Here is a 120,625-nt window from a genome sequence, read left to right as displayed (position 1 = left end):
GCCGGGCTGTGTGAGAGGGGAAGGAATGTCCTATCAATCACAGGAGCCTTCTTAAAAATTAGATGGCTAACAGTGACTATAATTATAACAAAAATTACAGTCTTGTCGCACGCAGTATGGGAAAAAAGCCCAGAGCTGGAATACAACAGAGAACTTTTGTGGAGGATTTTGTGAACAGCTAGCTAGTTGACAAAGGTCACACTGATATAATACCGTTAGTTAAGCAAGTAGATGAGGATAGGAGTCAGCAGTCAATGTCCAAACCTGGCAAGGGCACTGTGCCCTTGGTGCAACATCAGGATGGGGGAGAGGATCGTTAGTTAGAAATATGAAGAAAAGATGTGGACAGCTACAACATAGTAGCCACAAGAATGCTAAGGTAGGCGTAGTTAGCTGATAAGTAACTAACCAATAATGAGCTCGCCTTTTGCAATATGTATTGGCCTCATTAACACCAATATAAATGTATGTGCCTACCAATAACGTTTTGAGATTTGCTGATCACTCATATTGAGTGCCGCATTTCTTCCGCCGATTACCACAGGCGTCAACCCACTACTTTTATCCCAGCAAGTACAGTGAGACAAGAGCACTCCTTTAGATCCAATGCACTGAATTCAGCAAAGCCTCCCCAGCCACTCCCAGCTGAGATGTTCAGGAATCAAAGGAGGAAGCTCCACCATGATTTCATTGGCAGTAATGGGGACACGCCTCTGGAAGTGCTGCCAGCTGAGCCAGGGGCTGGGCCTGGGGGGGACTCCTCTGCCCCCATTGCTCTCTCAGGGCAAATGCCGTTTGCGCAACACCAAGGAAATGTAACGAACACTGCCTCAGGGATTTCATACAGACAAAAAGGCAAAATGGAACAAACTTTGGTACAGACAGATCATGTCTCAACAAAGAAAAAATGTGAAAAGTTGAAGCATAGAAACACCCAACCTCTTACATTTATTGCTAAATCTAACACTACTAATACATCTTGAATAATACTTATATATCTTAGCTAATAAAGAGAGAGATTCCTAACAGGTAAACTAAAAGAAGAATAAACAATCCTAAAAACTTGATAAACAATCTTATTTCTATCTAGTCCTCTTGACGCCTAACTCCTGCTAGCCTGGGGCAAATGCAGGGCTAATTTGGCCTTTTCTTCTTGGGGAGAGGCTGTGCATCCTTGCGTGGGCGATGTCTTCTCCTGTGCTTGTTCCTCTCCTTGATGGTTTCAAACTCCCTGGAAGACAGGAAACAAACCATGCATTGTTAACTTCATACACACCATTAAGCCAAGTGCCGAGATCTCCCTTTTTGGATGAATTTCTGCCTTTTCAGGCTGTGACACATTTGTAAAGTGATCAGCACCATGAGTCTGATCTTGCTGGTTACAATTCTTTGAAATGTCTTCCTCCTTTTGCTTGATCCTAGGTTTAATTGGATCAGCAGCATCAAAGCAAGCTTTGATGCATGTGTTCCTGCTTGTATGAGCTGTGTCTTGTTGGGGCATGGCAAGGTTGCACTGGGAATGCTGGGTTTGAACTAAGTTGTTTGGGTTCCAAGTGGGCTGTAAGCTTGAGCAGGGCTGCCAGGAGCGATCCTGCAAGTGGCCTCAGCTTGCCCTGTGGTGCCTTTGGAAAGGGTCAGCGTGCTCTAGGCCAAAGGGGCAGCTGGGAGCAGAAGGAGGAGGAGCTTGCGCACCGTTGGCACTGCCCGCACGGAAAGGGGCCTCCCGCCGCCTGGGGCGGCTGGCGCGGTTGGCAGCAGGGACACTCCGCGCTGCCAGCCCGCTTACGGCTTCTCTTCCCGGTCTCCCCAGTCTCCTTCCTGGGAGGGCTTTTCCTCCTCTTCCGTTTGCCCGCAGTCTGGAAATCAAAGAATCCTTATCAGTGCTTCCTTCCTCTCAGAAAGCTGGAATTCACAGCATCCACCCCAAAAATCTATTGGCCTAAGCAAATTCTTCCAAACCCCGAAGAGCTGAGAAAAGGGCTGGATATGGCAGTGGGCTGCGGCAGCCTGCCAACCCAGAACTTGCAGGAACATACTCCCCTTTACCACAGCTCTAAGGGGGTGGGATAAATACGTGGCTATCTCTAGTTCTACTTGTCTGATTTCTACCTCTCTGCCTAACATCTATTTATCTCTGGTTTTCCTCCCCACATGTCTTGGGCATGGCTTATACATTCAGTCACACTAGTGAAGACACATGATTACCCATTTTCTCCTACCCAAAATAATCTGTCTCTCTCTTTCTCTCTGTCTCTCTCTGAAGCAAATTGCTCTTTGTTGGTATGGAACGTATTTAAGGTCCCGTAGCACTGGCACATCTCCTTGTTGGGGATACGCTGGGGTGCTACAAAAGATCTCTAAAATTTGGCAGCATCTCCATGAAGGCAGCCCAGATGGCTGATGTTATCAGGCAGTGGGGAATGAAGGGTCTGATTGGAATCTGAGGGTGCCAGCCCTTAAGAAACCGATTTGTAGAGAGTCAAAGCCCATTTTGGTGGTGGTGCTGCTTTGTTGGGTCAAAGTTCTGCTCCACAATTCCGTATTTTAGGGTAGCAGCACAACAAAAGTCAGGGCAGCATCTGCTGAACCTTTCCCAGTGCGTGGGACCAAGGGAGCCAGGCAAAGCGGCGTCTGGCGTGGCTTGCCAGCAGGGTTTGTGCCCTTCTGCCAGTTTCTTGACTCTGCTGGCGTGTCTGGATTTTCTTCCCACTCACCTGAGCAAGAGTGCTGCTGGCAAGTTTCTGCTCTTTTTTCCAGCAGTAGTAGTACTCCACACACTGTGCCACGGTCTTACTCGGGATCTGTTGTGAAGAGAAAAAGAAGGAATCTGAAACAGCTGTCCTGTAGGGTGCATTGGAGAACAACGAGAATACATAGTAAAGTAGGAATTAAAGTCATGGAGAAAATTGAGGAGGGTGTAAAATGAAATCAATATGCAGGAGTCAGAGAGGCATTATGCAATGTAATAAACCGAGTATTGTGCTAGGTGGTAACACATGTAATGCACAGATAAACAACAAGTCCATCTAGCAGAGTTCTTCTTTGCCCCTTCATTGCAGTTATCCCAGCACAAGGTGTTGTGGAAGCAGCAGCACACATGGGAGACAAGTCTAACAAAACAGAGCTTTGTCTTCCAAAACAGCCTGGAGAGAAAGGCTGCAGAGGCCAGATCATCATTTTCACACAGGCCTTCCATGTCCTGTTCTGTGACTACTTTAACAGTTTTGGTACTTGAGAAAAGAGGGACATAGGTGCAGTATTTGGTACCAGCAATAATCAACAAGTCCCTTCTGATGATCTGCCAAGGTGAGGACTGTCCTGTGGCTTTACCTGCTTCTTGATGAGATGGAAATCCTTGCCGTAGGTGTGGAAAGCCTTTTGGAAGGCCTCCTTCTCCTCAGCTGTCCATCTATCTGAGCCTGTCAAGAAAAGGCAGCAGCTGAATTGATCCCTCTAGCCACTTGAAGCAGATCCCACTGGCTGCCGAAAGCAAGCTGGCTCCAACCATCATTCACGTGTGTGCATGTCTGCTCCCTCAGAAGGTGATGAAGACGAGAGCAGGCATTCCCCAGGGAAAAAAGCATGGAAAACGGGTCAAACTGAAGGAGTAGATGCTGGTGCTTTCCCTGCCCCCAGAGAAGGCGAGATCTTGTGGTGGTTTTAAGCACAACTAATTGAAGCAGAAATGCTTGACACGGCCATTAAGGGCACGGCAGCATGTGTCAGAGAAGGAAGAAGCTGGGCTTTGGTTACCTGCATAATGATAATCAGCCAAGGGATGGCCTTGAGCTGTTGGAGGCCCCCCCGAGAGCAACATCTCCAGAGCCTCCTGCAAGATGCAAAGGAAAACGGCTTGAGCCGCCCCACAACACAAAAAAGGAGCCAAACCCCACCAATGCTGCCCTTCAGCCGCTTTGCCTCTTCAGCTGAGGATTCAGGCCACTGCCTCTCATATGGGTCAAAGATTGTGCTTTGCTCCCAGTCCCTCATATTTGCTGCCCAGTCCTTGGCTCCTGCTCCCGAAGGGTAGCATTTTCCTCTCCAACTCCATGATTTTGCTGCTCCTGCACCCAGAATTGCCTCAGCTGACTGTGGCTTCTGGGAATTGTCCCTCAAAATGTCTTTGAGAACACAGATCTCCAGGAGGTTTTCAAGGCAGCAGGCTGCAGGACCCTGCGGCGCTGCCTCCAGGAGAGATCTTGTCCCTGCTGGAGCCATTTGGGCTCAGCCCTGCCGCAGCTGGACGAGACACAGCAGGCAGCGAGTGCTCTGCTGCTTGTGAACTCCCTTCTTCAAGGAGCAGCCAGGAAAGGCTGTCCCGCTGCCCGGGCCTTATCAATTCCCTGCCCACTCTTGCCCGCGCCCAAACAGCCGCTTCCTACCGGAACGCTGCCGCGAGCCTGGTGCAGGCAGTGCAGGGCGAGCTCCAGCTGAGCTGCTGCCCCGGGAAGGCCACGGGAGCTGGCCATGTCCAACAGTTCTCTGAGTGCAAGCACAACAAAAACCCACCCAAAGTCAGCCGTGAGCCAACAAAGGGGAAGGCTTGCCATACAAGGCAGAAGGAAAGCACAAGAGCTAAAGCCTGCAGCTTGGAGAGCACAAAAACGAGAGCAAAGCAAGGGGCAGCTGAAGCAAGGGCCCACCTAGTGCTGCCTCTCCCTTCCATGCAGCGTTTGGCATAAGGAGTGGGGGCCAATCTCCCCTCTTCCAGTGGCACATGCCCCTGACCCATTTGGAGAGCAGCACAGTTGCTCTTTTTCCTGCTCTGCTGCAGAAGCAGAGCATTGTCCTTACCCCTACCACTTCCACAAGGGAAGATGGGCATGACAAAGGAGAGAAGCAGAGCCTGCCAAAAGCTGCCTTTTTATCCAAAAACCAGCACGTTACATGCCCGACTATCTCAGGAGTGGAAGGAAAGCTTGACAGTTACCTCTGTCCGGTTTTTCCAGGTCAGGGTCGTCTTCCTCCAAGGGCTTCCAGACCAGGGTTGCAGGCTCTTCATCCTCACTTGGCGGCCCGGTCTGCACCTCAGGGAGCTCGGCCTGAAAGTCACTGCCAACATTGATGTGTCTAGAGGAAGAAGGAGGAGGACGTAAGAAAGGCAAGTGGTCAAGAGACACCTGGTGTGCAGCCACGGCCTTGGACCAATCCCACCCTGACTCTGAAAGAGCAGTTGTCCTGCTCGCCATTCCTCAAGTTTGCTGTCCTTTAACCCTAGGCCAAAACTCACGGCTCAGTGTGGGCTCTTGCTTTCCTTTTCATTGTGCCTCTCCTTTCCACCTGAAAGAGATCAAAACAACGCTCCAGATGAAACTCATTCTGCCAAGATGTGTCGGTAGCCTGCTTCTCATCCTCATCATCACTGAAAACCCCAAGCTCCTCTGTCCCAGCTCCTCTCCGTTAGGTGTCCTTGTTGTGTTTTTCACTTGGAATTTCTGAGGCAGGTCCCTCTAGCAGTCTGCAGCTTCCTGAAGAAGGAAAGCTGAAGGGCAGGCACTAGAGTGCTGTGAGTCTTGGGGCCAGTGAGAAGAGCCAAGAGGATGGCATGGAAGATGCACTACTGCAGGCTTGGGTTGGATGGAAGGAAAAGGTTCTTCAGCCAGAGGGGGCTTGGGCACTGGAACTGCCTCCCCAGGGAAGGGCTCCCAGCACCAAGGCTGAGCGAGTTCCAAAAGTCTTTGGACACTGCTCTTGGGCACAGGCTGGGATTACTGAGGCTGTCCTGAGCAGGCCCAGGTGCTGGGCTCCATGATCTTTGGGAGTCCCTTCCAGCCCAGAAAATGCTGTGACACTGTGATTGTGTTCCTGAGAAGCACCACTCAAGAGGGCATCTCACAGCTGCCTCTGACCGCGAGGCAGAGCCAGCCCTACACACATTGAACAACACAGACAAATCTAGAGCAAGATCTCTCTGGAAAAGAGATGCAAGGCAGGTGGAAAAAAATCAAAAAAGCTATGAAAATAGAATATTCTTCCAGTGTCTGGAAGTGATGTAAGTATGTGAGTACATAAGAATTGCTGCAACCAGATCATTTTGGAGGATGAAAGCCAGTATTGCAGGACAAGCCCAGCAAACTCCTTGCATGCTCTGATGGGCAGGCATCCCAGAGGAGAAGTCCCATCCTTTTGGTTTTTCAAGCTTTGCAGGAGGTGTGACCAGAGTGAGGGCGTAACAGGATTAGCGGACACTGAACCCCTAACCTCCTCCGGAATGACCAATTGGTTTTGGGGTCACCACAACGTAGTTTTAGGACTTAAATGGGTGCCATGAACTTTTACACAGGTCATGAGAGGACGAGAATCTGCAAGTGCACCGTGACAGCTCCCTACGTCCTCTATGGAAATGTGTGTATTTCCCCTGGAGGCAGCATTATTCCTGGAGAAGTTGCAGCCTGCTTTCATGTGCAACCTCGTCTGGGGAAAGTGACCACACACCGTGTCTGTGGTGGTTGGTGGCAGAGCCAGCTGGAGCCTCCTGCCGTTCTGTGAGTGCTTTGGGGGCCCACGGGGATTTTCTTACCTTGCACAGTGCCAAAGTGCTGTGGGGATGCCTGGCAGCAGACGAGGAGATGAGGATGTCGCTGCAGAAGCCAGCTGTGGCGCTGAGTGCAGAAGGTGGCTGCTGAGGGACAGCCCAGGAGCAGATGCTGCAGCTGCTGCTCCAGCGCTGCTCCACCAGTGTTCCACCAACGGCCGCAGGAGCAGCAGACAAGGGCAGTTGCTACGGGCACAGCCCAACATTCCATGCAGAACCCCAGGGGAACCATGGGACAGAAACAGGGATAGGCCACCTTTGCCCCTTCTACTTCTTCTGCTGCAAGTTTGCTCTGAGGAGCTCCCCATTGGGGCTTTTCTCCTCAGTCCTCTGGACGGGGAAAAGCAGAGCCGGGACAGCTCTGGCTCTCCTCTGTGCTTCTCTGTAAGGTGCCTGCAGCTGAACAGGCAGTGGAGGCTGGCTCTGTCCAAGGGCCCATTCCACATTTCTTGCACTACAGAACCACAAGGACTCCTGCCGCTGCCTCTCCTCTGGCTCTGAGAGGAGCTAGAGCTTGCAAATCATTCTGTGCAGAACCAAGTGCAAAGCTTTCTGTCCAAGTGGCGGCATTCATCCTGCCCCCTTTCTCAATTGTCTGGTGCCCAATAATGTCACTTGATGTTTTCCCTCCTTTGGCCTGCTCAGCTGGTCTCTCACCTCAACACTCCTTCCCTGAAACTTGGAGAAACGGGATGTTTCTCAGGGCAGCTGATGGGGACACACACACTGGGGCAGTGCACCAGCATTGCTGTAGTCAACACGTCATGCAGAATTTCTAGGTCTCTCTTCCAGCTCCCTTGAAGAAGGGGGAATGTTCATCTCTACTACTCTGGCATTCCTCTAAGGAAGGAACACCAAGAGAATTTCTTTTCCACACTAATGACCCTCAGCTTTGTTTGAATACTTAGGTGCCAGATATGGCAAAACCCAGCCACTTGTACTGCTTTCCTGCCTAAGGTCATAGCAAAAGCAAATCTTGCTTCCTTCCCAGCCTGCATGTTACACCCACGCCAGCCACCTGCTGGGAAAACATCTGGAATGAGGCCCACTGCAAGGCAGATACTTTGTAGGCTCCAGATCCCACCTGCACTGGCTCCAGCAGGCAAGGGCAAGCTTTGGTCACTTCCCAGAAGTAGCCTGGCCATTCCCCCCTGCCTCGCCCCCTCGCCATCCTCCACAGCCCCTGCTGCCAAAGCCTTGCTAGGCAGAGCCATTTGCTGGGCTCGGTAAAAGAGTGACTTGGATTCTTCTTTGGTGCAAATACCAAAGCTGTGAGAAGTGAGAGGATCAGGTTCACAGCCGCTCTGCTTTAGCTAAGGACATTTCTGGAGGCTCAGAGCCTGGTCCTTTAAAGAGAAACTGAATCTGAACTCCTGGTGTCTTTGTGGTGCATGTGGATATTTCTTTACTAGAATCAGAGAGGTTAGAAAAGTCCTCCAAGGTGCTCAAGTCCATCTGTCCCCCAAAATGAAACAAAGTTATGTTGCTGGGCAACCAAAAGGCCTCAAGCCCCTACTTTTATCCCAGCAAGTACAGTGAGACAAGAGCACTCCTTTAGATCCTGTGCACTGAATTCAGCAAAGCCTCCCTAGCCACTCCCAGCTGAGATGTTCAGGAATCAAAGGAGGAAGCTCCACCATGATTTCATTGGCAGTAACGGGGACACGCCTCTGGAAGTGCTGCCAGCTGAGCCAGGGGCTGGGCCTGGGGGGGACTCATGTGCCCCCATTGCTCTCTCAGGGCAAATGCCGTGCATGCAACACCAAGGAAATGTAACGAGCACTGCCTCAGGGATTTAATACAGACAAGAAGGCAAAATGGAACAAACTTTGGTTTAATGATATAGACAGATCATGTCTCAACAAAGACAAAAAGGGGAAAGTTGAAGCATAACAAACACCAAACCTTTTACATTTATTGCTAAATCTAACACTACTAATACATCTTTAAAATACTAATGTATCTTAACTAATAAACAGAGAGATTCCTAACAGGTAAACTAAAAGAAGAATAAAGAATCCTAAAAACTTGAAAAACAATCTTATTTCTATCTAGTCCCCTTGACGCCTAACTCTTGCTAGCCTGGGGCAAATGCAGGGCTAATTTGGCCTTTTCTTCTTGGGGAGAGGCTGTGCATCCTTGCGTGGGCGATGTCTTCTCCTGTGCTTGTTCCTTTCCTTGATGGTGTCAAACTCCCTGGAAGACAGGAAACAAACCATGCATTGTTAACTTCATACACACCATTAAGCCAAGCGCCGAGATCTCCCTTTTTGGATGAATTTCCATCTTTTCAGGCTGTTACGTATTTATTAAATTGATCAGCACCATGAGTCTGATCTTTCTGGTTTCAATTCTTTGAAATGTCTTCCTCCTTTTGCTTGATCCTAGGTTTAATTGGATCAGCAGCATCAAAGCAAGCTTTGATGCATGTGTTCCTGCTTGTACGAACTGTGTCTTGTTGGGGCATGGCAAGGTTTCACTGGGAATGCTGGGTTTGAACGAAGCTGTTTGGGTGTCAAGTGGGCTGTAAGCTTGAGCACGGCTGCCAGGGGCGATCCTGCAAGTGGCCTCAGCTTGCCCTGTGGTGCCTTTGGAAAGGGTCAGCGTGCTTTAGGCCAAAGGGGCAGCTGGGAGCAGAAGGAGGAGGAGCTTGCGCACCGTTGGCACTGCCCGCACGGAAAGGGGCCTCCCGCCGGCTGGGGCGGCTGGCGCGGTTGGCAGCAGGGACACTCCGCGCTGCCAGCCCGCTTGCGGCTTCTCTTCCCGGTCTCCCCTGTCTCCTTCCTGGGAGGGCTTTTCCTCCTCTTCCGTTTGCCCGCAGTCTGGAAATCAAAGAATCCTTATCAGTGCTTCCTTCCTCTCAGAAAGCTGAGACGCTCACAGCGTCCACCCCAAAAATCTATCGGCCTAAGCAATTTCTTCCAAACCCCGAAGAGCTGAGAAAAGGGCTGGATATGGCAGTGGGGTGCGGCAGGCTGCCAACCATGGAGGTTGGAGGAAAATACTCCCCTTTCCTACAGCTCTAAGGGGGTGGGATAAATACGTGCCTATCTCTAGTTCTGCATGTCTTATTTCTACCTCTCTGCCTAACATCTATTTATCTCTGGTTTTCCACCCCACATGTCTAGGGCATGGATTTTACATTCAATCACACTAGTGAAGACACATGATTACCCATTTTCTGCTACCCAAAATAATCTCTCTCTCTCCCTCTCTCTGTCTCTCTCTGTGAAGCAAATTGCTGTTTTCTGGTAAGGAAAGTATTAAAGGTGCCATAGCACCAGCAGCTCCTTCTTGAGGATACGCTGGGGTGCTACAAAAGATCTCTAAAATTTGGCAGCATCTCCATGAAGGCGGCCCATATGGCTGATGTTAGCAAGCAGTGGGGAATGAAGGGTCTGATAGGAATCTGAGGGTGCCAGCCCTTGAGAAATCGATTTGTAGAGAGTCAAAGCCCATTTTGGTGGCGGTGCTGCTTCGTTTGGTCAAGGTTATGCTCCACAATTCTGTATTTCAGGGCAGCAGCACAAGAAAGCCCCGGGCAGCACCTGCTGCGCCTCTCCTGCTGCGTGGGACCAAGGGAGCCAGGCAAAGCGGTGTCTGGCATGGCTTGCAGCAGGGTTTGTGCCCTTCTGCCAGTTTCTTGACCCTGCTGGCATGTCTGGATTTTCTTCCCACTCACCTGAGCAAGAGTGCTGCTGGCAAGTTTCTGCTCTTTTTTCCAGCAGTAGTAGTACTCCACACACTGTGCCACGGTCTTACTTGGGATCTGTTGTGAAAAGCAAAAGAAGGAATGTGAAATGGCCATCCTGTAGGGTGCATTGGAGAACAATGAGAATACAGAGTAAAGTAGGAATTAAAGTCATGGAGAAAATTGAGGAGGGTGTAAAATGAAATCAATATGCAGGAGTCAGAGAGGCATTATGCAATGTAATAAACCGAGTCTTATGCTACGTGGTAACACATGTAATGCACAGATCAACACCAAGTCCCCCTAGCAGAGTTCTTCTTTGCCCTGTTCACAGCAGTTATCCCAACACAAGGTGTTGTGGAAGCAACAGCACACCTGGGAGACAAGTCTGACAGAACAGAGCTTTGTCTTCCAAAAGAGCCTGGAGAGAAGGGCTGCAGAGGCAGGATCATCATTTTCACGCAGGCCTTCCATGTCCTGTTCTGTGACTACTTTAACAGTTTTGGTACTTGAGAAGAGAGGGACATAGGTGCAGTATTTGGTACCAGCAATAATTAACATGTCCCTTCTGATGATCTGCCAAGGTGAGGTATGTCCTGTGGCTTTACCTGCTTCTGGATGAGATGGAAATCCTTGCCGTAGGTGTGGAAAGCCTTTTGGAAGGCCTCCTTCTCCTCAGCTGTCCATCTATCTGAGCCTGGCAAGAAAAAGCAGCAGCTGAATTGATCCCTCTAGCCACTTGAAGCAGATCCCACTGGCTGCCGAAAGCAAGCTGGCACCAGCCATCATTCACGTATGTGCATGTCTGCTCCCTCAGAAGGTGATGAAGACGAGAGCAGGCATTCCCCAGGGAAAAAGGCATGGAAAACAAGTCAAGCTGAAGGAGTAGATGCTGGTGCTTTCCCCATCCCCAGAGAAGGCGAGATCTTGTGCTAGTTTAAAGCACAACTAATTGAAGCAGAAATGCTTGACACGGCCATTAAGGGCACGGCAGCATGTGTCAGAGAAGGAAGAAGCTGGGCTTAGGTTACCTGCATAATGATAATCAGCCAAGGGATGGTCTTGAGCTGTTGGAGGCCCCCCCGAGAGCAACATCTCCAGAGCCTCCTGCAAGATGCAAGGGAAAAAGGCTTGAGCTGCCCCACAACACAAAAAAGGAGCCAAACCCCACCCATGCTGCTTTCAGCCGCTTTGCCTCTTCAGCTGAGGATTCAGGCCACTGGCTCTCATATGGGTCAAAGATTGTGCTTTGCTCCCAGTCCCTCATATTTGCTGCCCAGTCCTTGGCTCCTGCTCCCGAAGGGTAGCATTTTCCTCTCCAACTCCATGATTTTGCTCATCCTGCACCCAGAATTGCCTCAGCTGACTGAGGCTTCTGGGAATTGTCCCTCAAAATGTCTTTGAGAACACAGATCTCCAGGAGGTTTTCAAGGCAGCAGGCTGCAGGACCCTGCGCCGCTGCCTCCAGGAGAGATCTTGTCCCTGCTGGAGCCATTTGGGCTCAGCCCTGCCGCAGCTGGACGAGACACAGCAGGCAGCGAGTGCTCTGCTGCTTGTGAACTCCCTTCTTCAAGGAGCAGCCAGGAAAGACTGTCCCGCTGCCCGGGCCTTATCAATTCCCTGCCCACTCTTGCCCGCGCTGACACGATCCGTCCTAAGGACGTGATTCGTGGAGGTTCTTTTTCACTGATCTCAGGGTGCAAAAACTGACACAACAAGGGGATTTGCAGTAAAATCAAAATACATGTACTATTATTAAATAGCCATAGAGAAGACGCATTAGAGAGAGGGGAATGAAGAAAGGGAAAAGAATAAGGAAAAGAAAAAAGAAGAGAGGGAGGGCAAGGAGGTATATAGCTATCAGACGTGCAGATGACAAAGTCCCTCGAAGTCCGGTCGACGAAGAGGCCTGTCCTCTTCACGTCAGGGGAGATCTCAAAGGTATCAGTCAGGTCTAACCTTTTTTATAGTCCTTTTGAAATGGGGGAAGGGGACCCATTTCAAAATAGCCTATTGATAAAGGGTACAAGGAGTCCATCAGTAGTCCACCAGGAACAGGTGTCGTCAGCAGCAGATGTCGTAGGCAGGAACCATTGTGTTCTCGGTCCCGTGGTCGCTTGCAAAACTTGCTTTGGTCCCCACGCACGCCTTCCCTCACCCTACGGTAGGGATTTCAGTCTCAGTCCTTTTGGGAAGAAGAGGGGAGCTTTTCCATGTAGGGGTCGCATGTCCCAGTCCTTGAGGGGAGAGCCCTCTCCCATCTCAATCCATCTGTCACGGTGGTTGATGTACGGTGAGTGGAGGGTCCTTTTGTGGTGACCTCCGGGAAGGTCATTCCAGAGAGAAAGTCCAGCCAAGTCAGAAGGGTGGAGAAATTCCAGCACTAGCGTTGCTAGGTGATGCAGGCGAAGGAGAGCACACTGCCCCTTCTTGGGTGCGGTGTTGTTCCATGAGTTGAGCAAACACACCCATAGGCAATAATCTGGCTTGGTGGACCAGACAGACCTGGATTTTTAGAACAGGATCTTTCCCTTTCCCCGGTGGTCTTGGCTTTCATGACGATCAAGAGGCAAAAAATGAGGGAAGTTTTGGACAGACTCTCACAATAGCAAGAAGCTTCAGAAATTTGCATTTTCCTATGCCCTTTGTACCTTGGCAGAGGTTTCTTAAGTAAAAGGTTAAAATTCAACACATAATTCTACAATTTAAAATTTAAATGCTTAGTCCACATATTGCTAACTTAATTGAACCCCCCAAAACCTCCATTTCAACAGCAGCCCCTGCCTGGCTTCTGCCTGCCCACACCGTGGGCATCCACGGCTCCTCCTGGGCATGGAGCTCAGTCAGTGCTGGTGCTGGGTGGGCTTTGCTGCTGCTGCCACCTGGACACTGGGGTGACCGCTTGTTCTAGGTTACAGTATAAACATGTATTCTATTCCCATCCTCAAGAGCTGCTGAAACCAGGAGGGGCATAGTTTTCTTCCTTATCTCCTGTTAATCAACAAGACCACCGCTCTGTCTCCACCTACCAAGGAGAAGAAAACACAAGCTTTCCTAGGTGCCGTAGGCTTTTGGAGAATGCACATTCCCGAGGACAGGCAGATTGTGAGCCCTCTCTACCTTGTCACCCACAAGAAGAACGATTTCCACTGGTGTCCTGAACAGCAACAAGCCCTTGCCCAGATTAAGCAGGCAATCGCTCATGCGGTAGCCTTTGGCCCAGTCACGATAGGACCAGAGGTGAAGAATGTGCTCTACTCTGCAGCTGGGAACCATGGTTTGTCCTGGAGTCTTTGGTAGAGGTGCCTGGTGAGACTCAAGGCTGACCACTAGGATTCTGGAGATGGAGCTATGAAGGCTCTGAAGCAAACTACATTCCCAGAGAGAAGGAAATCTTGGCTGCCTACGAAGGAGTTCAAGCTGCCTCAGAAGTAACTGGCACCAAAACGCAGCTGCTTCTGGCACCCCAGCTACCAGTGCTGGGCTGGATGTTTAAAGGAAAGGTTCCTTCCACACATCATGCCACCGACACCACATGGAGCAAATGGATTGCCCTCATCACCCAGCGCACCCAGATTGGAAATGCGAATGGCCCTGGCATTCTGGAAATTCTATCAAACTGGCCTGAAGGGGAGACTTTTGGATTGTCTTCTGAAGAAGAAGAGGAGCAAGTAGCACGTGCCAAGGAAGACCCACCATATAGTGAGCTACCGGAGCCTGACAGACAATATGCCCTCTTCACTAATGGTTCCTGCTGAATTATAGGCACTAACCGGAAATGGAAAGCTGCAGCATGGAACCCCACAGGACAAGTTGCACAAGCTACTGAGGGACAAGCTGGATCGAGTCAGGTTGCAGAGCTTAAAGCCGTCCAGCTGGCTTTGGCTATTGCCAAACGAGAGAAGTGGCCGAGGCTCTATCTCTACGCCGATTCATGGATGGCAGCTAATGCTCTGTGGGGATGGCTGCATTGCTGGAAAAAGGCCAACTGGCAGCGCAGAGGGAAACCCATCTGGGCCACCAAGATTTGGCAGGACATTGCCACCCGAGTAGAGAGGCTGACCGTGAGATTCGACATGTGGATGTGTATGTACCCGAGAGTCAGGCTAATGAAGAGCATCACAACAACAAACAGGTGGACCAAGCTGCCAAGGTGAAAGTATCACAGGTGGATCTAGACTGGCAGCACAAGGGAGAATCATTCCTAGCTCTCTCGTTGGGCCCACGGTGCCTCTGGTCGTCAGGGGAGAGATGCAACATAGCGATGGGCCCGTGACCGAGGGGTGGGCCTTGCTATGGACAACATCTCACAGGTCATCCACAACTGCGAGAGCTGCGCTGCAATCAAACAGGCCAAGCGGGTGAAGCCTCTGTGGTACGGTGGGCGATGGTTGAAGTACAGGTATGGGGAAGCCTGGCAAACTGACCTCATCACGCTTCCCCAAACCCGCCAAGGCAAGCGCTACATGCTGACCATGGTAGAACCTACCACAGAGTGGTTGGAAACCTACCCTGTGCCTCATGCTACTGCCTGGAACACCATCTTGGGTCTAGAAAAGCAAATCCTGTGGAGACAAGGCACCCCTGAGAGAATTGAGTCGGACAATGGAATTCATTTCAAGAACGGCCTTATCAACACCTGGGCCAGAGAACATGGCATTGAAAGGACATATCATATCCCCTATCACACACAAGCTGCCGGGAAAGTTGAACGATGCAACAGACTACTTAATACTAACCTGAAGGCACTTGGTGGAGGAGCCTTCAGGAACTGGGAACTGAACTTAGCAAAAGCCATCTGGGTGGTCAACACCCGAGGACCTATCAATCCTGGTGCTGCCCAGTCTGAACCCCTGCACACAGGGGATGGAGACAAAGTTCCTGTGATACACATGAAAGGTATTTTAGGAAAGACTGTTTGGATTAATCCCACCGCAAGCAGGGGCAAACCCATCTGTGGGAATTTTTGCTCAAGGACCTGGTTGCACTGGCTGGGTAATGCAGAAGGACAGGGAAAGCCGTTGTGTACCACAAGGAAATCTAACCTAATTTGAAGCGAGAATTGTGTGTAAAGTTTCATTTTATATTATACATATATATATAGATAGATACATATATATAGTAAGAGGATATTGGTTTGGGTATAGATGGTAATAGAATAAGGGTTAGATTATGTCCTAGGTTATAATATAAAATTATGTTCTATTCCCATCCTCAAGAGCTGCTGAAACCAGGAGGGGCATTGTTTCTTCCTTATTTCCTGTTAATGGGCCCATCAATGTCTTGCCACATGACTCAGAGATAACTCCCTCCCAGAGCCATTTCTGTTTCATGGCTAATCAAGGACCCACAGCATGAGGCAGAATGATATCAGCCCACTGTGAGATGCTCTGCCCATGGGGGAGGAGCTAAGCATCCCCAGCTGGATATAATCTGGGTTTTGGGACACAACAAGCAATCTTTCCACTGGATTCCCAGAGGAACCGCCGCCCTTACCCACTGCTTTTCCAGAGGATGAGAGCTACCAGATTGTTTCGACAGGATCACCACTTCCACAAGTCCATTTCAGCTGGACTGCTACCAACACCCTAACTAGCAGGGTGTCAGGCTGTATTCTGACCCTGTCAGTGGTTTTTCTTTTGTATTATTGCATGTATTTTGGGGGTTTCTTTTCCCTTTTCCTAATAAATTGTATTTCTGACTTGGAGCCTCTCACTGGTTTTGCTTTCAAGCCAGGACACAAATCCATCTCTTTATTTCAACAGAGGAATGGGCCATTGCCTAACCTGCAAGCGGGGGGGTGGGGTGGGGTGGGGTGGGGTGTCACCTTCAGTGTTGACTAGAGGGCAAGGCCAGGGGGCTCATGGGCAGAGAAAGGGATGTGTTGGTCCCAGGAGGGGCTGGAGGGTGCTGGGCTGGTCCTGGGGTCTTTAGAGTAACATGGATTGGCTGGGATGGGAGAGACTGAGATAAAAAAAGGGATGAAGGCAGCTTGGGGAGGCCCATGGGGAGAGCAGGTGGCAGTGGGATCTACGGGGCAATAAGAGGCTTCCTTATCGACGGTTGTTCTGGGGTCCTCTTCACAGAACACTTGAGAGGGCAGTCCAGGCTGTAACTGCTGCTGGAGGAGCTGCTGGAGGAGCTGCTCTCGCTGGAGGAGCTGCTGGAGGAGCTGCTCACGCTGTCTGGGTGTGAGGTGCAGCCACTGTCATCCAACTCCTGTCCCGAGGTGCTCCTGTGCAGAGAGGAGGTGGCTGAGGCCCCAGCTGCCAGTGGCACACAGGGACCCTCGTGCACAGCAGGGCCCAGAGCTGGCAAGGCTCCCCAGCACGGCTGGAGCTGCTGGCACAGCTGGGCCCAGCTGGACAGCTGCCCCTCAAGGCCCCGGCCAGCAGGGCACGGCTCTGGGCAGGCTCCCTGGCCAGGAGCGGGCCCCAGAGCGCCTCTGCCTTTCAAGGGCAATCTCGGCCCTGCTCTTTCTCCTCCCCACCTCCCTCTGCCTCTGCCCCGTGCCCCTGGGGCTGCTCTTGGCCAGGCAGTCTCAGTGGGAGCCAGCTCTGGCTGCAGCCCCAGCGGGGCCCCCAGGACAAGGCCCAGCAATTGAGAGGCCAATGGAAGCACTGGGCAGCAGCAGAACCCTCAGCAGAGTTATTTGGACAATCATGGACTGGCCACAACCCCACTGCAGTCTCAATGGGAATGTTCCCTGACCACGTTAGACTTTCAAAAGAAGCTGTTTGAGGGGGAGAGCAACAAAACACTCACTGTTTTCTCTTCCAGGAATACCCGATTCCAAAGCAGCACAACAGGAAGACAAGCTCCAAACAAAGGACGCCTGCCTGTAACCCTAGCCAGCAACCTGTTCCCTGACAGAAACCCCTTCCGAGGCCATCCTGGGCATCGGTAACAGGTCTTGTGGTGCCAGCTGCATCTGTGGGAGCGATGGGGAGCGTGAGCCCGTGCTGTGCTGCACTGCTGAGCTGGCAGCACGGTGGATACGGGCAGGACGTTCTCTGTTTCCCCCAGAGCTGGGGCCTGCAGGCACCTTGCCGGCGCTGGGCACAGGCTGTGCCAGCCAACAAAGCCCAGCAGGCCGGGAGGAGAGCCCGGGGGCAGCGCAGCTGCTTGGGCAGTGGCTGCTGCCAGGGACACGGGCCAAAGCCATCCCTGAGCAGCCACTGCCACCCCTGGCCCTCCCTGCCCCGTGACAGCACCCCCAGCCCCAGGGGACAGGCTCAGGCCCTGTCAGGACCCAGCGCAGCCCCTGCCCAGTCGGGAGCCAGGGCTGGCTCTGGCCCTGGGCTGGCGGCAGGGCTCCCGCTCGGGGCTGCTCCTGTGCCTTGGGCCTCTGGGCACTCAGGGCCAGCTCCGCAGCAGCTGCAGCGCCAGGGACGTTGCTGCACCAGTACCGTTTCCCCGGGGCTCTGAACAAGCTCCTGCAGGCCTGGAAGCCGAGGCGCCTCCAGCTTTGGCTGCTGCCGGGCCAGGCAAGGGCAGGCCCTGGGGGAAGAGCTGCTGCCACACAGCCCCGGCCAGGGCTGAGCCTGGCACAGCAATTACCTGCTGTGCCTGTGCCCGTGTCTGGCATCGCCTTCCTTCCCGCAGCAGGGGCTGCCAATGAGCCACTGCTTCTCCCTGAGTGTTCCTCCTCCTGAACAGCCTTTTGGTCCATCACTTGAAAAAGGAAAAAAGGGACAACTGGATCAAATGGAAATATTCCCCACTGGAGAGGTGGCACCTTCATGAGGCAATGCTTGTCTAAGTCAAAGGTAAAGATCAGGAAAAAGCCCAGGTAATTGGGGCTGGGCCAGTGCGCTCCCTTGTGCAAACAGCGGCACCGCCTGATCTTCTCAGAGACTGGGAAATGGCAGGTGATCTCAGACCCACAGTACAGTTGGGGCACCCTATCAGCTACTGCCAAATTCCATCCTGCAGAGGCTGGGGAGGAATTGAAGCCAGGCCAGGCTGGGAAACAGCCCTGCACGATGTGAAAGCAGCAGCGGGGCAGCGAGGCTGCCATGGATCCCTTCCCGCTGTGCCGGGCACGGCGTGGCCAGATGTGCAGCCAAAGCCCCCGGCTGCTGAGTCCCAGGGGAAGCATGAGGGAAAGGCACCCACCTTGTCCTCCAGGTGCTTCCTTCTGTGTTTGTCTCAGGAATTCATCTGAGTCATGAGACTTTTTGGCTGCAAAAACTTGGGTCTTTCCTTTTGGAGGACCTTAAGAGAAAGTAGTTCCATTTCCCAGGAATGCATCCCACAAAAGCGGGGCTCAGCCTGTGGGGTCAGCAGGGACACACTACTCACCCCTGCCATGGGAGCTGGGTTGGGGCCAAGCATCCAACCCTGGAGCTTGAGAAGTCCTCCCTGCAGACACACCTGTAACTCAACAGCCACAGAAGCTTCTGCCATCTCTGATCTGCACGGGCACCATTGAGCCGCAGCAGCGGTGAGGGGATCGTGCAGGGCGCGGGCACACACGTGCGTGGTTCTGTGCTGGCACCTGCAGCGCTGCCTCCCTGGCCCAGCTTTGGGCTCTGAGCTGGCAGCTCTCCCAGGGGAAAGGCCTTGACCTACCCTCAGCATCTCCCAGAGCCTCAGTCCTGGATGTGGGACCTTCACCGGCAGGTTCAGCTGCAAAGAAAGGCAGGACAGAAGAGCTCCTGTGGCACTGCAGGAGATCCTCAGGCTGCCCACAAGGCTCAGCCCCGAGGCACAGCCCTGGGCCCGGCCCCTTCCCTCTCTGCTCTTCTCTGTGACTGCACAGAGCACACGGAAGGACACACTGGCACAGCACACGGGAGGAGGACTGAAAGATCAATACTCCTTCCTCCCACTGACAGCGATCCTGTGGGATCCCTCAGGGCTCCAGAAGGGAGCAGGGAAAGATTCTCAGAATCCTTCGGCCCTTACATAATGTTAAGGGAAATGGTTTATAAATGAGCTTTTGTTGCATTGATCCTGATTATTCACTAAGGAAAGGCAGAATGAAAACTTGCCTCCAGCATTCTCCAGGAACTTCAAACCATCCTTCATCAGGACTTCCTGAAAACCCATGTCACGATTCCCGTCTAAAAGGGAGCGGAGATCAGAACCATATCTGTGGCATGCTGGGATCCCCTAATGCTACAGGGAAAAGGGCACTGCCAGGGGGTCGGGTAAGGCTATGGGACCCAGATGTGAATAGACATGGCCAAAGGTTCTTAGGGGCCTGGGGAGCTCTCGGCTGGCTCCTGATCACTCTCCACACTCTTTCCCTGCCCTCAGCAACATCCCAGGGAGGGGTGACTGGAGTAGCCCAGGGCCCTGGGGCTCTCTCCCTCAAACTCACAGAGAATCCTCCCTAAAGCCCTGGGGCAAACTGCAGCGGGCAGTGCCACAGCTATCCCTCCCTCCTACACTCCCTCCTGCCCTCCTTCAGCTGGGACAGCTCCCAGATCCCAAGGGAAAACAGCCAGGCCCTCTCAGGACACACTGGAGCCTTGCTCTCCCCCTCTGTCCTTTCCCCACCGTGGGCACCCCGTGCAGTCACTGCCAGGTTTCAGGACATGTCTCCCATGGAGGGACCCCAGCAGGACTGCTCAGGGCCCGAGTGCCCTGAGCCTGCTCGGGATAATTCCCCTGGGCTGTGCCACTCTAGTCCAGGCTGTGCCCGCACTGCCAAGCAGCAGAGAGGGCAGCTCAAGCCTCAGCAGGGCTCAGGCCCAGAGGCACAGCAATTACCTCCTGTGTCTGTGCCTGGCATGGCCTCCCTTCCTGCAGCAGAGGCTGGCACGGAACCACTGCTTCCTGCGGGAAATGCTTCCTTCTGCACAGGCTCTCCTTTCATTTCTGGAAAATGGAAAAGAGACAGCTGGATCAGATGGAAACATTCCTGACTGGGAATGGGGAAGGTGCGACATCACTTGTGAAAGGAATGGATAAGGATCAGAAAACACGCAGGATTTTGGGACAACCCAAGGCTGCTTCCTTCCTCAAACAGCCCCAACATCTGATCTGCCTGGACATCAGGAAATTGCAGGGGATCTGAGGGTGGCCATGGACTGTGATGCAATTGGGGCTGTCTGTCAGCTGATGCCAAATGCCTTCCTGCAGAGGCTGGGCAGAAGCTGCAGCCAGGCCAGCCTGGGAAACAGCCCTGCAGGGCGTGAAAGCAGCAGCGGGGCAGCGAGGCTGCCATGCATCCCTTCCCGCTGTGCCGGGCACGGCGTGGCCAGATGTGCAGCCAAAGCCCCCGGCTGCTGAGTCTTAGGGGAAGCATGAGGGAAATGCACCCACCTTGTCTTCTCTGCAGACATTCCTTCAGCATTTGCCACATGATTTCTAATGGGTCCTGGAATTTCTTGCCTGCCATGTCTTTGGTCTCTCCTGTCGTAGGACCTTAAGAGAAAGTAGTTCCATTTCCCAGGAATGGATCCCACAAAAGCAAGGCTCAGCCTGAGGGGTCAGCAGGGACACACTACTCACTCCTGTGATGGGAGGTGGGCTTTTGTGCAGCATCCAAGGTAGGAGTTGGTGAAGTCGTCCCTGCAGACACATCTGTAACACAACAGCCAGAGAAGCTTCTGTCACCTGGTCCTGACCAGTCAGTCAAACATTACGCCTTGGTGGGACAGTGAGAACATACCTGCAGAATGCTCGGAGGGCTGCACAACTTCAGAGCGCCAGGCTAATGGAGAATCCTTCCCAGCCTCCCAGTCTGGAAGCAAACCAAGATGAGAACTGTTTCCATTGTGTGCCAGGGCTGGCTCTGGCCCTGGGCTGGCAGCAGGGCTCCCGCTCGGGGCTGCTCCTGTGCCTTGGGCCTCTGGGCACTCAGGGCCAGCTCCGCAGCAGCTGCAGCGCCAGGGACCTTGCTGCACCAGTCCCGTTTCCCCGGGGCTCTGAACCAGCTCCAGAGGCCTGGAAGCCCAGGTGCCTCCAGCTTTGGCTGCTGCCGGGCTGGGCAAGGGCAGGCCCTGGGGGAAGAGCTGCTGCCACACAGCCCCGGCCAGGGCTGAGCCCGGCACAGCAATTACCTGCTGTGCCTGTGCCCGTGTCTGGCATTGCCTTCTTTCCTGCAGCAGGGGCTGGCACCGAAGATAGAGTGCTTCCTTCAAGAAATGCCAACTTCCACTGAAGCACTATGTCCATCTCTTGACAAAAGAAGGGAGACAGCTGCATCAGATGGAGCTGTTCCCCACTTGGGCGGTGGCATCAGAGGTAATATTTGTGAAATTTACGGAGCAGGAAAATGGCCAGATTACAGTGGCATGGTGTGAGCACTTCCACCTCCAAACAGCCACCCTTTTCCTAATCTGCAGGGCTGGATATAGTGGGGGATCTCAGGGTGTGTTACAGTTTGGGCTGCCTGTCAGCTGATGCCAAATGCCTTCCGGCAGAGGCTGGGCAGAAGCTGCAGCCAGGCCAGGCTGGGAAACAGCCCTGCAGGGCGTGAAAGCAGCAGCGGGGCAGTGAGGCTGCCATGGATCCCTTCCCGCTGTGCCAGGCACGGCGTGCCCAGATGTGCAGCCAAAGCCCCCGGCTCCTGAGTCCCAGGGGAAGCATGAGAGAAATGCACCCACCTTCTCTTGTCTGCAGGGGTTCCTTCAGCTCTTGCCTAATCTGTTTGGAAGTTTGCAGGGACATCTTATCTGTTGTATCTTGGACTTTCCCTGTTGGAGTACCTTAGAGAAAAATATTTCCATTTCCCAGGAATGGATCCTACAAAAGCAAGGCTCAGCCTTTGAGGTCAGCAGGGACACACTACTCACCCCTGTGATGGGAGCTGGGCTTGCGTATAGCATCCAAGGTAGGAGCTGGAGAAGCTGGAGAAGTCCTCCCTGTAGACACATCTGTAACACAACAGCCACAGAAGCTTCTGTCACCTGGTTCCTGCCCGCTTGTCTACAATTCTTCCTTGGTGGCACACTGAGAACATACCTGCAGGAGGCTCCAAGGGCTTCAAAACTTTATTCATCCAAGCTGATGGAGAAGCCTTCCCAGCAAACTCATCTAGAACGGAGCACAGATGAAAACACTTTCCAGAGTGTGCTGGGATCCCCTTCTGCCACAGAGAACTGGGCACTGCAAGGGGGTCGGCTAAGGCCGTGGGAGCCAGATGTGAATAGACATGGCCAAAGCTGCACAGGGGCCTGGGGAGCTCTGGGCTGGCTCCTGGTCACTCTCCACACTCTTTCCCTGCCCTCAGCAACATCCCAGGGAGGGGTGGTTGGAGCAGCACAGGGCCCTGGGGCTCTCGCCCTCAGACACAGAGGAAATCCTCCCTAAAGCCCTGGGGCAGACTGCAGCAGGCAGTGCCACCGCTATGCCTCCCACCTCCCTCTGTCCCTCCTGCCCTCCTTCTGTGGGGACACCCCCCAGATCCCAAGGGCAAACAGCCAGGCCCTCTCAGGACACACTGGAGCCTTGCTCTCCCTCTCTGTCCTTTCCCCACCGTGGGCACCCCGTGCAGTCACTGCCAGGTTTCAGGACATGTCTCCCATGGAGGGACCCCAGCAGGACTGCTCAGGACCCGAGTGCCCTGAGCCTGCTGGGGATAATTCCCCTGGGCTGTGCCGCTCTAGTCCAGGCTGTGCCCGCACTGCCAAGCAGCAGAGAGGGCAGCTCAAGCCTCAGCAGGGCTCAGGCCCAGAGGCACAGCAATTACCTCCTGTGTCTGTGCCTGGCATGGCCTCCCTTCCTGCAGCAGAGGCTGGCACGGAACCACTACTTCCTCTGGGAAATGCTTCCATCTGCACAGGCTCTCCTTTCATTTCTGGAAAATGGAAAAGAGACGCTGCATCAGATGGAAACATTCCTCACTGGGAATGGGGAAGGGGACAATTTCAGGAGGCATCACTTGTGAAAGGAATGGATAAGGATCAGAAAACACCCAGGATTTTGGGACAACCCATGGCTGCTTCCTTCCTCAAACAGCCCCAACATCTGATCTGCCTGGACACCAGGAAATTGCAGGGGATCTGAGGGTGGGCATGTCCGTTGGTCCAGTTTGGGCTGTCTGTCAGCTGATGCCAAATGCCCTCCTGCAGAGGCTGGGCAGAAGCTGCAGCCAGGCGAGGCTGGGAAACAGCCCTGCAGGGCGTGAAAGCAGCAGCGGGGCAGTGAGGCTGCCATGGATCCCTTCCAGCTGTGCCCGGCACGGCGTGTCCAGATGTGCAGCCAAAGTCCCCGGCTGCTGAGTCCCAGGGGAAGAATGAGGGAAATGCACCCACCTTGCCTTCTTTGCAGACGTTCCTTCAGCATTTGCCACATGATTTCTAATGGGTCCTGGAATTTCTTGCCTGCCATGTCTTTGGTCTCTCCTGTCGTAGGACCTTAAGAGAAAGTAGTTCCATTTCCCAGGAATGGATCCCACAAAAGCAGGGCTCAGCCTTTGGGGTCAGCAGGGACACACTTCTCACCCCTGTGATGGGAGCTGGGCTTTTGTGCAGCATCCAAGGTAGGAGTTGGTGGAGTTGTCCCTTCAGACATGGCTGTAAAACAACAGCCACAGAAGCTTCTGTCACCTAGTTCTTACCAGTCAGTCAAACATTACGCCTTGGTGGGACAGTGAGAACATACCTGCAGAATGCTCAGAGGGCTTCACAACTTCAGAGGGCCATGCTAATGGAGGAACCGTCCCAGCATCCCAGTCTGGAAGCAAACCAAGATGAGAACTGTTTCCATTGTGTGCCAGGGCTGGCTCTGGCCCTGGGCTGGCGGCAGGGCTCCCGCTCGGGGCTGCTCCTGTGCCTTGGGCCTCTGGGCACTCAGGGCCAGCTCCGCAGCAGCTGCAGCGCCAGGGACCTTGCTGCACCCGTCCCATTTCCCCGGGGCTCTGAACCAGCTCCAGAGGCCTGGAAGCCGAGGCGCCTCCAGCTTTGGCTGCTGCTGGGCCAGGCAAGGGCAGGCCCTGGGGGAAGAGCTGCTGCCACACAGCCCCGGCCAGGGCTGAGCCTGGCACAGCAATTACCTGCTGTGCCTGTGCCCGTGTCTGGCATTGCCTTCTTTCCTGCAGCTGGGGCTGGCACCAAAGATGGAGTGCTTCCTTCAGGAAATGCCACCTTCCACTGAAGCTCTATGTCTATCTCTTGACAAAGGAAGGGAGACAGCTGCATCAGATGGAGCTGTTCCCCACTTGGGCGGTGGCATCAGAGGTAATATTTGTGAAATTTACGGAGCAGGAAAATGGCCAGATTACAGTGGCATGGTGTGAGCACTTCCACCTCCAAACAGCCACCCTTTTCCTAATCTGCAGGGCTGGATATAGTGGGGGATCTCAGGGTGTGTTACAGTTTGGGCTGCCTGTCAGCTGATGCCAAATGCCTTCCGGCAGAGGCTGGGCAGAAGCTGCAGCCAGGCGGGCTGGGAAACACCCCTGCAGGGCGTGAAAGCAGCAGCGGGGCAGTGAGGCTGCCATGGATCCCTTCCCGCTGTGCCGGGCACAGCGTGTCCAGATGTGCAGCCAAAGCCCCCGGCTGCTGAGTTCCACGGGAAGCACGAGGGAAATGCACCCACCTTGTCCTCCCTGCCACATTTTCTTCAGCTCTTGCTTCATCTGTGTGGGTGGTTCCAGGGATATCTTGTCTCTTGTGTCTTGGATCTTCCCTGTCAGAAGAACTTAGAGAAAAATACTTCCATTTCCCAGGAATGGATCCCACAAAAGCGGGGCTCAGCCTGTGGGGTCAGCAGGGACACACTACTCACCCCTGCCATGGGAGCTGGGTTGGGGCCAAGCATCCAGCCCTGGAGCTTGAGAAGTCCTCCCTGCAGACACACCTGTAACTCAACAGCCACAGAAGCTTCTGCCATCTCTGCTGATCTGCACGGGCACCACTGAGCCGCAGCAGCGGTGAGGGGATCGTGCAGGGCGCGGGCACACACGTGCATGGTTCTGTGCTGGCACCTGCAGCGCTGCCTCCCTGGCCCAGCTTTGGGCTCTGAGCTGGCAGCTCTCCCAGGGGAAAGGCCTTGACCTACCCTCAGCATCTCCCAGAGCCTCAGTCCTGGATGTGGGACCTTCACCGGCAGGTTCAGCTGCAAAGAAAGGCAGGACAGAAGAGCTCCTGTGGCACTGCAGGAGATCCTCAGGCTGCCCACAAGGCTCAGCCCCGAGGCACAGCCCTGGGCCCGGCCCCTTCCCTCTCTGCTCTTCTCTGTGACTGCACAGAGCACACGGAAGGACACACTGGCACAGCACACGGGAGGAAGATTGAAAGCTAAATGCTCCTTCCTCCCACTGACAGTGATCCTGTGGGAGCCCGCAGGCCTCCAGAAGGGAGCAGGGCAAGGTTTCCAGATTCTTTTAATCTTAAGATTATATTAAGGGAAATGGTTTATAAGTGAGCTTCTGTTGCACTGACCCTGATTATTCACTAAGGAAAGGCAGAATGAAAACTTGCCTCCAGCATCCTCCAGGAACTTCAAACCATCATTCATCAGGATTTCCTGAAAACCCATGTCACGATTCCAGTCTAAAAGGGAGCGGAGATCAGAACCATATCTGTGGCATGCTGGGATCCCCTTCTGCCACAGAGAACTGGGCAATGCAGGGGTGTTGGGTAAGGCTGTGGGAGCCAGATGTGAATGGACATGGCCAAAGCTGCAGAGGGGCCTGGGGAGCTCTGGGCTGGCTCCTGGTAACTCTACAACCTCTTTGCAGGCCCTTTGCAACATCTCTGGAGGGGTGGCTGGAGTAACCCAGGGCCCGTGGGGTCTCTCTCCCTCCCGCAGAGGAAACCCTCCCTAAAGCCCTGGGCAAAACCATCCCCAGCGCTTCCCAGGGAGAAGGGAGCGCTGTCCCGGGAAACGGCAGCCAGGCTGCCGGCTCACCTGCTCGCCACGCTTGCAGCGGAGCAGCCTGGGCAGCCCTGGCAGGCAGGGCCACGGCCAGGAGCAGCAGGAGTAGGAGGCGCAGAGCAAGGGCCATGGTGCCTTGTCCTCCGCCAGTCCTGCAGCTCTTGCTGCCACCGCTGTCCTGACACCACTGTCCCAACGTCAGCACCGCTGCTGCCACCGCTGCTGCTGCCGCAACAGTTGTGCTCAGGGACTGAGTGCTGGCTCCTTGTGCTGCTGTGCAACCACGGAGCTCTGGCACCTCTGGCACCTCTGTGACCTCAGGGCCTGCTGAGAGCTCAGCCTGCTGTGACCCCAGAGCCCTGCTGTGACCTCATGGCCTCAGCTGTACCCCCAGAGTGTGCGCCCATCCGCATGAATGGACTGCCCTGATTGTAAATGTTTTGCTTCATCAAAGGGCCATTGCTCAGCAAAACCTTTCTTTTGCCTGCTGACATTGCTGGTCAGGCTGCGTCCCTCAAGATGCTCTTGATTGTTGCAGTTCCAATTTATTTTATTGATTTCATTTTAAGTGTTGTTTAAGGGCTCTGTTATCCCCCATTTTTTTCCTGACTTGGTTTACCTGTGGGTTTTACCCTCCCTCCAAACTGTCCCTCGTGCCCTTCCCCACCCCTTGTTCCAGCTCTTTCCCTGCCTGTCAAGGCAACCCAGCCCCTTGGTTCCCAAACCTTTGGGCCAATCCCTGACTGCAACTCCCCTTTGGAATTCCCCTACTCCTGGGAGCCCCATTGGCCCTTGTGACCCATCCTCTCCACCCTCCTACCCCAATTGGCCCCAGACACTTGATGTAATCCCCTCACTCCTCTCCTGAGGATTCCCTATTGGTTCATTGTTTGCATCCACCCCATGACTTGTATGTGTACAAAACCCCTTGGGCAGTACAGCTAGGGGCTTTTCATCCTGTTCTCTTCGCCTGGACTAAACTGTTCCTTGTGGAACCTGAAGACGGGACGCCTCCTCCTTTCTCCTGTGCTTCGTCCCTGTCGTGGCTTGTGTCTGGCACTGGAGAGCAAGTGGCACTAAAGGCTCTGCCTCTGGTAAATCCCCATAGCGAGGCAGTTCCCGACTCCTGCCGTAGTGCCGGAGTTCTAAGAGCTAGCCCAGGTTCCAGCACTCACTTCACTAATGTACTGAATGCCCCTTCTTCAGTGCCTGCTCTGGTGCTCTGCCATCTCACACAGCAGAGTGTGATTCACATACTGCAGCCCAGAGTTAGGTTGTTGCAACATTGAAATGGGTGTGGTTGGCAGGATGGCTGGGCATAAATCACTACAGAACTAAAGCAAATGCGTGCACGGTCCCAGGCTGGACTTGAATAGGCACAGGAATTGTGGAAAGATGAGGACAAGATAGCAGAGAACAATGGATAAATAGATATGATTCATGCTGACAAAATTGAAACAGTAATCAATATTGATAATTAATATTTGGAAATAAAAAACCAGTTAAAGGTGTCATGCCAAGCAAGAAAGGGAGAGGAGGGGTCCACCCCCAACCTTCTCCTGCAGATGTTCAGAACAGGAGGAAGCAAGAGATAAATATGACTAAATTTCGTTGGAAGAGAGGAGAATTTGGTTGGACACCAGGAAAATGTTTATTGTAGCAGGCACAGGGCCTGCACGGCCTCCCTGGCGATCAGAAGCCTGAGCTAGGAAATGCCAAAGAGTAGCATGACTAAGGCTTTAGAAACCCCTCTCTTCCGCCTTTCCGGACCCTGTTATCTCCCTGTATATCCATAGGTCACTTTTCCCCTGACCCTTACTATTGGACAGTTTTCAAAACCTCTGTAAGGTATAAAACCCCTAACTCTGCCCACTTCGGGAAAGAGCTGTCACTGGACCCTTCGCGGAGACCCGAATAAAAGAACCCTGCGGAACCCATACAGCGCTTCTCCCTCTCTCTCTGCGTCTGCTGCGGCGGCGGTACCGACGGCACCAGGCAAGCTAAAAGAGCTGAAATCACTAAAGAGCTGACTGCAAGTCACTATAGCCTGCCTGGGTTGCCTGAGCCCCCCGCTGAGCTATCCTGGACCTCCGCTGAGCTATCCTGGCCGGCCGGCATTCCCCGCTGGGCTTCTGCCCTGAGGGTAATAGCCCAGCCATAGATGGTGCACCGAACATAGCGGACGCCCAAACAGCGAGGGGCCCCTGGGCCGACATCTGAACCGCCGTGATATCCTGGCCGCGGAACTGAATGCCGGACCTGGCATTTCAGAGGAGCAGCATTTCTTCGTGAAATTGTCACTGCCTCCGCGCCAGAAATCCTGGAAGGAGAAGTTCTCCGTTATAGAAGGACTCTTTTGGACAGGAGGTCAGCCGACCCGCACCCCGACACCTGAACACTTGTTCATGGAGGCTGATGAGCAGACGACCCCCAGCAGAACTTTGACCCACAACAGGCTGAAAAGTGTAAGTTTAACACAGCCTTTCTTGCGCACAAAATATTTTTTCTTGGGTCCTTTTTTTTTGGGTTTTTTTCTTTTTTTTTTCTCTTTTTTCTGCTGGCGGGAACTGAAAAATGGGATCAAAGCTTAGTACGTTTAAGCCATCCCAGAACGAGAGAGATTTATATTCCCTAATCCTAGAAATCCTATCTTCTAACAACTTTTCTTTTTCTAAAGGTAACCTTTCAAAAACTAACCTGAAAAAATTTATAAAGTGGATTCTCTGCCACCTCCCAGACACTAATACACAGACTATTACCTTAGACTCCTTTTGGGATACAATTGGGACCACGATGTATAAGTTTCAAACTAACCAAGACTTTTCTGTAACCCGGTTTTTACCTATATTTCACGCTATCACTAAAGCTGTAGAAAAAACTAACAAAAAGATAGTAACTTCAGGGCTAACTTCTGTTGAACGAAAGGGGAAGTTCTTATCTGACTCAACAGAAGCGTCTATTTCAAATGCTAATCGAGGAGATAACACCCCCTCCACCATGGATTCCAGTACTCCTCTGGATCCAAGCGTCCTGCCATCTGCGCCGCAACCCCCCGACCCCAGGGCGCCCATGGCCCCTGCCCACCCCCTCTTCCCCCCTGCCTGCCCCTCGGGAGCCACACCCTGCGCGCCTCCTTGCTCTGTGTTATCTCCGAGAGCATCTGCGCCAGTTCCCGCCAGGACCGACCCAAACCCCACCCCTCCCCCTGCTCCCCCCGACCCTACTGGGGCCCCCCCCCACCCCCTTTGCCGTCCCTCCTGCCCCTGCCACGCCCGCCCCCACTCCCTCCCCCACCCTCGCCCCCCCCGCTACCATCGTGTCTTTCCCTGCCCCCGGCATCATCCAGGCTGCGGCAGGGGATCAGCCTGCCTGCGTATCCGCGCCCCCCCCCACCATCGCGCTTTCGCCTGCCGCCGGAATCGTGCCTGCCCGCGTATCGGCCCCAGACCCAAGCCACCCTGTATCCGCCGCACCCTCTTCCAGTCCCGCCGCCTCCTCCATCCCGCACCTCCCCTGCCCCCATACCCACGCTCCGCAGCCCCCGGTCGGGACCCCCCAGACTTCCTTCAGTTCTGCCCCCCCTCCCCACGCCCCCCAGTCCTGTGCCTGCTGTATCACGCATTGCATGGCCACTCCAGCCCTGCTGCCTCCCTGTAGCCACGTTCTGCCATGTGCTGCCTTACACTCTCCACAGACACATGCACCTCTGCCAAATGTTGCTCCAGCCAGCCATAAGAAACATAAGGCAAGGCCTGATAGCTCTCACTTCTCGTCATCTGATGACAGCAGTGACAGCGATTCTGATTTGGAAATAGAATATGTTGATCCTTGGGCAATAATAAAAATGGAAGCCACACAGGCAGGGGAGTGGCAATTAGCTCAGAGAATTACTGCCTTTCCAGTAGATTATAAGAAGGGAAAAAGAGGAGGTGCCACTACTAGAAAGACATGGGAACCTATTACAAATAAAGAACTTGTGCAGTTAAGAAATACAGCCACAGAACATGGTAGAAGTTCACATATTTTTAGAAATTTCCTAGAGGCTACGTTCTCAGCATATGTTTTGGTACCCCACGATATTAAAAATATTGCCCAGTGCCTCCTTTCTCCCACCGAGTACATGCTTTGGGAAAGGCATTGGAAAAAGCAATTAAAAACATTATCAGATAACTACACTGCAGATGCTGATAAGTCAAATTTTACACTCGAACAGCTGGCTGGTGAAGGGGATTTGCAAAAGCCCTCTGACCAAGCTGATACTTTACCTAAGGCAACATTACAAGACGTGGCTATAGCAGCAAAAACCTCCTTACTCCTTACCCCTGATGACCCTACCCCTACCCAATATTTTTCCACTATCAAACAAGGAATAGATGAAAGCTTTACCAAATATGTGGATAGAATTAAGGATGCTCTGGAAAAACAGATAGAGAGCACAGAGGCAAGAAAAGAACTGTTGTGTAAACTTGCCACGAGTAATTCAAATGAAAAATGTAAAGCAATTCTGAGAGCCTTACACTTAGACACAGAACCTACCATAGAGCAAATGCTGGAAAGCTGCACACGCCACTTGTCCACTGAAGATACAGTGGCCCAAGCAGTAACTAAGGGTGTTGCAGAAGGAGTTTCTAGTGCATATGCAGTAATAGCTTCTAAAGACCAGGTCCGCTGCTACTGAAATAAATGGGCAGGAGATCTTTCTCCTTTTTAATGCCTTTATTAAGAAGAATCAGCTCAGGTGGGGAGAAATCGACGGGTTGCGCCCTCGCCGCCGTTGCTCCCAGGCGTGGCACGAAGAAGGAGGATGATGCAGCTTTGTCCGCTGGTCTGCAGACAGAACTGGGGACTCTGTCCTCACGGGAGAGTCGTGGAGTCCTTGGTTTGTTTGTTTAAAAACCCGGGGGGTCTCTTTAATCAGTTTCTTTTCAGGTTAGAGTGAGAAACAAAAAGGTCCAAGCAGGTACGGGACTATGCTCCCATCTTTAGACGTCACTTAAGTCACTTGCTGGCTGGTGATTTTAGGGGTTTTTCTTGTAAAAACTGTAAAACTGTAAAAACCCAAGGTGCACTGCATTTCTTATTTGCATACTGGCTCCGATGTCACTCCTATTTTCTTTACCTTGGAGGGGTCTGTCCTGGTGTCTTTTTTTGGCAAGTGGCCAGCATCAGGGAAACAATCAGTTAATCACCGGCCATTAACGGGTGATTAAGGGCTTTCCTTTGGCAGCACACCTAAAGAAGTCTGACCGGTTTGACTTGCTTTTTTTTAACTCTGAAACTAAAAAAAATACAATTTTCTATTCATAACAGCTCCCCCCTTTTTTTCTTTGATCAGGCTTAAGCTTAAGCTTGCATCAACTTATAATTTTTGGCTCATTAACATAGAATTTCCTATATTTTTTATATTGATTATACTTTTCCTCAGCACTGAGGTGATCATATTTACTAAACTTCATTACCCTTTTTGGTTTTTTCAGGTTAATTCCTTTAGAGATCCTTAAGTTATTCTGTACAGCAGATGTCACTATTTTTGTTAAACATGGAAATAAGAACAGACTAACAAGTGTGCCCACAGTGACGGTTATAGTTTTCCAACTTTTTTTGAAAATCCATAGATTATCCCACCAACTGGAATCAAGTGTAAGAGTCCTTTGATTTCCTAAATATGCTAGTTTTTTTATTTCGTTTAAAGTGTTTCTAATGACTGCTACAATTAATTTGATTTGATAAACTACTGTTTTGGTTTGGTTGAGTTGGTCATTAATATGATTAAGAGCTAATGCGGTCTGATTAGATATTACTTCTAATTCTGATTGTAGCTTCAAAATTTTGTTTAACATATATTGTTTCTTCAGTTTTGTTTTTCTCAAATCCTCATATATAGGAACTCTTAAACTTGATCCAGATTCTTTGTGTAATATAAAGACAGTTTGTTTTAGAATTCTAATGATGCCACCACTAGACCAGCCTCTTGGCAATTCAGTGGATGTTGTGGTACCATTGACCCAAAACAGGTGTTTAGGGGTTTCCTGAAAGATATTAATTTTTGTCATGCCCTCCCAATATTTAGAAATACTTTTTCTTTTTATCAGATTTACCAGGTTTGCTTCAGTAGCATCACATTCAAAGCACCACCAGGTTTCTCCTACAGGGTGCTCTCTCAGGAGTGGCTGCCTAAAGGTGGCAGTGTTCCGGGTCATCCAATATATTTTTTTATTCTCTTGATAAAAGATCAATTGGGAGAGGTTAACACAATTGTTGTGGACTCTCAGCAAGGAGCTTACTTCTTTCTCATAGAAAGGTTGGTAGTACTCATTGCACAGCTCTCCTGGGCTCTCCAGAGCACCACCAGCAATCAGAGCCAGCACTATTACCCTTCCCAAGAGTCCGGTATGGGTCATCATGCACAGCGTGCCCACCTGGCCTTGCGTCTTGAGGATTTTACTGAGAAGAAGTCTCCAAGCTCTTTAGAGTCTCTTGCTCCTCTGGTTAAACCTCTCTTGATCTGTCCGTGCTAATTTGGTCTCTCCTAGGGGAGCACTCTGGAGAAGATTAACCTGGGGTCTTTAGTACTAAGTTGGGACGACTTAACCAGAATTACTTATTAACAATTTTTAACTTTTACAAATTTCTTAAAACACTTCAAGACATGTTATGATTCTAAACTTTTTTCTTATGCAGTTCATCAGTCTTTTTGAATGTCAATTTTAAGTCATTTGGTCCTTTTATAATAGTATATTCAGCTGAATTAACTCCTGATGCGGTTGAATCCTGTCCTGAGTTAGAGTGTGAGGGTGGTGTGGAATCTGGTCCAATACCAGAGGGAGACACTGAAGAATTTTGTCCCATGCTCGGGGGTGGGACTGGTCCTTTAATTCTCGTGATGTGAGTCCAACCTTTTTCTCTGGTTCGCACAGCCGAATTAGTGATGAGGAGTACCTGAAAGGGGCCTTCAAATTTAGGCATTAATGGTCTATAATTCCAGGATTTTATTAAAACCCAATCTCCTGGGTTGATGTCATGTGCTTTTGTATCAAGAGGGGAGGTTTGGGGGAGGTATCCTCTCTTTCTAAGTCCTTCTAGGGTTCTTCCAATTACTTCTAAATATTTCCTTGTAGCTTCTTCTCCTTCCACGTAGTCTCCTGTGCTATAGGGTGTTAACAAGAATGGCAATCCGAACATTATTTCATAGGGTGAAATCCCTATATCAGACCGGGGTCTTGTTCTGATGCGCAAGAGCGCTAGGGGCAAACACTTTAGCCAATTCATTTTTGAGAGTTTTGTTCATTTGCTCCACCCTCCCAGAACTCTAGGGGTGCTACGGAGCGTAATCTCCATTTTATTCCTGAAGCTTCAATTATAATTTGCAATGTTTGGGCCACAAAATGTGGACCTCGGTCTGAGTCTATGGTATTCACTATTCTATTCTGGTTCACTTTTTGGCAAGTTAAACACTCTTTTATAATTGTTTTTTGCTAGGTCATATACGCTTATGCACAGGTTATTTCTTAGGAAATAATCACATAGTCCTTGGACTCCCCAGTGGGTTAGTTTCTGTAGTTCTGTTAGCACCATCCCAGCAAGTGCTTTGTTTAGCAACACCCGTCCGTCAGATATTAACCACTCCCCCATATCCCTTGATGTAACTTTAAATTTCACAAAATATGAGTTCTTTTTTTCTTTTTCCCTTCTCGGGTGTGGTTTCTGCTTAAAAAAACTTTTACCAGATCTTCTGGTCTTAAAGCTGCTTCCTTTGCTATCTTGATCAGCTAGCAAAGATTTCACAACTTTAGGCTAAACAGTCTGAGGGGGGTCCAGTTGCTCCACAGTAATAGCAGCAGCTTTCACTCAAAGGGACTCGAGGCCTCTCCATGCCTCCTGCCCCTGACAGTACTGCCGTATCCTTGCCTGCTCCTGGTGGTGGACCCCCCCACTCTTTTGTGGCCTCGTACTGTAGGAAAGAGTTGTTTGCTCCCACACTTTCTCTGGCTATAGCAAGCATGATCTTAGCTTTGGCCTTCGCTTTTTCTTCTTCCCCCCTTAAATACACTTTCAATGCTTCCCTCAATAACTCGTTAATATCTTTTTCTTGCCAATCCTCTATCTTTTCCAGTTTTCTCCGTATATCAGGCCAAGATTTAGTAACAAATTGGACTTTTAGTAGCATTTCACCTTCGCTGGTGTCCAGGTCTGTTTTGGAGTACAATTGAAAGTTCCGCCTCAGGCGATTAAGCCAAGTGGCCGGAGTTTCATCTTTCTCCTGTATACCTTCAAATGCCAGTTTTGTATTAGTTCCTTTGGGAATTGATTCTCTTATCCCTCGAATTATCAAGGACCTGTACTCCATCATGGCCTTCCTCCCTTCCTCCTGGTTAGGATTCCAATTGGGATCCACTAGTGGCAATTTTTCTTCTCCTGATGGCACTTGGGGCCCTGGACGGTTATCTTTTTCCCAAACTCTTATGCTTGCGGCCCTAATCATTCGGGACTCTTCTGGGGAAAATAATATATTTAGCATTTGAGGGGTATTAGCATTAGCTTGGACTTGCTGTAGGCTAATGGCTGTACCTGGTGATAAGGGGTTACTAGATAAGGAGGAATTTGTGTCCCAGTTAGGAGGAGGTGGAGGGACTGCAGTAGGAGGGGGAGAAGAGCTTGGGTGCATATTAGGTGGAGCTGGAGAAGGGGTGGAGCGTGCAGCAGGTGTAGTAGGTATTAGTGGTGGTGCCGAAGCAGCTAAAGGAGTCAAAGGGGGTGGTGAGGGAATGGCCCCCATGGCAGCTGGGAGAAGAACTGGATCTGCTATTTGAGGTGCTCGAAGGAGAGGGTTATAAGGTGGAGGGGCATCAGGAGGCAAGTAGTCTAGGGGGTCCCACCTTTTACCAATTTCTTTAATTCCAGCATCTCCTCTTTCATTCCCTTCTTTCTTGCTCTGCACTTTACAAATTTGCACTCCTTCATTCTTTATAGCATTCAACCAACAAGCTACATACAATAATTCCTCAGGATCAGTATCTCGAGCCGTCAGATAATTACTCAGCTGTTGACACATCCACTTGTCTTTCGTCCCACACCATGGCCATCCTCCTTGCACTTCTAATTCTGGCCACACTTCTGAACAGTAATGAATCATCTTAACTTTATCTAATCCTTCTGTGCCTTCTATAAAGTCCCATTTCTCTAATAGTTCACCTAGGGGACTATGGGGAGGTATATTCTTCAATCTTTGGCCACTTTTTTTACTACCGCACCCTCCCATATTTTTCTGCCTCTAAACAAATCACAAAGATGTCTTTTTTTCTCTAAAGGAAATATTTAAGAAGTCTTAATTATTTAAGAAGTCTCGACCTCCTGCCAAAACTCCAATTTCACTGACCCTTTTCGTCAGGACTTTGTTAAGACCTTGGCCTTCTCTTGCCAAGACTCAACAAACAATCAAAATACAAAAAAACATCCTCGAGGTCCTGACCTCTGAGGTTTGCCTGACCTCCTTCGCCAGGACTTAGAGAGACCTTGGCCTCCTTTGCCAAGGCTCAAACAGTCAAACCTCGAAACCCTGGCTTCTGAGGGGTGCCTGACCTCCTTTGTCAGGGCCAAACTGCCTGATATCCTAAATCCTAACTTCCTTCGTTAGGACCTGTATCAGAGCCTTTGGGGTGCATGCCACTCACAAAGTATTTCCTCCGCACGCCCAGAGGGCGGTCCTCTTTACCCCTCTGGAGGCGCCTCAATCACCAATTCCACTCGCTTTCCCCTGTTCCCGTCCGGCCCCCTCACGGGGGTGCGGAACCGCGGTACTGAGGGGTCCTCACTCGCTTCAAGGGGCCGAGCTGCCGGCCCTCGTCTCACTCACACACACTCGCTCGCCTCCCTCTCCCACCGCCGGATATTCTCACCAATCCGGCGCTGCTCCGTGTCACTGTCCCAAGCCGATCTTCTCTGGTCCCGATAGCCAGCTGTCCTGCAGGTCCAGGGTGGGCGGCCATCCCAGTCCTGGTGTCCTCTTCAGGCGTGGCTATCCCGGACGAGTCCCCAAGCTGAAATAAATGGGCAGGAGATCTTTCTCCTTTTTTAATGCCTTTAATAAGAAGAACCAGCTCAGGTGGGGAGCAATCGACGGGTTGCACCCACACCGCCGTTGCTCCCAGGCATGGCACGGAGAAGGAGGATGATGCAGCTTTGTCCGCTGGTCTGCAGACAGAGCTGGGGACTCTGTCCTCACGGGAGAGTCGTGGAGTCCTTGACTTGTTTGTTTAACACTCCGGGATGTCTTCTTAATCAGTATCTTTTCAGGTTAGGATGAGAAACAAAAGGTCCAAGCAGGTACGGGACTATGCTCCCATTCTTAGACGTCACTTAAGTCACTTGCTGGCTCGTGATTTTAGGGGTTTTTCTTGTAAAAACTGTAAAACTGTAAAAACCCGGGGTGCAATGCATTTCTCATTTGCATGTTGTCTCTGGTGTCACTGCCCATTCTCTTTACCCTGGAGGGTTTCCCTTGGTATCTTTTTGGCAAAGGACCAACATCAGAGGAACAATAGTTAATCATCGGCCATTAACGGGTAATTAGAAACTTTTTCTTTGGCAGCGAATCCAAAGGAGTCTGACCCGGTCTGACTTGTTTTTTTTTTGTTTTTTTTTTAAACTCTGAAACTTAAAAAAAATACAATTTTCTATTCATAACAAGAACGTCCTTGTGGACCTGGGCACGGGCAAGGCGAAGCTCATCGACTTCAGGTGCGGCACGATCCTCCAGGACATGTTCTACACCTAGATGTCAGGTGAGCCCAAAGCCGGGGCCCAGCCGGGCAGGGGAGGTTCCCCCTTTGCTGGCAGAGGGGGAACAGGGAGGGAGGGAGGGAGGGATGGAGGGGGAATACTCCTTCAGCCAGCTGCAGCCAAGTTGCTTTTTGGCGGGGCAGGGGCTGGCTGCTGTGGAACGGGAGCTGGCTGGCAGGGAGAGGGAGCAGCATCGCCTGATGAGCTGCACCTGCGTTCCATAGGAACGCCATAGGAGTCCCATAGGAGTGCAGCCCACCGGAGTGGATCCTCTTCAGCTGCTGCCATGGCCAGCCAGCCACCATCTGATCCCTGGGCATTCTGCTCCATGACCTGGTCTGCAGGCTCTTTCATTTCTACAGCAATGAGGACATCGTCAGGGGCTAGCTCTTCTTTCCACCCTGGGTGTCTCAAGACGAGGATGCACCTTCTTACAAACGATGGCCCTTTTCTACAGGAAACAAAATTCAGCCCCCAGTGTTTCGAGGTCGGGTCAGAGGTGGAGTCTGGAGTTCCAAGAGCACGCAGAGTCCGAGTTACTAGACTGTTGATGTTTGCAATATTTAGAGGCTGCCTATATGCATGTACTCACAAAAGCTTTGCCTCCATCTGGATTAGCTCTCCTTCCTCTGAGCCCCACATGCAGCAGAGAGAAGGAGAATGGGGAAAATGGCACCGGCAATGATGATGACAGAAGAAAAAAAGAGGAGTTGAGTTCAGAGGAAAAAGGATGTAAGGTAAGGAGACCAAGCTAAGTCCTGTGTGGTAGATTTTTGGTTCATGTGCTGTAGGTGTAGCTCTGAGAACTTTTCTTGTGGTGTGGGCCCAGGGAAGCAGCTGGCCAAGGACGAGCTCACTGTGCTTCAAGCTGTGTCCAGAGGGAAGGGATGGCTGGTCCATGGGGACAGCAGCCCAGATCCCAGGCACACGATTGCCTTTGCAGCAGGGCCAGGACGTGCAGTTGTTTTGGGTTTGCTCTGGCATACAGGAGGAGGCAGATGAACAACAGCTTTGGTAGACAGAATGTCCAATTAAAGGTTTGGGAACTTGATTTCAGCCTTGCAGAGAAAGGGCCCAATGTATACAGGAACTGACCCTTTCAGTGTACTTTGAACAGGTCCTGATTTGGCTCTCTAGCTGGGCCAGAAATGATGGGATACTAAGCATGGATGTGCATCTGCCCCTGCTGCCTCCTCCCCCATTCCTGGCCATGGCATGGGGGCCCTGGAGCAAGTTGGGCAGGCAGAGACCTTGCAGAGAGCAGCAGGGCAGGGAGCTCTGCTGAACTCCCTAAATGGCAGTAAGGCTGAGATGATGGATGTGTGGGAGCTGGAGAGCAGCGAGCATCCCGAGAGCTCAGCAGCAGCATCTGGGCTCCAAGGCTGCTGGGGAAGTGTAGGAGGGAAGGGCAGCAGCAGCAGAAATGAGAGGCTTGAGACAAACAGGTTTGGACATGCTGCAGAATGGTTTTGTGGGGATTTGGCTGGAGATCAGCACTGGCTGTGAGACACCTTAGGGGCAGGGAGAGAACAGTGATCTAAACCCACTTCCATGGCATCCAAAAGGCCAGGGGACGCAGTGGCACCCCAGAACACCTTGATGTCAAACGTATGGATGCCAGCTGGGAATGCAGCCACACTTGCAGAGCAGTGAGCAGGAGGTGAGCACAGAACTCATCTAGGTAGAGAACTTTTGACTAGACAGGTTCTTTTGGATCCATTGTCCCCCAGACATGTCAATGTGTGGCCCTGTTGTCATGACAAGTCAAAAACAGCAGCACAAGTGACACAAAGAAAACATGGCAAAAGAGGAAGAGGAGAGGCCCAGCAAGGAAGGGATGTGGTGAGACACTGGCACATCAAGTGAGCTGCACTCCCATAATCTCCAGGCTAGGAGATCCTGGTCTCATACTCTCCTTTGGTTTATATAAATTTTATTTATTTTTTTAGTTTTTTAAAATCATCAAAATAAAATATATACAATTAAAATATCTCATCAAAATTTAAATATACAATCAAACACATTTATTCAAAACTATCCGAACACAGATACATCCGTAACTATGAAGCCTAAACCTATTCCAAAATCCTAACTCCTATTGCAGATAATCCTATTCTTGATGAATCCTAACCTGGGTGAATCCTATTCTTGATGAATCCTAATCTGGATGAATCCTATAGTTGATGAATCCTATTCTTGATGAATGCTCTTCTTGGTGAATCCTCTTCTTGATAATCCTAAAGCCTAAATCCTAACTTGAAATATTCTTTGGACAGTCGGCAGCTTCTTCCTGATCTTGGAGAAAGGGCGCTTCTGGACTGCAGGCAAGGACTTTCCTGGTAAGGGAATAGTGGAAATGTCCAGAGAAAACTTCTTGGAAAGACTGTAGCCGGTCGTATCTGTGGAGACACAAAGTTTAACAGAGCCTGGAATGCAAACCTAAAGCATCTGAAGCTCCGTATTTCATGGGACAGATTCCTTGGAAGCTTCTAAACAGCTGCACAGGGAAACATGCTCCTGCTGGCTGCAACTTGAGGCAGGCCAGTTCGAAAACCCTGCCCCACTTCCACAGAGCTGCCACAGGAACAGCCTGGCCTCTGGGCTGCCCTGGGACAGCAGGGAGCCCAGAGCCCTGTGCTCTCCAGCCATGGCTCAGCTGCACATGCACCCTGCTGCTGCTCTCCCTGCCCCACAGCTGAGCAGCCCTACAGCTCCACGGGGCACTGCCAGCAGCACAGCTGATTGCAGGTCCACATGCAGGGCACAATGTGCACAGCCATTGTGTAATTCAAGCCAGTGTTCCCTGCCAATGTGCACAGCTTCTCTGGGCTGCCACAAGACCCTTCCCCCCAACAGAGAGCAGCCCAGCTCCCACCTCACCTCTGTGTGAGGCAGATCCATGCTTGGTCTTCACCTTGTCCTCAGTCTGCAGTTGCTTCAGGCTGATTCATGCTTAGTCTTCACCTTTTCCTCAGTCTGGGTTCACTTGAGGCTGATCCATACTTCATCTTCACCTTGTCATCAGTCTGCAGTTGCTTCAGGCCCCCCATGTCATGACTAGGAAGGGCAATGCTGATAACAGAGTGGGGGCAGATGCACAACAGAATGGGGGCAGATGCACACCCTTCCTTAGTATTTTGTCATTTCTGGCACAGCTGAAAAGTCACGTCTGGTGGTGTCCAGCTCAGAAATTTGTCCGCTTTCTGGAGAACATCAAACCTTCACCAGCCCAGAAGGCTGTTGAGGTTTTCCTGCACGTGTGGAGGTGTGCTGTCAGCAAACTTAATGATCTGGCTGCCCAGTGCCTCGCAGAGGGCACAGGCCAGCTTGGTGACCACAGCGCAGACGTTGGCGCTTCGCACAGGCAGCGCCTTGTTCTCCAGGCAGGACCAGAGCACGGGCAGGGCGTAGCGCTCGACCGCTTCAGGGCTCCTGGCATGAGCCCATTCCACAAGCACTGCCGGGAGAGCGACACAGCTGCTTACCCACCAGCCTCCATGCAAACAGGGATCTACCTCTGCTCTTGCTTCTTGGAAGCCTCTTGGGCCAAGATCAGTGAAACAGCACACACAGCCCCATGAACCAGAAATGGGCAAAGCCGCTGATCATCCTTGAAACACAACCACCAACCCTCGGAACTAATATCTCCCACCAGAGCCTTGTACCTGTGGCAGACTTTGTACCTTTACTCAATTATTGCACAATTTCTTTCTGCATGAACAATGAATGAAACGTCAAATTGCCTTCTATTTCCATTAACAAGTTGTCTAAACCCACATAGAAGATTTGGAATTGCACCCTAGAGAGACAATTGAGAGATTTCTAATAAAAGCAATGATTCCATTTTTGTAACTTTGATGTCAAGGGCCAAAAGTCTAATCTGGCTCTCCCCTTTGCTCTGTGGCCCACAGCAAAGGGCAGTATTAGAACACACTTCAAAACTCCAGCCCACCAGAGATGGCTGCTACTTGACAGCTGGATGAGAACCACCAGAGACTAGCTGGTGTCTTTGGCAGAATGCTTTTGTGGCTTCCAACAAAGAGCTGTTTCAAACCTCAGGGTGTCTAGGAGAATTACCCAGACCCATTGCCCTGGCATTTGCCCTGGCACTTGAGCATCTCCACATTTTAATGGCATTTCCCCTCCCAATGTTAATAGCATTTCTTCTTAAAATGTGCACTGAAATAGGGGCATAGAGAGAGAAAAAGGCTACACAGGGGACTGAAATTTAGCCAAAACACGAGGGTTTTCTCACATTGCCTCTGGAATCTGCTCTCTGCTCATTTTCTGAACTGAACTATATCAAACACAGACAAAAAGTGACTACCAACAGGCTCCTTGCATGGCAGATTTGGCTGAAAGATCAAAACCTGAAATGCTCAGGAGACCAGTCTTGTTTCCTGATCAGGCAAACTGTTATGTAGTAGCCATTTACTATTCTGTGGTGGAAGAAACTTCATTTCCTCTATGCTGTTAATCCACCAGCAGTCATCAACATTGAAAAAGCTCCTGAAAGTACCCAAAACCAATTTGGCTAAGCGGAAAGGGTTATGGTACCCATTCAAAAACTGGACTTCATTTGAGTTGAAATGCAATTAAAGACACTGGCCACTATGGGACTTGAGAAGGGCCCCAGTGAGAGCTCAGCACCTCCTGATGTGGAGGAGCTACTCTACTGTCTGTTCACTAGCATTCCCTGTAAATACTCCCTCGGAGACCTCTTGGCTTAGGAGGGGAGGCCGTACCTGTGATACGCTCCATGACATCCAGCAGAGCTTGGCCACTCAGTTGTCTCCATTGGTGGCAGAGCTCTTTCATCAGTGATACTTCATCTACAAGTGAAACACACGTTTCTGTTCACTCTTCTGAGGGCATAGGAGAGAGGACAGTGGCGAGGGAAAAAGCAGGGGCAACCCCATTTTATACAATAAAGTCAATTTCTGCTGATTTTTGAATCCTTTTCTTCTTTCCTTCCAGCCTACTTGTCGGTGTTTAAAATGCCAAAAGAAAAGCTCTCCTTTCACATTTGTAAATCCAAAGTTGTCTGCTCCACCAGGAGCTATGTTAAAACATTTCACATCAGGGTCCTCAAGAGTTCAGTCACATGGAAGCAGTGAAAAGGTTCTGCATCGCAGAGCCAAAAGGAAGAAGCCCATACTTGGGACACAGAGAGGCACTGAGTCAGGTAATCCCTGACTTCACAGAGCAGCTGAGGTGGAGAAAGTGGAAACTCCCCTTGAAGACCTGCCTCTTCAACACTCCATTGTTCAGCCATATTCCCCCAGTGTGGCATTTTCAGAGCTGACATCAATCTGGGTGGCAGAAAAATTTACAGCTGCCCTTGCCTCTGTAGGTATTTGCCATTTCCTTCTTGTCCCATGCAAAACAACGTGTGGAACAAGGCATCATTGACAGATGGATTTTGACCCATGTGTTATAAAGAAATGAACTTGATGAATCCTATGGTCCCCTTTGAAAAAGAAGACGAAGAAGAAAGGTGGAAAACAGGCAGCTACTGCCTATAATGTAGAGCCTTCCAGGTGGCTGCTGTGCAGAAGCTCTGATGGGCCGGTGTCCCTTCATGCCTACAGCAAAGCTGTTCATTTGGCAAGTCAGACGGGGCCCAAGCAAACTCCAAAACCCCTTTGCCTTTGAATTGCAGCAAAGCTCTAGTCCAGGACTTGCTCTTCAGACCAGCAGCACAGAGCCAAGGGCTCCTGGGACTGTTGGGAAATGCTGCTGCACATTCCAGCCAGTTGGGGATGGTGCATAAGGACTGCACCTGCACAGCTTCTGGTGGGTGTCAGCTGGAGCATTCCACAGACAGCAACAGCTACCAAGGCACTCAGCGTTCTCTTGTGTCGGAGAGACAGAGACACAGGTGAGGAGAGTCCATGCCAGGGCTCAGCCTTACCTAAATGCACAACAGATTGGTCCAGTGCCATCATAGCTGCAGCATGAACCCCGGGATCCTTTGAGTTTAGGTTCTTTGTTATGCCTTCAACCAAACGGATCATCAATGGGTTCATGGCGTCCTGCAGCAGTCCTATGATTTCTGCCAGTGCCTCCAGCGCCTTCTGCTTCACTTTCTTATGTGTGTCACAGATTCTCAGGCCAAAATAATCAAAAATCTGTGAAGAGAACAAACAACATGAAAGCTTGATTAAAATGACCTTTTTTGAAGAGGCGATGTAGAAATGAGCACTCAGGAATCTAAAAGATGAAAGTGATCCTTTCTGTCAGGTCAGCCCTTGCTTGCACAATTTCACTGTTTTCCTGTGAGCCACACACTGGAATGGTTGCACAACCTCATGCTGCTTGAAAGATTTTCATCTGTTTTTAAGAGGTTTGGGTGGGGACAGAAAAGTTCCTATGGTGTTTCTCTCCACCTATAAATCATTAAATCAATTCCATTTATTAATTCAAAAGACTACCTTTGCTTTACAAGTATGGAAGCAGATGTTTACAATGCCCAGTTTTTTATACAGTTGCCTCAAGTATTGAGGACAGCTATGATTTCGCCTAAAATATGGTTGGAGGAGATCTAAGTTTTATTTTCTCTGTCTCAGAACCTGTGTCTGGAGAAGGGCAGGGCTCAGATCAACTCTTCCAGGATCCAGACCATTGCTCTGACTAACAGGTGGACTTGTGAAATATAATGTGCTGTACAGCTCTCATTCCAGCAGGTTCAGTCCCTTGACAGCCACATTATCAGGCACACTTTTCTGGAAAAAGGGGAAAAGCAGCTACAGGGAGGAAAAGGGATGGATCTGTCCTTATTTGTTTTCTTCCTTTCCAAAGAGAAAAAAAGGCCCCCCAAGAAGGGTGAGCACCATCTTTACCAAGAGGAATAGGGACGAGGATGGAAATGAGTTTTACCTGTGCAAGACAAGATGGAGTTCACAGAAGTATCCTTTTAAAAACATTTTGTTTAAACCAACCCAGCCTGATACTTCTCTTCCCCATGCAAACCCATTTTTTCTCTAGAGAATAATTGCCACGTCTTCAATGGCTCAATTCCCTCCACTTAACCCAACTGGGAGTAGGAGACAGCAGAGGTTACACCAGCAGAAAATTCTGCCATCATCTGATGAACAGCAGCAATAGGCACCTACCAGACAAATACAGCTGGACTGAAATAACTTGTCCTGAAGCCTGGAGCTCAATTAATTTGTCTGGATAAGAAGGGCCAGTCGGTCCCAAACAGCCAGGATATAGTGCCAAGACACACTGAATTGAATTTACTTCTGCAGGCTTGGGAAAGGAGCTAAATGAAAGGAGCAATGAAGATATCCTACATACTTGGACAATGTTAGTGGAGATGAGCTGGGGTCTGGTTTTGGACAGGTCTAGGAGGAGTGCCACTCCTTCCATCCGTGTCTGGAACGCCTTGGCTTCCAGGAGATGGTAAAGCTTCTGGAGCAGCTCCCTTTCTTCCACAGATACAGGTAACGTGACCTGGGCTCTTGCACGGTGTAGGCGGCGTCCACCAGTGGCAGACTTTGCCCTGGAAAACAAAGTCAAATTAGGATCTGTTTCTGATAATCCCTTCAGTTAATTGTGAGCCAAAAATCTTGGGGAGCTTTCCTAATGATGTGGTTTCAAGCTAGAAAATCATGAGGCTCTGAAGTGAAGAACAACGTGGACCTCATGACAATCATTATGGGAAACAATCTGCAAGTCACATTCTCCCAGTGCTCACGCAGGAAAACCAAGGATGAGATGCATCTGATCTATCTTCAGATGGCTTCTAAGACACACAGGCCACGTTGCTTTGTGGGGAAAGAGAGACACTGCTTCCAAGTTTAAATGCCTCCTCATACGGGACGTGTGTGTCTTATAATAAGGAATCTCACCATTCTGGAGAAGTGTCTCTACAACCAGGCATGACAATCTGCAAAAGTAGCTCAGATGCATCTGAACAGATGAACAGGGGCATAGCTAAATGATCCAGAAAATCAGTAACAGAGAGAAAAACAGAAATCAGACATCCCAGAACTACGCTCACATTTCATTTTCTTCCCTAGAAACTAGATGCACAGTGTAACAAACCCACTGGGAATAATCCTCTTGGATCAACCTGTCTCTTCCATGAGAATGGGAAGATGCTAGCTATGCTACTGAGGCATGTGGTCACTTTCTTGCCACCGCTGAGCATGACAGAGCTAAATAAATCCCCTCTGTTGTCAGAGGAAAACAGTACAAGTAGCTCTGCCACTGGCATGAAGAGACAGCAAGGATCAAATTCCTGTCTTAAATGCTGATTGCAGCACAGGGGGAAATAAACCAAACACACTGTCCATCAAGCAAACTGTAGGAAGGACAGGAATCACAAGACAAAAAGTCCACCTTGAGATACCTGTTGACCAAAATGGCTTAGGAATTGTCTTGCTCCTTACTACTCAAACTTGGTACTGCTGTTTGAGGGTAAGAAAACCAACAATCAGCTAGACCAAACCTCATGGAAGGGAACTGCTTGTTTGAGGAATGGCATCCTGCCTCTAGACTGGGACTTCTCATTAAAACACACATCTAAAAAGGACTCCACTTGGATGAAAAAAACCCTGGTTGAATTTACTTGTCTCAAGTCAGGCAGCAGAGACTTGGCCCTCTCCTAGCCTCCACAGCCCTGCCCTTGCCACTGCACTGGATCATCTGAACTGCAAGCAATGGGTGACTTTTTGTCGCCCAGTATTTGTGGAAAGCCCTCCAGAGAAACTGTGTTCAACACAATGCAGAAATAGATATTTTTTATCCTAGAGCATTTGTAGGGAAAGGAAACAGTCTTTGGCACTGGTCATCTCCATCAGAAAGATGTGCCTGAGGAAGAGGCATATGAAGCTTGTCATGGGCTTTGTCACATCTGGCAAAAGTGCTCAGTACCATTTGCTAGGAGGCGATGTGGCCTGGGGCTCCTTGGAGCCATCATTCCTCTTCTTCACCGGCTCCTGCACAGGTGGGAGTTCAGCCTTCTGGTTTTCCATCCCCTACAGAGACACAGAGAAACCCCATCAATCTTTAGAATAGAACTAGGAAATTCCCTCTTTAAAACACCAGTTAGAACCAGGATCACTGCTACCAAGGCCTAGGGAAACATTTCCTAACTTACAGAAATAAACAGACCAGAGATTCAGTGATGCCAACTCTTTGTTTTTGGTAGCCCAAGGCAGGTCATGGGTGCTACCATACTGAGCTGCTGTCTAAAATCCCAAATTTATTAGTTTTGACCATAAATGGGAATTATGCAAACTGGTAGGCAATGAGTGGTCTTAAAGGAAGCAGCAGAAAAAATTGGACTCTTTGGGGGTGGGCCCATTGTGTTGGAAGTTGATTTGGTTCAACACTTATTCTCCCTGCCCCTGCATAAAGAAACATTCCCTTCTGTAATGTAGATAAAAAGAATAAAATCCCTCCCAATAAAAGAAATGATTTTCCACTGGATGCTGCTGAATTTACCAAGCTTCTTCCAGCTCCACAGGGCTTGACAGCAGGGCAGTATTCCTAAAAGACAGACAATAATTGTAGAAACTAGGATTGACTTGGACATCTTTTGTATATTTGGGAATTTTCTTGGTACTACTAAGAGACTTAGAGTCTCTTTTGCAAAGACTCTGTTATGTTCAGAAGCACTATTGTCACTTAATTGCTTTACTGAGGGCAGGGTAGGGAGAGTGCTGTGGGGGCTTACACGTGAATGTAAACCCATTTTCTCCTCTCTCCCTTTCCTCTTTGTGACCCATATTCAAAGTATTCAAAACCCCACTTTTCCCCTAATAATACAGTTCCTCTGTGGTCTGCAGAAGAACAGGCTGAGGATTAACAGCTCATTTTCAGGAATAAAGTGATTCAGCAAAAGAGGAATGAGATACAGACACATTGGGTATGTTTGATCTCCTATTAGAAGTGGCAATACTTGCACAAAGGAGACATTTGTCCTGCCAAGCACTTACTTTCTTCTTAATTCTCTTCAGGATATCTTCCAGGTCATGCGTAGAAAGAGATTGTTCCAAAAGCTTTTTAAATTTTTGATTACTAAGCAACATCTTCACCATCTCCTGTCCATAATGCCTAAGGAAGGAAGGAAGGAAAAAAAGAAAATTTAACAAAGGAAGAGTGTTAACAGAAGAGGCTGATGCCTTAAACTCATCGGGTGCAATGTTTGCATGAGAGGGCGTTACCTACACTCAGCAAAGAGGGAGATTTACCTCACTTGACACTGCACAGTGCTGTCAGCTGAACACAAGAGGCAAGAGGAGAATGTGGGCCAACAGAAAAATACCATTTCTCTCTGAAACTGGGGGTGTGTTTCTGTGGGATCAAAGGACCCCAGGCAACAAGGGAAACACATCTGCTTTGTTGTCAGAGCCTATTAGCAGTGTTCTGCTGCCCTTGCACATCAATTTTCCTTCCTTTAACTGGCAGGGACGCCAGGACAAAACACCTCATCCTTGCTTTTGATTATTCTATACTATCTGTATGCACATGGGCAGTTAGTTGCTCTGGTGTTCTTGGCAGCTATTAATGGGAATTTCATCATCAAAGGAAGGGGATTTTGGTGGCTTGGGGTGGTTTTGCCACTAGGAAATCACAGTTTTCTTCAAGAAGAAATTGGGAGATTACTGAGCCACACATAATAGCACTCTAGAAATCTGCAGAAGAGGTTTAGAAAGACTGAATACATTGGCTAAAGACCTCTAAAATATTTCTAGGGAAGTCTTAAGTTAATGAGAAACAGATGTTTGGGATCCTTCAGTGATGAACATTAGTCAACACTTTGGCTTTCTCTTGTGCACCTAAGGCTAAACAAAACTGTTGGACTGGCTAATCAGAGCTCTTGTGAACTCAGTAAAGAATCTTTCAAGTCACAGGGAGTTGGCAATGCTCCTTGCTGCCAACCTCAGGTTACCCACTACAGTCATGTCCCCAGACAACCCAGAGCAGTGGTCACAGCACCAAGCCTGACAGAGCTCAAGAAGCGTTTGGACAATGCTCTCAGGCACATGGAGTGACTCTTGGGCTGTCCTGCACATGGCAGGGAGCTGGACTGGATGACCCACATGGGTTCCCTCCAACTCTGCATATTCCATGATTCTGTGCCCCTTAGCCACACTGTGAGGTCACTTATTATTGCCTTGAGTTTCCACTCTTTCTGGTTTTAGCTTAAAGCCAAACACAAAACAGGTTTTCCTTTTCTAGGAGGTGAAAGAAGATCATTACCTCGTGTCCTTGTGACTGTCCTGAGCAAGTGTCCCTGCCACCTGTGCCAGCCTCTCAGCCCTGGGTGTGCCTGCAAGCTTCGTGACTCCCATTTTCTCCATCAAGGACAGGAGGAGTTGGGCCGTACACTTCCGTGCCGGGACGTAGCGGCTCCTGGGAAGGAGAGAGCAAACCCTGGGACACAGGGAGAAGGAGCAGCAGCAGCACAGGCCTTGGCCACAGCCTGCTCCCTGTCCTTGCTGGGGGAAGGAGCCTGGCTTCTCCCTGCAGCTGCAGACACCTGTAGAAGGTTCTGTCCTCAGATAAACACAAAGTTAGCATTGTACAGAAGGGCTGTCTGCATGGAAAACGGAAGCATTCAGTCTCCCTGCACTATTGGATGCTCAATTTCTTTCCCGAAGTTTACTCGGAGAAAGATTAAAGTAATAGATTACATATGAATTATTTAGAAATTAAGGACAACTCGTGCTGACCCATCAGAGGGCACCCACTACCCAGAGCTGCAGCAGGATGAGGCTCTTTCCACCCATTCATCCCCAAATCTGCAGACCCCTGGGAAAACACAAATGCAGGGAAAACACGCTGTGGGCCATGAAGTTGAGGAACACCCAGCAATGCAGTCTGTTTCTTTTGTAAAGCTTGGCAAAGGATACGTCTGAGTGTTTTACCCTATTCCAAAGCTGAGGAAAGGGTGTCAGTCAGTTCAGACAGCTTGTCCTATTCTAGAGACTGTCTCTTGGGAACTATCAGGCCCAGCACCAACACTTAAGGCAGCATTTGCTTCAGCTGTCCCATGGCACTCAGCCAGTGAGGGTGCCTGGAAAGTGCTTCATCATCTCAGGGCTAACATGAAACATCAGTTTGAATAGAAAGCAGAGCTCTAAGGCCAGGGCAGTCACACAAGTCTCCTTTTGGCAGGAGCTGCACCTGCTGTGCGGGCTGTGCCACACCCAGCACATTCTCCCTGATGTGCTCCATGCCCCAGCAAGTACCCTCCTTATTTCTCAGAAAGGAGAAATGAGGTTGATCAGAGAATCAAGTCACTGAGTCCACAGAAGATGCAGGATACAGGGCCCTTCCCTTCCACCATTCCTGTTCTCTCTGTCATCCCTTCCCTCACCCACACACTAGAAGGTCAAGAATATCACAGAAAGAAGAACCTACTTGACTCCATTGTCCATGAGAGCAGTCATTGCTCGTGTAGGAGTCACGTTCTCTACCATCATCCCCAGGCTCTGACAGGCTACCTTCTGAATAAACTCTGGGGAGTTCCGCAACATGTGGAGAAGGACGGCAGCAATCTGATCCACCTCGGAGTCCATGTCCTTCCCCAAGATTGCAAAGAGCTCTCCCAGAGTGACAATTGCAGAGCAGGACACGTTGGACCGGAGGTTGGTCACCTGGGGAAGTCATGAGGGGAAACATAAGCATCACCTTGAAAAGAAAACCAGTTTCCTTAGACAAAACTCCCAAAAAATCACAACACATCCCACTGTTTATAAAAGCACAGTAGGAGCAGAAGAGCCCAAGCACAGAAAGGCACTTACTCTGCCACCAATTTCTGCCCACACACCTGCTTACTGCAGGCATGAAAAATAGGCTTTACTAAAGTGTTCCACTTAACCTTTCTATAATGTCTACTGCTTTGATTTTAGGCCCTTTTATTTGAAAAACATAGAAGCAAAATAAAGAAAGGGCTGCTTTCAAACCATAAAGGCACAAGTCATAAAGATAAAACAGTCAGATGCTCCTGTTCAAAAAAGCAACACCTGTAGTTGAAGCACCCAGGCAGAAAACAGAAAACACAGGCTCAGGTCTACAGACTCATTTGCAGTCTTCAATTACAGCTTGGGCAGAGATTGGGAATCTGGCATATCATTAGTGTCTCTTTTCTGCCTTGCATTATAATGGTACCTCACTCACAGACAAGTGTCAGATACCCGACCTGCCAGTAAATACAGCTACATGTACACACAGATCCTACAGATGGCTGACAGACATTAGAAATAGAAGGTCTAAAACCAGAAATGAAGGCAGTCCCTGAGCACACATGGAGATGAACAAGCACATATTCTACTCTACAAGCCATGTATCAAGTATGGGGGACAATTCAGAGCAATGTTCTCACCTCACTGGTAACTGCCAAGCAAATCTCACGAAGTCGACAGAGCAGGACTTCTGAATGGGACTCAGCCAGCAGTGTGATGTTCAAGAGTCCCTTCTTCTTCCGTTCCCTGAAAGGCAAGTACAAAAAAGATTGATTTTTCTCTCTACCCAAGCACTTGGCAGCACCCTCTGAAATCACCAGGCTGGCAGCTCAGTCAAAGCATGGCAGGTGCTTTTCAAGGAGTACTTAATGAAATCGTGGAACACATTGCCACAGGATGCTGTGGCTGTTAAAAGCATACACAAATCCAAGAGGCAAAGAGAGGGCTTTCAGAGTCTTCATTTGTGACCTTTCTGAAAATCTCTGCTATGAAGTCCCTCTGTCATCACTGCTTCCTAGAAGCTGTGAGGCCAGGCCATGCTGCTGGTTCTTGTCACCTCCCTGTACCTGTCCCTGAGACACAGTCCCATTGGGCTGTTACTGGGACATTTTCCTTCTTTGGCAGCCCCAGCAGGCAGTTCAGCACTGAGAGTCTGCACTGGCACTCTGGAGCTGAGTTTCCACTCTACAATCGAGGCCTGTGTGTCACCCACTCCACCTCACACGTTCCCCAAAAAAGCAGCAGGATGTCCCAGAAGATTAAGATTCCACCCCTGGGCAAGAACTGTTAAAACTCTGGCTTTTCCCAGAACACTCCGACCTAAAACAACGCCCACAACAGCAAAGTGTTATTGAAAAGGTGCAAACAACTCCATCTCTCAGCACTTGCTTTGTGCAGGCCCTCAGCTACAGGAAGGTGTGTGAGGCATCAGGGCTGCAGCCAGGGCTGGCAACTGATCCCATGGGCACCCCTGAGTGTCATCAGGACCCCCACACCTGCAGAAGCTCTCTGCACCTCCCAGGGCATCAAAGAGAAATGGGGAAGAGAAAGCAGAAGAGAAAGGGCAAAGCAAAGGAGACTGCACAAGGAGATGCAACGTGGCTAATTTTTCATGCTTATCCCTGTGAGAATGAAGCATCCACCAGTGAGTGGATGCTAACCCAGACATCAAAAAGACAACCAATATCACCTAACATTTGTAAGGGTATCACCTCTGGGCCTCCTTCTGTCTGTGTAGAGTTTTGGGACACATTGTGAGTATTGACAAAACATCTCAAGCCGTATGACTCCTTGAGAAGGAAAAGTTGAATTGCAAAAGTGCAAGATTCCCAGAGGATTTTATTTCTCTTTCCTTCTTATCTGCCATGAGCCCTTCAGGAGTACTGGCAGGCAGAGGGACCTGAAGGCACAACTCAGTCCATTTCTCAAAAAGAGGAGCTGCCTGGAGCTGCTTCTGGGACTCACATGCAGGAGTCCCTGCCATTGCTGTCAGCAGTGGGAGCAGAGAGGAATCTTACTCAGTCCCACTGGGCCAGTGGCCCAAGGCACCCAAATCTCTACACTCAAAACTGCTGCCATCCTGCTTCTGCCTTCAGCCAGCAAAGCATCTCGTCCTACAGCTTTCTCTCTTCCCTCAGCATTTCCTTTGCAGCTCCATGGAGCAGCAGCCAAAGCCAGGAAACAGCATGGACCTGCTGCAGTTGGAGCAGTGCTGCAGAGCAAGGCCAAGAAAAGGCTGCTCTCCACTCTTTATCCTCTCACAGCTCCACAGTGGTTTCAGCAGTGCCCTTTGGCCCTCTGGGCTCTCGGGGCTCAGAGGCACCAGCAAGACACACTTCTGACCGACCTTAACGCCAAGAGGGACACAGAGTGATGGGGCCTCTCTTACCAGTCGTCGCTGCCCAGCAAGGACAGTGCCTCCTGCAAGGCCTGCTGTGGGTCTGAAAAGGCTCTGTCCTTCTGCCTGAGCCCACGGAGCGGCTCCTCTCGGCGCTGGGCACCAGTGGCTGTCTGCGAGGTCTCTGCAAGGACAGGGTCGGCCATGGGCGCTGCAGGCCCGGGCAAGGCACCCGCCATGGAGCGGCCTGCAGCCCATCTCCCAGCCAGGGTTCCCTGTGGCACACACTGCCACTGGGGCACAGACTTCCCTGCTCTCTGGATCCTGGGGCTCCCTGCTTTCTCTCAGCCTCCCCAGCAGGGCACAGCTCCAGGCTAAACCTGACAATTGCCCCACAGCCCCAGCTCCAAGTGCCACAGGTGCCACAGCCAGCGGCAGGTTCCTGAGGCCGCAGAGCTCCCACTCCCTGCCAGGCAGTGCCAACAGCAGGACTGGCCAGCCCAGGAGGGAACCCCTCAGGTGCCCCTCTTGTCTCAGCACCCTGATTTCCCACAGCCCTGAGGACAGGAGGTCTCGGCAAGTCCCTGAGGAGAGACCTGCAGCTGCCTCGTGACAGCACCAAGCCAAGCCTGAAGAACCCAGCCCTGCTGGGCCCAGCTCAGTCCCCAGGGAGCAACAACCAGGGAACAGCCACACCTGACCCTTCACACCTGACAGTGCCTCTGTTTCCATTGACTTCAAATATTCTAGACTACCAAGCTGCAGTAACTCCAAAGTAGATTTGCTGTTCATTCTCAGAACAGACTATGGACCCAAGATCCTGGCTGTGCTGGCTGAGGCAGGAGGCAGTTCGTGCTCCTTTTGCAAGGACAAACCCCTGCAGGAAAATGCTGCCACGGAGCAGGCTTACCTGAGGAGCTGCATGGGAAGCTGCCATCTCCATGGAGGGTGGGCGTACTGGGCTGTAAGGGTACCGTGTCCTGCTTTCTCACGACCGTTTTCTTCATGGCGCTACCAGGGTCTTTTCTCTGTACACTGGGAGCTGTGCCATTGATAGGTGGTAGGCTGAAGCCTGCAGGGACCAAAGAGGAGCCTGTAAGTGGAGAGTGCTGGACGGGGTGACGATGGAAAAGGCCAGAGAAGTTGCTAGAGCTGGGTAACATTCTTTGTTGTCCCAAAGAACTTCAAGTATAACAATGGCACACTAACATGGGACAGTGATCACAGAATCCCAGAGGAGTTTGGGCTGGAAGGCACCTTTAACCACCATCTATCCAACCCCTGTGAGCAGGGACATTGTCTAGATCAGGTTTCTCAGAGCCCTACGTAAACTGGCCCTGAACACCTTCAAGGATAGACCAACAACAGCTTCCCTTGGCAAATCCTGCCAGCTTTTCATCCCCTTCATTTAAAAAAAATTCTCCTTAATATCTAATGTAAATCTGCCCTCTTCTAGTTTAAAAGCAAACTGCAGTGACGCTTCTCCTAAGAAACAAGGAAAACCCAGTATTGCTTTGCTTTTGTTCTCCTGTTCCAGAGGCAGGCAGGGAAGTTACCAAAGTGCAGATAGCCTGGTGTGATGCCCTCGGGCTGAGTGCTGCCCCTGAGGGCCCCGCTGCCGCCCTCGGGCAGCGCTCACAGCCCTGCAGGCTGAGCCCCTCTGCCAGGATTCAGTGGGGAACGCTGCTTGCTCCTGGAGCTACAACAGAAGCACTGCCTGGGGCTTCAGCACAGCTCTACAGCGCCAGCTCCTCAGCAGGGAGCGGCAGGAGAAGGATCTCTGGTGTTTTCATCAGAAGGAATGGAATTTTGTTCCTTCCAGGTTGCAGCCTGGTTGAAAAAGATCCTTTTGGCCTCACCTTCCCTGGAGGCTGCTCTCCAGGAGAGAGTCTGAAGCCCCAGTGTACTTTGCAAGACAGAATTTTCTACTCTGAAAGACTTTACAAGTGGAGGTGGGAAGCTAATAGTCTGTTACTGACTCAATGAGGCCATGGGCAAGACACTTCATGTCTCTGTCTTTTTCTTTGGGAAACAGAATTAAATCCTAATGCAAGCTTCTTACTCAGATGCAAGCAGAACAGCCCCCCCAGTCTGATTGCAACATTGTGCAAAGGGCAAGCAAGTGGTCAAAAAGGACCACTACAAGTGTAGCCACCACTTACTTGCTTCAGCTGCATCCCCAGGCTCAAATGTCTCTGGAGGAAGCAGCAAGGATTTTTCATTTTGTCTCCTCTTCATCTCTTCCATCAAAATCTCCATTTTCTTCAGCTCCAAGTTCTCTTTAGCCAACCTGCACAATTCAGCGCGGGTCTAGGTGCAATGGAAACACATCACAGACTGTAAGCAGAGACACACCAAGCAGACACAACATCTCATCAGGAGCACAGAGTGCACAGAGTGCCACAGTCTTCCATGCAGCTCCATATCCATTCCAATAGTTTCAGAGGAATGTCTCTCATGCTCACCTTGGCAATTACACAGAGTGAGGTGGAACACACTTCACTGCCACAACCTCACACTGCTGCAACTGCAACCTATGTCAGGAAGCCCTGCTTGAAGCATGAAAGTCATAGGAGTGCTCCAAGACAGATGAAGAGCTCACATGACAGTGAGCAGGCAGTGCAGTTCCTACAGGCCATGGCAGAAGAATGAAAACCATGTGCAATACCCAGCAAGGAGGGGGAATGGCTCTTGCTTAACACTCATGGCCAGGAATTGCAGCTGTTTCTCACTTCCTGGCTTCTGAAGGACTCAGCTCTGAAGGACTTGGTCTCTGAGGCCAGCAGACCAAAAGGAGGAGTCTTGTGAAAACAAGTTGCACAAACGCTGATGTTAATGAGCAGAAAACTTGAGAATGAGAGGGCTGTGAGATACAGCCACAAAGGTAACCAGGAAAAAGCAAACTCTCCCATTTTAGTTTGCAGCCTTGCTTACACTCAACATTAGAGTCTTTGCTTCTCTGCATCCAAGGATGCACTTCTCCCACATTCACTGATGTCTAGCATGATCTGCCATTCCGAACTCCTCTAAACCAGCCTTTGCACATAAAGAATGCTTCTGGTGTGACCTTAGCACCATCTCCAAACCAGTCACCTTGGCACTACTGGAAATAGCCAAGCAATTGCTCTGTAGCTGTCAAATACATTCCCAAGAGAATCCCCATCCCCCAAGGAGTGGAAGATTATGATTTTCAGTGACATTTTGGGCCAAGCACTAAACAGCCACTGGAAAGGAAGTCTGCTCATCCCTGTTCTTATCCCTTACCTTTCCAAAGCTGTCCCTCCGCTCTTTGTCACTCCTAAGACCAGGACTGCTGGGATGATCTGTCTCCTTGGCCTGACTCAGTGAGAGGCCTGGGAATGGAAGCAAAGGTTCCTGTAAATCTCTGGCACCACGTGTTGGAGGCAAAAGAAGCTTAGCTTTCCTCATGAGATGTGCCCAGTATTCTGCAATCCTGTATTTGCAGGGAACAAAGTTCTCATCCAAAAGTTCCACTTTTGCTCTCCTTCCTCGTTCCAGGGGTTTATTCTCTGCTTTCTTTTCAGCAGAGACATCCAAACCCAAATAAACATGACCTATCTCAAAATAAATTTGATCTTGGCTGATATTGACAATTCAAAATGTCCTTAATAGAAATAGCTGATGGCCGGTCATTCTGAAACACTCCCCAACAGAACTGGTAGAACTAGGAGAACTAATTCTTCACATGGTTTCACAGAGGATAAAATCATGTAGCAGTCAAGGACTATGAGAGGTATACCTGTCTTAAAACTGGATTCTATCACCCTGCAGAATGATTGGGTCAATAACAAAAGAAAGACCGGAAAGGATGAATGAGAGAAGTGATTTATAGTCCAGAATTAATCCAGAAAAAATGTCATTTACTTACTGAGGACTACCACTCCCTAGCTGCAGTAAGCATTGCAGTTGCATATACACAATTAAGGAGTCATTCCAAAGGTGCCATACTCAGGATGTGGCAGAACAAACCCTGAGCAAAGGGACCAGGGGATCTGAGCCCTTTTTCTGCATCAGCAGAATTAGTTCTCCAAGTCTCATCTCTCCTATCATTACACAACCAGAGATGCCAAAGGAACTACAACAGTGTCATTGAAGCTTACAGCTTGAAAGCAGTGGATGACCCAGATGCACCAGAGACTGCATTTTGTCTGGCACAATTCCACTTGTCAGGGATCAGGCAAGGCAGGGACAGGGACAGGAGGCATCCCCTCCCCCAGCCTCAGCCTGCAGCACTGACACAGGCACAGACAGCCAGGGAAGAGATTTGTCATTGGGAACCTGCCACAGGTGGCTTTGGGCTAGTGCTGTCAGAGGATGACAAACTCACACCCTGCCTAGGCTACAACCATTTGGAAGTCTCCTTCTCCTTCACTGGAAAATTCAAAAGGACTTTCATCATAGGAGGTATCCCTATTCCTTACAGTGCAAAACAAGGAATAACCAAGTGCAGACCAAAAATCCATGAATCTCCATCAAATCTCAAAGGGTTCAGACCAGAAACTACCTCAAGGAATGGTTTACTCCTTCAAAAGCAGGAGGAAGGAGTGGAAACATTTCTCATTTCATACTAAATTCCTTCATTTTCTACTCTAATTTTGACACAAGAAAGCCTGCAGGGAGATAAAACGCATGAACAAGAAGGAGAGGAATGTTTTCTTTTCCTGAACAGCACATCCAGGAGCCAAGGTACCCCTCCAGCTCCTGCCATTCAGCATTTCACACTGGAGGAATTTTCACTGCAACACCAGAGAACACTCCCAGTCATTGGGCTCTGGGAGAGTCCACTGAGCCCATCAAGAAAATGAAATTAATTTAAAGATATCTTTAAATGAATGTGTTTTATCCAAGCTTTCCAAGTGTCACCTCTGAGTCAAGATCCCAATGATCATTTTAGGACAGACATGCCCTGTACCCACCTGCATGCTCCGGGGTCTTCTCTTGGCTTCTGCTGCTGGGTCTTGGCCTGGAGAAAATGGAAGACAAAAAAACATATGAGGAGCTAGAAGGAGATGGGAGGAAATGGGTGTACCATGCAAGGAGGCAAAGCTTCTTAGCATGGTCACTGTGATGAAGGAAGAATTGCAACCCCTAAACCCAAATATGATTCATTGTCCTTAAGCTTTCAGTTCCTGGAGTCACACAGAACTGGCCAAGCTCTGGCTGAAATAACAGCCAAGTCCAGCTGGGGACCCATCCTGAGACACTTTGAAGCCCTGCCTCCTCTTCCCCAGCACCACCTCTGCTCTTGGGGCATTGCTCTTGGGTTTGACATTGGATGGGCAAAATGTGGAATACTCAGAGGTTTGCCTAAATACATGGGAGACTGTGCAAAACCACCACAGGAGATGGGAAGAGTGAGGTGAAGAGAACACTGGAGCAGCAGACACCTTGGCTTACCTCATCTCCTGGGACTCCTGCAAATCCATCTGGAGAGAGCTGTGCACAGACCCAGCAGCACTGCCCACAGGGGGAATTCCTGCCTTGCGCAGACGAGGAATCAAAGATTTTCCCAATTGTCTCTTCTTCATTTCCCCACCAGTGGAGCACAGCAAGGAGGTCTGGAAAGAGTAGAACACAGTGCTCAGATCAACCATCCACACTTGCCCCCTTTGATGCCTCAAGAATTTTATCAATGCTCTTAACTGGGACCTGGTAGGAAAAGTCAAACTGATGCAGCAGCTTGGCTGTGGATTGGGAATGCAAAGGCAACTGGACAGGGAGAGACCATGTCCCACATTTCCAAGCTCTCCCCACCTTCTCACTTCCCTGGAAATGCAACTACATTCCCAGCTGGCATCCGCACATTTGACATCAAGGTGTTCTGGGGTGCCACTGCCTCCCCTGGCCTTCTGGATGCCATGGCAGTGGGTTTAGATCACTCTTCTCTCCCTGCCCCTAAGGTGTCTCACAGCCAGTGCTGATCTCCAGCCAAGTCTCCACAAAGCCCTTCTGCAGCATGTCCAAACCTGCTTGTCTCAAGCCCCTCATTTCTGCTGCTGCTGCCCTTCCCTCCTACACTTCCCCAGCAGCCTTGCAGCCCAGATGCTGCTGCTGAGCTCTCGGGATGCTCGCTGCTCTCCAGCTCCCACACATCCATCATCTCAGCCTCACTGCCATTTAGGGAGTTCAGCAGAGCTCCCTGCCCTGCTGCTCTCTGCAAGGTCTCTGCCTGCCCAACTTGCTCCAGGGCCCCCATGGCCGGGCCAGGAATAGGGGAGGAGGCTGCAGTGGCAGATGCCCACCCATGCTTAGTATCCCATCATTTCTGGCCCCGCTAGAGAGCCAAGCCAGGACCTGTTCAAAATTCAGTGAAAGGGTCAGTTCCTGTCAGGGAAGAGGTCTCAGAGCTCTGCTGACAGCACATAAGATGAAAATTTAGCACAAAGGACTTAGCTTGGTCTCCTTACCTCTCTTCCTTTTCCCTCTACTCTGAGCTCCTGGTTTTTTCTACTCTCCTCATCCCAGCCATTGCCAGCATTCCCAGTCTCCTGCTCTCCGCTACACATCTTGCTTGGCATGGCAGAAGGAGAGCTCCTCTGGATGGGGGGCAATGGCTTGGAGGGAAGGAGCAGCAAGGGACTTGCCAGGGAAAACCTCTTGGCAAGAGGGTAGCCAGTCAGAGCTGCAAAGTGGAGACACAAAATATAAGAGAGTCCACAAAGTAAATCTAAATCATCTGAAGCTCCGTATTTCATGGGACAGATTCCTTGGAAATTTCTAAATAGCTGCACAGGGAAACCTGCTCCTGCAGGCTGCAACTTGAAGCAGACCAGGGGGAAAACCCTGCCCCACTTCCACAGAGCTGCCACAGGAACAGCCTGGCCTCTGGGCTGCCCTGGGACAGGGCACTCCACCACCAGAGGACACTCCCAGTGACTGGACTCTGGGTGAGTACACTGAGCGCATTAGGAAATTGAAATACATTTAAAGATATCTTTAAATGAATGGGTTTTAACCAAGCTTTCCAAATGCCACCTCAGTGTCAAGACTAGAAAGGCCACTTTTGGACAGACATCCCTGTACCCACCTGCATACTCCGGGCTCTCCTCTTGGCTTCTGCTGCTGGGTCTTGCCCTGGAGAAAATGGAAGACAAAAAAACATATGAGGAGCTAGAAGGAGATGGGAGGAAATGGGTGTACCATGAAAGGAGGCAAACCTTCTTGACATGGTCACTGTGATGAAGGAGGAAATGCAAGACATAAACCCAAGAGGAAGCAAGGAAGATTCATAGTCCTTAAGCTTTCAGTTCCTGGAGTCACACAGAACTGGCCAAGCTCTGGCTGAAATAACAGCCAAGTCCAGCAGGGGACCCATTCTGACATGTTTTGAAGCCCTGCCTCCTCTTCCCCAGCACCACCTCTGCTCTTGGGGCATTGCTCTTGGGTTTGACATTGGATGGGCAAAATGCGGAATACTCAGGGGTTTGCCTAAATACATGGGAGACTGTGCAAAATCACCACAGGAGATGGGAAGAGTGAGGTGAAGAGCACACTGGAGCAGCAGACACTTTGGCTTACCTCATCTCCTGGGTCTCCTGCAAATCCATCTGGGGAGAGCTGCGCACAGACCCAGCTGCACTGCCCAGAGGAAAAATTCCTGCCTTGCGCAGACGAGGAATCAAAGATTTTCCCAATTGTCTCTTCTTCATTTCCCCACCAGTGGAGCACAGCAAGGAGGTCTGGAAAGAGTAGAACTCAGTGCTCAGATCAATCATCCACACTTGCCCCCTTTGATGCCTCAAGAATTTTATCAATGCTCTTAACTGGGACCTGGTAGGAAAAGTCAAACTGATGCAGCAGCTTGGCTGTGGATTGGGAATGCAGAGGGAACTGGACAGGGAGAGACCATGCCCCACATTTCCAAGCTCTCCCCACCTTCTCACTTCCCTGGAAATGCAACTACATTCCCAGCTGGCGTCCATACGTTTGACATCAAGGTGTTCTGGGGTGCCACTGCCTCCCCTGGCCTTTTGGATGCCATGGCAGTGGGTTTAGATCACTCTTCTCTCCCTGCCCCTAAGGTGTCTCACAGCCAGTGCTGATCTCCAGCCAAATCCCCACAAAACCATTCTGCAGCATGTCCAAACCTGTTTGTCTCAAGCCTCTCATTTCTGCTGCTGCTGCCCTTCCCTCCTACACTTCCCCAGCAGCCTTGGAGCCCAGATGCTGCTGCTGAGCTCTCGGGATGCTCGCTGCTCTCCAGCTCCCACACATCCATCATCTCAGCCTTACTGCCATTTAGGGAGTTCAGCAGAGCTCCCTGCCCTGCTGCTCTCTGCAAGGTCTCTGCCTGCCCAACTTGCTCCAGGGCCCCCATGTCATGGCCAGGAATGGGGGAGGAGGCAGCAGGGGCAGATGCCCACCCATGCTTAGTATCCCATCATTTCTGGCCCTGCTAGAGAGCCAAGCCAGGACCTGTTAAAAATTCAGTGAAAGGGTCAATTCCTGTCAGGGAAGAGATCTCAGAGCTCTGCTGACAGCACATAAGATGAAAATTTGGCACAAAGGACTTAGCTTGGTCTCCTTACCTCTCTTCCTTTTCCCTCTGCTGTGAGCTCCTGGTTTTTTCTACTGTCCTCATCCCAGACATTGCCAGCATTCCCAGTCTCCTGCTCTCCGCTGCACATCTTGCTTGGCGTGGCAGAAGGAGAGCTCCTCTGGATGGGGGGCAATGGCTGGGAGGGAAGGAACAGCAAGGGACTTGCCAGGGAAAACCTCTTGGCAAGAGGGTAGCCAGTCAGAGCTGCAAAGTGGAGACACAAAATATAAGAGAGTCCACAAAGTAAATCTAAATCATCTGAAGCTCCGTATTTCATGGGACAGATTCCTTGGAAATTTCTAAATAGCTGCACAGGGAAACCTGCTCCTGCAGGCTGCAACTTGAAGCAGACCAGGGGGAAAACCCTGCCCCACTTCCACAGAGCTGCCACAGGAACAGCCTGGCCTCTGGGCTGCCCTGGGACAGCAGGGAGCCCAGAGCCCTGTGCTCTCCAGCCATGGCTCAGCTGCACATGCACCCTGCTGCTGCTCTCCCTGCCCCACAGCTGAGCAGCCCTACAGCTCCACGGGGCACTGCCAGCAGCACAGCTCATTGCAGGGGCACATGCAGGGCACAGCTGTTCCCTGCCAATGTGCACAGCCTCTCTGGGCTGCCACAAGACCCTTCCTCCCAACAGAGAGCGGCCCAGCTCCCACCTCACCTCTGTGTGAGGCTGAGCCACGCTCGCAAGGGAACAAGTGAGTTCGGTGAACTCCCACCTTTACAATCAATCCATCTAATGGGTGAGGCATGCAAGGGGTGTTTTCATTATTCAGAAGATCTCTCTCCTTTAATTTTTCATGGAACTACCATCACTAGAATTCCTTTGAAATGTATGGAGCTGGCAAACCAGGAGAGAAAGCTTCTACAACTTTGCTTATGTGTTGTTCATTGCCCATCCACTACTTTGAAATCCCTTTCCTTCTAAACTGTGGGCAACCCACAGTGGTCAACAGAATTCGATAATTAGAACTCAGAAGTAATTGCTTTCCAAAGCTAGAGGTCATGGCCTTTGTTTCCGTAACTCCCACTCAGTTCTGGGTTGGGTTTTATTGCTTCATTGCTTTTCTTTCTCTTCACAACAGAGGAAGTGCTGGCACATGAACAATGGCACCTCATGTTGGAAGAAGCTTTGCAATCCAGGTTACATGACCCCAGTACTCAAGGAGTCTGCATTTGCAGGACATAAACTGGCCATTCAATTGGAAATTGCCACTTTTGCTGTGCTTCATTGCTCCATGGGTCTTTCTCCCTACGTTCTTTCATGCAGACAACAACCAACCAACATAAAACCCAACAACAACATAAACATGATGTGCCACAACTCATTTCTTATCTTGGCTAATACTGCCAGTTCAAATTTTTCTGAATGGGAAGAGTGGAGGGCAGGTGATTCTGAAATGCCCTCCAAGAGAGCTCTTAGAAGTAAGAGAACTAATTTTTTACATTGTTTCACAAAGGGTAAAATAAAAAGGCAGCCAAGCAATACAAAACGAACACTTCTCTTAAAACAGGGGCCTTTCAGCCTGAACAATGCTCTGGTCAGTAACAAAAGAGAGACAGGAATCATTCAACGACTTAAGTAATTTCCCATCCAGAATTAATCCAGAAAAACTATCCCCCTGCTTATGGAGCAATACTGGTCTAGTGCTGCATTCAGCATTGCAGCTGCATTCCAGCAATGAAGGAGTCATTCCAAATAGGGCCATACCCAGGATTTGGCAGAACTAACCCTGAGCAAAGGGACCAGGGGATCTGATCCCTCTTTCTGCATCAGCAGAATTACTTCTCCAAGTCTCATCTCTCCTATCATTACACAACCAGAGATGCCAAAGGAACTACAACAGTGTCATTGAAGCTTACAGCTTGAAAGCAGTGGATGACCCAGAGGTGCCAGAGACTGCATTTTGCCTAGCACAATTCCACTTGTCAGGGATCAGGCAAGGCAGGCACAGGGACAAGGCAGGAGGCATCTCCTCCCCAGCCTCAGCCTGCAGCACTGACACAGGCACAGACAGCCAGGGAAGAGATTTGTCATTGGGAACCTGCCACAGGTGGCTTTAGGCTTGTGCTGTCAGAGGATAACAAACTCACACCCTGCCCAGGCTGCAGCCATTTGGAAGTCTCCTTCTCCTTCACTGGAAAATTCAAAAGGACTTTCCATCATAGAAGATATTCCTATTCCTCCCAGTGCAAAATTAGGCAATATCCATGAATCTCCGCCAAATCACACAGGGTTCAGATCTGAAATTACCCCAATGAATGATTTTCTCCTTCAAGGGCAGTCGGAAGGAGTGGGAACATTTCTCATTTCATGCTAATTGGCTTATTTTTCCATTCTGAGTTTCGAACTAGAAAGGCTGCAGGGAGATAAAAGGCATGTGCAAGAAGGAGAGGAATGTTTCCTCTTCCTGCACAGCACATCCAGGAGCCCAAGGTACCCCTTCAGCTCCTGTCAATCAACAATTAACACTGGAGGAGTTTTCACTGCACCACCAGAGAACACTCCCAGTCACTGGGCTCTGGGAGAGTACACTGAGCCTATTAGGAAATTGAAATAAATGTAAAGATATCTTTACATAAATGGGCTTAACCAAGCTTTCCAAATGTCACTTCCGTGTCAAGACTAGAAAGGACACTTTCGGACAGACATCCCTGTACATACCTGCATACTCTGGGGTCTTCTCTTGGCTTCTGCTGCTGGGTCTTGGGCTAGAGAAAATGGAAGACAAAAAAACATATGAGGAGCTAGAAGGAGAAGGGAGGGAATGGGTGTACCATGCAAGGAGGCAAACCTTCTTAGCATGGTCACTGTGACGAAGGAGGAATTGTAACACATAAACCCAAATATGATTTATTGTCCTTAAGCTTTCAGTTGCTGGAATCACACAGAACTGGCCAAGCTCTGGCTGAAATAACAGCCAAGTCCAGCAGGGGACCCATCCTGAGACATTTTGAAGCCCTGCCTCCTCTTCCCCAGCACCACCTCTGCTCTTGGGGCATTGCTCTTGGGTTTGACATTGGATGGGCAAAATGCGGAATATTCAGAGGTTTGCCTAAATACATGGGAGACTGTGCAAAATCACCACAGGAGATGGGAAGAGTGAGGTGAAGAGCACACTGGAGCAGCAGACACCTTGGCTTACCTCATCTCCTGGGACTCCTGCAATTCCATCTGGGGAGAGCTGTGCACAGACCCAGCAGCACTGCCCAGAGGAAAAATTCCTGCCTTGCGTAGACGGGGGATCAAAGATTTTCCCAATTGTCTCTTCTTCATTTCCCCGCCAGTGGAGCACAGCAAGGAGGTCTGGAAAGAATAGAACTCAGTGCTCAGATCAATCATCCACACTTGCCCCCTTTGATGCCTCAAGAATTTTATCAATGCTCTTAACTGGGACCTGGTAGGAAAAGTCAAACTGATGCAGCAGCTTGGCTGTGGATTGGGAATGCAAAGGCAACTGGACAGGGAGAGACCATGTCCCACATTTCTGAGCTCTCCCCACACCTTCTCACTTCCCTGGAAATGCAACTACATTCCCAGCTGGCATCCACATGTTTGACATCAAGGTGTTCTGGGGTGCCACTGCCTCCCCTGGCCTTTTGGATGCCATGGCAGTGGGTTTAGATCACTGTTCTCTCCCTGCCCCTAAGGTGTCTCACAGCCAGTGCTGATCTCCAGCCAAATCCCCACAAAACCATTCTGCAGCATGTCCAAACCTGCTTGTCTCAAGCCCCTCATTTCTGCTGCTGCTGCCCTTCCCTCCTACACTTCCCCAGCAGCCTTGCAGCCCAGATGCTGCTGCTGAGCTCTCGGGATGCTCGCTGCTCTCCAGCTCCCACACATCCATCATCTCAGCCTCACTGCCATTCAGGAAGTTCAGCACAGCTCCCTGCCCTGCTGCTCTCTGCAAGGTCTCTGCCTGCCCAACTTGCTCCAGGGCCCCCATGCCATGGCCAGGAATGGGGGAGGAGGCAGCAGAGGCAGATGCCCACCCATGCTTAGTATCCCATCATTTCTGGCCCCGCTAGAGAGCCAAGCCAGGACCTGTTAAAAATTCAGTGAAAGGGTCAATTCCTGTCAGGGAAGAGATCTCAGAGCTCTGCTGACAGCACATGAAATGAAAATTTAGCACAAAGGACTTAGCTTGGTCTCCTTACCTCTCTTCCTTTTCCCTCTGCTGTGAGCTCCTCGTTTTTTCTACTGTCCTCATCCCAGACATTGCCAGCATTCCCAGTCTCCTGCTCTCCGCTGCACATCTTGCTTGGCGTGGCAGAAGGAGAGCTCCTCTGGATGGGGGGCAACGGCTTGGAGGGAAGGAGCATCGAGGGACTTGCCAGGGAAAACCTCTTGGCAAGACGGTAGCCAGTCAGAGCTGCAAAGTGGAGACACAAAATATAAGAGAGTCCACAAAGTAAATCTAAATCATCTGAAGCTCCATATTTCATGGGACCGATTCCTTGGAAGCTTCTAAATAGCTGCACAGGGAAACATGCTACTGCCACCAGCAGCTTGAAGCAGGCCATGGGGAAACCCTGCCCCACTTCCACAGAGCTGCCACAGGAACAGCCTGGCCTCTGGGCTGCCCTGGGACAGCAGGGAGCCCAGAGCCCTGTGCTCTCCAGCCATGGCTCAGCTGCACATGCACCCTGCTGCTGCTTTCCCTGCCCCACAGCTAAGCAGCCCTACAGCTCCACGGGGCACTGCCAGCAGCACAGCTCATTGCAGGGCACATGCAGGGCACAGCTGTTCCCTGCCAATGTGCACAGCCTCTCTGGGCTGCCACAAGACCCTTCCTCCCAACACAGAGCGGCCCAGCTCCCACCTCACCTCACCTCTGTGTGACAGAGCAGTTAGAAGGAAGAGAACTAATTTTTTACATTGTTTCACAAGGGGTAAAATAATAAGGCAGCCAAACAATACAAGACAAACACTTCTCTTAAAACTGGGTCCTTTCAGCCTGTGCAATCCTCTGGTCAGTAACATAAGAGACACAGGAAACATTCAACGACATAAGTCATTTCCACTCCAGAATTAATCCAGAAAAAACTATCCACCTGCTTACAGAGCAATATTGGTCTAGTGCTGCATTCAGCATTGCAGATGCATACCGGCAATGAAGGAGTCATTCCAAAGGGGCCATTCCAAGGATTTGGCAGAACTAACCCTGAGCAAAGGGACCAGGGGATCTGATCCCTTTTTCTGAATTATTTATCCAAGTCTCATCTCTCCTATCATTACATGCCCATAGATGCCAAAGGAACAACAACAGTGTCATTGAGGCTTACACCTTGAAAGTAGTGGATGACCTGGATGTGCCAGAGACTGCATTTTGTCTGGCACAATTCCACTTGTCAGGCAAGGCAGGGACAGGGACAAGGCAGGAGACATCTCCTCCCCAGCCTCAGCCTGCAGCACTGACACAGGCACAGACAGCCTGGGAAGAGATTTGTCATTGGGAACCTGCCATAGGTGGCATTGGGCTTGTGCTGTCAGAGGATGACAAACTCACACCCTGCCTAGGCTGCAGCCATTTGGAAGTCTTCTTCTCCTTCACTGGAAAATTCAAAAGGACTTTCCATCATAGGAGGTTTCCCTGTTCCTCCCAGTGCAAAACCAGGCAATATACACGAATCTCCTTCAACTCTCAAGGGATTCAGATCAGAAACTACCCCAAGGAATGGTTTTCTCCTTCAAGGGCTGTCGGAAGGAGTGGGAACATTTCTCATTTCATGCTATTTGGCTTATTTTTCCATTCCCCATTTGGCACTAGAAAGGCAGCAGGGAGAGAAAAGGGATGTGCAGGATGGAGAGGAATGTTTCCTTTTCCTGCCCAGCTTATCCAAGAGCCCAAGCTACCCCTCCAGCTCCTTCCACTCAAAAATTCACACTGGAGGAATTTTCACTGCACCACCAGAGAACACTCCTAGGGACTGGGCTCTGGGAGAGTCCACTGAGCCCATTAGGAAATTGAAATACATTTAAAGATACCTTTAAATGAATGGGTGTTAACCAAGATTTCCAAATGTCAACTCAGTGTTAAGACTAGAAAGGCCACTTTCGGACAAAATGTGGAATACAAAAAAGTTCGCCTAAATACGTGGGACAGCTGACTGTGCCAAACCACCACAGGAGATGGGAAGAGTGAGGTGAACAGTACACTGGAGCCCTGTACCTACCTGCATACTCCAGGGTCTTCTCTTGGCTTCTGGTGCTGGGTCTTGGCCTGGAGAAAATGGAGGACAAAGGAACATATGAGGAGCTAGAAAGAGAAGGGAGGGAATGGGCGTACCATGCAAGGGGGCAAAGCTTCTAAGCATGGTCACTGTGATGAAGGAGGAATTGCAAAACATAATCCCAAAGATGATTCATTGTCCTTAAGCTTTCAGTTGCTGGAATCACACAGAGCTGGCCAAGCTCTGGCTGAAATAACAGCCAAGTCCAGAAGGGGACCCATCCTGACATGCTTTGAAGCCCTGCCTCCCCTTCCCCAGCACCATCTCTGCTCTTGGGGCATTGCTCTTGGGTTTGACATTCTGCTGGATCACCATAGATGGGCAAAATGTGGAATACAAAAAAGTTTGCCTAAATACATGGGACAGCTGACTGTGCCAAATCACCACAGGAGATGGGAAGAGTGAGGTGAAGAGCGCACTGGAGCAGCAGACACCTTGGCTTACCTCATCTCCTGGGACTCCTGCAATTCCATCTGGGGAGAGCTGTGCACAGACCCAGCTGCACTGCCAACACGGGGAATTCCTGCCTTGCGTAGACGGGGGATTAAAGATTTACCCAATGATCTCTTCTTCATTTCTTTGCCAGGAGAAGGCAAGGATGTCTGGAAAGAATAAAACACAGTGCTCAGATCAATCATCCACACTTGCCTCCACTCTGCCTCAAGACATTTACACGTGTCCTCAACTGGGACCTGGCAGTAATAAACAAGACAAACTGATGCAACAGCTTGGCACAGTATGGGGAATGCAAAGGGAACTGGACAGGGAGAGACCATGTCACATATTTGACACCTCTCCCCTCATGCTCATTTCTTTGCAAGTGTGGCTGCATTCCCAGCTGACATCCACACGTTTGACATCAAGGTGTTCTGAGGTGCCACTGCCTCCCCTGGCCTTTTGGATGCCATGGCAGTGGGTTTAGATCACTGTTCTCTCCCTGCCCCTAAGGTGTCTCACAGCCAGTGCTGATCTCCAGCCAAGTCTCCACAAAGCCATTCTGCAGCATGTCCAAACCTGCTTGTCTCAAGCCCCTCATTTCTGCTGCTGCTGCCCTTCCCTCCTACACTTCCCCAGCAGCCTTGCAGCCCAGATGCTGCTGCTGAGCTCTCGGGATGCTCGCTGCTCTCCAGCTCCCACACATCCATCATCTCAGCCTCACTGCCATTTAGGAAGTTCAGCACAGCTCCCTGCCCTGCTGCTCTCTGCAAGGTGTCTGCCTGCCCAACTTGCTCCAGGGCCCCCATGCCATGGCCAGGAATGGGGGTGGAGGCAGCAGGGGCAGATGCACACCCATGCTTAGTATCCCATCATTTCTGGCCCCGCTAAACAGCCAAGCCAGGACCTGTTCAAAGTTCACTGAAAGGGTCAGTTCCTGTATACACTGAGCCCTTTCTCTGCAAGGCTGAAATCAAGTGCCCAAGCCTTTGATTGGACATTCTGGCAATCAAAACTGTTGTTCATCTGTCTCCTCCTGCAGCCCACAGCAAACCCAAAACAACTGCACGTCCTGGCCCTGGTGCAAAAAAATTCATGTGCCTGGGATCCGGGCTGCTTTCCCGATGGCCACAGGCCATCCCTTTCCCTATGGACAAAGCCATGCCAGAGCACACAGCTGCCCAGAATCTGATGAACTCTGGAAATAGCATCAGAGATTGCTGTGCAGGGGGGATGGCTGTACCACTCACAAGCTCAGACAACCTGACTTTGCAGGTTCCAGCAATCATCTTTTTCCATCCAAAGCAGACACAGCTGACAGAAAACATCAGCAAAACATACAGGTCCATCATAGATACCTGTAGATCACTCAGTGGGGAAGGATTGCTTTCCCAGATTGCACAGCTTTAGCTGCTTTGACTGCTTGTTGGTGTTTTCTCAGCCATAAGACAGAAGAGGAACCACAACACAGCCCAGAAACCATTCAAAGACCTCTCCTGCTATTGATACATGCTGAGGACATGAAGTCTGCCCTACACACCCATTGCAAAGACAGCCTGAAGCACAGTGTCCAGCTGAGCGCTTGCTTGGCTCAGCTGCTTCCCTAGGCTCACAGCACAGGAAAAGGCCTCCATGCTCTGCCTACAGCACATAAAATGAAAATCTACCATCCAGGACTTAGCTTGGTCTCCTTACCTTATGTCCTTTTCCCTCTGAACACTGCTCCGCGATGTTTCTTCTGATATCTTCATTGTCAGTGCTACTTTTCCTTTTCCCTTCCTCCCCATCATACATCTTGCTGAGATTGATGGATGAGCTCTCTTGGATGGGAGGCAAAGGCTTCAAGGGAAGCAGTGAAGCGGGATGTGTCTGAGGAAGATTCGTGGCAGAAGGGTAGCCAGTCAGAGCTGCAACGTGGAGACAAAAAATGTAACAGAGCCCTCAGTGCCAACCTAAGGCATCTGAAGCTCCGTATTTCATGGGACAGATTCCTTGGAAATTTCTAAATAGCTGCACAGGGAAACATGCTACTGTCACCAGCAGCTTGAAGCAGACCAGGGGGAAAACCCTGCCCCACTTCCACAGAGCTGCCACAGGAACAGCCTGGCCTCTGGGCTGCCCTGGGACAGCAGGGAGCCCAGAGCCCTGTGCTCTCCAGCCATGGCTCAGCTGCACATGCACCCTGCTGCTGCTCTCCCTGCCCCACAGCTGAGCAGCCCTACAGCTCCACGGGGCACTGCCAGCAGCACAGCTCATTGCAGGGGCACATGCAGGGCACAGCTGTTCCCTGCCAATGTGCACAGCCTCTCTGGGCTGCCACAAGACCCTTCCTCCCAACAGAGAGCGGCCCAGCTCCCACCTCACCTCTGTGTGAGGCAGAGCCACGCTCACAAGGGAACAAGTGAGTTCGGTGAACTCCCATTTTTACAATCAATCCATTTAATGGGTGAGGTATCCAAGAGGTGTTTTCATTATTCAGAAGATCTCTCTCCTTTAATTTTTCATGGAACTACCATCACTAGAATTCCTTTGAAATGTATGGAGCTGGCAAACCAGGAGAGAAAGCTTCTACAACTTTGCTTATGTGTTGTTCATTGCCCATCCACTACTTTGAAATCCCTTTCCTTCTAAACTGTGGGCAACCCACAGTGGTCAACAGAATTCGATAATTAGAACTCAGAAGTAATTGCTTTCCAAAGCTAGAGGTCATGGCCTTTGTTTCCGTAACTCCCACTCAGTTCTGGGTTGGGTTTTATTGCTTCATTGCTTTTCTTTCTCTTCACAACAGAGGAAGTGCTGGCACATGAACAATGGCACCTCATGTTGGAAGAAGCTTTGCAATCCAGGTTACATGACCCCAGTACTCAAGGAGTCTGCATTTGCAGGACATAAACTGGCCATTCAATTGGAAATTGCCACTTTTGCTGTGCTTCATTGCTCCATGGGTCTTTCTCCCTACGTTCTTTCATGCAGACAACAACCAACCAACATAAAACCCAACAACAACATAAACATGATGTGCCACAACTCATTTCTTATCTTGGCTAATACTGCCAATTTAAATTTTTCTGAATGGGAAGAGTGGAGGGCAGGTGATTCTGAAATGCCCTCCAAGAGAGCTCTTAGAAGTAAGAGAACTAATTTTTTACATTATTTCACAAAGGGGAAAATAAAAAGGCAGCCAAGCAATACAAGACGAACACATCTTTTAAAACTGGATACTTTCAGCTGGTATATTGCTCTGAGGGAGCAAAAATATCACCTGCTTACAGAGCAATACTGGTCACTTGATGCATTACGTATTGCAGGTGCATACCAGCAATGAAGGAGTCATTCCAAAGGGGCCATACCCAGGATTTGGCAGAACTAACCCTGAGCAAAGGGACCAGGGGATCTGATCCCTCTTTCTGAATCATTTCTCCAAGTCTCATCTCTCCTATCATTACATGCCCATAGATGCCAAAGGAACAACAACAGTGTCAATGAGCCCTACACCTTGAAAGCATTGCCGGACATAGATGTGCCAGAGACTGCTTTTGTCTGGCACAATTCCACTTGTCAGGGATCAGGCAAGGCAGGCACAGGGACAAGGCAGGAGGCATCTCCTCCCCAGCCTCAGCCTGCAGCACTGACACAGGCACAGACAGCCAGGGAAGAGATTTGTCATTGGGAACCTGCCACAGGTGGCTTTGGCCTTATGCTGTCAGAGGATGACAAACTCACACCCTGCCTAGGCTGCAGCCATTTGGAAGTCTCCTTCTCATTCACTGGAAAATTCAAAAGGACTTTCCATCATAGGAGGTTTCCCTATTCTTCCCAGAGCAAAACCATGAATAACCCAGTGCAGAACCAATATTCATTAATCTCCTTTAAATCTAAAAGGGTTCAGACCAGAAAATACCCAAAGGAATGGTTTTCTCTTTCAAAAGCAGGAGGAAGGAACGGGAACATTTCTCATTTCATGCTAAATGCCTTCTTTTTCTACTCTAATTTTGACACAAGAAAAGCTGCAGGGACATAAAAGGCATATGCAGCATGGAGCGGAAATGTTTTCTTTTTTGCGCTGCAGTTCCAGAATCCCCAGGTACCACTCAAGCTCCTGCCACTCAACACTTCACACTGGAAGAATTTTCACTCCACCACCAGAGAACACACTCAGGGACTGGGCTCTGGGAGAGTCCACTGAGACCATCAAGGAATTGAAATTAATTTAAAGACTTTTTTTAAAGAATGCGTTTTAACCAACCTTTCCAATTGTCAACTCTGAGTCAAATTCCCAATGGTCATTTTAGGACAGACGTGCCCTGTACATACCTGCATGCTCCGGGGTCTTCTCCTGGCTTCTGCTGCTGGGTCTTGGCCTGGAGAAAATGGAAGACAAAAAAACATATGAGGAGCTAGAAGGAGAAGGGAGGGAATGGGCGTACCATGCAAGGGGACAAAGCTTCTAAGCATGGTCACTGTGATGAAGGAGGAATTGCAACACATAAACCCAAGAAGATGCAAAGATGATGCATTGTCCTTAAGCTTTCAGTTGCTGGAATCACACAGAACTGGCCAAGCTCTGGCTGAAGTAACAGCCAAGTCCAGCTGGGGACCCATCCTGACATGCTTTGAAGGCCTGCCTCCTCTTCCCCAGCACCACCTCTGCTCTTGGGGAATTGCTCTTGGGTTTGACATTGGATGGGCAAAATGCGTAATACTCAGGGGTTTGCCTAAATACATGGGAGACTGTGCCAAATCACCACAGGAGATGGGAAGAGTGAGGTGAAGAGCACACTGGAGCAGCAGACACCTTGGCTTACCTCATCTCCTGGGACTCCTGCATCTGGGGAGAGCTGTGCACAGACCCAGCAGCACTGCCCACAGGGGGAATTCCTGCCTTGCGCAGACGGGGAATCAAAGATTTTCCCAATGATCTCTTCTTCATTTCCCCGCCCGTGGAATACAGCAAGGAGGTCTGGAAAGAGTAGAACACAGTGCTCAGATCAATCATCCACACTTGCCCCCTTTGATGCCTCAAGAATTTTATCAATGCTCTTAACTGGGACCTGGTAGGAAAAATCAAACTGATGCAGCAACTTGGCACAGTACGGGGAATGCAAAGGGAACTGGACAGGGAGAGACCATGTCCCACATTTCCATGCTCTCCCCACCTTCTCACTTCCTTGGAAATGCAACTACATTCCCGGCTGGCATCCACATGTTTGACATCAAGGTGTTCTGGGGTGCCACTGCCTCCCCTGGCCTTTTGGATGCCATGGCAGTGGGTTTAGATCACTCTTCTCTCCCTGCCCCTAAGGTGTCTCACAGCCAGTGCTGATCTCCAGCCAAATCCCCACAAAACCATTCTGCAGCATGTCCAAACCTGCTTGTCTCAAGCCCCTCATTCCTGCTGCTGCTGCCCTTCCCTCCTACACTTCCCCAGCAGCCTTGCAGCCCAGATGCTGCTGCTGAGCTCTCGGGATGCTCGCTGCTCTCTAGCTCCCACACATCCATCATCTCAGCCTCACTGCCATTTAGGGAGTTCAGCACAGCTCCCTGCCCTGCTGCTCTCTGCAAGGTCTCTGCCTGCCCAACTTGCTCCAGGGCCCCCATGTCATGGCCAGGAATGGGGGAGGAGGCAGCAGGGGCAGATGCCCACCCATGCTTAGTATCCCATCATTTCTGGCCCAGCTAAAGAGCCAAGCCAGGACCTGTTCAAAGTTCACTGAAAGGGTCGCTTCCTGTCAGGGAAAAGGTCTCAGAGCTCTGCTGTGTCCTGGGTTGACTATATGATGCTTTTATCCCCAATCATCTTGTTCTGTTTATACCGAATAATAAGTTTTACACCTTTAAGACTCTCTTCCAGACAGTGAAGAGGGGAGGGAAGAAGCGCGCAGTTTGTTTTCAGACTGCTCTCACTCCTCCACATTCCTGCTCCTGGACTGTGTTGTCTGCGGATGGACAGACAGCCGGACAGAGCGCCTTTTCCCCTTTTTTTCTGCTTTTAGTTAGTTTTAGCTAGCTGAGGCAAAGAAGTTCCCTGGACTGTGATTTTTTTCCTTTTTCCTTGGACCTGTTCAACCCTGCTCTGGACTGAACACCCAGAAGAGCACCGGCAGCTCCACCTGTGGCCCCCTGGCCGGGCCTGGGCCGCGGCGTTTCCAGCACCAGAGACTGGTCAAAGACTGAGTGAGCCGAGCTGCAACCCGGGGAGGGGACTGTTCTGAGTTTGCTTTCTTTGGAGCAGTGAGAAGTTTTATTGTTTAATATTGTTTGGGTTCTATTGTTTAATAAACAGGTTTCTTTCCACTTTTTCTCCAAGGAGATATTTTCTCCCAAACCGGTTTGAGGGGGGAGGGGCAATTGAATCTGCTTTTGTAGAGAAGCCCCTTTGGGGGTTATCTCCCAAACTTGCCCTAAACCAGGACACAATGCCACCCAGACAGACAGTGCCCAGGGAAGCAGTGTCCATAAGGAGCCCAGAGGAGTCCAAAACAGCACACAAACTCTCTTTCCACACTCTGTGCCTCTTGACTGCCTCTGCTTGGTAGCTTTTCTTCTTCAGCTTGCATGACGGCAATTTCCCCCTTCATCTCAAGCAGCCTTTTCTCCTGCTCCCTCTGTACCTCTGCCAGGAAGTTTGCCCGTTCCTCCAGCTGCTTCCGTGCCTCCACATGCTGCTCTTCCAGTTGTCTCTCCTGATGAGGGGAACAGACAATTCCTGATGAAGTCCAAGCAATGCTCCCCATAGAAAGAAATGGAAGCTTCATCCCTCCAACAACCCCCCCACCTGGAAAGTGCACATGAGTCATGACTTTGTGCCCTCCAGCAATGCTGTTCTAACCCAAAATGTAGAGGGAGTGTCAGCAGGTGGAAGGAAGGAGATGCCACCTTCCTTCCCTGCTCTCATGGCTGCCTGTTTTCTAGCCCCTCTCTCCTCAGCATTTCTGCCTGTTCTCAGAGGCTCGGTGCTAACATTCCCCCTGCCCTTTCATCAAGGAAGAGCTGCACATGGACTGCAGGATGAGGATGAGGCCAGCGCCTCAATGATCCAGTCACAAGGCAGGCCACCAGCTGAAATACCAGCAACACAGGGCCTCTTGCATATGATTCAGGCCCAAAGACATCTGTCCACCATGGGAGGACTGAAAGCAAGGAACCCAGTTGCTGGGACTGCAGTTGGCAGCAAGGTCAGCAGCCACCTGCTGCATGGCACAAGGCTGTGGGGAAGATCCTGCCCCTTCGCTGCCATGCTTTGGGTGGCGACCACCCAGCCTCCTGGGGAACTTGGCTGATGCCCATCCTCAACCTGTGCATGCATATTCTGTCCCTGCATTGTCCTCTGGCTCTTCACAGGCCTTCAAGTATGAGCCCTTGAAGGGCCCTGCTGCCTGGCCCAGCAACGTCTGGCCTACAGCAGATGCTTGTGGCCATGTCACATACTCAGGCTGCTCTTCTGCTGAGACAGCCCACCAAACCTGCCTGAAATCTTCAGGAGCCTCTTGTTTCTTACCAGTTCTTGCATGAGATTCCTTTTTTCCTCTTCCCGGGCAGACTGCCAGAGTCTCAGAGCCTTGCAGCACTGCTCTTGTGCCCAGCGGAGCTGTTCAGCCATGTCTTCACATTGCTGCTGGCTGAGAGCTCTTACAGCCAGCAGCTCACGACGAAGGCCCCTCACATCCTCTGCAAACATGACACACAGCACCAGTCAGACACTCCACAAGCAGAGCAATCTGCTGGCCTTAAGCCCTTCCAGTTTCAGGCAAGGAGGGACCTGCCCTCAGCTGCTTCACTGCTCAGAAGCCCTGGGCACAGAGCTGCCTTCGCAGCCACTGCACTGGGCAGGGCCATCAGCAGAAACAAAGCGCACCAGGCTCTCACCCAGTATCGCCTCCTTGGCCTGCCTGGCCCTGTGCACTTGGGCTTCCACACGGCTCCTGGCCATCTCCAGCTCCCATATGTGCTGCTCAGCCTCCAGCAGGCTGCTTTGCAGGCTCTCCTTCTCTGACCTACAAGGCGTCAAGATGAAGAGCAATTGCTCCTGGCACACAGGGGCAGCTTCTCCAGTAAGATGTGCCTTAAGATCCCTACACCTTAGTATGCAAAATGGCTTGCATGGAAACTCAGATACAGCAGGACTATTTTGCCACTTTACACAGCACTTCCAAGTCACTCTGCAGGTGCAGGACAGAACAGGGCTCTCCTGGCTGACTCCTCAATGCTTCATGCCATTCATAGTGGATGTATAGGTACTTTGTTGGCCAGGCACTCTCTAAGTAAAAGGGACTAAAGGAATTCACCAAACCATATAGCAAAACCTCTGGCTTCTGGCAGCATGAGTAGGAAACCAGAAGTAGGTTTCTATCACAAGAACTCACTAGGAGGAGGGACAGATATCTTGCAAATTAAATTACTGGAATAGATGAACAAGACCACTTGCTACCTTTATTTTTGGCTAACTAAGCCAGCAGTGCCCAAATATCTGGGCACTCTTTAAAAAGGAAGAAGGATCAGCCAAAAAGATCCTTGACAGGTTACAGAGGTGGCTGGACAAGTGGGCAAGAATCAGTGCTCAGCAAGAATCCCCAGACACTGTCAAGAAGTCACAAGACCTTTCCCTTCTGCTGCTGCTGCTCTTTATAAGCAGTTCTAGGTTCTGCACCATCCTTCACAAGAGTCAGCTCTGCAGGCTCTCAAGATTTTCAGCGTGACCCTCCAGCTTCACCTGAAGCGTCAGCACCCTACTCACAACATTCACATCTAAGAGCCTTGAATTCCAAAAGCCCCATGTCAAACAACTTGGCAAGCAAAGATTGATGGTCAGATGCACTGAAGGAGAAAGCAAAACCAGAGGGAAACTTCTGGTTTCAGCAAACATCTGCACAGTGTCCCTGGTCCTCAATTCAGTGCCAAGTTGGCTTGCTTTGCACTTGTCACAGGAATGTGCAAGGGGTCCCAAGCAGGCACCCAAAAAATGCTTTGAGAGCTTGAGCTGGCAGAAAAGTAATATTCACATCACAGTATCCTTCTCTTTTTGCTTGTATCTCTTTACTTCTCTGTCCGACAAACATCTGGAGAGCACAGAGCAGGCAGTAAATCCTGACACAATGCTCACCACCTTTGTAACTATAGACCTTCAGTAATGTCCCACCCAGGGTCTCCTCCCTGCCTTTACCTGGCCTCTGCCAGCTGCTCTGAAAGGCCTCGCAAGTCCCGCTCCGTGGCTGCCAGTCGGGCTTCCAGGGCAGCATTCTCCTGTGCCAGCACTGCCTTCTCTCTGCACACCTGGGACAGGGTGTGCCCTTGGCAGGAGAACTCCTGCAGCAGCTTCTCCAGGCCCCTGTGGGCTGGCCGCTGCCGGCGGAAAACCTGGCAGTGGAGGGGCACCATTTTTCAAGAGGAACAACAACAACAACGCAGGCTCGGTCTCAGCTTGCTGCCAGAAGCAGCATTCGGGGGGGTCTTGCTAGGACAAATCCCTCTCCCACAAGTGCTGCCTAGGAACAAGGTGAGCGTACCTTTGGCACGGCCAGAGGAACCGCTTCCTTCAGCAGATCCCTCTGAGGCTGCCATTCCTCCGCTGTCGCTGCCGCCACTTCAGACGCCCTCTCCAGTGAGGAGTGCCACTTTCTCTCACATGCAGCCAACTCCTTCCACCTACAGCAAGCAGACAGACAAACAAGCCTTTAATTGCAACACAGTCTCCTTGCAAGACCAGGACTGCATACCATGTCCCACACAAGGCAGTCTCAGGGGCTTCCAACAGCCCTCTACTTCCACCTCAAGAGAATGCTGCAATTCCCTCCCTAGACCAGCATCTCTCTTTGTTGTTCCTGCAGGTGAAGGAGTCACCACTGAGGAAGTCAAACAAGCTTCCAGAAGCCACAGAACACTTCCAGAAAGCTCAGGTACTCTCAGCTGAGTAACAGCTTCCTGCCTGCTAGCTCTTACACTCCTTTCTGATTACGGTGGATACTGGACTTGCAAAAGTTCTTCTTTGGCTAAGACATGCTTGCTAAGTCGAGATGAGTATTGCCACAATTACTCTTGCTTTCACTAGTGAAACAAGGAAAGAGCCTGCAAGCCATAGCTTGGGGAGGAGGTGGGGACGATTTTCCAATCCAGTTATCAAAGGATGGTTAGGCTGGCAGAGATCCCAGGAAGCCTCTAGCCCAGTCTTCAGTTCCAAGCACTTGGGGTCAGCATCTGGACAGGCTGCTCAAGGCCCCATCCAGCTGGGGTTCTGAATTTCCAGGAGTGCCATCTACATAAGCTCTCTGAGACACTTGTTATGCTGCATGACTGCCTTTGCAGGTCAATGCTTTGCTCTCCTTAAGCCCAGCCTGATCCTCCCTTGCTTTTACTCTGGTCTAGTTTGGAATGCTTTTTGTCAAGGTTTAAGGAGTGAGTCCCAGGAGGCAGCTGTGCTCTAGGTTGCTCAGCAGCCAGACCTGCCCTGGGCTGCCTTCCCCCGTCTGTGCTGAGCAAGTCCAACAATGTGAAAGCCAAATTTGTTCTTTGACATTGGGCCTCCTAAAGCCCAGCAATGTCCACCTCTGCTCAGAGAAAGCGAGAAAGCTCAACACAGACCTGAACTCCTGGGCGCCGTGCACTCTGTCCGTGCTCTCCTGCCCCTCCGCCTTTCCTGCCTGGGCCCAGGAGTCCTGACTGGCAAGATCCTCTCCTCGTGGGACCTGCAAGGAATAGGCAGGGAAAAAGCACAAACAAGCAATCAGGAGCAGGGAAGTTGGCTCCTGAGAGCTGGCAGAAGCAGCAAGCAACAGCTCACCTGAAGGCAAAAGCTGTTGTGTGGGGCTGTTTATGTGGTGTTGATGTGGTGTTTATGTCCCAACTAACCCTGGAGTTGTTCAGGGAGTATCTGAGTAGAAGCAGGGAACATTTCCCTGCTCAGCTCTGCTCAACTGGCTTCCCCTCAGGATTTCAGGCCTTCAAGAGCAGCCAACAGGAACTGCATTCCAGTCCTTCACAGACAGATTTTGTCTCTGCCATGCAGAGCTGCTCAGGAGTCTTTTCAACACACTTGGGTCATGTCAAAGTTAAGGGGGCAGTCAAAGCAGTGCCTGTAGCTACCTAGATAGGGCGTGGAGAGGGGTGGGTCCCTGCAGGCAACAGCGGCTCCTCGGCACCCCACAAGGCTGTGAACTGCACCTGGGGACCTCTCTCTGCTGACAGCAGGGAGCCTGCACAGACTCTGTGCACAAAGGGGCTGACTTCCACACCAGTAGCACTAAAGGACATCATGCTACCGCTTCTCTGACACCAAGGCAAGTTCACAGTCCCTGTGAGAATGCCAGGAAAACGATGCCTGCATGTCAATTTTCAGATGCCATTTCCCACGGGTCAGTGGCTGGGCTGAAGAGTGAGGTCATGGCAGGACTCCAGCCCCCAGCATCCTCAGCCACAAAGGGCAAGGGCTGCCTGCTCAGAAACTTGCAGCTCTGCACTGCCCCAAAGCTTTGCACTCAACCAACCAAAGCTGCCACTGATTGCTGTAGGATGCTCAGGCCCTGGACTGACAACACCTAGAGGTTTGTTGTCCTTTGTGTCCCCTTTAGCCTCTGGAGGCAGAGAGCGAGCCAGAGGAGGTTCTGCTGCTGCTGTGGTGCTCTGCAGACAGGCAGCAGTGTGAGGGACAGGGAGTCACCTGTCATTTAGAACCTGATTTCTTCTGAGCTCTATTCCCAGCTGTCCTAAGCACAAGTCATGAATTTGGATAAAAGTGAGATGCTCAGGCATTAAAACTCAATTAAAAAGGGCTGATAAGTCTAATGTTTAAACGGGATTGTGCATGCTTCTGCAGGAGATATTTCAGGCTGGCTACAATCAGCATGCAGCCTCCTGTCTGCAAGGCTTGACTTTCATTAGTTAAAACCTCCTCAGTGGAAAAGGAGGAAAGGGATGGAATCCTTCTGGTAGTGTTCATGCAGATGCTGATGTGGACTTTCTTTCAGCTTGCCAGGCTGACACTGTACTGCAACAGGCCAAGCCCACAGCTTTCTCCACACTCCTCAGACACCAGGAATGTCAAGGGTGCCCGTCCCACTCACCGAAGCGCACGCTTGACTCCTTCCACCTCTGAGGCGAGCTGCCGGGGGCAAGGGAAAATGAACCAGGTGCTGTTAGAAAACTGTTTGTGCTGAGGAATCCCACAGAACAAGCCCACCCAAGCAGAGAGCATTCTCCTTTCACAACATCCCTCCAGGAGCAACACTTCTTTAACACAGCAAGCAAGACTGCAGGCCAATACCCTAGGCTGTGTCTACCTTTTGCTCGGCATTGCCACTAAGGAACTAGAAACTTGGCCGTGAAGATGCAAATTGTTCCTTAGCAGGCAGTGCCTACATTGGAGCTCATTTTCGAGCCTGCAGCTAAAGCAGCTTTTTTCTCCTCTCTTTCCTGGACTTGCTTTTTCTTTCTGTAAATTGCATGTAGCATGTGCCATGTGCTTGCCGTAAACAATTCCCTACAAAACCTTCCACCAAACCCCTCTCAGCACTTGCAGTTCTGTTGGGACACAGCACAGGCCCAGCTCTGGGCTTCAGGAGCACACACAAAGTGCTCGGCAGTTTGCCCTGCAGCGCAGAGCCAATGGCTCTTGGAGCACACAGAGGGGGTCCAGTTAGACAGGCACATCCTTGAAGGATGGAATGCAATCAAAAGATGCTTTTCCTCAGTTCTGGAGAGACCTGCATAGTTTTTAGGAGGATGCCTGCAAAGCTCTCCCAGTCTGCATTTTGGAGGTTCCTACACCCTGCTGGGCAAGAGACACCCCCGTCTCCAGCGGAAGCTCTTGACAGGAGCTTTACCAAACAAATGGCATCTTTATGCCATTTTTGTTCCAACGTGCTGCCCCAAGGGGAAAAACAACTTCTATTTACCAGCCAAACGAAGAAAAGCTTTCCGAGAAGCCGCCAATGAAAAGGCGCTGCTGACTGCTCTACGGACTCGCTCCATCCTTTGAGCAGGGCTGCTCGAGTCCGTAGGCCAGGAAACAACAATGGAAAAAATCCCCACTTGCACAAGTCCCGGGACTGTGCAAGTAAAAAGGGGAAAAACAGGACACTTGCACAAGTCCAAGGACTGTGCAAGTAAAAAGGGGTAAAACAGAACACTTGCACAAGTCCTGAGACTGTGCAAGTAAAAAGGGGTAAAACAGGACACTTGCACCAGTCCAAGGACTGTGCAAGTAAAAAGGGGAAAAACAGGACACTTGCACAACTCCTGAGACTGTGCAAGTAAAAAAGGGTAAAACAGGACACTTGCACCAGTCCAAGGACTGTGCAAGAAAATAGAGAAACAAAAGGACACCGGCCGTAATCTGAGAACAACTCAGACGAGGTGATCCTCCTGCAAGGAGCACGCCAAGAGCTGCTCTGGACGCTGAGGCCTTGCGGGCACCAGGAAAACCTCCTGCTGACAACGCTGTGACGTGGCAGCCCTCTGCTGACATCACAATAGCAGCCGCTCTGGCTTGCTCTGTGAGTTCATGCATGGCAACCAAACCTTCCCTACAGCTAATGCAAAACAAAAGCCCCGAAAGTTCTCCTCTGCCCCAAAGCAGCACAAAACCCCCTTGCAGTCCATAACCCACAGCTCAAAGGATCCCAGAGTAACACAGAACAGGCACCAAGCCCATTCACCCTGTTCACCAAGCTGAACACTCAGAAAGAGCCAGCATGTCAGGAAACCAAAGGCAATGTGCCCTTTTGCCCAGCAGTGCTTCTGACTAAAACCAAGAACTCTTGGTTAAATGCTGTGGATGAAATTGTGCTTTGCTAATATCCTGGAGAGTTCCCTCAACTGGAATGCCTGTCATTCCCACTCACTTGCTGCATGGCTAACATCAACCAGCAAACTGTAGGGCTTGCTGAAGGAACAATGACACCTAAGTTGGGAGAAAAAGCCAAGTAACCAACCTGCTGCACACACAGCACACTGCTGCTGCACAATTACAGCACCTCAAAGAAGCCTTTGGGGCCTGTGCCTCACTTCTGGCAGCTTCCCTGCAGTATGCATCTGGCAGTCACAGGGATCTGACTCCAATGGACACACAGAAAGAAGGAAAAGAACCTTAAATCCCAATGTGGGACAATGTAGAAGCTGGTGGGGGGAGGAAAACCACCAAAATGGGCAAGTCGCACCTAAAAGGGAGTTATGAGGCAGAGACCAAATAGCTCAGCTGGTGGGCACACCTTAGCAAGGCAGGCTCAGGAAAACAGAGCAACCACAAGCTTTCCAAAGTTCAGAAGCTTCCTTCCCCTTCCTCTCCTCTGCCCTTGGAACCAATTTTTTTTCTCCCTCCTAAAAATAACTTAATGAGCACGAACAGAAAGTGCCTGGAAAAACCACCAGGTCTCAGTTAAAAACTAAAGGAATGGAGAAAGATCTGGGCTTTTGCTGTTTGCCTGCTCTTGCAGCCATGGCAGCATTTTGGAAGGGCTCTACACAAGTCCAGGTGTTTCCCAGCTCCAGGACCACCTCTGGCATGAGCCCAGCAAGTGGAGTGGAGAGAGCAGCTGGTCAGACGCCACATGTGACAGCTGGGAGGCTGCATATTGTCCTGATGCAAATTCCCTCTGCGTGTCACATGGAAAGTCAGGACAATTCTCAAGAAATGTCTGATTAGATGAGGAATGCCTGTGGATCTGCACACCCCACATTTGTGCCTTACTGGTGTCATAATCCCGAAGCTTTTAGATGTTGCTGGGTGACCCTAATTTCCTCCAGGCTAGAGATCAGGGAACAGTTTCAAACATGCACTGCTTACAAAACAGTCCCCAGAGCCAGGCATACCGTTTTCTGCCCACCATTCACAAAACACTGCTGTTTCCTCAAAGGAAAGCAACAGAAAGCTCCAGCAGCCTGGCCCCAGCCCAAGAGTGTTTCCACATTCTCTTCATAGAGAAAAGCAAGGCACAATTCTTCCAGGAATATTTCTGGGTTTCACATTTTCTGAACATCAGAGAAAGAGAAAACACAATTCTTATGACTGTGTTGTGCCAAAGTAGAATGCAATATGGAGATTGTTTCCCCAAAGTGAGGATGTTTTGTTCCCTTGGCCTATCAGGGCCAGGAGAATGTGTGTGTTGGGACTGCCATGAGACAGACACGAGAGAATCAGAGTGGATGCAGTTCTGTGCAGCTGTGAGCAAGGGTGAGTGTGTGGCAGATTCAGTTTAGATGCAATGTATATAGTATGGTATAAGAAAGTAATTATTTAGCCTTCTGATAAAGTGGAGTCAGATGAATCCTTCTCTCTCCCTCTCCACAATGTCAGTCGCCTTGATTTACCATACAAGAGTTTCCAACTGATTTTTTCCTCTACTTTCTCTGTCCTGTGTCTCAGCAAAAGTGGCTTCTGCCAGCACAATGAAGTGGACACAGACCATTCGTTCACATGCAACAGCACGGGTTGGTGCTCCAGCCTGAGAGCTGGAACTCAGCAATTGGGCAACTGTGCTTTGAGATGCAACAGCAGCCAGAGAACAAGGCTGGGGGTGACAGCTTGGGGACAAGGCTGGCCCAGCAATGGCATGGCACACAAGCTGTGCAGGAGGCACTGTCAGCAAGACAGCCCTAAGAATGCCACAAAACCCACACAGTTTTACACATTTATGCAACGCTGGTTGCTCTGCATATATGTCTGTACTGCTGCCTTTATAACCTTTTGGAAATGGTCAGAGCTAGCAGGATTCACCCCCACCAGGAGCTGATGCAGCCTGGCAACCTGCTGACTTACAGACGCTTCTGGCTTTCCAGGTGAAGCCAAGGCAAGCCCTGCTGCTGCTGCTGCTGCTGCTGTGGCAGAAAGCCCCGTCTGGGCAGGGATGGCACCACTGTGCCACGGGCTGTTTCTCCTTCCAGAGCTGGGCGCTGCTTTTGAGCCAGTGATGACAGCTGGCGGCAGAAGGAAGGGGCCTTTTCCCGCACCAGCACTCATGGATGCACCAGGGCCACCTTCAGGGGAGACGTTTGGCCCCACAGAGTAAAGCAGAGGGCCACAGCTGGCAAACGCTTCCTTTGGAGCCTTCCTCTCTCTGGAAAGAAGGGAGCCGAGGGACAGGACGAGCAGCAGGGCCCGATCCCGGCCCGGGCCTGCAGGGAGGGGCGGCTGCCGCTGGGCGGCGCCATGGGCAGGGAGCGCGCCTGCGCGGGGCGGGCGGGGCCGGGCAGCCGCCAGGGGGCGCCCGGGGCGGGGCGGGGCCCCTGTGTGAGGGGGGAGAGCCTCGGGCAGTGCGGAGCCACAAACGGGACTGTCCGTGCGGCACGCACAGCGCCAGGGCAATGCACAGCGCCAGGCACAGCACAGCTTCAGCGCAGCCTGGCCAGGAAGGGAATGCTCCCATGGAGTGCAGGAGTCAGCTGGTTGGATTCCCAGTCCTCTGCTGAGCTGGCAGGGCACAGAGCCTCCTCAAGCACCGCTGCCTCCTCTCCAGGCTTCCTGCACTTCCTTTGCTGACAGGGTCCCATCAGCCAGGCTGGGGGCAGGCTCAGCTGATGTTACAAAGCACAAAGATTTTTACAAAGGTTTCTTCAAATCCGAAGATGTTGTCTTGAGCTAAGAGGCTTTGGCTCTTTTTATTCCAGAATAATGTATCCAGGATTTTACCCTGTCTATTTCAATGCAGCAATATTGTCTGCAGAACTTGGGAAGGTCCTGCTTTGGCTGCAGCAGAGCAGTTTCCCCAGCCTTTCAAGTACACCCAAGCTCTTGGTTGGAACTTGTGCACTGCTATGTTCAGTCCTGTTGGTCTGGAGATCGCCACTGCTCGCTGTAAGTCCTGTAAAGTTTTGCTGAGAGAAATGAGGTAATTATTCAAATCAACCTCTCCTTATATGTGTGTGTTTCCTGAAATGTGTGGTACTTGGTAGGGTCAACCATACAGCAGCTTACAGGGCCAGATTTTGCTGGTGCCCCATGTCTGAATTCTGATTCAAAGCAGAGCCATGGGTAAGGCTTGAACCATGTCAAGGAGGTTTCCTGACATATTTTACCCAAGTTCAGTTGGATTATGTAATTCATTCTCTCTCCTTTGCCACTAGCTTGCGGTCTGTAAGGAGCATGAAGATCCCAAGCTATTCCCAAGGCTTTCCTAACCTCTTGTACCCCTTCTGCAAGAAAGTGGGAACCTCTATCTGATGACATTCCCAAAGGTACCCCAAATCTAGGTATTATTTGATTCAACAGTATTTCAGCCACTTCCCTAGACTGGTTGATATGACAAGGGAAGTCTTCTGGCCACCCAGAAAAGGTATCCACCAGAACTAGGAGGGATTGATACCCCCATTTTCTGGGAAATTGAGTGAAATCCATCAGGCACTATTCCCTTGGAACACCTCCAGATTTTATGGCTCTTAGCACTACATTATGAGCTGTGCTACAGTTGTCTCTTTTACAAACTATACATTTTAGAGTCTTGGTTGTACAATCTGAGCCATTTCAGACCCAGCTAAAGTTTTTTGCAAATGTTTCCAAAGTTTTTCAGTACTCCAACGAGTGGCTTTGTGTTTGCAATCCATTTCTTCACAGAAGAGTGTTTCTGGGACTACTCTTTGCCCAGCTGGGATAACTGCCCAGCCTTGTGGATCAAATCACCCTTCTACAGTTTCAATTAATTGACAGTTTCTAGCATTATACTCTGTTTTTTCTAGTTGGAGAGGTATCTCTGGCAAGGGTATTAAAGATAAAGCTTTGTTTTCTAACAAGTCTTTTTCTGCAGCCTCGTTGGCTAAATGTTTCCCCAATTCCAGTTTGGTCTTATCCACTTGGTGTGCTCTGCAATGCCTGATGGCAACTTCCTCTGGTTTCTGGATACTTTCAAGTGTACCTGAGATTTGTTTTCCATTTTTGATTGATGTGCCTTGAGAGGTCAAAAGGTCCCTTTCTTTCCAGAAATCCCATGTGCCCGTAGCACTCCAAAGGTGTATAATGAATCAGTTCAAATGTTAACTCATTTTGCTCTACTCAGTTCCAAAGCTCGGGTGACTGAAATTAGTTCTACCTTCTGGGCTGGAACATCAGAGGGGAGTGCCCCCGATTGGATTACCTCGGGCTGTGGAGTCACTGTGTATCCAGATGTTTGGATAGGAAGATTGAGGGCATGGTCCTGTGAGAGAGCAGCTGCTCCTGCTGCCCGCTCTGCCTTTGGCATCTGATATGCTGCAGGTGTGGCAGCTGCAGCAGGATTTCCTGTGGGAAGAGGCAGCACTGCTGCCATGGCCCTCAGACTGCAGGGGCCCTTGGCTGTGCCCCCAGCACAGGAGTGTCACCCACGGGGGGGCACAAGGGGAAGGGCATTAGGAGGGAGAGAAACCAGTGTCTAGGGAGTGTGTGAGGGAAATAACAATTGATTTCCTTTTCCTTGAGTAAAGAGTTGCAAGAGCCCTGCTAGAGCTGCTGGTGGCTTGGCCTCTTGCAGGGCTGGGGAGAGCCCTGGGGCCAGGGCCCCTCCTCTTTTTGGGACACCAGGTCTAGCTGGGCAAGTGGCCCCTGTTCCAGCCAGGAGCAGAGGTGCTGTGCCTTCTGCCCTGGGCACAGGGACCTGCCACTGTCACCAGCTCTTTCCACAGCTCGTCCTGATGCTGGGCCTGCCCTGAAGGGATGGGCACAGGAGGGGAGTGGCTGTGAAACCCAGGGCGGGGCTTTCACATTGACTGCTCTCAGTGAGTGTCTGGAAATGACAGTTTTCCATCTTCTGCCAACCAAGGCTGCCAGTGTTTCTGTGCCAGTGTTTTGTATTGATAAGAAGGGTAGAGTGTGGGTTTGTGGTTTCATGGAGAGCAAAGCAGTGTCTGAATTAAATTCATTTCAATTTTTTCTTTCTTGGTATTTTGTCTGTGAAAAGTCTGAAAATGAAGGACATCTTTCTGGAATCTCCTGTCTGTGACCTGAATACTCACGAGTGACCCTTCAGAACCTTGACCTGACTAAGCGAGTGCATGAACTCTTTTAGCTCTTTTTAGAGGGAGAAAATAAACCAAACCCAAACCTGTTTTCTGAATCTTTGGAAAATCTGACTTATCCAAGACAGTATAATTTGGAATGTACAGATTTTCTGTGCATCCTTCATTCAGGCGCCTGTGAAGCCAGACCAGTAATGCTCTCTTCAAAGATTTAACACAGCTGATTGACATCAAGTCGCTTGAAATTTTGGCCTCAACTTTCAATGATATTTTGAATATGAGAATTTGCATTTCAGGGAGGAACAGAATGCATTTACACAGTTCCATTTTGGGTTGTTTTGTTTTTTTTTCAACACACAGATTCCCTCATTTCCCCTTCTGTAGCCTTAACCATTAAAGTCAACCATCTGCTTTGGAAATGCAGCTGAAATGTAGCTCTTTCTGCTATTTTGCTAAAGTTTTTTTTAGGGGCTGAAAATGTTCAGTTGTAATTTGCTTTATAGAATTCTTTGTCACTGTGGGTTTGGAAAAAATTCACAGAAATTTCTCCCATCTTAGATTTTAAAACAATTTAAAATGTTATTATAAAGACTATTTGGCAATATTTAATTTTTGCTTCTTGTGTAACTTTGTTAAATCTGTACTTTAAAACAAGTGTTACCTAGCAGGCTTTCAGTTCAATGACAGCAGTTGCTTTTCAGCAGGCTGATTTTCCTGTAGGACTAGCCAAGGAAAGTACCTTAGGAAACTGAGTTTTCCACATTGTTGCAGTGTAGGAATGGTATTCCCTAGTTGAGTGCTCACACTGATGCCTCTCAGAGCACGTGCCCCTCACTGACTTCCCCACCACTTTCCCTGTGGCAGGATGGAGAGAAGGGCACAAATGGGTAAAGATCACGGGTTGAGATAAGAACAACTTACTGGAAACAGCAATGGAAAAAGAACACAGACGGTAATAACAACACTAAAAGGAGAGTGTACCAGAGGCAAACGAGTCACACGTGATCGTTCTCCACACAGAACTTGGCACAGCCCGTGACTTACAGCACACAGGTGGAGGAAGAAAAAACCCTTCCATTTGCCCCTGCCGCGTGGCAGGTGGTATCCAGTTACCCCAAGGTCCTGGCCGTGCTCCTCCGAGCTGCTGCAAAGATCACCCTCCTGGCCGGATCCAGGACACAGGATCCTTCCTGCGGGTCCTGGCTCTTGCTCTGGGTGACAGACCCCCACGGCATCTGCCCCGGCAAAAGGGACTTGAGGACAACCTCTCACTTATTGACATCAGCCCCTCTGCCCCTGCCCCAGCTCCCTTTTTGCCTCCAGAAATCTTTGAACAGAAGTAGCACTTAAGTACAGTTCTGCACATCCTGAACTGGCAGGAAGGTGACCCACATGTCGCTCTAGGCACATGTGCAGCAAGGACAAAGAAAGTGTTTGAGGGGCTGGCTCTCAAGGCATTCACTCATGCAATAGGAGCCCTGTTTCTGAGAGGCACAGCCAAGAGTGGAGCAGTCAGGTGTGGAGAACAGGGGATCTCCTGAGCCAGGGAAACCCTGGGGGAGCAGAGAGACGCAGACACCGGGCAGACCCCAAGTGACACCTGCTGCTGGGGCACAGGCACCGCGGGGACACGCACACTTTGGGGTGAGCTTGCTGTGCTTTACTGGAGTATGCAGCACACAGGCATTCTGTTTCTCAGAAATCATTAAATATCTATAAATTGCTGGAGTCTGCACAGTTAGTTTCTGAGGGTCTGCTGGGGATCTTTAGAGACCCTGGGTGTTCACTGAGCTTTTGGACTTTTGTTGACCTTTCATTGTGGTCTTCCATATAGTAGTCATTTTCATCTTGGTTATCTGAGCTGCAGAATGTGTTCTTGAGGAAACTGTCTTGCTCTGGCTTGGCTTGGGACATAGAGGGTTTCAGAGCTTTCAGAGTTCCACTACCCACTCCTTCCTCCTAAGCTATTTGCAACAATCCCTCACACAGATCCTTTTGAGATTTGTCTTGGAAGTCTCACTTCTAAAACTAATTTTCTTTTCTAGGACAATAATATTTGTTATTATAAATATTTGCAAAACATCTCATGAAAGCTGACATACAATGAATTATCACACACAAAAAAATGCAAACAGCAACAATTCCAGCACTGGTTAGAAATAGTTCTGTAAGCCTTTAAAGGTCTGGTAGCCATGAGGAAAGCCAGTCCCACCTAGAGTGGGAACTTCTAGTCTTCTCCCATTCTTACATTCCTTTTTCTGATTGATGATATGCCAGATTGCTGGATGTCAAATCAATCAGCATTCTTGTAACAAATCCAGCAACTTGTAACTTTTACTCAGGGTTCAAGGCAGTAGCTGTCTTTAGCACCACATCTTTTGTTCCAGGAGTACCACCTGTTACTTTCAAGTTCTGTTCAGGGATAACCAGTGACCTCCTTTATGTGCTGAACCAGACATAACCATTTGCAGCACATAAACTGTCACTTTTCTTTCCCATTTATTTTCAAATATATTGTATCAATCAGGAACATGGTGGTTCCTGCTTATTGACCATGCCTTGAGTACATTGTTCAGTTATTTTTTGAGAAATACGCCCAAAATACCACAGGCCTCCTTCCTTCATTCCCATTCTTTGAGCTGAAATGGGGCTACTGTGCAGGGCAAAGGCACTCATGGATGAACAGTGCATTGGGTTCCATCAAATCTGGTAAGTCCAGAGCAGGGGTTGTCATCAATAACCTTTAAAAGGTATGGAAAGGCTGTTGGACATTCCAGAGTCCAGTGTAACAGCCTCCATGGATTCCTTTCATGATTCATACAAAGGCTTTTCCAACAGTCCCTAACTGGGGCTCCATAATCAACACAAACCAGTCAGTCCCAAAAAGGCACGCAGTTCTTTTACAGATCAGGGCTCTGGTGTTTGACAAATTGCTTCCTCCCTTTGTGTCCCCAGACTACACTGTCCTTGTGAGTGTGGCAGCCAGGAGATGAGACATGGATAGATATAGACATGGACTTCAATACTAACACAAGATATGATTGAAAATGAGCTTTGGATAGTAATATTCAACACATTTTAAACAACATGTTTTATTACTTCTCCCTGTAATGCCTGGACAACTTATGGCTGGCACTTATTTTTGGTGCCAGCTGACTGAAATCTGGAATAATCCTGGGTATGGGGGAAACGACAACAAAATAATAATGAATTGAATACAAAATGTTTTTCACTATGTGTCAATAACTTCAATGACCACTTGCAGTCAGCAGAAATGTCAGCCTGTAATTGTGATCAGAGTCAGAGCTGGCTGTTCCATGTCAGCTCCTCCTGCAGAGGCTGTGGGGGCCTGGGCATGCTGCTGGCTTGTTTCCTTTTAGGAGACTGGGATGAAGAAAAGTTGGGGGATTTTGTTAAAGAGATGATGTTTGAGTGACTGTGTACGTGCTGGAAGCCTCACAGACTGACGGGCCCATGACAGGAGCGCCCAGTGCTGGGAGGGCTGCACCTTGCTGCCCTGGTTAGAGGTGTTAAGCTGCTCCTTCACCTCCGAGAGAGCCAAGCGCAGCACTTTAGTGCAGAAACCCTTCACTAGGCCTGGTTTGCACAGCTGCAGCACCTGGGGTTGGTGGAGTGCCCCTTTCTGCACGTGGAAATGGGCTGAGTCAGTCATGGGCCAGGGCAGGGCATTCCCCACCTGGGCCCATTGTGAATTCCCTCTGCCCCGACTGTGACGCGTCCCGCTCCTCAGTGACATCCCACCCAGCCTGGAACATGGAACTCCCCGTTTCCAAGGACACGTGGCCATTGTCACTGGCACACGGCAGGACCGCTCAGACCCTTCGGTGGCTGCAGCCAGAGCGGAGGTGTCAGAGCGACAGCGAGTGTTGTTCCAGCTTTGGTGGTTCCAGCACTCGTTGTTCAAGAGGCCAATCCACACACTGAGTGGAGGTATTTACAGTTCTGGGCAGAAAGGAGGGGCTGAGGGGCAAATTCACAAAGCTGGCACCACAAGAGCCAGAGTGTCTTAGTATTTATACAATTGAGCAAAGAAATGAATTAGTGTTCATTGACTGCAAATCTCCTAGTTCTTTTCATAATTAGTATTGTGTCTGCTGTTGGGTAATTTCCTCTCACTTCTCATGCCCAATAGTCTGCATGCTCAGTCTCCCCCTTATTCACAGTGAGAGGTTTCTTGAGTGGGTGTCCATGGTCTGCCCCTGCTGAAATGACCTTTTACCCTGTCACAGCTGATTCAGCACAGTTGCTGTGTTGGCTTCATCAGTTTGTTCCTTTTCTTGGGGGTTCTGCCAAATGTCCTTGTGTCCATAAATCGGGCATTCTTTGTGTCCACTATCAGAGGTGCATCCTTCCTCCCAAGCCTTGCTGACCTCCCCTTTGTCTGAGGTCACTGAAGGCTGTCAAGCCCTACACCTCACCAAGGCAATTGAGCCAACAAGTAACCTGCCTTTCAAAGGCCGGGCCATCCCTTTGAGCTTGGTGGCTGCTTCTTGTTTCATGGGGGTGATCTCCCTTCTTCTTGATGAGCCTTGAAAGCCACCAAGGCCAAACATCCAGGAACACATTTTGCTAAGAAGGATTTTGCATTTTGCAGACTTTGCAGCAGGATCAGTGTCTGTGGCAGCGGGAGCAGCCGAGGCAGAGCGGGATGGCGGAGCTGTGGGCCTGGGCAGGATCCAGTGTGTTCCGCAGGGCCCCAGCGCGCGCTGCGTCCCGCAGGGCCCCCAGCAGCACTGCCGTGCCCGTCAGGGTGACCCAGAGGCCCCAGGACCAAGAGGTGAGGGGCAGCTGTGGGGCTCTGCGGGCTGGCAGCGGGTGGGGGCTTGGCCATGGTGTTGGTGTCAGGTGCTGCTGAGCCCGCGGGACCTGTTGGGCAGGGCTGGGGCCCCACTGCTGCTCCAGGGCCCTTGGAGGCAGCTGCCCGGGTGGGAGCCACTCACAGGGATGACCCGCAGGAGGTGCCAGTGGAAGTGGGAGGATCTCTGATGGATGTGGCACTCAGGGATGACACTGAGGAGGTGCCAGTGAAAGTCACATGTTCTCCATGCTGGGACACTTGGGAAATTCATGCTCTGGGCATGGCTCTTGGCCAAAATGCATGGATTTCTCATTGTTCCACATTGTACTGCACTCACCGAGCATGTCAGGGTAAAGGAAACTCTCTAACAGTATTTTCTAGTATTAGGAGGAGGTATTAGTATATTCCCAGCTGTGATGCCTAGTGGAGAACTCCAGCCACATGCACATCATTTTCAAAGCTTTTCCACTCTTTGATACAGTTTTAGCAAACATAGAAATTAACCTTCATTGGTTCTAAAGTACAATACCATTAAGTAATATGCCATCCTCTATTTGGAATTGATGTCTCCTTTCTCATGCTAATTAGTCCACATTTTTCAGTCCATTTATCATACATTTTAGATTTTATCTCAGCCAATTGTGCCTTCAGAATGAAGCAGTTGGATGGCAGCAGTTGTTTTTGTTAAAAAATGTACTTAGGCTGAAAAAGATTTTACAGATTTTTAAACTCCACTGGAATGTGACACAATTTGTACTAAATGATGAGATCAGCCAAGTAACCCCAATTTTGGTATATCTGTCTTGCCAAGGAGAAACTGTTTCCACTTCACATCTATACAAAATTGCATCTAGAGGTGAGGAAAAGAGAAAGGGTTTTCATGCCTCTTGAGAGTCGAAATTCACCTCATGCAGGTGAAATTCTTCTTGGAGCTGACTCCAGGATGTACTTCCATAGTGCCAGATAAATCCCAGTGTCAGGTCCTGCCCTGAATTCTTAATCTTTTTGTGAACCACTCTCACCTGGATTGTTAGCTGAGCACTGCCCAGTTCAATTGTACTCAGGCACTTGATTTCAAGGGAAGCCTGTGCCTATAAATTCCAGCAATTGGGAAAGGATGACCTGCTACTTGAAGGCTTGGCTGCATTAGAGGCTAAGTGAGGGTCGCTCTCTCAGGGCACTTTTGTAGCCGGCTGCTTTCAGAGGGAGAACTGTGTCAAAGCAGCCCTTTTGAGTGATGGGACAGCAAACCTTTGCAAGTGCAGCTCTTGTTTGAAATGAAGGGCCGAGTTAATCAGCAGTGATGGAGAGTAGGCTGAAGATTTTACAGAAAACTTCTTCTTCCTTTTAGCCAAATGCCAGCGAGGTGTCGTACAATGGAAGTGCGCATGATATCAAATTGTATAACCCACTTGGAGGTATGGTTGTCTTTCATATTTTGCTCAATGTCTGTATAATTTTCACCTTGACAATTCATTTTTGCAGCATATTCTTGGGAGAGGGGATCTCTTGTGTTCAGAGCTCTCAGCTGGAGGTGGTTTGGCCTCAGGTCAGCCTTGCAGTCTCTTGTCAGTGCATTCAGGCACTGGTTTGTTTTCCCCTGAGAAAGCCTGCCAGTCCTTCCTTGTTCCCATACTGCTTGATGGGCTGGAGTTTGGAGCATAAAGGTCAAGGTTTGGAGCACCTTTATGCATTTAAATTCACAGTTGTGGTAGCTAATGTTTTGGATTTGCAAGTAGATTTTGGAGTACCTAGGCATAGTGCCTATCCATAAGAATTAATGGCAAATTGAAAGAAAAATGACTGTGAGGAAGTCGCATAGAGAATTTCAATAAAGTCATTGGGGAGAACCATGCTTGATTTAATTTTTTTTGTCTTGGTCATTAATAAGTCAGTGCTGCCATATTACTGTGTTGGGTTCTTTTCAAGGAAATTGAATGGAAGATATTGATGTCATCTTCCCAGTGGATTCCATCACTCCCCACAAAGCACAATGTGCTTAGGGGCTGCCATTTGTTGTTAACCTGTTCTGAGTGCTGTTTCCCCAAGGAGCCTGGCTCCAGGCAGACACCAGGTGCACATTCCCCTTGCAGGCACTCTGTGGTGCTGCCTGCAGCAGTGAGCTGAGCCAGGTACAGCCAGCTGCCCTGAGAAAAACAGGCTCTCACCTGGCTGTGGCTGCGGTCACCTGCCTGCAGGGACATCCCTGCCCCTGCACGTGCAGCTCTTGCTCTGCCTTAGCCTAGTGCAGAGCATTTTAAGGCAGCACAATGGTGGCTTTTTGGAGAGACAAAACTAAACTTCTGAATTTCTCACTCAGGACATTCTGTTTCACATGTGAATGAAGATTTGTGTGATTCTTGGTGGTGGTCTACATAGATCCTAAGGGAATATTTAACATTCAGTAGCTGGGGTCTGAGGGCTGGCAGTAGTGAGACAGTTGTGGAACTTGGTGGCAATTTTGCTTTGGGCTGGCACAGAGAATCTCAGGTGAGACAGCTCTGGTTGCTGGTAGTGTACAGGGTGCCTTTGCAACATGCTCCATGCAGTATCAGTTTGGGACTGGTGTTTGTCACAGAATCAGAGAATATGTGATTTGGAAGGGATCCACGAGGACATGCAAGTGCAGCTCTGTCCCCAGGAATCCCACCAGGTGCCTGTGGACCTTGTCCAAATACTTCATGAGCTCTGCTGGACTTGGTGCCATGAGCCCACTAAGGGAGCCTGTCCCAATGCTTGACCACCCTGTGGTGAAGAACTCTTACCTAATCTTCACCTTAATGCTTGGTTATGGTTTCAGGTAATTTTCATTAGAAGTCATTCAGGGATATCATTTTGGGAGTTCTTTTGCTTGAATGCTGTGGGAAGTTTCTGTAACTCCATCAGATTGAACTTCTGAAAACACTAGCAGTGCCCCCACTCCATAACTGGCATGTTTACCTTGTTCTAAGTAATTGAAGTGTGTGATGTTTGTGTCATTAGGTTTGCAGGCAAATATCAGAGAGGCATGGTCCAAGGAAGAGGAAGTGGAGAAAGGCATTAAAAGTTTGACCTACGTTGAAAGATTGAAGGAGCGTGTAAAGAAAGGTCAGTCTCTGTGTGTGTGATGGAAGACACAAAGCTCCCGGATGTCTCACCAGGACTCAGAGAGTCTCCATCAGACACCAAGCACGAGTTCCTGGTTTCAAAGCAGTGCCTGGTGTGTCATATCCCCTCCCTCGACCTGCTGGCCACGCTTCCCCTGGTGCAGCCCAGCACACGGTTGCCTTTCTGGGCTGCCGGCACACGGTGCCAGCTCATGCCTGGCCTCTCATCCACCAGCACCTCCAAGTCCTCCCCACCTTCATCCCCAAGCGTGCCTCAGTGCCAGGGCATGTCCCAACCCCAAAGATGCAGCACTTTGCACTTGGCCTTGTTGAACCACATGAGGTTCCCAGGGCCCCACTTCCCAAGCTTGTCCTGGTCCCTCTGGATGGCATCCCATGCCTCTGGTGCTGGCAAACTTGCCGAGGGTGCATTTAATCCCACTGTCCATGTCATTCTTGACAGAGCTCACTGCTTGAGCTTGCAAACTGGGAAAATCATATAAAAGCACCATGCATAAAAGTAATTTTTCACAAATACCACCCCTCCAATAGCATTCCTTTACCAGGTATTTTTAAGGAATGTTTCTTCCTAATGCTTTACTATTTGGATTCTTAAAACTGATCTATAAATGCTGAACAATCAGAGTTTCAGCAGTCTCGGTACATCCTTTTGAATCAACTTCCTTGCCTTCTCCCAACACCCCATTTAACATCTCTTTTTCTGTTTTTCCTTTACTGAAGTGAAAATACCAGAGCTCAGGAGAGCCCCATGCAGCTCTCCAGATCTTGTGCCTGAGAGGAAGAGAACGATGCCCACGAACCCTGCCAAATTCTTCCAGAGACTTTCCAGGACTGTTTCACAACGACCCATCAGAGACAGGGTGATTCATTTACTGGCTCTGAAGAATTACAAGAAGCCAGAGCTACTTTCCCACTTAGAGAGAGAGGGAGTTGTGGAAAAGGACAAGGAATCTCTTGGAAAGATCCTTCAGGAGATCAGATCCTGGAGTCACTGCCAGCAATGCTAACTCTCAGCTGTCTTACTTCAGCATTTCAATTGGAAACTAATGAGAGGCTTGGGAAATACTCCTGGTTTAGGTTTTTCCATCAGCTTTACCCAGTTCCCCCCCAATGGCAAGCCCATGTGAGGAAAGAAAGAAACCTTCCAAACTTGGGAGGCATTGTTGTTGTTTTTCTAGAATGGCTGGCAATGATAAATTTTTTGTAACGTACTTGCTTCTCGTGCCTTTTTGTAATCCTCTGTCTTTTCCTTGCACTCTTTAACTGCTTCAGGGACTAACTCCACAGGGTGAAAGTCTCAACTGGATGAAACACTTAGTTAAGGTCCTTAAAATATCCTGGGACAAGTTTCAGAGGAGAGAATTTTGGTAGCTGCCTAGGGCAGTATTTCACTTGAAGGATTTGGTGGCCACTCGATGGTACTTGGCTGCTGCTGGGATCTGTGGGGATTGCTTTCCAGGGGAGGGTGTTCCAGGCAAATCCTCCATGATAAGGGTGGTAGCCAGCTTTGAGCACAGGGGTTCTTTGCTGTTATGTGATCGAGTCTTCAAAGTCCTTGGCACCTATTATTTTTCAGTAACTTTTCCAGGTGTTTGTTTAGTTCCACTGGTATTTCTTTATCACTTTATTTCTTGATCATTCCTACAATTCACATTGATGGAAGGATTCAGTGGCTGTTTCCTTCCTTTTTCAATATTCCCCGTCCATGTAGGCTGTTACTGAATCATGCAAGCATTAGGTAGCATATCATGTAGCAATATTTCCTTTTTAGCTATGAAAGAAGGGATTATAGGATTTCAAAGCTCAGCTCCTTGGAGGGTAAGAGGTAAAAAAAAAAATTTCTCCTTTCCCTTTTTTCTTGTCAATGTTTAAGGAGATTTTGAAGGAGTATTTTCTTGTTTGCAGTGTGAACTGCCTCAAGGTACTGTTTGCATTCTGAAAGGGCTGTGTGAACTTCAGCACACAGCACTTCATCCTGAAAACGATTATTCACATTATTCTTAGCTTCACAAGGAGGTGGCATTTTTTTGGGGTATAGATGAAAAACCAGTAGGGTGAACTTGCTGAGCGCTTAGACTCCCAGCCTTCCTTTTCTTCCAACACAGCCTTAGTTCTGCTTTTAAGAAGTGAATTCCTGATTCTGGGTATCTTGGTTACTTTTTAGCTGTTGAAATGTAGCTCTAGGTAGGTTATGTCCTACAAGTGTTCCATAGGAAGCTGTAGTTTCCTCTGAGCAAGCACTTGAGAAAGAAAAGCAGTTCTGTTTGCAGAGACAAATGCCAGCATCCTGTGGAGCTTCACGGGATGGTGAAAGCATGCCCCGTTAGAGGCCCAGGCTGTGCTCTGCCATGGCAATGCAGCTGGGTGAAACAAGAGGGTAGCCAGTGTCCTCCTGAGGGTGGAAAAATATGGATTTGCCCATGGAGATGATGTTCTTCAGGTCTTACTCAAAAGAAAAGGAAACAGAAAGGAAAAGCCTGGCCTCTCCTTGTATTTCAAATGGTGAAGGTTGAGAGTTCTGGCATAGGGGACTTTGATTCTCAAAGCTGTGTTAAAGACCAAAAAACCTGGAACCCTGGTGCAGGGAGAGGTTTTCATAGCATCCATTTCCTCCATGCTTGCAGCACTTTGGCATTTACTTACCTCCAAATTTCTAGAGCCCAAATGGACCACACCTCTTTAATATTGTTACCTCTTACATGTCAGCTCCTTTGTTCTTCACATTGAACACAAGTCCAGGAAAACTGGTGCATGATTTCTTTTCAGCTTTGCTTTAGCTTTGCAGTACCAGTTTTACATCTATAGTCTGCCTTTAGGTGTAATGAACATTTATGTTTTAAATGTCTGTCCTTAGGCAGCCAACCTGGATGCAAATGAGAATTCTTTCAGCCTGAAGGAACATTTCTTTAAAGACATCCAGGAAGATTGGCCTGGCTACACTGAAAGAGATAGACAGACATTGGAGGTGACCCTTTCTCGGTAAGTTCAGTCAGGACAATAATAATTTCAAAAAACCCTCTGGGAAATGAAACCCTCTGTTTTCCCTGTGAGAAAAGAACGATTACTGTTGATAGTTTTGCTTTGTAACCTGAAATGTTGGGCCATCCTTACAGAAAACCAACTCCATCTCAAAATGCCACCAGCACCAGCCAGTCACCATCTCTGGGACCTTCTGAAGGAGATACTCCACTCAGAACTGCTCAGGCATTTTGTGACTTTTTTAACATTCTCTACTATGAATGATGTTTTATCCCACTTGCTCCTGGTGCCCAAGCTGTGATATGAAGCAGTAGTGCTCTCTTTATATTGTATGAACCTGAGGCATGTACTTCCAATGGGATTCCTGTATACTTTTCCAGATGGTTGCAATGTCAAAGCCTGCAACAAGCTTGCACACATGACTTGTTTCTCATGGTGCATAGGAAACTCTGCTAAGGACAAGATGTGGACATGTTTCTGGTACCTGGCTGTGTCTGTGCAGGGTTCTTGATGTTATGGCACCTCTAGTCCTTAAAACATGCACGGTCATGCCAGTGCTACTGTTTGAAGAGAAATCTTAGGGAAGTCTAGAATAAGGACAAATTCCCGTAGTGAGGCATTTGTAGGAAACTTGTTTTTCTGTCCTAAGCAGCATTTAGGCTCCCATTTTGATTCAGACTATCCCATGTGAGAGGAGGGGACTCTGAATCATCATGGAATACCTCAGACTTGTCAGGCTTAAAATCAGAGCATGGTCTGTTTTCTTACCAATACAAGAGGGCAAGGCAAACCTTTTGAAAGAATCTTGGAAAACACTGCATGAAAAGTTAGTTTCCTAAAGATTAAAAATACTCTTTAAATAGAGGAGGGAGGACACAGCTCTGTTTTTCCCTACTCTTTTCCCAGCCAGAGCAGGAAATGTTGCAGGGCCCAGCATTCCTCTTATGTCCTGGCTCCTTGCCCACAGCATTTCTGTCAGCAGGCAGGCACGGAGCCGTGTCTGGCACTCCTGCTCTGAGCTGCTGATGTGCACGGATAGGAGCAGTGTTTGCTCGGTAGGGAATAGGCTGTGATCCAGGGTTTCCTCTGGAGAACACCAGGAATGAGACCTGCAGCCAGACTGGGGCTTCTCTCTCTGTTGTTATCATCTCTGCTCTGGACACGCTGCGATCGGCACCGCACCGGCGGCTCCTTGGGGCTGCTTTGGGGAATCGTGTGGGTGTGTGACAGCAAGAGCTGAGTGTTTTCCTGGTGTGTCTAAGGAGAAACAGGGAGCAAGATAAAACCAGACTGAGCTCCCCATTTTGGGAAAGCCTTTGATAGAGGTGCTGAAGGGAGTGTCTTTGTCCCAAAGCCTCTGAGCTACAGACTAGGAGAAAGACTTGCTGAATACTGGGGTGAGAAAGTAGGGATGAAATAGAGAACATATTTAGCTGCAGCACTCCTTGTTTGACAGGCTGTTTTAGGTAAGAAAGGTGTGTTTTCAACCATTGCCAGTTCAGAAATGCTGTTTGTTCAGAATGGAAGCAAAACTAATCGGGATCATCTTTGCAGAAACGGCCTCTGGCTTCTGACTTTCTCAGTCCTGTGATGGGCAAAAAGCAGAGGATTGACCAAGAGCCCAGTGATGTCCAGCCAGCAGCTGGTGGCCACTCTCCTTCTTTCTTGGACCTGCCTTCCACATCCTGTTCAACTTTCAACCCATCTCCAATTGTCAGATTGATTTCAACTTCCACCCCGGAAGAACAACAGAAGAATAAGTTTCAGACACATTCTGGATTCCCAGTGTCTGCCAGGGTGCAGGGGAAGACTCCCAAGTCCAAGGGTGAGTAAACAGAATGAGACAGGGTAAAAAAATCCCATCCTTTGGATTTTTATGAAATGCTTGCCATGATCAAAGCCAAAGAGAAGAGCAGAGAGCTCAGGACCCAGGCAGAAAAGGAGTCACACAATCCAAGTGCAAAGGGTATTAAACTGATGGACCCCTTTCAGATATGCTTCCATTTCATTTTTTTACTGGATATCTATATGGTTTCTTGCTCATATCCAGCCTCTCATCCACCAGCACCTCCAAGTCCTCCCCACCTTCATCCCCAAGTGTGCCTCAGTGCCAGGGCATGTCCCAACCCCAAAGATGCAGCACTTTGCACTTGGCCTTGTTGAATCTCATGAGGTTCCCAGGGCCCTACTTGCCACGCTTGTCCTGGTCCCTCTGGATGGCATCCCATGCCTCTGGTGCTGGCAAACTTGCTGAGAGTGCACATATTCCCACTGTCCATGCCATTCTTGATATAGCCAATGCTTGAGCTTACAAACTGGGGAAATCATATAAAAGCACCATGCATAAAAAGAATTTTTCATGAAAACCTCCCATCCAGTATCACTCCTTTACCAGGCATTTTACTAACTGTTTCTTTTTAATGCTTTACTATTTGGATTCTTTTAGATTTGTAAATGCCCAACCAATAGAGGTTCAACATTCTTGGTGCATCCTTTGGAATCAACTACCTTGCCTTCTGCAAACCTGCAATTTGAACTTGTTGTTTCTGGTTTTCCCTCACTTTAGGAGAAGAAGCAGAGGTCAGAGGAGCCCAACAGAACAATCCAGGTCCTGTGCCTGAGAAGAAGAGGATGGTGTCTGTGAGACTTGCAGACATCGACTGGAGCGGCTGCGCTGCTGTTTACGGCCGACCCTACAGGGACAGGGTGATTCATTTGCTTGCTCTGAGGGATTACAAGGAGCCAGAGTTACTTGCTCGGCTGCAGAGAGATGGAGTCAGGCCAAAGGACAAGGACTCCCTTGGAAAGATCCTTCAGCAGGTGAGATCATGGAGCTTGTGCCAGCAATTCTTCCATCATGCTGTTCTGCTGTTCATAATTTTACTACTTCCTCACCTGTTCAGATTAGAGACTTTTCCAATACTCCTTCAAGATAAGTTCCACTGGTATTTCTTTCTGATAGGCTTTCGTCAGAGGCACACCCATGGAAAGATGCCGTAGCTCCTTCTTTCCTTTTTAAATATTCCCCATGCACCTGAATGGTGCTGTTGCTGAATTATGCAAGCATTATTATATTAAATAGGACTATTTCCTCTTTAGCTAAGAAAAAGAGTTTTGGAGCCTAGGCAAAGGACTCAAATTCAACGTGGATACAGTTTTAGTTGATCGCAGGGTGACTTTTAGGAACTCATTCCCTGAACCTGCAAAGTTTGTTGCTGTGTTTGCCCAGGGCAGTGGCAGGGCTTTTTCACCCTGCAGACAATCACAACATAATGAGAACCATGTTCTGCCATCCCAGCTGAAGTAGCTCCTTTAGATTTCTGTAGTTTGCATGTAGGTGTAATGAAGATTTGTTTTCCAAAACGTTTGCCTGTAGGTAGCCAACCTGAATGCAAAGGAGAATTCCTTCAGTCTGAAGGAACATCTATTTCAAACCCTTCAGACTGATTGGCCTGGCTACAGTAAAATCGAAAGAAAGAGTTTGAAGTTAATACTTTCTAGGTAAGTTCAGTCTCTTGGGGAAGGAAAAGAGCCTTTTCAGAAAAAAAGCCCTGGGAAATGAAGCCTAGATTCTTAGAATATGCTGCACCAGCAGAGGCCCATCAGGGTCATGGAATCCAACTCCTGGCCCTGCACAGACACCACGAGAATCACACCCTGTGCCCAAGAGAATTGTCCAAACTGTTCTTGAGCCTTTGCTGCAGTGACCACTGGCCTGGGGAGCCTGTTGCAGTGCTCAAGCACCCTCTGGGCCATGAATGTTTTCCTGATGTCCTGTCTAAAGCTCCCTCAACTCTGCTTCATGTTTTTCCCTTGAGTCCTGACACTGAAGGTCTGTTTTCCCTGCAAGGAAAGAACTATGACAGTTGATATTTAGGCTTTTTAACATGAACTCTTGGACCATCCATACAGAAAATCAGCTCCATCTCAGAACCCCACCAGCAGCAGCCAAGCAACATCTCCAAGGCCTTCTGAGACAGATGTTCCAGCAAGACCTGCTCAGGTATTTTGTGCATTTTTAACATTCTGCACTGTGTATTACATTTTAGCAGACTTGCTGGTGATGTAAAAGCTGTGATGGGAATGTGCAGGAGCAGGCCTGGGCATGTTTTGCCACACACTGCTGTGACCTCAAGCTTGTGATAAGAAGAGAGGATCCAGCAGGGGTGGAGCAGCATTGTCCTGATCCAACTTTCTACTCTGCCTGGAGACTTGAGCTCAGTCCCCACCCTCAACTCATTCCCTGGACAAGGGCTCAAAGGGCTGGCTCTGCTTGTGTGACAGAATTGCATGAAAAATCTCCTGTGCATAAGAGGCTGCACCAGGCTGGGGCAGATGGGGCCCTCTTGCTCCCTTCTCCCTCTGTCTCTCTGTCACTGTCATTGTTGACCCCAGCTCTGCACTATCCACATGGCTGGACAAACACAGCACCTACGGAATGGTGCTATTCCCTCACTCCCTCCTCTGCCTTAATTTCTCTCCTCCCTCCCTCTGCCTGGGCACAGCACGGCTGTCCTGTTCTACTCCATCCCTGGCCCTGAGGTTTGCTGTGCCTGTGGGGAGCTTGTGGCCGTGTGTTGTGGCTCGTGAGGCAGCACCTTTGAGAAGCTCCTTGGGAGGAGCTGAGAGATGACTGAAGGGCCCTGAGCAACATCAAGGGCTCGTTGGTAACCACTTGTGAAACTCTCTTGTACAAGTTTAAAGACTTGTTAGCCAACAGCTTTTGAGTCTGCGGAGTGGGTAAGCCTGCTGGATTTAAGACAGCTGTAGCTAAATGCACAAGAGTTTCTGGACATGTGACTGGTGTCTGTGTTCATCCTGATGAGAATTCACAACCAACCATAACATCCTGTACTCAGGGGTTGTAATAGTGAAGCATTAATCTTGTTTTTAATGCATAAAACTCTAAAACAGCCAGGTTCCTCTGTAATAAATTATGTGGGTGTTTGATAGCAAAAGCTGAGTCTTTTCCTGGTGTGTGCAAGCAGTAATTGGGACCTAGTCAAAACTTACCTGGCATCCCCATTCTGGGGAGGCTTTGCTGGAGCTGCTGAAGGGAGTGTCTACTTCCCAAAGCCTTTTAGCAGTAGACTTGGAGAAGGACTTGCTAAGTGCTAAGACGAGAAAGTAGGAATGCAGCAGAGCAGATATTTACCTGCAGGTCTTCCAGGTCTGACAGTTATTTTTAATTTCAAATGGTGCATTTTAAAACTTTGCCAATTCACAGATGCTTCTTTTTTAGAATGGAGAGCAAAACCTGATTGTGATCATAGAAGAATGAATTATTTTGTTTTTGTTGCAGAAACGGCCTCGGGCTTCTGGCTTTATCAGTCCTGTGAGGAGCAAGAAGCAGAGAACTGAGCAGTAGCCCAGTTACCTCCAGGCAGCAGGTGGTGGCCGCTCTTCTTCCTGGGTGCTGGCTTTAACATCCTATTCTACAGGGATGTCAGAGCCATCCCCATGGAATGGGATGTCAAAACCAGCACCCTGCCTCCAAGTCTGGGCTCCATTTCCCTGCACCCTTTAGGTTAAAAAAAAGACAAATACTGGAGTTCTAGAATGCCAACACTTGTGTGGAGGACTGCCATATCCAAAAAGATGTGAAGAGAGCTGGGGAGGCTGAAGCAGTAGTGTCCCTTGGATTTCAATGAAGGTATTAATGTGCTGCTTTTCCTAACTCCAGTGTGGACAATGATGGAGTAAAATTTGATTATTAAGAGAAGCCTCTGCCCGAATTTTGGTGCAAGCAAGACCATATTTCAGAGTTAATACTACAGATGTTATTTGGGGCCCTCCCTTCCTGCAGTGCAGCTGCACAGGCTCAGCTGCAGCAGTGCTGCTGCATCCCCTCATGGCATTTCCAGGAGAGGAGGGAGAAGTGTGTGTGTGGTCTAAAGCCCTGGAAATTGCTGGCAGCTTGTGTCAGGGCAGTGATGTTGGCAGGGGCAGCCAGGCCTCCTGCAGCTCTGGGGCTCTGGGGCAGCTGCGGCCTTTGGAGCAGGCGCGGCAGGGCCCCGGCTCACACTGGATACAGCCAGGGGTGCTCCGTGCCAGGCTGAGGGCAGGTCTGGCCCTGCAGGGCAGCAGTGCAGTGAGGCCCGTGCCAGGGTTCTTGCCAGCAAATGTCACTGGGCAGAAGCCAGTAGTGCAGGCTACTGCTTCTCTGGTGCCTCTCAAAATGTGGAAAGGCATCTGTAGTTTTCTTTTCAAACCTGTCCAACACACCAGTCAGGTGTAGCTGGCCTGGGATGCACAAGTTGTTGTCTGTCCTGCTACTGAATTTCTACTTGTTAAAGATGTGTGGCTTGTAAATATTCATTTCAGGGTGATTTGAAATGTTCATTTCCATGTGGAGGGAGATTCGTCATCCAATAAAAACCAGACCTTAAGACCCATAGGAGCAGAAGCATTGGTGTGAGAGTGCTGGGAAGTGGCATCTATTATTCTCATTGCCACTTCATCTTGGATTTGATCATGAGCTTGATAAACCTCACACGTGCTGATTTGAGGGAGAAGGGAATGGAGAAGGTTTGACTCCCATCGGTGGCTTTGAGCATTAATGAGTTTTGGCCTCCTGAGGAGCTGATGTGCTTTGGGTTTTTGTTGTTGTCGTTTCTGACTTGTCTAGAGTTTATTTTTCGGTCTGCATTATAACAGCCTCAGTTTGCCAAGTTCCCTCAAGGGTGGTGGCTCACAGAGAAAAATAGCTCAAAAGATAAACTGAGTGTATTTTTACTGTTCTACATGAATAAAGCCAGACTGGAGCAGCTGAGTGTGCCTCAAGGCTGTTTTGTAGGAAAGGTCATAAAATTCTAAACTCCGCAGAAATGTTGGCATGCACTAATTTTCTTTTGATTTCTCCTTCATAGGATAGCCCCAGCTACTCTGAGGTGAAGAGCAGGTGCCAGCAGCTCCACAAAAAGCTGTCCCACATTCAGCAATGAATATCTGAATTTGGCAAGCAGCAAGTCCTGGAGTCCTGGCACCAGTCTTCTGCTTCAGCAAAGGAACATCTATGAGCTCCAGCTGTTTTATTTTGAAAGAAGATTAGCTTTTTAGGTTTCTTCAAGTTAGTAATAAGGAGATGATTATTTGTTAAAAATGTAGGATTAGTTAGTCTAAGATTAGAGAATTTAGTCTTGATCTTTAGCAATAAAGAAGTTGCATTATTGTTAACTCCTCTTATTGTCAGTTTTATCATCTTTGGAGAGTCTTTCTTCTGGTCAATTCTTCTCTTCAAGACTTAGCTCTGTCCACTGAATGAAACTTATCAGTAGAGAATGGGAGCCCAGTACTTCTATTATGATATTGTGCACCTATTAAGAAAATATTGTAGCAAATGGGATTTCTTTATGATAAGAATAAGACTGTTTTCTGATTTTCTTGTTAATTTAAGATCTTTGCCTTAAGGGGTGGAAGGCATAGAGGACAACTTCCACCCCAAATGACCTTGTTGTGGAGGGTTGCAGAGAAGTGCACATGGGCTGCTCTAAGCTGTCAGCTGAAGCAGCTCTCAGGACTGCTTGGAGATCATGGCCTCACCTTGTCATGAGCCAGGGAAGATCCAGATCTCTGTAAGGATTTTGTAAAAGACATGGAGAAGTGTTGGAGGCAAGGTACTACAATAGGTTTAAAAAGAGAAATTCAGTTCCAGTGTCCCTTCAGGATCGCTACCAGTTTTGTAGATTTCTCCAAACTAGTCAGTCACAACCTGTCTTTCTAGAGAGACACAGATCTTGATTCCTGCACAGACCAATGGGGACTTTGATGTCTAGTTCTTTTCCTAAATTTCTTGCCATTTATTTATTCAGCTGAAAAAGAGGACATGTTAGCAACAAGACCATAATCATCTCTTGGGAAAGGATATGAAATTGTCTGAGGGAGGATAATATTTGGGAACACTCAAAGGTGGCTGGGAATGCCCCTTTCTTCCTTGCAGAGCATTCTACAAATTCCTCCATTGTCTCCAAGCCAACGATGTTGAGTCCCTGTACCTCAGAGCCCTTGGGGTGTTTTGTGATTGAACACCTGAGCAGTTGTTGCCCTTCTGCTCTCCTTCAAGCCAAGTTCAAGAAAATGTCACCTCCTAAACCCTGAGACTTGGGTCCATTTTTGCCTGGCTCAGGGGGTGCTCCTCCAGCTCTGCAGTGCAGCAGCCCCAGTGACGCTGCCGTGGGGGGCATGGGGTGAACTGTGCTGGGCTGCCTCCCCTGGGCCTGCTGGCTGCTGCTGCTTGACAGAGCGTGCCAGAGTGCTGCTGGCCAGGCTGGGCTGAGACTGAGGACTTTTCATGGTTAGCCCTTCATGACATATCTTTCCCTTGATGGGATTTCTTCTAACTCTACACTGCATTAGAAAGTTTTATTTCCATGCTTTAACAAATTGAGGCTTCAAATTCTCATCTACATTTTCCCCTCCAGTCCCTTATGTGTTGGGGCTGTCTTCCCTTGGGGGCAGGTGTATCAATGTACTGATCCCATCCCCTTTTATTGCTGCACGAGTGCTTAGGAACACTTCAAATGGCCCTTTCCACTTTTCTTTAGGTGGCTTGTTGCTCTGCTTTCTGACATAAGACACAGTCCCCAGGTTGATGAGGATGTATCTGAGTATCCAAAGTCACCAGGGTTGGTCACAGCAGAGGCTTGTGGAAAGATGAGAGCACTTTCCAAGAAGATGATAAGGGACTGAAATTATCATTTCCTATCATATGATTTTCTCTAGAAAGCATTGGAACTTTACAGTGCCTTCCATAGAGCATTTCCTATGGGCTCACTTTTTTCTTTAGAAGACACTGGAATTCTGAACCTCAAGAGAGCAAGAGGAAACATTGGTGGCCACTTCAGTGAGTTTTCCTGGCCACTTTTATTCATTTCTGGTTTTAGACTCTGATTTGTTCTCTCAGCCTTGCTGCTGGAAATGACCTCCATGGGCTGAGTAGGTCCCATATAACTGGCAGTGTTTTACATAACTTTTGTACAGTTTCAGCTCTGAAATGAGAATCTCTATGGATGACATTCCAAAAGGAATCAATGAATCTTAATCTTAGTAGTTTTTCTTTTATTATTACTTGAGGTAATTCTTTGAGTTGGTTTGTTTTTTGGTTTTTTTGATTTTTTTTTTTACTTTTTTGGTTTGGTTTTGATTTTTTTTGGGTTTTTGTTTGTTTGTTTGTTTGTTTGTTTGTTTGTTTGGGTTTTTTGCTATTGTTGCTATTGTTGATTTTGGGTGGTGGTTTTGTTTTGTTTTGTTTTGGGTCTTTGTTTGTTTGTTTGTTTGTTTTTGCTTTGTTTTGGTTTGGTTTCCTATTTGAAAGTTTGTGGGTTTTTCTTGTTGTTGTTGTTGTTTTTCTGTTGTTTTTTTTTTTTTTTTTTTGTGACAAGAAAAAGCCTCTGGCCATACAGAAAGTGGGTCCACAAACTGTAGAAGGATTCCTGACTGAACAAGGCCATGATATTCTCCTGTGAGAATTGGAAAATCTGGTCTGCAGTTTACAGTTACTCTGAAGACCATGTACTGTCCCCAGAACAAGACAGACCATGTGCTGTCCTCAAACAGATACATCAAGGAAGAAGGAGCATTGTGCCCAGATGAAACCAAATGCCAAGCACACACAAGTGGGAGCTGCTAATTTGGCACACCTTAGCTAAAGATGCTTATGGTGTGACAGCCAATCAGTAATTAACATGCATGTGTGAATGCAGCTACTGAACCAAGCAGCATTAAGCATTAGTGGCGTGAGACAGTGTCTAGAGAAGGATAAATGTGCCAAAGTTGCTTAACAAAGGGGAGCAGCATGTAGCCACAAGGGCTGTGAGTGTCGTTCCTCGGCCGACTCTCCGTGGGACCCTCTTCCCTTTGGTGCCTGTGAACAGGGACTCTCTTTGCTGAAATGCAGTTCGCTGAAATGCAGTTCCCCTTAACATGGAAGACTCTGAGCATCAGGTTCCCAGGCATTGCAGGAATCTATGGATGCACTAATGGAGCACTAACATTCTCACCCTGCTCTATTTACTTTACATTTGAATATAGGCTGGTAGAAGGAGAGATCTGGCTTTGATTTTTCCCCAAGTTACCTGTTGCACTTTCAGGTTAGCAGTACATGTAAAATGCAGCTAATCACTCTCTCTATCCAAGAATATTCCACTAGTGAACTGACATACAGAAACATCCTTTTTCTCTTTCTGCCTTCCCAAGCGGTGCCCTAATAAACAGGAGACTTGCAGAAATCACACAGAAAATCACCAAAATTGCTGAAATTAACACTCAATTGCATGAAAAAAGCTTCTGAGAAAATGCTTGACAGGATCACTGAAGAAACTGAAGCTAGGAAGAGAAACTTTCATTTTAGCACTGATCAAGGGGAAAGAAAAAGCAATGCTGCAAAAATTCCAAGTGGAAGATAAGGAAAGAGAGAGATTATTTTGGGTAGCAGAAAATGGGTAATCATGTGTCTTCACTAGTGTGACTGAATGTAAAAGCCATGCCCTAGACATGTGGGGAGGAAAACCAGAGATAAACAGATGTTAGGCAGAGAGGTAGAAATCAGACATGTACAACTAGAGATAGCCACGTATTTATCCCATCTATTAGAGCTGTGGTAAAGAGGAGTATTTTCCTGCAAGTGCTGGGTTGGCAACGTGCCGCAGCCCCCTGCCATATCCAGCCCTCTTCTCAGCTCTTCGGCGTTTGGAAGAATTTGCTTAGGCCAATAGATTTTTGGGGTGGACGCTGTGAATCCCAGCTTTCTGAGAGGAAGGAAGCACTGATAAGGATTCTTTGATTTCCAGACTGCGGGCAAACGGAAGAGGAGGAAAAGCCCTCCCAGGAAGGAGACAGGGGAGACCGGGAAGAGAAGCCGCAAGCGGGCTGGCAGCGCGGAGTGTCCCTGCTGCCAACCGCGCCAGCCGCCCCAGCCGGCGGGAGGCCCCTTTCCGTGCGGGCAGTGCCAACGGTGCGCAAGCTCCTCCTCCTTCTGCTCCCACCTGCCCCTTTGGCCTAAAGCACGCTGACCCTTTCCAAAGGCAAGCTGAGGCCACTTGTAGGATCGCCCCTGGCAGCCCTGCTCAAGCTTACAGCCCACTTGACACTCAAACAGCTTCGTTCAAACCCAGCATTCCCAGTGAAACCTTGCCATGCCCCAACAAGACACAGTTCATACAAGCAGGAACACATGCATCAAAGCTTGCTTTGCTGCTGCTGATCCAATTAAACCTAGGATGAAGCAAAAGGAGGAAGACATTTCAAAGAATTGAAACCAGCAAGATCAGACTCACGGTGCTCTCCAGTTTACAAATGTGTCACAGCCTGAAAAGACAAAAATTCATCCAAAAAGGGAGATCTTGGCGCTTGGCTTAATGGTGTGTATGAAGTTAACAATGCATGGTTTGTTTCCTGTCTTCCAGAGAGTTTGAAACCATCAAGGAGAGGAACAAGCACAGGAGAAGACATCGCCCACGCAAAGATGCACAGCCTCTCCCCAAGAAGAAAAGGCCAAATTAGCCCTGCACTTGTCCAAGACTAGCAAGAGTTAGGCCTCAAGAGGATTAGATAGAAATAAGATAGCTTTTTAAGATTTTTAGGATTCTTTATTTGTCCATTAAGTTTACGTGTTAGGAATTTCTCAATTTATTAGTTAAGATACATTAGTAATATTCAAGATGTATTAGTAGTATGAGATGATTAGTTGTGTTAGATTACTAGTAGATTAATAGTGTGTTATTTATCATGACATGTAAGAGGTTACATGATCACTATGCTCCATCTTTTCTCATTTTGTCTTTGTAGAGATATGATCTGTCTGTATCATTAAACCAAAGTTTGTTCCATTTTGCCTTTTTGTCTGTATGAAATCCCTGAGGCAGTGCTCGTTACATTTCCTTGGTGTTGCATGCACGGCATTTGCCCTGAGAGAGCAATGGGGGCACATGAGTCCCCCCCAGGCCCAGCCCCTGGCTCAGCTGGCAGCACTTCCAGAGGCGTGTCCCCATTACTGCCAATGAAATCCTGGTGGAGCTTCCTCCTTTGATTCCTGAACATCTCAGCTGGGAGTGGCTGGGGAGGCTTTGCTGAATTCAGTGCACAGGATCTAAAGGAGTGCCCTTGTCTCACTGTACTTGCTGGGATAAAAGTAGTGGGTTGAGGCCTTTTGGTTGCCCAGCAACATAACTTTGTTTCATTTTGGGGGACAGATGGACTTGAGCACCTTGGAGGACTTTTCTAACCTCTCTGATTCTAGAAAAGAAATATCCACATGTACCACAAAGACACCAGGAGTTCAGATTCAGTTTCTCTTTAAAGGACCAGTCTCTGAGCCTCCAGTAATGTCCTTAGCTAAAGCAGAGCGGCTGTGAACCTGATCCTCTCACTTCTCACAGCTTTGGTATTTGCGCCAAAGAAGAATCCAAGTCACTCTTTTACCGAGCCCAGCAAATGGCTCTGCCTAGCAAGGCTTTGGCAGCAGGGCCTGTGGAGGATGGCGAGGGGGCGAGGCAGGGGGGAATGGCCAGGCTGCTTCTGGGAAGCGACCAAAGCTTGCCCTTGCCTGCTGGAGCCAGTGCAGGTGGGATCTGGAGCCTACAAAGTATCTGCCTTGCAGTGGGCCTTGTTCCAGATGTTTTCCCAGCAGGTGGCTGGCGTGGGTGTAACATGCAGGCTGGGAAGGAAGCAAGATTTGCTTTTGCTTAAACCTTAGGCAGGAAAGCAGTACAAGTGGCTGGGTTTTGCCATATCTGGCACCTAAGTATTGAAACCAAGCTGAAGGCCATTAGTGTGGAAAAGAAATTCTCTGGGTGTTCCTTCCTTAGATTAATGCCAGAGTAGTAGAGATGAACATTCTCCCTTCTTCAAGGGAGCTGGAAGAGAGACCTAGAAATTCTGCATGACGTGTTGACTACAACAATGCTGGTGCACTGCCCCAGTGTGTGTGTCCCCATCAGCTGCCCTGAGAAACATCCCGTTTCTCCAAGTTTCAGGGAAGGAGTGTTGAGGTGAGAGACCAGCTCAGCAAGCCAAAGGAGGGAAAACATCAAGTGACATTATTGGGCACCAGACAATTAAGAATAGGGGCAGGATGAATGCCGCCACTTGGAGAGAAAGCTTTGCACTTGGTTCTGCACAGAACGATTTGCAAGCTCTAGCTCCTCTCAGAGCCAGAGGAGAGGCAGCGGCAGGAGTCCTTGTGGTTCTGCAGTGCAGGAAATGTGGAATGGGTGCTTGGACAGAGCCAGCCTCCTCTGCCTGTTCAGCTGCAGGCACCTTACAGAGAAGCACAGAGGAGAGCCAGAGCTGTCCCGGCTCTGCTTTTCCATGTCCAGAGGACTGAGGAGAAAAGCCCCAGTGGGGAGCTCCTCAGAGCAAACTCTCAGCAGAAGAAGTAGAAGGGGCAAAGGTGGCCTATCCCTGTTTCTGTCCCATGGTTCCCCTGGGGTTCTGCATGGAATGTTGGGCTGTGCCCGTAGCAACTGCCCTTGTCTGCTGCTCCTGCGGCCGTTGGTGGAACACTGGTGGAGCAGCGCTGGAGCAGCAGCTGCAGCATCTGCTCCTGGGCTGTCCCTCAGCAGCCACCTTCTGCACTCGGCGCCACAGCTGGCTTCTGCAGCGACATCCTCATCTCCTCGTCTGCCGCCAGGCATCCCCACAGCACTTTGGCACTGAGCAAGGTAAGAAAATCCCCGTGGGCCCCCAAAGCACTCACAGAACAGCAGGAGGCTCCAGCTGGCTCTGCCACCAACCACCACAGACACGGTGCGTGGTCACTTTCCCCAGAAGAGGTTGCACATGAAAGCAGGCTGCAACTTCTCCAGGAATAATGCTGCCTCCAGGGGAAATATAGACCTTTCCATAGAGGACGTAGGGAGCTGTCACAGTGCACTTGTAGATTCTCGTCCTCTGATGACCTGTGTAAAAGTTCGTGGCACCCCTTTAAGTCCTAAAACTACGTTGTGGTAACCCCAAAGCCAATTGGTCATTCCGGAGGAGGTCAGGGGTTCAGTGTCCACTAATCCTGTTACGCCCTCACTCTGGTCACACCTCCTGCAAAGCTTGAAAAACCAGAAGGATGAGACTTCTCCTCTGGGATGCCTGCCCATCAGAGCATGCAAGGAGTTTGCTGGGCTTGTCCTGCAGTACTGGCTTTCATCCTCAGAAATGAACTGGTTTCAGCAATTCCTATATACTCACATACTTACATCACTTCCAGACACTGGAACAATATTCTATTTTCATAGCTTTTTTGATTTTTTTCCACCTGCCTTACATATCTTTTCCAGAGAGATATTGCTCTAGATTTGTCTGTGTTGTTCAATGTGTGTAGGGCTGGCTCTGCCTCACGGTCAGAGGCAGCTGTGAGATGCCCTCTTGAGTGGTGCTTCTCAGGAACACAATCACAGTGTCACAGCATTTTCTGGGCTGGAAGGGACTCCCAAAGATCATGGAGCCCAGCACCTGGGCCTGCTCAGGACAGCCTCAAGAATCCCAGCCTGTGCCCAAGAGCAGTGTCCAAAGACTTTTGGAACTCTCTCAGCCTTGGTGCTGGGAGCCCTTCCCTGGGGAGGCAGTTCCAGTGCCCAAGCCCCCTCTGGCTGAAGAACCTTTTCCTTCCATCCAACCCAAGCCTGCAGTAGTGCATCTTCCATGCCATTCTCTTGGCTCTTCTCACTGGCCCCAAGACTCAAGGCACTCTAGTGCCTGCCCTTCAGCTTTCCTTCTTCAGGAAGCTGCAGACTGCTAGAGGGACCTGCCTCAGAAATTCCAAGTGAAAAACACAGCAATGACACCTAATGGAGAAGAGCTGGGACAGAGGAGCTTGGGGTTTTCAGTGGTGAGGATGAGAAGCAAGGCTACCGACACATCTTGGCAGAATGAGTTTTATCTGGAGCGTTGTTTTGATCTCTTTCAGGTGGAAAGGAGAGGCACAATGAAAAGGAAAGCAAGAGCCCACACTGAGCCGTGAGTTTTGGCCTAGGGTTAAAGCACAGCAACCTTGAGGAATGGCGAGCAGGACAACTGCTCTTTCAGAGTCAGGGTGGGATTGGTCCAAGGCTGTGGCTGCATGCCAGGTGTCTCTTGACAACTTGCCCTTCTTTCACCCCCCTCCTTCTTCCTCTAGACACATCAATGTTGGCAGTGACTTTCAGGCCGAGCTCCCTGAGGTGCAGACCGGGCCGCCAAGTGAGGATGAAGAGCCTGCAACCCTGGTCTGGAAGCCCTTGGAGGAAGACAACTGTGACATGGAAAAACCGGACAGAGGTAGCTGTCAAGCTTTCTTTCCACTCCTGAGATAGTCGGGTGTGTAAAATGCTGGTTTTTGGATAAAAAGGCAGCTTTTGGCAGGCTCTGCTTCTCTCCTTGTCATGCCCATCTTCCCTTCTGGAAGTGGTAGGGGCAAGGAGAATGCTCTGCTTCTGCAGCAGAGCAGGAAAAAGAGCAACTGTGCTGCTCTCCAAATGGGTCAGGGGCATCTGCCAGTGGAGGAAGGGAGATTGGCCCCCACTCCTTATGCCAAAAGCTTCATGGAAGGGAGAGGCAGCACTAGGTGGGCCCTTGCTTCAGCTGCCCCTTGCTTTGCTCTCCTTTTTGTGCTCTCCAAACTGCAGGCTTTAGCTCTTGTGCTTTCGTTCTGCCTCGTATGGCAAGCCTTCCCCTTTGTTGGCTCAAGGCTGACTTTGGGTGGGTTTTTGTTGTGCTTGCAGTCAGAGAACTGTTGGACATGGCCAGCTCCCGTGGCCTTCCCAGGGCAGCAGCTCAGCTGGAGCTCGCCCTGCACTGCCTGCACCAGGCTTGCGGCAGCGTTCCGGTAGGAAGCGGCTGTTTGGGCGCAGGCAAGAGTGGGCAGGGAATTGATAAGGCCCGGGCAGCGGGACAGCCTTTCCTGGCTGCTCCTTGAAGAAGGGAGTTCACAAGCAGCAGAGCACTCGCTGTTGTGTCTCGTCCAGCTGCGGCAGGGCTGAGCCCAAATGGCTCCAGCAGGGACAAGATCTCTCCTGGAGGCAGCGCCGCAGGGTCCTGCAGCCTGCTGCCTTGAAAACCTCCTGGAGATCTGTGTTCTCTAAGACATTTTGAGGGACAATTCCCAGAAGCCTCAGTCAGCTGAGGCAATTCTGGGTGCGGGAGGAGCAAAATCATGGAGTTGGAGAGGAAAATGCTACCCTTGGGGAGCAGGAGCCAAGGGCTGGGCAGCAGAAATGAGGGACTGGGAGCAAAGCACAATCTTTGACCCATATGAGAGCCAGTGGCCCGAATCCTCAGCTGAAGAGGCAAAGCGGCTGAAGGGCAGCATTGGTGGGGTTTGGCTCCTTTTTTGTGTTGTGGGGCAGCTCAAGCCTTTTTGCTTTGCATCTTGCAGGAGGCTCCGGAGATGTTGCTCTCGGGGGGGCCTCCAACAGCTCAAGGCCATCCCTTGGCTGATTATCATTACGCAGGTAACCAAAGCCCAGCTTCTTCCTTCACTGAGACGTGCTGCCGTGCCCTTAATGGCCGTGTCAAGCATTTCTGCTTCAATTAGTTGTGCTTTAAACTAGCACAAGATCTCGCCTTCTCTGGGGGCAGGGAAAGCACCAGCATCTACTCCTTCAGCTTGACTCGTTTTCCATGCTTTTTTCCCTGGGGAATGCCTGCTCTCGTCTTCATCACCTTCTGAGGGAGCAGACATGCACACACGTGAATGACGGCTGGAGCCAGCTTGCTTTCAGCAGCCAGTGGGATCTGCTTCAAGTGGCTAGAGGGATCAATTCAGCTGCTGCTTTTTCTTGCCAGGCTCTGATAGATGGACACCTGAGGAAAAGGAGGCCTTCCAAAAGGCTTTCCACACCTATGGCAAGGATTTCCATCTCATCCAGAAGCAGGTAAAGCCATAGGACATTCCTCACCTTGGCAGATCATCAGAAGGGACATGTTGATTATTGCTGGTACCAAATACTGCACCTATGTCCCTCTTTCCTCAAAACTGTTAAAGTAGTCACAAAATAGGACATGGAAGGCCGTGTGAAAATGATGATCCTGCCTCTGCAACCCTTCTCTCCAGGCTGTTTTGGAAGACAAAGCTCTGTTCTGTTAGACTTGTCTCCCAGGTGTGCTGCTGCTTCCACCACACCTTGTGCTGGGATAACTGCAGTGAACGGGGCAAAGAAGAACTCTGTTAGAGGGACTTGTTGTTGATCTGTGCATTACACGTGGTGCCACGTAGCACAATACTCGGTTTATTACATTGCATAATGCCTCTCTGACTCCTGCATATTGATTTCATTTTACACCCTCCTCAATTTTCTCCATCATTTTAATTTCTACTTTACTCTGTATTCTCAGTGTTCTCCAATGCACCCTATAGGACGGCTGTTTCAGATTCCTTCTTTTTCTCTTCACAACAGATCCCGAGTAAGACTGTGGCACAGTGTGTGGAGTATTACTACTGCTGGAAAAAAGAGCAGAAACTTGCCAGCAGCACTCTTGCTCAGGTGAGTGGGAAGAAAATCCAGACATGCCAGCAGGGTCAAGAAACTGGCAGAAGGGCACAAACCCTGCTGGCAAGCCACGCCAGACGCCGCTTTGCCAGGCTCCCTTGGTCCCACGCACTGGGAGAGGCGCAGCAGGTGCTGCCCTGACTTTTGTTGTGCTGCTACCCTAAAATACGGAATTCTGGAGCAGAACTTTGACCCAACAAAGCAGCACCACCACCAAAATGGGCTTTGACTCTCTACAAATCATTTTCTCAAGGGCTGGCACCCTCAGGTTCCAATCAGACCCTTCATTCCCCACTGCTTGCTAACATCAGCCATCTGGGCCGCCTTCATGGAGATGCTGCCAAATTTTAGAGATCTTTTGTAGCACCCCAGCGTATCCCCAAAAAGGAGCTGCCGGTGCCATGGCACCTTTAATACTTTCCTTACCAGCAAAGAACAATTTGCTTCACAGAGAGAAACAGAGAGAGGGAGAGAGAGAGATTATTTTGGGTAGGAGAAAATGGGTAATCATGTGTCTTCACTAGTGTGACTGAATGTAAAAGCCATGCCCTAGACATGTGGGGAGGAAAACCAGAGATAAATAGATGTTAGGCAGAGAGGTAGAAATCAGACATGTAGAACTATGGATAGCCACGTATTTATCCCACCCCCTTAGAGCTGTGGTAAAGGGGAGTATTTTCCTCCAACCTCCATGGTTGGCAGCCTGCTGCAGCCCACTGCCATATCCAGCCCTTTTCTCAGCTCCGCGGGGTTTGGAAGAATTTGCTTAGGCCAATAGATTTTTGGGGTGGATGCTGTGAATTCCAACTTTCTGAGAGGAAGGAAGCACTGATAAGGATTCTTTGATTTCCAGACTGCGGGCAAACGGAAGAGGAGCAAAAGGCCTCCCAGGAAGGAGACTGGGGAGACAGGGAAGAGAAGCCGCAAGCGGGCTGGCAGCGCGGAGTGTCCCTGCTGCCAACCGCGCCAGCCGCCCCAGCTGGCGGGAGGCCCCTTTCCGTGCGGGCAGTGCCAACGGTGCGCAAGCTCCTCCTCCTTCTGCTCCCAGCTGCCTATTTGGCCTAAAGCACGCTGACCCTTTCCAAAGGCACCACAGGGCAAGCTGAGGCCATTGCAGGATGGCCCCTGGCAGCCGTGCTCAAGCTTACAGCCCACTTGAAACCCAAACAGCTTCGTTCAAACCCAGCATTCCCAGTGAAACCTTGCCATGCCCCAACAAGACACAGTTCGTACAAGCAGGAACACATGCATCAAAGCTTGCTTTGATGCTGCTGATCCAATTAAACCTAGGATCAAGCAAAAGGAGGAAGACATTTCAAAGAATTGAAACCAGCAAGATCAGACTCATGGTGCTGATCACTTAATAAATGTGTCAGCCTGAAAAGACAGAAATTCATCAAAAAATGGAGATCTCAACACTTGTATGCACTTCATACACACTTGATCTTGGTGTGTATGAAGTTAACAATGGATGGTTTGTTTCCTGTCTTCCAGGGAGTTTGCAACCATCAAGGGGAGGAACACGCACAGGAGAAGACATCGTCCACGCAAGGATGCACAGCCTCTCCCCAAAAAGAAATGACCAAATTAGCCCAGCAATTGTCCAGGACTAGCAAGAGTTAGGTGTCTGGAGGACTACATAGAAATAAGATTGCTTTGTTAGATTTAGGATTGTTTATTCTTCTATTAGTTTACCTGATAGGAATCTCCCAGTTTATTAGTTAAGATACATTAGTATTAATAAAGATGTATTAGTAGTATTAGATTTAGCGGTAAATGTAAGAGGTTTGGTGTTTGCTATGCTTCAACTTTTCACATTTTGCCTTTGTTGAGATATCATCTGTGTTTATCATTAAACCAAAGTTTGTTCCATTTTGCCTTTTTGTCTGTGTGAAATCCCTGAGGCAGTGCTCGTTACATTTCCTTGGTGTTGCATGCACGGCATTTGCCCTGAGGGAGCAATGGGGGCACATGAGTCCCCCCCAGGCCCAGCCCCTGGCTCAGCTGGCAGCACTTCCAGAGGCGTGTCCCCATTACTGCCAATGAAATCATGGTGGAGCTTCCTCCTTTGACTCCTGAACATCTCAGCTGGGAGTGGCTGGGGAGGCTTTGCTGAATTCAATGCATTGGATCTAAAGGAGTGCTCGTCTCACTGTACTTGCTGGGATAAAAGTAGTGGGTTGAGGCCTTTTGGTTGCCCAGCAACATAACTTTGTTTCATTTTGGGGGACAGATGGACTTGAGCACCCTGGAGGACTTTTCTAACCTCTCTGATTCTAGAAAAGAAATATCCACATGCACCACAAAGACACCAGGAGTTCAGATTCAGTTTCGCTTTAAAGGACCAGGCTCTGAGCCTCCAGTAATGTCCTTAGCTAAAGCAGAGCAGCTGTGAACCTGATCCTCTCACTTCTCACAGCTTTGGTATTTGCACCAAAGAAGAATCCAAGTCACTCTTTTACCGAGCCCAGCAAATGGCTCTGCCTAGCAAGGCTTTGGCAGCAGGGCCTGTGGAGGATGGCGAGGGGGCGAGGCAGGGGGGAATGGCCAGGCTACTTCTGGGAAGTGACCAAAGCTTGCCCTTGCCTGCTGGAGCCAGTGCAGGTGGGATCTGGAGCCTACAAAGTATCTGCCTTGCAGTGGGCCTCGTTCCAGATGTTTTCCCAGCAGGTGGCTGGCGTGGGTGTAACATGCAGGCTGGGAAGGAAGCAAGATTTGCTTTTGCTTAAACCTTAGGCAGGAAAGCAGTACAAGTGGCTGGGTTTTGCCATATCTGGCACCTAAGTATTGAAACCAAGCTGAAGGCCATTAGTGTGGAAAAGAAATTCTCTTGGTGTTCCTTCCTTAGAGGAATGCCAGAGTAGTAGAGATGAACATTCTCCCTTCTTCAAGGGAGCAGAAAGAGAGACCTAGAAATTCTGCATGACGTGTTGACTGCAGCAATGCTGGTGCACTGCCCCAGTGTGTGTGTCCCCATCAGCTCCCCTGAGAAACATCCCGTTTCTCCAAGTTTCAGGGAAGGTGTGTTGAGGTGAGAGACCAGCTCAGCAGGCCAAAGGAGGGGAAACATCAAGTGACATTATTGGGCACCAGACAATTGAGAAAGGGGGCAGGATGAATGCCGCCACTTTGAGAGAAAGCTTTGCACTTGGTTCTGCACGGAACTATTTGCTGGCTCTAGCTCCTCTCAGAGCCAGAGGAGTGGCAGCGGCAGGAGTCCTTGTGGTTCTGCAGTGCAGGAAATGTGGAATGGGCCCTTGGACAGAGCCAGCCTCCCGTGCTGTCGGAACCCAGGACATCTCTCTGGATGCCCTGGATGTCTCAAAGCCCTTACAGGAGCTCAGAGACCCTGGAAGGAAGGCAAAGACCCGTGGAAATTCAGTCTTAATTCATGGAGCAAATTGCCAACCTTATATGAAGAATTACAGGTCACAAAATTTAAGTAGCAATCACAGGGTGAAGGGAAAAATTTTGGAGCACTGTACAGGGGGGTTTTGATTCTTGTACAGAGGGTTTGGAATTGTGTATGTGGGGGTCAGGGGTTCCAAGATGGAAGGATTTGGGCATGCCCGGTCCTTCTTCTTTCTTCTCCCTGGCATCCATGTTCAGGATGATATTTGCTACATCTAATCAGACCATGCTTGTGCAACAGAAAAACAGGGGAAGTGTGGAGGATTTTGTGGACAGTTAGCTAGCTGACAAAGGTCACACTGCTATAATAGCGTTAGTTAAGCAAGAAGGAGACAGGTATAGGAGCCAGCAGTCAGTGTCTAAATCAGGCAAGGGCACTGTGCCCTTGGTGCAACATCAGGATGGGGGAGAGTATCGTTAGTTAGAAATATGAAGAAAAGATGAGAACAGCTGCAACATAGTAGCCACAAGAATGCTAAGGTAGGCATAGTTAGCTGATAAGTAACTAACCAATATTGAGCTTGTCTTTTGCAATATGTATTAGCCTCATTAACACCAATATAAATGTGGGTGCCTATCAATAAAGTTTTGAGATTTGCTGATCACTCATATTGAGTGCTGCATTTCTTCTTCCGATCTCAACAATTTAGGCTGAAAAAGACTTCTGAGATCAGGATATTTTGCAGCTTCTAATGGAACAGCTCATGGGATCAGATTGTGAAGCTGATGCATTTCTCAAAAATAATTTTAATTAAGCTGTTTGAATTTTGAATCAAAAAATCTATTTGGAGAACTGAAGGAAATGCAGTTTTGGCTTCCTGGGTTTGGTGGGGGAATGTGTGGGCAGCAGTGTCTCTTGTGTCAATCAGTGCTCATTTAGCGTGACCACCGTCTGAAGGTGGGTCAGAACTTGCTTCCTCTGGCACCCAACACACAGAAAGCTCACAACACCCTTCTCCCCCAACAGCTCACTGATTTGAAGTTTACAGCTCCTCTCTTTTTAAATTTAATTTTAAAATTAAATATCTTGAAATGTATTGGCCAATGTAATAAAATTTCAGCAGTAGCCATGCATGAGTGCAAGAAAGAACTCCCAAAAGAACTCAGGGAAACTTTAAAGTTAGCCACAAAACTGAAAAATAAAAATTTCAAGCAATGCTTACTACAAATTCTCTTGTTTTGCTACTAGTAATTTAGAGACTCATTTGCTGTTTTCTAAAATATATGAGAAACTACACAAGTAAGGGCTTTGCAAAATGGAAGTTCTGCCAAAGCATCAACAGTTGTGTATTTATATCCCTGTGTGTCTGCAAAACTGGGGAGTCAGGATTATCATGCCTGTTTCAAGCAGGACATAAAACTTACCCTGAGTTCTTAGTCAATATCTGGGCCTCTGTATGTGTTGACAGTGGATATAAGAAGTGCTGATGATCATGCAGAGGAATAAAGTTGTTCTAAATTGGGGTTAGAAATGACTCCTTCCCACCCCCTTTCAGTGTTTGGTATCAAAAAAGAATCTGGTAGAAGATCTCTTTGCTCATTCTGCCCCAACAAACCACAAGAAGAGAAGCTGTTTTTAACTAGATGACATATTTAGTAGTTGCCTTGCCAACAATTGTTTTTCCTTTCAAACTGGAAATAGTTTTTTGTTCTGAAATAATGATCTTTATTATCTGCATCATTCTTTTTTTCTCTGAAGCTGGTCCCTTCTTCGTGGAAGTTTATTTTTGTAAGGCTTTTCCAGATTTAGGAACTGCATTTGATGACTGATAGGATTTTTTTTTTCCTTTGCTTTCTGCCAGGTAGCAGCAGCTGTATACTTGGTAATTAACTTACTATGCTTTTGCTTAACCACTGTGCTTTGACTGTATTCTGGCTGAGGAGGGAAAATGCTGTATTTTTCTCCTGTTTGTTTTTTGTGTTCAGTCTACAAAAGCCAGTTTTACCAAGCCCTTGAAACAGCCAGAATATTTAAATAGAGCATCAAAGTAAAAGGAGGGTTGTAGAACTGCTGTCAATAATTCTTTTTTTCCCCCCCCGCTCTGTGTTCACTTTCTCTGAACATGGTCATTCTGGACAGTATTGTAAGAGCACAGAGGCAACAAAAAGCCAATGGTTACTATCGTTTCAGTGAATGGAGCCAGTTTTACTTGGCTGAAGGTATTTTCTAATTCCTGTCCTCTTGCCTAACATTCATGAAAGGCCTTTCTGAACGCATTAAAGTCCTGACTGTTTATTAAGTTCTGTTTTATCGGGCCAGGGTTTTATGAGCCCTTAAAAGGGAACTTAATACACTCAAGGATAGCTTTGCTATTACCTTTGGAGGCAAATAATGAGCAGGATGGCTTCTGCTGCAGTGTTAGAAACAAAAAGGTTTAATAAAAGGAAAAACAATAAACAGAAAACCCGATCCAGGTACAGTGGTTTACCCCTGGTAAAAACACCTTCACAAAAGCCTCGTGGTTTCTTTGTCCTCTCCTTTTCTACCTTATGGCCCAGGCAGGACCTTTTGGCTTCCATCCAATTAGGTGACCCCAAGGTTTTAGTGAAGTCTCTGGGGTCCTATAAGGTGTCTTTTCACCTGATCGTTGGGAGAAACTTCTGGGCTTCCTTCCTTTTTTGGGGGACAAAGGCTAGTTTGTCCCTCTCTCATTGGGGGCATCCCCCTACACTCCTTCAACTGTTTTCATATAACATTTGATTTCTTTTACCTATAAAAGCACAAGGACCATCTCTGATGTTTTTAAGTATATCCTTATGCCCAGGGTTTTATTGCCACTGTGGTTGACTTACGTCTGTGGAGAAGCACAACCACTTTCCTTATGCTTTGTCCAGAGAAGCTGTGGCTACCCCTGGATCCCTGGCAGTGTCCAAGGCCAGTTTGGATGGGG

The 120,625-nt window shown here is 49.4% G+C and overlaps 4 protein-coding genes and 1 long non-coding RNA gene across 14 annotated transcripts; 2 read left to right on the top strand and 3 right to left on the bottom strand.

Moving 5' to 3' along the window:
- Window positions 1-1,095: 1,095 nt before the first annotated feature.
- LOC135291778 (zinc finger protein 541-like) lies at window positions 1,096-11,720 on the bottom strand. Of its 2 annotated transcripts, XM_064406040.1 has the most exons (6): window positions 4,931-5,025; window positions 3,754-3,829; window positions 3,331-3,419; window positions 2,715-2,801; window positions 1,787-1,856; window positions 1,096-1,231 (listed from the first exon to the last, which is right to left on the bottom strand). In XM_064406040.1, the coding sequence occupies exons 1-6, from the start codon at window positions 5,000-5,002 to the stop codon at window positions 1,113-1,115; spliced, it is 513 nt and encodes a 170-aa protein (XP_064262110.1). In that variant the 5' UTR covers window positions 5,003-5,025; the 3' UTR covers window positions 1,096-1,112. The 2 variants fall into 2 exon arrangements, with proteins under 2 accessions (XP_064262110.1, XP_064262111.1); XM_064406041.1 differs by lacking the exons at window positions 3,331-3,419; window positions 3,754-3,829; window positions 4,931-5,025 and adding exons at window positions 10,835-10,923; window positions 11,258-11,720.
- Window positions 11,721-16,040: 4,320 nt separating this feature from the next.
- On the bottom strand, window positions 16,041-25,240 carry LOC135291772 (trinucleotide repeat-containing gene 18 protein-like). The gene is made up of 23 exons (XM_064406029.1): window positions 25,185-25,240; window positions 24,912-24,983; window positions 24,723-24,812; window positions 24,178-24,294; window positions 23,787-23,858; window positions 23,627-23,698; window positions 23,438-23,539; window positions 22,873-22,980; window positions 22,146-22,217; window positions 21,977-22,057; window positions 21,788-21,889; window positions 21,242-21,358; window positions 20,851-20,922; window positions 20,691-20,762; window positions 20,502-20,603; window positions 19,947-20,054; window positions 19,223-19,294; window positions 18,801-18,857; window positions 18,531-18,602; window positions 18,345-18,443; window positions 17,787-17,900; window positions 16,992-17,157; window positions 16,041-16,461 (listed from the first exon to the last, which is right to left on the bottom strand). Exons 3-23 carry the CDS (start codon window positions 24,760-24,762, stop codon window positions 16,257-16,259), a joined length of 2,022 nt encoding a protein of 673 aa, XP_064262099.1. The 5' UTR covers window positions 24,763-24,812; window positions 24,912-24,983; window positions 25,185-25,240; the 3' UTR covers window positions 16,041-16,256.
- Window positions 25,241-28,271: 3,031 nt separating this feature from the next.
- Window positions 28,272-37,947, top strand: LOC135291777 (uncharacterized). The gene is made up of 3 exons (XR_010354486.1): window positions 28,272-28,468; window positions 36,691-36,784; window positions 37,007-37,947. It is a non-coding gene; the product is annotated as an uncharacterized LOC135291777 (long non-coding RNA).
- Window positions 37,948-38,824: 877 nt separating this feature from the next.
- On the bottom strand, window positions 38,825-78,300 carry LOC135291773 (TOG array regulator of axonemal microtubules protein 2-like). Its single transcript, XM_064406030.1, has 36 exons — window positions 78,208-78,300; window positions 77,629-77,732; window positions 76,557-76,695; window positions 76,214-76,407; window positions 74,920-75,047; window positions 74,552-74,721; window positions 73,665-73,736; window positions 71,859-72,013; window positions 71,368-71,414; window positions 68,749-68,960; window positions 67,063-67,220; window positions 66,562-66,608; window positions 64,543-64,757; window positions 63,531-63,691; window positions 63,050-63,096; window positions 60,374-60,588; window positions 59,364-59,524; window positions 58,873-58,919; window positions 58,253-58,467; window positions 57,243-57,403; window positions 56,762-56,808; window positions 55,089-55,177; window positions 53,987-54,134; window positions 52,735-52,896; window positions 51,876-52,035; window positions 50,128-50,233; window positions 49,164-49,399; window positions 48,000-48,152; window positions 46,733-46,850; window positions 46,239-46,283; window positions 45,666-45,769; window positions 44,085-44,289; window positions 42,697-42,913; window positions 41,528-41,614; window positions 39,663-40,239; window positions 38,825-39,181 (listed from the first exon to the last, which is right to left on the bottom strand). Exons 1-35 carry the CDS (start codon window positions 78,298-78,300, stop codon window positions 40,004-40,006), a joined length of 4,854 nt encoding a protein of 1,617 aa, XP_064262100.1. The 3' UTR covers window positions 38,825-39,181; window positions 39,663-40,003.
- A 5,076-nt stretch (window positions 78,301-83,376) lies between these two features.
- Window positions 83,377-107,708, top strand: LOC135291775 (RNA polymerase II elongation factor ELL2-like). 9 transcript variants are annotated; one of them, XM_064406035.1, is made up of 10 exons: window positions 92,131-92,199; window positions 93,764-93,868; window positions 94,609-96,867; window positions 98,422-98,692; window positions 99,434-99,687; window positions 100,244-100,368; window positions 100,780-100,870; window positions 102,170-102,520; window positions 103,737-103,936; window positions 107,655-107,708. In XM_064406035.1, the coding sequence occupies exons 4-8, from the start codon at window positions 98,458-98,460 to the stop codon at window positions 102,233-102,235; spliced, it is 771 nt and encodes a 256-aa protein (XP_064262105.1). In that variant the 5' UTR covers window positions 92,131-92,199; window positions 93,764-93,868; window positions 94,609-96,867; window positions 98,422-98,457; the 3' UTR covers window positions 102,236-102,520; window positions 103,737-103,936; window positions 107,655-107,708. The 9 variants fall into 9 exon arrangements, 8 of the variants coding, with proteins under 8 accessions (XP_064262109.1, XP_064262103.1, XP_064262104.1 ...); XM_064406032.1 differs by lacking the exon at window positions 107,655-107,708 and having other exon boundaries at window positions 94,609-94,748; window positions 96,743-96,867; window positions 103,737-104,043; XM_064406033.1 differs by lacking the exons at window positions 92,131-92,199; window positions 107,655-107,708 and adding an exon at window positions 83,390-83,833 and having other exon boundaries at window positions 103,737-104,043.
- The last annotated feature ends 12,917 nt before the right edge of the window (window positions 107,709-120,625 follow it).

This window comes from Passer domesticus, unplaced genomic scaffold, assembly GCF_036417665.1.
Source record: "Passer domesticus isolate bPasDom1 unplaced genomic scaffold, bPasDom1.hap1 HAP1_SCAFFOLD_116, whole genome shotgun sequence".
Classification (NCBI taxonomy): Eukaryota; Metazoa; Chordata; class Aves; order Passeriformes; family Passeridae; genus Passer; species Passer domesticus.
Note: the sequence above shows the minus strand (reverse complement) of the source record. Positions and strands in the feature narration are given on the sequence as shown.

Excerpts from the sequence above, each read along its gene's own strand:
- LOC135291778 (XM_064406040.1), bottom strand. The coding sequence starts at position 5,002 with ATGAAGAGCCTGCAACCCTGGTCTGGAAGCCCTTGGAGGAAGACGACC. Across the intron at positions 2,802-3,330 it reads TCCATCTCATCAAGAAGCAG|ATCCCGAGTAAGACCGTGGC; the intron begins GTAAAGCCACAG and ends TCTTCACAACAG. Across the intron at positions 1,232-1,786 it reads GGAGACCGGGAAGAGAAGCC|GGAGTTTGAAACCATCAAGG; the intron begins GTAAGCGGGCTG and ends CCTGTCTTCCAG.
- LOC135291772 (XM_064406029.1), bottom strand. The coding sequence starts at position 24,762 with ATGAAGCAAGAGCTGAAGAAAATGTGGCAGGGAGGACAAG. Across the intron at positions 22,218-22,872 it reads GCCAGGCACAGACACAGGAG|ATGAGTTTGCTGGGAAGGCT; the intron begins GTAATTGCTGTG and ends GCTCCGTTCTAG. Across the intron at positions 18,603-18,800 it reads GGCTCTGGGAGATGCTGAGG|GTGTGTCTGCAGGGAGGACT; the intron begins GTAGGTCAAGGC and ends GTTGAGTTACAG.
- LOC135291773 (XM_064406030.1), bottom strand. The coding sequence starts at position 78,300 with ATGATGTCCTTTAGTGCTACTGGTGTGGAAGTCAGCCCCTTTGTGCAC. Across the intron at positions 64,758-66,561 it reads GAAGACCCTGGAGTATGCAG|CTCTGACTGGCTACCGTCTT; the intron begins GTAGGTACAGGG and ends TCCACTTTGCAG. Across the intron at positions 56,809-57,242 it reads CAGGAGTCCCAGGAGATGAG|GCCAAGACCCAGCAGCAGAA; the intron begins GTAAGCCAAGGT and ends CATTTTCTCCAG.
- LOC135291775 (XM_064406035.1), top strand. The coding sequence starts at position 98,458 with ATGGGCAAAAAGCAGAGGATTGACCAAGAGCCCAGTGATGTCCAGCCA. Across the intron at positions 99,688-100,243 it reads TTGGAAAGATCCTTCAGCAG|GTAGCCAACCTGAATGCAAA; the intron begins GTGAGATCATGG and ends GTTTGCCTGTAG. Across the intron at positions 100,369-100,779 it reads TTGAAGTTAATACTTTCTAG|AAAATCAGCTCCATCTCAGA; the intron begins GTAAGTTCAGTC and ends CCATCCATACAG.